General features: G+C 39.6%; 5 protein-coding genes and 1 long non-coding RNA gene across 10 annotated transcripts in view; 3 read left to right on the top strand and 3 right to left on the bottom strand.

Moving 5' to 3' along the window:
• Positions 1–3,145, bottom strand: part of LOC308665003 — a 40,687-nt gene extending 37,542 nt beyond the window's left edge. The window contains exon 1 of the long non-coding RNA XR_014025798.1: positions 3,086–3,145. This is a non-coding gene — a long non-coding RNA (uncharacterized lncRNA). The remainder of the gene's footprint in view (positions 1–3,085) is intronic.
• CHGB (chromogranin B) overlaps positions 1–19,168 on the top strand; it is a 19,577-nt gene extending 409 nt beyond the window's left edge. Inside the window, exons 2-5 of the mRNA XM_081322519.1 lie at positions 9,562–9,608; positions 11,134–11,227; positions 14,674–16,409; positions 18,768–19,168. Of these exons, the coding sequence (XP_081178645.1) occupies positions 9,562–9,608; positions 11,134–11,227; positions 14,674–16,409; positions 18,768–18,851 (1,961 nt within the window). The 3' untranslated portion in view covers positions 18,852–19,168. The remainder of the gene's footprint in view (positions 1–9,561; positions 9,609–11,133; positions 11,228–14,673; positions 16,410–18,767) is intronic.
• A 3,766-nt stretch (positions 19,169–22,934) lies between these two features.
• Positions 22,935–33,325, bottom strand: TRMT6 (tRNA methyltransferase 6 non-catalytic subunit). Of its 4 annotated transcripts, none has more exons than XM_081318414.1 (11): positions 33,069–33,325; positions 30,999–31,126; positions 29,833–29,942; positions 28,501–28,592; positions 28,328–28,411; positions 27,483–27,607; positions 26,372–26,634; positions 25,236–25,321; positions 24,400–24,502; positions 24,218–24,304; positions 22,935–23,676 (listed from the first exon to the last, which is right to left on the bottom strand). In XM_081318414.1, the coding sequence occupies exons 1-11, from the start codon at positions 33,173–33,175 to the stop codon at positions 23,524–23,526; spliced, it is 1,338 nt and encodes a 445-aa protein (XP_081174540.1). In that variant the 5' UTR covers positions 33,176–33,325; the 3' UTR covers positions 22,935–23,523. The 4 variants fall into 4 exon arrangements, with proteins under 4 accessions (XP_081174540.1, XP_081174539.1, XP_081174542.1 ...); XM_081318413.1 differs by having other exon boundaries at positions 26,288–26,634; positions 33,069–33,323; XM_081318416.1 differs by having other exon boundaries at positions 26,288–26,634; positions 30,999–31,091; positions 33,069–33,218.
• Positions 33,326–34,777: 1,452 nt separating this feature from the next.
• On the top strand, positions 34,778–67,027 carry MCM8 (minichromosome maintenance 8 homologous recombination repair factor). Its single transcript, XM_081340501.1, has 19 exons — positions 34,778–35,076; positions 36,070–36,236; positions 37,235–37,309; positions 38,875–38,957; positions 39,616–39,765; positions 40,587–40,690; positions 43,175–43,373; positions 43,653–43,738; positions 44,672–44,823; positions 45,813–46,011; positions 54,670–54,700; positions 55,363–55,503; positions 55,721–55,862; positions 57,627–57,822; positions 58,971–59,190; positions 62,301–62,510; positions 64,693–64,769; positions 65,086–65,275; positions 66,902–67,027. The coding sequence occupies exons 2-19, from the start codon at positions 36,095–36,097 to the stop codon at positions 66,992–66,994; spliced, it is 2,490 nt and encodes an 829-aa protein (XP_081196627.1). The 5' UTR covers positions 34,778–35,076; positions 36,070–36,094; the 3' UTR covers positions 66,995–67,027.
• CRLS1 (cardiolipin synthase 1) lies at positions 66,997–86,671 on the top strand. Of its 2 annotated transcripts, none has more exons than XM_081340536.1 (7): positions 66,997–67,255; positions 76,600–76,737; positions 76,975–77,104; positions 79,142–79,227; positions 81,024–81,092; positions 82,797–82,888; positions 84,143–86,671. In XM_081340536.1, exons 1-7 carry the CDS (start codon positions 67,253–67,255, stop codon positions 84,228–84,230), a joined length of 606 nt encoding a protein of 201 aa, XP_081196662.1. In that variant the 5' UTR covers positions 66,997–67,252; the 3' UTR covers positions 84,231–86,671. The 2 variants fall into 2 exon arrangements, with proteins under 2 accessions (XP_081196662.1, XP_081196661.1); XM_081340535.1 differs by lacking the exon at positions 66,997–67,255 and adding an exon at positions 71,606–72,182.
• A 3,353-nt stretch (positions 86,672–90,024) lies between these two features.
• Positions 90,025–96,693, bottom strand: LRRN4 (leucine rich repeat neuronal 4; the record flags this gene model as incomplete). Its single annotated transcript, XM_081340515.1, has 4 exons — positions 90,025–91,285; positions 92,607–92,744; positions 93,821–94,025; positions 96,000–96,693. 4 exons carry the CDS (start codon positions 96,691–96,693, stop codon positions 90,025–90,027), a joined length of 2,298 nt encoding a protein of 765 aa, XP_081196641.1.
• Between the last annotated feature and the right edge of the window lie 11,052 nt (positions 96,694–107,745).

Genomic DNA, 107,745 nt, shown 5'->3' with positions numbered 1-107,745 from the left:
AGCGCTTGTCCGAGGACGTCTCCGTGGTCATGTGGCCGGCATGACTAGACGCCAAAGGCTCACGGAACGCTGTTACCTTCCCACCGGAGTGGTCCCTATTTTTCTACTTGCATTTTGACGTGCTTTCGAACTGCTAGGTTGGCAGAAGCTGGGACGAGTAACAGGCGCTCACTCTGCTACGTGGCACTCGGGATTCGACCCGCCAAACTGCCGACCTTCTGATCGACAAGCTCAGCGTCCTAACCCACTGAGCCACCGCATCCCTTATGCATTAATTAATTACCACCAATACATACTCTTTATCGTAGACGTACAGAAACAAGAGTGTGGGTGCGTACACGGTCTACTTAATGATTAATAATAGCTAGCGTATGTTCACTTCTTTGCTGGAGGAAAACCCAGCAAGATTCATTGCTGTGCAAATAGCAGAGCCAAAATCTCAGAAGTATGTTGGAAATCAGCCCAGTCAATTGGGCAGCTTCTGCCTGTCAGAAGTGCACTAGATGTCCCAGTCAGAACCATCCATCCATCCATAAACTGGCCTAAGTTTTTTGGGGCAGAGGAAAAGAAAAGATAATAAGGCTGGGGAAACTTAATGCAGTGTGCATGTGTATAGACATATTTGTATTTATATTTGTCTCTTAACATGTATATGAGAAAAGAAACAAGAAGGAAACTCTGGTGTAGTTACTGGGTGCACGTATATATTCTGTGGCAGAAAAACAAACATACCAATATATGGTTTAATTCTTCAGTGATTAAATGTATTGTTCAGATTATGCTTTTTTGCAATGTAAGATAATTTTAAAAAATCTAAAGGCTAAAATCACTTAAGAAAAGTAATATTGAATATGTTGACGAGAGTGTTTACTAGTGGCTCTGTGTTTATCGATTGACGAAAGCATATAAAAAGGGACCATTTAAATAACGTTTGACTTTTCCCCATCAGCTTGAACAAGCAGATGATTAAGAAAATGCTGCTTAGTCCTCATCAAATAAAACCAACTGTTTTTAACAAAAGTACTCTTGAGGGTAATTGTCACCATCGAAGTGTTGTTGCTCCTGCCTTTAAAACCTGTAGCATTTAGACCTCTTTTTTTTTAAAAAAAAAAATCTTCTCTCTTCCCCTTACAAGTGTGTGGATTTTGTTTTTCAGGTTTTAAAGCGCTAGCGAGAAAGGGACAATATGATTCTTGAACTTCACATCTGTGTATATCTGAAATGCTATGCAGATGTTGACCAGATTGTGTGCACTGGGTGAAATCTCATGCCTACATATCAGAATTTTATCCTGGATCTAGTAAAACTAAATCCATAATATGAATTAGAATTGGATTAGGAAGGGGCAATTTAAGTCCCTTCCATTTTATTCAGTCTATTATGATTGAATCTCGAATGAACTCTACTTGTTCCTATAATAAAATGCAAATCTACATTCCCCTATAGGCTGCAGTCCTCTATGTACTTAGCAGGGAATCAGCACCACTAAATTTAATGAGGCTTACGTTAGCATTTTTGTATAAGAGAACAGTCAGTTGTTCCAGAATATCTTGGCATGTACATTGTAGAGTAGTTTGAAATCAAATAATGTAACAGTGTAAAAATGTAAGAACTTCACTAATGTAGTTTTCAAGAATGTTTTAGAACTGCATGTAAAAATGATACTATGACTGTATATTTAAATTAAGGTATAACCAAGCAGAACAATTTGAATTGCTAATTCTATAACGTCATTATCTTGTGAGATACCAAAGACTGTCTTACTCATAAGAGTTCCCCAAAACATTTAATTCTCATTAAATTTTCTCATGAACATTTATCAGCCAATATAATATTCTATATTCAATAACTCTTACAAAACTTCTTTTACTTTCCTGGAATGAAGGGGAAGCTTTAGCCACATGTATATAAGTAAAAAGAAATTCAGCGTGTATATGCGTAACATACAATATCTGAGAATGTTGAAAGTTTTCTCATTGATCCTTAAGGCACACATATTATTCTCATATTAAATCCAGTTTAAGAGAGAAATGTGGAGAAATATCATATATTATCATTGTTTCTGATGTTTGATAATGTCAGCAGAACAAGGTATTGTCACTGATGCCATTAGTATCATGTTGCTATTGACAAGTTGGGTTGATAAGGAGAATGGAGAGAAGGTCCCTTCAATTCCAAAGCCTTCATCTGACTGCCCATTCAAATGTCTTTCCCTTGTCCTTTCTCACCTGAGGATTCCTGACCACAACATGGATAAAAAGCCTTGCATCCCTCTTTCCAATGTTGGAAACATAGAGATATTATATTGCTGATGCCTCTTCCATTTTTAGATACTCCAAAGCATAGCTCTATTGCTGGCAATGTGGGAGCATAGGCAAGGAAGTTTAACTTTGCTTATTAGATTTGTATATTATTCAGTCACAAGATTTCAAGTTCTTTAGCACAACTACAACCCTCACACACTGTTTAAAATTCATTAACTTAAAGCAGTTGCAATGTATGGCTGTGAAAGTTGGACCATAAAGAAAGGCTGAGCACCAAAGAATTGAGGCCTTTGAACTATGGTGCTGGAGAAGACTCCTGCGAGTCCCTTGGACTGCAAGGCGATCAAACCAGTCAGTCCTAGAGGAGATCAACCCTGACTGCTCTTTAGAAGGCCAGATCCTGAAGTTGAAACTCAAATACTTTGGCCACCTAATGAGAAGGAAGGACTCACTGGAGAAGAGCCTAATGCTGGGTAAGATTGAGGGCAATAGAAGAAGGGGACGACCGTGAATGAGGTGGCTGGATGGAGTCACTGAAGCAGTAGAAATGAGCTTAAATGGACTCCAGAAGATGGTAGAGGACAGGAAGGCCTGGAGGAACATTGTCCATAGGGTTGCGATGGGTCGGACACGACTTCGCAACCAACAACAACAACAAACTTAAAGCATTTCATCAGAAAACAAATCTTACAGGCTTTAACAGTACCTATACTGGTCAGTGGCTTCTGTACCAATTGGAAGACCAGCATTAGTTGCTTTCATAGGCTCAATGATTGGCATGCTCACTGTTGAGGGCTAATGAAGTAGAATCATTCATATACCTTGGAAGAGGGTTCTGGAAGATGTATTGACTCTAGGGAGTCATCCAACCTGGATTGTCTGCACTACGATGTATCAGTGATTCTCTGCTGTAGGTTAAATATAACAGAAGTAAGAACAGATAACCAGCAGGCAGCCTGATTATTTATTAATCTGTTTTACTATAACATTTGTTCGCAGGTGATCTATTTTGCAGCTTTGATCATGGTGAGACATAACCCAATGAATTAGATTAGGTTTAGAAATAATGACTTACCCAGAACCATATGGTGAGATTTTTGCATGAGTGGAAGTTGGTATATATATCCTCATATTTAAGCTCAAATGCACCATGTTCTTGAATGCCTCCTACTATGAGAGGGCTGGCTCTGCATTAGCAAATTAGGACTGTTTATTTTGTGCTGTTTTCTGCTATCTGCAATTAACCTTAATTAACAATGTGATACATAGACTTGCACAAAGTTAAAGAATAATATGGTGGCTGATCCACCTGAACTCACTGTTCTATAATGAAACAAAAATTTAATGTTTCATCTAATGAAAAATAAGCAAGTATAGCATATCTGGTAGAGAAAGGAACAACATGTATATATCTTTATAGATTTAGGAAATAAACTAATAAAACTCTTGGCTGGGAGATGTACCTTTTGTAATCTGAGGCTATATTGTTCCTACCAGCAGTAATAGTAATTTATCACCATCACTGAGGGTTATTTTTGTTAAATATGACCCATTTTTCTCTCATTCTGAACAACTGCACTGTAATGAGAAGATGCTATCTTCATGTATTATACATGTACAGCCATCATATGTTAACACTTCACTCACTTTATGCCAAGGAGGACATCAACATTTATATATAATAGGATAGCTTTTCAACAGACAACAACATAGACAAAAGAAACAGGTAAGTTATGTGTGTTGCTTACTATACACTGCAATCATATCAACCATAATAATTATACTAAGGAATTTCTTAACATTCCCTTAATCCCTGACAGGACTTAGAAATACAAAGTTGCTTGCAACTGTTTTAAAATTTTAATTCATAGAATTATATTCTCAAGATGAAATCTTCATTATTTTTGGTGTAAGACTGGAGGATCCAAGCAGCAGGGAGAAAACAGAATTTTGCATGTCTGGTATTTAAAATATAATTTTTGCAGCAAATTTGGGAAGCTATCTTACACTGGATCCAATGTCTATGTTATTCTACAATGGGAATCTGTTTTGGATCTCGACTCCTTTTATTGCTGGAATTGGGTATGTGTAGTTTAACGAAGAGAAGGGTGAGGGGTGACATGATAGCAGTGTTCCAATATCTCAGGGGCTGCCACAAAGAAGAGGGAGTCAAGCTATTCTCCAAAGCACCTGAAAGCAGGACAAGAAGCAACGGATGGAAACTAATCAAGGAGAGAAGCAACCTAGAACTAAGAAGAAATTTCCTGACAGTTAGAACAATTAATCAGTGGAACAACCTGCCTCCAGAAGTGGTGAATGCTCCAACACTGGAAGTTTTTAAGAAGAGACTGGCCAGCCACTTGTCTGAAATGGTATAGGGTTTCCTGCCTGAGCAGGGGGTTGGACTAGATGACCTCCAAGGTCCTTTCCATCATCATCATCATCATCATCATCATCATCATCATCATCATCATCATCATCATCTATTATCCTCAGCTTGCATGGCTTATGGTAAAGTTTATGGCCTGCATCTTCAATATACTTCCTCCTTAGCCAAAGGCATTGTCTTTCAAACCTCATGTAGCCTCACAACTTTGAGACAAGACCTTTTCTTAAACTGGAGGTGCTGTGAATTTAACAAGGGATCTTCTGAAAGGCAAGGGTGCACTCTGCCACTGAGTCAGAGAGCTTCTCCTCCGTTTGTATTAAACACACAGATCCTGGCTACACAATGGCCGTTACAGTTCATATATTTTAATTTGCCGTAGAAAACGTCAGGATGAAACTTAACACTGAGTTATTCTCTTATGCGTTAGTGGAACGCTTTAATACCAGCTGAAGAAAGAACAGCCAGCATATTTGATGCTTTCTGAGTTTATCAAAATTTTGGAACTAGCAAAAATGGAGTGGCTATGGCTTAAAGGACACCCTTCTGCTGGGGATGTATTTTCCTTCCCCAGGCAACATCACCACCTCAGACAGCAGCATTTGACCTCTTCACATAGCCCACTGTTATTTAATGTTGCAATATACCAATTTGTTGAAACATTGCTTTGCCTTTTATCAGGAACGAGCAGCTTAATGGATAGTGATCGTTCATCACATGGACCTCAGTGTTTGTGATTCTACATGTAATAATTGTAGGGTACAATCCCTCAAGATTTTCCTCCGATTAAAAGAAATGAGAGGACCGCATCCCAAATTTTGTGAATTTCCCCCCTCTCATGCTTTAGAAATGGGATTGATTACCCTTCCCCCCTTTTTTTCTGCATCCCTTCCATTTCAAATCTGGTCCACATATTCTCCCACTGGACAGAGCAGGTTGAGTGGGGCACAAAAGAGGCAGAAGGGAGGAGAAATCTAAACAGATGCCATTCCAGGAAAAGACAGACTCAGCTGGACTCAGTGCAGACGCCAGAGTTTGCTATAGAGATATATGTTGTTCTGTGTGATCCTATCACACAGGATCAAAAGAATGTCAGGTCTGCATCCAGCCTTCTTTGCAGTTGCACCATGAAAGAAGGATTTTGATCTAGAATCTAGACCTCCCTCCATTTGGTATAAGAGGCATCCCACCATGAAAAGCATCAACATAAACATTGGTGAACACAACTACCTTTGTAGTTTTAATGCAGTGTATATATAAGGAGAGTGGGGTGGGGTCCCCAATGTACGATGCTCCAGGGATATGGTCCAAATAGATAGTCCTCTCTGCTCTTTTGCCAGCTGACAGATGGTAGCATTTTTTGTTCAGTGCTTAAATTGCTGCTAGGGAATTAAACAAACTGGACAGCAATTTCACTTGCTTCCTTACTGTGCTTTTCCTTTGTAAGCATTTTGAATGGCAGTTAGTTTAGGAGGTGGTGAATCTCAGGCCTTTCTAACAGCCTCAGCATCATGGTCAGTCTTCACATATAATGAGGATTGGAATTCTGAAACGTATGGCTGAGTTCTGGCTTCAGTTTCAGATCTGGCCCAGCACTTAGCTTTCCATTATAGTGCTCCTGCATGACAGCTCCTTTATGCATGGGGGCAAACATGAAATCTAGTTAAGAATAATCTTTTCTCTGGACTGCAATGCCAAAATTCATCCGCAGATGGCCAAATAATGACAGTGCATTTTTGTGCTTTCAGCTGGAAAATACCTCAGTAAGCTTACTGTTAATGTTCATAAAAAATATTAAAAACGGGGGGGGGGGGAGGGAACAGTGTCAATAATGTTAGGAATCCCTTTCTCATTCCCCTCAGTGACAAATAACCTTCTAGCTCAATTTCATGTTGCTCTGGTCTCCTGAAAAATTAATGAAAGAGTTCCCACTCATGAAATAATTCTGTTCCACAGAGGGGGTTGTCAACCTCTGACTGAAGGCCTTCAGCAAGGGAAACTCTACTGCTCTTCTAACATGTCACTTCTCAAACCTCATGCTCTCACCACAAAGACATTTCTTGTAAGGTTCAACTAGAACAGGGGTCTTCAAACTTAACCCTTTTATGACGTGTGGACTTCAACTCCCAGCGTGCCTGGCTAAGGAATTCTGGGAGTTGAAGTCCACACGTCATAAAAAGGTCAAGTTTGAAGACCCCTGAACTAAAATATCTGTTTTAAGCCTATTAAGTCAAATCATGCCCTTTGGAGAAGCGAAGGGAAAAAAAGTCTTTGCCATCTTTGAGGGTATTAAGTAGAATATTGATGTGTTGTGTTATATACCCTTCTAATAACCAATACTAACTGCTGCATTTTTTTCTAGATAATTACACTAAGGAAGTTTTGTAATAGTATTTTGACCCAGAATATAGGGACCAGAGGTCCCCTTTAGCAAGAAGGAATCATGTCCCCCCCAAAAATGGAGAATCACATCAGATGCTAGATAATGATGACCATAATAACAACGGGGGGAAAATAATACCATGCATGCCTTTAATGCTTGTGGTGATTTTAATAAGTATTAAAATTTATTTAAGCAACTGCAAAATTTCAACGCTATAGGAAGATTGGGAAGAGAGCTATCACAAAATAAAACTGAGGGGATTCATGCAGATTGACTACTTGACCAGGAAAGGGACAAATGGGGTTTCATATAATTATGGGAGGTAGGTGACTGTATGTGGGCAACTTTTACTCTAGATCATGAGTTCTTTAATTCTCAGGTCCAAACCAGCTTCCCCATATAAATGATTGAAGATGAACAAGACCCTTTAAGCCAGGGGTGTCAAACTCAATTTCATTGAGGGCTGCATCAGCATTGCAGTTGCCCTCAGGGGGCTGGGTGGGCATGGCCTACTGGGTGGGCGTGGTCAGCTCTACATCGTTTGCATCAAGGGTGCCTTTGGGGGCCTGGGCAGAAGTGGGACAGATCTGAGGGTCTCTGGGCCAGGGCCAAGGCAGTGGGGGCCGTTCCCTCACAGTTTCCAGGATGGCTTCGTGGGCCACATGAAACCACTTCGAGGGCCGGATCTGGCCCCCGGGCCTTATGTTTGACATGTCTGCTTTAAGCTAAGGTTGCAGCTATCTCATATACCACTGGCTGCTCTGGTGACAGATGACAAATATCTTGAAGTAAAATCAATTTACGTCTAGTCATGCCGGCCACATGACCACGGAGACGTCCTTGGACAAGCATTGGCTCTTCGGCTTTGAAACGGAGATGAGCACCGCTCCCTAGAGTTGGAAACAACTAGCACGCATGTGTGGGGGAACCTTTACCTTTACCTTTACCTTTATACATGCTAGGAGAAATGGAATGCATGCCAAGTGCCCAAAGGGTTTCTCCAATGTTTTATTCAAAGCCTGTTCTAATTTGCTATCGCACCGTATTGTTCCCTCTTTCATGAAATATCAAATATCATGTTCTATCACTGCACACTGTATAGAGCCTGGAATGATCCAACAGGGCTGACGATGCTGTTTTCATTTTTTCCTCTCTCCAAAAGCATATCTCTACCCTTTGTAGCATCAAAGCTACAAACTGATTTTGAAATGAGGGCAAGAAATTATGGCACCTACTCATTTGAACACAGCTTGGGTTGTACCCCATGGGGTTTGCACTACCAATTAGTGTCCTGCCTGATGGATGGCTGCATATTGGGGGTTCATTCATGATTAAACCGTGTGAGCAAACCAATTTGCTTATTTTGGTGCTTCTGTCCATGTCTGCTTTTTACTGCCTGCATTGCAGATGGAGGCAAGCACTCATGTGTGTGTGGGGGGGGGGGGAACGGGGGAAGGCAGAGGGTGGGGTGATTTCAAACACAGAGGCAGGCAACATGAACCAGCATTCTCTTGACACACTAAGGTGGGGAAAGAGACACTCCTAATGCCATCTGGCAACTTCCCAGGGACTTTTGCATTTCTACTATCATAATTTACAAAAAATGTGAAAGTTAAAAGATTATATCGAAATATTTAGTTGATCATACTTACTTTCCTGTTCTTCTTTCTTGGTCCATTGGTTGTTATTATTTGAACCCAAGGAACTTTTTTTTAAAAAGGTTTCATACAATCATCCTAGTAGAATAATACAAAATAATGTTCTTTATTAATAATGGAAAATCACAATGTTATATGAATCAGCTTAACTAAGAATGGCAAATCAGAGTGGCAAACTAATACTTTTTTCTTCATATTGGGAAGGGGAAGCATCTACTGTAAATAAAGATACAGTTATAAAACGAAATAATACACACTCAATGGAACCAAACAAAATAAATCAAGTAGCTTTGTGTGTTTGGGTGTACGTGTGTGTCTGTGTGCATGTGTGCATTGCTCACATGTGGATATGCAAAGGGGGAAAGGGAGCCTCTTCAAAAACTCAAAACAAGTTGTTGCTTTCACTCTGCAAGTCATAATCACAATAAACTGCAAGGTTGCTGCATGATTGTATTTTCACTGTAAACATATACATCATTGTGTAGACATATAGGCAACCCACATAAACTCATCAGGCTGTTCTCAGTCACATTTGGCTGACACGTTCCCAGATGTATTAGATGCAGTTTCTGCACTATTGGAAATAAAGAAGATGCTGCTTGCTAGCATTTGTCTAACCTCCCATTAGTATCTTTTTAAATAAAGAGAACTGTATTAAATCAGAATGAGCCAAGTGCATTTGTGCAAATGGTGATATGGGCAACCCAAATCTAGGGCATGAAAATTATTCTCTGATTGAAAAAGAATGCTTTCAAATACAGCAAATATTTGGTATAACCCAAGCACGTTCCACAGCGAGTTTAGTTGTCTTTTCCAAAGCTGTGATTTCAAACTCTTCCTCTATTTTTTTTAATCTTTTTTGCTTTAAAGGCATTCATTCAGCTCCGGTGGAAAATGATGATCATACTGGAGAAATGGTGAGCAGAAAAATTCTCATTTGTTTAAAAAGTGAGATTTATTATGTCACTTTTGTGGGAGGCGGAGTGGCAGAGTTAAGAGAGAGATCAGCCTAGAATTGTTACATTCCCACAAGCAGTCTAAGTTCAACCCCTCTTGAATTACCGTTGACCAGATTCTTGTGAATAGGCACGAGCAATAAATCACCTTAATTGGAACTTAACATGTTCTCCTGATATTTGCACCTGGCACTTTCAAAGATTATCAGAAATTCTTGCATGCTCTAGAGACCTACAAAGTGCCTTACACATAGGCACGACTATGTTTTAGTGGATGACAACTCCTTCATTTGGAGGAAGGACCTTTCAGGACCATTTAGCAAGGGACAGGGTCAGGAGTCTCTTGTGAGCAAAATAATTTAATGAACCTGGTGGCCTCCTCATATGAATGTTTTGGATAAATTCATGCATTTTTCCCCCCTGGATTGTGCCCAATTCAACAATTCCACGTGGATGTTCAAACCAGGGAAATTTTCAGCCTCTTCCCATATTTCTGTTGTCTTCTAGGAGTCAAGAGGTTTTTAAAATATTAAAAACAGGAACACAAAAGGTTTACATTGAGACTCCTTAAATCCAGGGCTTTTTTTGTCATAGAACGCTCAGAACGGAGTTCCGGCACCTTTTTTGGATGGAACCTTGTAGGGTAGGCAAGGCGGGTTGTATGACATGTGTGAGTTCCGGCACCTTTTTCTTTTACAAAAAAAGCACCGCTTAAATCTAACTGAAGTCATGGGAATTCCAGCTTACTATGTCTCATTACATAGTATTTCATAGCGAGTCTAAATCGTGGTATCCTATCATAGAAGCCTTCCATAAGTGGCCCTGAATGAACAGCTGTATCTTATGACATAAAAACAATTGGATTTGTGCAGCGCTTCGTAGTGCAATACAGGATATCCGACTGGTGTTTATATAATTTTTGGTCTTCTCAAAAAAACAGGACTACCACATCTTTCTTAGTAGATGCTAAAATCGAGATCAGTGCAGGAAGAAGATGGGGTAATGAGGAGTGCAGAAAATGTTGATGGCCAGCTGGCTGCACAGCTCTTGTACCTTGACCCCAAATTCAATAGCATGATTCTATGGGCATTGGAAACCACAAAAATAAGGGTGACGTTTCCATGTGGGGCTGGAGGGCCTTTGAAATAAGTAAAGCATATGAAAAAAAACACCTCATTTTCTTTGGTGTCACATGTTTTGGAAATCTAGTGGCCTAAATTTTCGGATTTCCTCCTCCAGTTCATATCGTGATGGTAAAAATAAAGATGCTATTATTTAGATGGGTATTTTTTTATTTTTTGAACAACTATTAAATAACTTAGAAATTTAGTTTCCTTTGCTTCAGGATTACAGTACTTACTCACTTGGAATCTTCCAAACATAAATTTGTTTTCCATGTTTATGATTTTAATCGGCTTGAATATTTGGTTGAAATAGAATATTTCAATATTAAATGAATCATCTTCCTTTGTTGCTTTTGTTCCAGATAACCCGATGTATTATAGAAGTCCTTTTGAACAGTTTATCAAAAGGCAATTCTCCGCTTATTAATCCACAGTGCAAGGAGCTTCTGAAAAAAAGTAAGTGCATATCTTAAAAGTAACATACTTTCCACAACCAGATTTTATGCTAGTTGAATATATGTATATGTGTATTTGTGTTTGTGTGTGTGTGTGTGTGTATACACACACACACACACACACACCAAATTTGGATTTTGGGAACTGATACAGGCAAAAGAAGAAAAAAGACCCATATTTGGGTCGACACAGGGTGTTCAAAAAAACACTTAAGATACACACACACACACACACACAATATTATATAATGTTGTAATATGTAATATTTATGTAATGTGGACTGGGAGACTTCCAAAATTGCTCAGTTACAACTTCCAGCAGATTTTACCATTACTACTAGAGATTGCTGAGAACTGTAGTTAAGCAATATCTGAAGAAACATATTCCAAGTTCCCAGCATACATGTAATCGACAGTGTCTTTTGTATTTATGTATTTATTAAATTTATCTGACTGCCTGAAGTGGACTGTGATATGTCACTACGTATAGAGCAGGGGTGTCAAACTCGCAACGTCTTGTGACGTGTCGCGACGTATTGCGACTTTCTTTCCATTGCCGGCAATGGGGTGGGCGCGGTTTTGCCATGACACAACCAGTCCATGGCCGGCAGTTTGACACCCCTGGTATAGAGGATAGTAATTCTGGGAAAGTGAAGCTTCCCAGCAAACACATTATGGAGGAGCTCAAGTCCATTGCTTCTTTTCTGAAGAACCATATTGTGGTTCTCAGCTAGAATGGGGTGTAGTCTGAAAAGACTGGCAAACTTGGAATCCTTCCAGGGGTGGAAGTGGGAGAGGTCAGACCCCACTTAAAATCCCTGAGGCCTGTATTTGTCTGTTCAGAAGAAAATGGAATCAACCTCACAACTTCATCGGTCCCCTGGGGTCCTCAGGTCTGCTGGCATAATCAGGTCTTGAGGGACCTTCAGAAACTCAGGAATGATGAGGCCAATCTTATATCTGGAGGAGAAGATTCTACAATATGGGTGCCACAGCAAAAAAGGCCCACAGCCTAGGGCCTACCAAATATAGGTCTCTAGATGATGGAATCTGTAACATACCAATTCTGTCAGATCTTGTTCTGTACCAGCCTGCTACCGGCCTTGCAGAAAGGCAACCCCTGTACAAACGGCAGAGGCTGGAAAGCGTCTGAGGCTGGAAAACGTCTGCCAAGTTTATTACACAAACGAACAACAAAACATGAAACAAGATACCGGAGCTTTGATCCTCAAACGGAGCGGTTGCTTTCAGCAACCAGCCCTTCCCCAAACACTCCCTTTATTAGAGTTCAGGGCGTGGCCTCCCTGTGCCTCCTTCCGAGAAGTCCCACAGCCTTTCTCTGCTTGCTCCTGCTTGACTGCCTCCTGCGTCGGGCGTCCTTGAACAGGGCCAGCTGTGGGTCATCATCATCCGCACTGTCGGGCTCGCGCAGCTGAGTCTCCACCAAGTAAGAGGGCCCTGGCTGGGGGCTCTGCGAAGCCTCCAAGCCATCATCAGCAAGTTCGTCTTCAACACCCTCCTCCTCCTCCTCGTCTGAGTCATCCGAGTCATCCGACCCGGCTGCCGGACCCACAGGCTGACCCTGAATCACAACAGATCTGGTCGGACAAGACCAGTAACTGAAAACTGGCTCATTGAAGAGTACAAGTGTTAATGCAAATAGCAATGTTAGTACTAATATTTAGAAAGCTGACAACAGTTAATTGGTTCCAAGTGGACTTACTGATTGTGAGTCCACATGCACTCTGGTAAATGGAATACACATACGAGAGACACACATCTGAATAGAAAAGAATATCTAAAATTGGGATTTCTTTGGGTTGGAAATCTACTTGCCTCAACCTCTTAATGCTTGCTCAGGAAGCATGGGCTAAGAACTGTTTATATTATTCTTATAATATATTAACATTATTATATTAACATATTATGACATGGAGTACATAAAACAATTTCATTCATTCATTCATTCATTCATTCATTCATTCATTCATTCATTCATTCATTCAATTTCTATAGCCAGCCATCTCACTCAATGACTCTGGATGACTTACAATTCAAACAATATATTACAATTAAGGCACTAAAATGTTTTAAAGCAATAAAAAACAATAAAAGCATCCAAAATAAATATATACAGCAGCCAAGATACGTAGCCAGTTAGAAATATAGCCAGGAAATGGGGCCCTTGATACATTCAGCATCCCAGGCTTGGAAACATTTTAAATGACTTAGTTTTAAAAGGGGAAATGAATAGGCATACACACATACAATCATAATGATAACCTTATTCATCAAAAATATGCATTCCCGTGTCCTAGGGTCAAGGGCAAGCTAAAGTGACAAATTTACCTAAACTTCTTCTTGACAGATAAACGTTTATAGACAAGAACCCTTGTAATGGGGCATGTTCTTAAAAGAGTAAGTAGACCTCCATGTGCTTTCTCTGTGACTTTTTTTCTAGGTCAGGTTAAATATTCGTATCCATTCAGACTGTAAATAGATTCAAAATAAAATGCTGGTTTCTGACCATACCATCCATAGAAGAGCCCCTTTTGTTTCTTTGCTGCAGCATGATGGAATGGCTGTTACCAGGTGAGAGTTGAGGGAATGTTGGAGGAATAGTGAGCAAGTGATGAAGTCACCACTGACCATTGTGAGGTATGCACAAGGTAATAATAGTACAAAGAAAATATTCCATGGTTGTTGATGCTCTTTGGGAGGTCCTGAAGAGAAAGTGGAAGAAAACCAGGGACAGAAGAACAGAACAGAACAGAACAGAACAGAACAGAACAGAACAGAACAGAACAGAACAGAATAGAATAGAATAGAATAGAATAGAATAGAATAGAATAGAATCTGGAAGGGACCTTGGAGATCTTCTAGTCCAGCCTCCTGCTCAAGCAGGAGAACCTATACCATCTCAGACAAGTGACTGTCTAGCCTCTTCTTGAAAATCTCCAGTGATGGAGCACCCACGATTTCTGGAGGCAAGCTGTTCCACTGGTTAATTGTCCTCACTGTCAGGAAGTTTCTCCTTAATTCCAAGTTGCTTCTCTCTTTGGTCAGTTTCCAACCATTGTTTCTCGTCCTTCCCTCTGGTGCTTTGGAGAATAACGTGACTCCCTATTCTTTGTGGCAGCCCCTCAAATACTGGAACAGTGCTATCATATCTCCCCTATTTCTTCTTTTCTTTAGACTAGCCAAACCCAAGGCCCGCAGCCGTTCTTCGTATGTTTTAGTCTCCAGGCCGTTGATCATCTTAGTTGCTCTTCTCTGATTTTTTTCCAGACTCTCAACATCTTTTTTGTGATATGGTAACCAAAATTGGCTGCAGTATTCCAGGTGTGGTCTTACTTGGGTAAGACCAGGTAGTCCATAATGAAAATGAAAATGAAAATACAATGGTATTATAATGAGGAATCCTTAGCATATTTTGTTTTGTTGCAGGTGAACAACAAAAACAAAAAGAGAAAAATATACAGCAAGGCATGGAACTTGGCACAAGAACTTTATCTGAATCAGAAGAATTAAGAAAGCAGTCAGAAGGGACTGTGAGGGAAGGACAAGATGTGAGTGAAGAAGAGTTTAAGAGACAGGCAGAAGGAGATGCTAAGTGGCATCAGGAAACGAAGAAATATGGGGGAAGCAGCAACCAAGAAACTGCCTCCCAAGGGACCTCTTATGCTTTGGATAGAGCCCCTAAAGAAGAAAAAAAGAATGAGAATGAAAAAGAAGCTGAGGAAGATAATTATAAAAGAAACCATCACAATGGCGATGGAGGCAAAGAAAAGAAAGCCAGTGAAGAAGTAGAATCTGAGCCTCTAGAGAAAAAGTCGGTTCTTACATCTGGAAAAATGGATGAGGATGATTACAAGCATTCCCATGGCCAAAAGTATGTGGAAGAAATAATTCAGAGTCAAGAAAGGGAAAATGAAGACAATGACGAGGAGGAGGAGGAGGAGGAGGAGGAAGAAAAGGAAGAGGAAGAGGAGAGTAATGAAAAGTATCATCATAGTGTTCATGAAGAATTTGAAGATTCTTCAGAGAAGGACGGTGGTGAAACAGAGAAGCAAGACCACAAATCAGGACATTACCGAAGAAAACCAAGATTGGGTAAGTCCTCTGAATACAACAGCCATCCTACTGGTGAAAAAAGGGGCTCATCTGAAGAGCCTAGTGAGGAAGAAAGTGAATTTTGGGCTAAAAGGAGCCATCACCCCAACCATTATGAGAGAGGACATTACTTTGTGGAACCAAGAAATGCTATTGAAATGCATAGGACCAAGGAAATGGAGAGAGAGAGCAGGAACAAAGGATATTGGGGTCAACAGTATCCCAGCCAAGAGGACAGTGATGAAGACATGAAGCATCACAGTGAGGAAAATGAAAGGAAACAGTATCAGTATATGAGGAAAAGACTTTTTGGTGGACCATCAAGGGAGATCAGACATCACCATGAAGGAAGGGTCCCTTACAGCAAAGCAAGGCAGGAAAATAAAGGTATGAAACAAAGCCATGATAGCTTAGATGAGAAGCGGCACCATGACCAACCAAATGTACAGCAAGAGATGGCAAAACCACAAAACGAGGAGAGAGAAGATGGAGAGCAACGACTCCACAGCCAAGAAGCCAGAGAAGAAAAGCACTATCCTAGTAATGATGGAGAGCTAGAAACTCCACACTACAGTGAGAGAGGAAAACACTTTGATAATAAAAGAACTCTTCTGCTAGAGGAGGGCTATCCAAGAAGCCACTATCTTGTAGAAAATGTAAAAAGAGCTTTAAATCCATATTATTACCAACAGCCCAGGTGGAAAAACAGATCTGTGGACAAGAACGCTGACATCATCAACCCACTGTTGGAGAGTGAAGAAGAACGCAAGTCCCACTTGAATAAGAGGGAATTCTTTCCTGAATATAATGATTATGATTTGTGGGAGAAGAAGCGGTTCCTGGATAGCTTAAACCCCAAACAGGACAACAGTAACAATCCTGAAAGGCTATACAAACCTGAGATAAAAAGGCAGTATGATAGAATGGATGAGTTGGCCCATCTTCTGAGCTACCGGAAGAAATCTGCAGAATTTCCAGAACTGTACAACTCAAAAGAAGACATTGAAAGGGGACACGTAATAAGAAGTGGCAAGGATAAATTTCACCAGAGGCCTCTGACACCAGAAGAGGTATTTATTTTATGGTTTCTAAGAAACCTAGAACAATTCTTTTCTAAAAAGTCTTTTATTTCAGCAAAATAATACAGTATGCGGCTAGGTGAAACATGATAATACGTTAGGGTTATATTCTCCGTATCTTGCTGATAACTTTGTATGTGATCAAAACGTACAGTATTCAAATAATCTACAGGACCCTCCATGTGTTCCAGTTAATAGTCTGACTTTAGCTTTCTTTCACTTAGCCTTCTCTGTCTCTAGGTATCATTTACATTTGTACCTCACTTGAATGATGTAACCTGCTGAAGTTGTTTTATAATTACCCTATCGAAATTGTCAGCAAAACTGGATCTTAAGAGGAGGGAAGAAAAATCCTGGAGTGTTAAAAATGTCTAAAAAGCTGTCAATCAAGGACTTAGTTCTGATTTATTTAGTATAGAACGTGTTAGACTCCATTTAACTTATTTGAAATGAATATATCCAGGATTGTACAATCTACTTAGTCCCTGTTTAAACCAACTTCTTTGTCATGGCATGGCAAAGCATTAGCCAGATGGTTAAGGCAATAACAGGTGACCGATTTTCTGCAAAGAACTTTCTTCTGGGGATAAACTGAAACAATCTTTTTAGTTATAGGTCAAGCTGGAGTAAAACCTTAATTCTGGTTTCATTTCTTACAAAATACCTGAACAAAATGTGATTAAGCTCCAGGAAGGTTTTTTTTTTTTAAAGGCTTTCAGATTATAAACAACTAGGCTTATTTTTCTTGCTTTAAATTGATCTTGTTAAAATAGCTGCGTTTCTGGATTGGTATCTACTGCTAAGACAGGCAAGTGTTTTATGTTCCCCAGTCTTCAAGCACTCCTTTTAAGGCTTTCACCAAATTTTTACTGTAATATGGACAAGGACTAACCAAAATGCAGACCCAGGCCAGTCACCTAAGGTTTTACTCTGCAAGATACATCTGTGTACACACATACATACATGCTTAGCTGCATGACACCCAACACTACATCATCATAATAGCAACCTGTTTAAAATTTAGTAACCAATTTTTCATTTTAAATCTGTTGTTGTATTCTATTAACATGTTCATTTTAATTCTGGGCTGCAGGTCTCATTTCCTACCCTTCTTCCTACTTAGAAATAGTCAGATTTCTATGTCTTCAGGAATGACACATCCTGACTTTCAATATTACACAACGTGGTATACCATGTCTCACTGAAATAACTGAACAAGCAAGTGTGCATGGAGTGACATATCTGCCATACTATAAGCTCATGTTCTGGAAAAACTATCCCACCACATAACTTGACAAATGATCAGTGCCAAATATTCTTAACACTATGTGGACGCAGAGAAGAATTAAAAATCTGAAGAAAAGCATGAAGATGATTTCTGATCCTTGTTGCAAAACATAAACATTTCGCACTTACAAACTGATTCCTAGAGAAACTGCAGTTCCCTATAAATACTAAGCCAAATTCAAAAAATACGAGTTACTACAGAACATAAGCATAATGGCATAGGTTAATATCACATGGTTGATCTCCAAGTCTAGGAATCATCACTATGCTTTGATGGAAAGGGAGATTAATTTCACCGTGCTCTCCTTACGGAAACGGATCACATGAATCATAAAAATAGAATGCATGAGTATTTAGAAGCTCTCCCCTAAATTTCCTTTCTCAGTTTTCTTGAGTAAAGTTTGGGACCTGGAGTATATACTGCTTGTATAATGGAGTTAATCTCGTTTAAAGTAAAAAATAATAATCTATGAGATTATGCATTTACAAAATTTAATTTTATTGCAATAAAATAACATTTTAAAGTATTTTGCAAATGCTACATAATTAAAATCTAGTAAGATGGAATGTGTAATTTTATAGGATCTTGAGTACTTTTTTCTGATCAATTTCTTGACTGTTGTGAAAGGAGCTCCCGGATGTCCCCACACGTGTGCATACATAGCCATGTTGCACACTTTATACAGCCTTAATAGGAAAGGCTATTGGAAGAACCAGGAAAAGTAAATAGGGCAGACATGTCAAACTTGTGACATCACATGATGTTACGAGATGTATCGGGACTGTTGCCATTGCTGGCAATGGGGTGGGCGTGGCTTCCGGATGACGTGTCTGGCTCACGGGCCGGCAGTTTGACACCCCTGAACTAGGGCTACATTAGAGTTAAAAATCCAAACATAATACTTGCATATGAGCCATGATAAAATCTAATTAAATCTAAATCAAATAAGATCACTAAGCAATACAATTGCATGAATTTCTAACAGTCAAATTCTCAGAATAAAAAGTGATCTATGCCTTTAAGATAATAAACTGCATGGATTTTTTCCCCCATTATCACAGGAGAAAGAACTGGAAAACCTGGCTGCTATGGATTTGGAACTGCAGAAGATAACTGAAAAATTCAACAATAATCAGAGAGGATAAATTTTATTTGACGTAATGTGGTATGGTGAAGAGTAACTTTATTTAAAGTAACCTGTATTTACTAGTAAAGTCACTGCCTCAAATGTTGTTCTTCTCCCTAATTAGAAATAGTTTATCCTTTAAATATATACTTTATACCAGTACAAAGCATCCTTCTGTTCTAAAAGATTTGTTCAGATCAGCATGAATTTTTGCCTTCTGAATTTTGAAATGTATGAGGATAATTGTGTGTGCGTTCTTCAGAAATATATTATCTTGGTACAAAATAATAAACTTTACATTGTCTATATAGTTAACTGCATGTGCTCCTGCATAGCTTGTTTATGATTTACATAGTTAGATTCATCAGAGGAGACACAGTAACATGCTTGTAAGTCTATACTGGAACTAATTTTTTGTTCCTTATAAAATTAGTATATTCTATAGTACCTTAAAATCTACTTTGGGAGGCCGACAGCACCAAAATAGATGCACCATCTATTCTTATATTGTTAAAAGACAAATTGAAGTCTCACAGCCTATGAAAAAGGCACACTGACTGCACCTCTCCCATAAAAGCATTGAATGTGTTTTTTAAACTATCCCCAAAGTTTCTATGGAACTGTATTTTTAAAGTCATTGATACATAAGTGGTTAGCTACATAATTGCTGTCTTCAGTTATTTATAAATATAATATAGGTGGGATTAAAAGAAACTAAAATAAATGTTCACAGCATTTATAGTAATTAATTTTAATTTTCATATGCATTTAATTTTTATTTGTACAATCATCAACTTTATTTTGGGCTCACCCACTTTTGGCAGTATGGTCCTCCCGCTACTCAAGCAATATAAACGTTAGATAGCCCAGTTTTTTTAAAAAATGGAATCTTAACCATCTGGTAGTAAAGGTAAAGGTTCCCCCACACATGCATGCTAGTTGTTTCCAACTCTAGGGGTCGGTGCTCATCTCCGTTTCAAAGCCGAAGAGCCAGCGCTTCTCCGAGGACGTCTCCGTGGTCATGTGGCTGGCATGACTAGATGCCAAAGGCACACGGAACGCTGCTACCTTCCACCGCAGTGGTCCCTATTTTTCTACTTGCATTTTTACGTGCTTTCAAACTGCTAGGTTGGCAGAAGCTGGGACGAGTAACAGGTGCTCACTCTGTTACGCGGCACTCGGGATTCGACCCGCCAAACTGCTGACCTTCTGATCGACAAGCTCAGCATCCTAACCCACGGAGCCACCGTGTCCCTTAACCATCTGGTAGTATCAGAATATCTGAAGGAATTATGGTAGTGAGGTATTCAACAGAATAAAGTTTCTGCTTTTCATCATATTCTGATGCTGATGAAGAATTTCTCAGAACTTCCAACTTTTTATTTTATAGCAGTTAACTCCAGTAGCACTTAAGCAGATTGTTTTTATTAGTTTTGATAACAGGCCTGGAAAATGCTATGAATCCTTTATATGAAAGTGAGCAGGTTTTGTTATTCTCCAAAAACACCAGCAGTATCAATGATTTTTTATTAGGGGAAAAAAAACACCTGTACTGCACTGATTGCAACTTAAGATTTCAGGAGTAAGGCCTGCTAGCCAAAGTCATTCTGGCCTCAAAATACCAAACCAAATATCACACAAATATCTATTATATTAAACATTTAATTAAAAAGTTAAATGAGTATATATTTTCATAGGTCATTTATTATCACTAGCATTCTCTATTCTTGATTCCCTGATTGCCACCTACTGTATGCTGGAAATATTGCTTCCCCTCATGAGCATAAATGAACGGTCCTTCTGCTTTTTCAAGGCCAAATTGGTTGGGGAATCAATTCCAAGTGATTTTTTCCCCTACTCTTAAATCAAAGGAGAAAGATTAAAATCTTTCTGAGAAAGTAGGCCAATAACCTGGATTCACAGGGTATTTTCCAGAGGAATGAGTGTCTCAAAGTTGATTTTGCACCTGCAGTGTATATGTGAACTATGCCTTTGTTGCATTGATAGACTGCCTTTTTCCTAGATCAGTGAAGTGTATGGGGGAGCAACCCCCCAATAATGTTAAAGTAATAACAGTTTCAGGTTTTATGGGCTATGCTACACGTGACTCTCACAGGAGCTTAGCTAGTCAATGCTTACATGTTTAGTGAAACTGATTGGACAAAATTGTTCAGGGGCCAGAATGATCTTCACAACTGAGCTGAGAAACAAACATACATTTTGATGTTTGGGCCCCCAGGTTTCAGGTGTTAGATTACATTATAGATTTCACTGCTGTTAAAATTAGAATGCCGCAGGGTTTTAAACTGTTCCATTCTGCTGAAATGCTTTTAAGTTAGCTAACATCGTACATGGGATACTATTATAGTCTGGCTACTAAAAATATTTGCCTAAGGCTTGAGGCACTTTCCTATGTCAACCAATGAGAGGAAAGCTTTTGTTATGTTCCATCACGTCAATATCACCTTTTAATTTTCTCTATGACAATCCATCTCTTATCCGGTCTTACAAGTCTTCAGATGGTGCATTGTCACCGAAACTTGAGTCCATCCACCTGGCTGCTGGTCATCCTGTTCTCTTTCCTTCCACTTTTCCCAACCCCAGTCTTTTCCAGAGAGATGGATCTTCACCAAATATGTCCAAAGTATGATAAATTGTACCTTGTCATTTTGTCTTGAGTGACAATTCTGGGTTGATTTGTTTGATGACCCATTTGTTTGCTTTCTTGGCTGTCCATGGTATACTCAAGTCTTCTCCGACACCAATTTCAAGTTTTTAAATTGCTTTGTAAAACGATTTACATATTTACCCATATTTATTTTTTCAGAATTTTTATAGGGTTTATAGGAATTTTTGTGTGGGTATGAGTAATGAGTAATCCTCACTTTATAATGGCAATTGAGACTGAAATTGCTGCTGCAAAGTAACTTGTCATAAAACATGGAGTCACATGACTGCATCACTTAGTAACAGTAATTCCAGCAGTCCCCAATACTGTCATTAAGCAAGGACCTCATGTGACCACAACTTCCAACTTCCTGCCACTTTCCCATTGATATTTTTGTCGGATACTGGCAGGGAACCCCAGAATTCAGGATCACATGACTGCAGCTCATTGCAATGTCGTAATTGTGAGCTGGGTGCTAAGCACCCAGAATGTAATCATACAACCACTGTATGTGGGGTCGTTGTGATGCCAGACCTCCAAGAAACAGTTGTAAGTACTGCTCATTCAGCCCCCATTGTAACAAAACACTGCCCAGTCTTCCTCTACAAGGGATTGTTTATTTATTTATTTACCAGATTCAAAGGCTGCTCAAACAATGTGATTCCAGGCAGTGTTCAATAACAAAAAAATATATATCCAAAAAAAAAGAACCATGTAACATTAAAACATACATGATATACTGTATAAATATGAACTACAGAATATAAGTTGGTAATCAAGAACCCTAATAAAAACAGCTGAAGGGGAATCCCATTCAACCAGCCCCAAATGCTTGCGGGGGGGGGGGGGGGGGAAGCCAAGTCTTAAAAGTTGATTGTTGATTATCTTTTTAAATTAAAAATAAAAGGATTGCTCTATGATCTGGATTCAAAGGGGAAAAGGTGATTTAGAGCATGTGTATGGAAGGATTACCATACTGGTCTACAGTTCCTTCAATCAAGCCAATCTATTTCAAGGATCTCTTTTTACATCTCTTTCAAATGGATCTGTCTCTTTTTTCTTTATTAGATGCTTTACACCTTAACTTTCTACCCGAGCCATTCAAGACAGCTTATAAAATGTTAAGAACTGAAGAAATAAATCAAGCAGCAATAGATCCAAAATCAAAACTGAAAGATATGATCAATGTTCTAAATCTTGTGACTCCCCAGAGTGTTTCAAGAATTGAGTGGCCCCTACTGACATACATATCTGGCTAGATGTTGTTTGAATTTGGGTGAATGGGGGTCAATTCACAAATACAAGACAATGCAGAGCCCAGTACAATGGTAGGTGAACTTTTGGGGACATTGGGAAACACAACAGTTTGGTTGCCATCCAGAAGGCTTATTTTAACAATCATTTAACTGCTTAAAAGAAAAAAAACAATTCATGTACAACAAAATAATATAATTTATTGAAATGCAGATTTACAATTAAAAACTCCACATAAAAATAGTTATCACATGTTAAAAAGATGGAAACCAGTTTTTCTTCTCTTTTTTTAAAAAAGTGTTAAGTGAAAACAGACTAGCATTACATTCACATTTCTGAAGTAATATGGGATGTTTACTTTTTTCTGAAATTCAGAATGGTTAAAATGTGCAATAGTCTAGGACCAGTCTTGCCTCTCTCACTGACAATAGTACATTTATTTCACTTAGTTTTAAAAAAAACTCGTTGATTTTAACAGAAATGGAAAGGGGATTAGTGAGAATATAGTTTTTGAAATTGAAAATAAAATTCTGAAACACAAGCAAGTTGAGACTTTCAGTCAATTTTTGCAACATTTCCAGGAAGACCGATTCTTAACCATATCCTTCTAAAATAAAACTCCGTATGTACGGGGACTACCCGAGTCTGGAATGACATTGGTAATAAAAAAGTTTGGTTGAATCTGACTGATTTAAAAAAGAACAAAGTGCATTCCGCTGTGCCTTTAAATACAGTTAGTAACAGAACACAAGGATAGTTTCCTGAAGCATTAATGGTGCTCTTGAAGCTTACGCTTTTTAGAAGATGGCTCATCTAGGTAGTCACTGGTATTTATGCTTTCATTTTTAACAGTGATACCTGTCAGTAGGTATCCACCGCCACCACTCATTATCAATTTGGGATGACTTCGATCCGGCAAGATCTTAACAAAAGATAAGAAATGGCAAATAAGCTATGTAACAATTGCAGTACTAATAGCACATTCTGTGAGGCTCATGGATCAGACAGCAATAAAAGATTTCCAGAAGACACATAGCAATAAAAGACTTCCAGAAGACACATATTAGACAAAAAGTGTGAAAATCAGACGCTCAATGCCCCTTAGGTTTGCCTTGCAGAAATTTCAGAAAAAGAAATTCTTACCATTATTCTACATTGATAGTTATGAATCAATGATAATATCCAATTGAATGAATGAATATTTTTATTAGATCATTGACCAGAATCGAAACAAAAATACATTAACAATACATGATAAAATATTACAATTAGTGGCAGGTTTGTCAGTGGATAATCAAAGAGAATACTTACAATATGAAATTACTTTGCATACTCTCAACAGTGATTTATTTTCTATCCCCCCCACCCCATTTCATAATTTCAAATATCCATTTGACCAGAGAGGCATAATTTCCCTGATTTACTTGCATTTTCTATGGTACATATATGTTTGTAATTCTTACCTGATAGTTTCGTAACCACGTTTCCGAAAGTTTCAGGTTAATGACACCACCTTTCTCTTTCAGTTTTGCGTAACATTCCAGTAGTGGCTAAAACAAAACAAAACAAAACAAAATCTGGATGTATGAGCTTACTGAATTTTTTTTAAAAAAAGATTTAAGTTAAGAAAATACATTGGGTTCACCTCTTTATATTGACAGTACACGACAAAAGGCCTTGAAGGAGCTACCAGCTCTAACAAGAGGAGCAATAAACTTGCAGGATGAAATCGACTGGCTACAATTAAACTGTAATGGATAAGACAAGACACAGGTTAGCTGCATTTTCAAACATCAAAGCTGTTCCTTTTTTTGGCTACGAAAATGTATCTAAAAGTCTGGCAAAGTTTATTTGGTTCCACATTTGTACACAGATATAAAAACAGTTTGAATCCCAGATTGAATCTAAAAAAAAAAGGGAAAAGACTGCAAATTACAGTCATGTACAACCAGGTGGTTTGCCAAAATCTGAAGAAATGTTCTGCCCACGTTAAGGAGGGACACATCAGAGGGGCTTTGTCAGATACAGATTAGGAACAAAAAACTTTCATGAATTTCCTCAACTCTACTTTAGATCAGAACCACCTTTTAATGCCTTGGTTATTTTCCTTCTATAAGGGCTTCTATCTTTAACCCTACAGACAGGCTGAGCCATTCATCACAGCTGATGTGGTGACAAACCCTCTCCGTTATAGCAATGGCAAAGGTTGCTTTCATCCTTTCAGTGTTGAAAATATTTGGACCATTTACACAGCATCTTTCAATCTAACGCAGAAATTTTACAAGCTAATGAAAAAAGGGAAACCCGGGAAGGGCTGAGCCTTGCCTTTAGGCTTCAAGATAAACAGACAAGTATTCCTTTATTCCCAGACAATGAACACTAACATCCAATTACATTTTTTTTAGAATGGCAATTTCTTTTTTGAAAGCCATTATAAAAACAAGATATTTCTGGATGGGTTCAATACAACAGAACTCTCACCCATCAGCATCCTTGTTTTTCAACAAAAGAGCAGCTTCTGTCAGCCTTCTCTTCTTTTCCTCTTGTTTCTTTTGTTTGTCGTGTGTCTAAAAACAGGAATAAATTCAGGCTAAACGGTTTTAAGAACTAGAGAAGTTCTAAAAACCTTTACTTCTGTAACATTTTGCAAAAATACACACACTTATAAGCTGGTTTGGACTTAATTTTCTAATTGCTTCCTCAGATTTAAAGGTCTACTTGAAAGACAAAAGTAGAATTGTTAAAAATGACAAAATATATTCTAGTGCTTCAACCTGAAATACTTTAAATGATTAAATATTTTGCTAAACAAGTACTTGTGTTAAACATTGCAATAAAGTCAATTATCTAACATCCTAATTCTAACTTTGGTTACATTGCTATATATCAGCTTTAGACCCCGAGGTATTTTAACTTATAGCTGACTTCATGTGAACAGAAATCACCATTACTCCAAAAATATTTCACAATTTTTTTATTTATTTATTTTAATTCCATTTATATCCCGCCCTTCTCCGAAGACTCAGGGCGGCTTACAAGCTTAGCAGTAGCCTTCATTCTATGTATATGCCTGCTTATTAGGGCTTTCCACACACCCCCCCCCAAGCGGCATTATTACAAAGTCAGCTTAATTGCCCCCAACAATCTGGGTCCTCATTTTACCTACCTCGGAAGGATGGAAGGCTGAGTCAACCTTGAGCCTTGGTGGGATGCGAACCTGCAATAATTGCAGGCAGCTGGTGTTACTTAAGGAGGCATTAGCCCACTGCGCCACCATTACTCTGGTGCTATGACTATATTTAGCAGTGCAGAGTACATTGCACTTATTCACATTTCTAATTATTATTAAATCTGATTTCAATCAAAAGTTCTTGCAATTAACATATAATGCAGCTAAGCCTAACAGAGTAAGCATTCATGTAGCAACTGATGCTGCAATGTGACTCTCTGCGTTGAGAAGCATACCTATTTAAATAGCAATGGGTTCAATCATATAATTAAATTTCAACTATCGTAAAATGACAGGATCTTACTGTCCCCTTGGCTTTATCATCAAGCGCCTCCGATGTAAATTCCACTATTTCTTGATCTTCAGGTTGACCGCTCTCCATAGCTACCTTAGGACAGCATTCCATGTCTACTTCTGGTATAGAAAGTTCCTTGTCATCCCCTGAACCACTTTTGTCTTCTGCCACTGGTGTGTTCTCTTCAGACTCTGAAGGCAACGATGTTAAAGAAAATGTTCCAGACAGAACGCTGGCCACTTTGCTGAGGGGGAACTCAGAGAGTGTGTCAAAAAAGGTTTTAGGAAATCCAAAACAACTTGTGGCTGCTCTAACAGGTCCTTCTCCTGGATATACCTGAACAATCGATCCGTAACCTGCAAGCATATAGATCAAAGTAAAATACAGCCAGCATAAAACTAGGCTTACACTAGGACACGGTGATGATCTAAGCAAACTATTTTCTCTCAAATACAGCAGTGACTTGCATGAAAGAAGTCATCTCCAACGCTTAACATCATCATAAAGAATGCTTTTCAAAACTGTTCACTTGACACATTCATCTGTGCAAGTCATGGATTCTTCACGTGATCCAAAAAATGTTGAGCTTTAGACAAGCAACTACAGGCGATTTCAGTTCAAATTACTATGGACAAGCGGAGGATTATTTGAACTTGTCCTGACCCACTTTCACAAACTTGGCCATTCAGTCGGGTGCTGTGTTTTTTGCATCAGAGCATCTGCCTTCCTTTGTTCCCTATGATATCTAGCAAAGGTGTTCTGAAGCCCAGCTGAGTTCCAAAATATTTGCAAAATGAAATGGGGCAAAACCAGTCAAGAGAAGCAAACCAAAAATTTCAGTTGACTTATCCAAGCAGCCATATCTTGACTGACTCTTCAAGCTAAATTCAGTGAACACTTTTAACAATAACTATATTCACAATGACAGAGATTTCCCTTTATCTGTTTACTTCTACATAAAACTTGAAAATAGTAGACAAAAATAAAGCAAATCACAATTGTCTTTCCAAAAGCATCTTATTTCTCTACTTTTCTGACATCTTTATATTTTGTAATGAATGTTTTGCTTAGAAAGCTGCTTATCTTGCTTAACTGTAAAAAACAACAACCCAGTTTTAGAATCAAATGCACATACTACCAAAGAAATATTACTATTAAATGTTCACACTCCCAGTTGTACATTATTATATTCTGCTATTCTCACCTCCCATTCGTTCCATTACAGCTCCTAGCACCAGTCCTGCACAGGTTTCCATTACTATCATCTTGTTGCCAGCATGAACATTTCCCCAAGTTAACATCTGGGCTAGAGTATCATACCGCAAATAGCTAGGACATTTTGAAGAAAAAACACACAACTAGATTACTTTTGCTGTGAGTTAAAATACTTGGGTACAATAAATTTTATTAGAAATACCAGATTCCTCCTAGTTCTAATGTATATCTTCAGCAAGTACAAATTCTGGCTGTAAAGATATAATGATGTTTTATTAAACATTTCTGTTGCCTAGCTCCCAATGATTCTGGGCAACTTGCAATGAGAAATTACAACACAATCAATAAAAGACAGTGTGTTCATTTCAGATGGAATGAAACAAAGGGTCTCATTCACCCTCGCCAAAGGCCTGGGTAGTATTGTAGATGGAAGCTGAAAAGTGCTTTAACTCATTATACCTTAGGTTCCATCATAGTTTATGTAGCACTGATGAGAAAAATATATCTGCAGAAATCTGCAGCTGAGGTTTTGCCTTCATCTACCAAAAGGAGAGCTTTGAGGGAAAAAAAAAAGTCTACTGGAAATTCATGCAGGATATGACTAATACAAATTCTAGTCTGGTTGGTAGCCACCATCAAAATCTCCTATGCTTTTTTTAAAATACACACACAGAGAGATGATTGCAAACTATATTCTTTCAGGTAAAGATTCTCACGTTTTACAGACTGGTTGTATCAATTTGTAACTACTGATGTGAGAACATTTGTCCATTCATTTACTGCTAGATGTAGTCCAACAGATTCCCCATATAAATGAAATACATTAAGCCTTACTTGATCTTTCCCGGTTCTCTTGCATAGTACATTGTCGACAGTATACGAGCAGATGGTTTTATGATGGTAATAACTGCCTCATACCTGTAAGCAAAGCAGTACAAATAAACAGTGTTAAAGCTACTTATGATTTGTGATTCACTGAACAATCTGTTTTCTAAAATTCAACTTACTTCTTTTTCTTTTTTTTGATGTATTTATCTTGGGCAAATTCTGTTTTGTCTCTAAACGTGGTGCTGTTCTCTATTAATTGTTGAACTATTTCCTTCAAAAAAAGATTGGTTAATCATTCTCTTCTCATAGTTATTTATAAAGCATTTAAATCAAAACAAAACACAAGAATCCCCAGTACATAAACAGTGACTAATGAGCATTCAAGTAATTTTTTTTAAAATTTAGTAGGAAAGCTAGTTTGCTGTTGTGGTTAAAGTACCAAAATAGAAACCAGGAGACTGTGAGTTCTACTCCCACCTAAGGCATAAAGCCAGCTGGTTGATTTTGGAGCTGTCACACATTCTCACCCTCTGAGCAAGCGGCAAGGGCAAGCAGTTTCAGGGAGAGAAAAAAATATGTGAGGAAAACTCAGGGAGTTGTCCCGGGCAGTTGCCAGGAGTTAACATTGACTTGAAGATGTGTGCGTGCGCATACACATCTTATATATTTATAATAGGTAAAATGAGGACCCAGATTGTTGGGGGCAATTAAGCTGACTTTGTAATAATGCCGCTTGGGGTGTGTGTGAAAGCCCTAATAAGCAGGCATATACATAGAATGAAGGCTACTGCTAAGCTTGTAAGCCGCCCTGAGTCTTCGGAGAAGGGCGGGATATAAATGGAATTAAAATAAATAAAAAAATAATATATATTTATTCTTAATGCAGTCATGCATCGACTAAATGCGAGGCTAACATTTAGCCATAAAGAATTCAAAGAACTATACATGAAAAGTAGTACCGATGACTTGAATGTAAATGAAATGGATGCTGCGTTCCATTCATTGTGATCATTCGTGATACATATCATCCAGTCAAGAACCAGACGAGAAATAGAGTTGAGTTGTAAAGTTCGTACTTTACATGAAATAGTCTAAGACTCAATACTTCAATTCTCTGAGACTTTTAGAAGAGTAGCTTGTATTTACCAGTAGTATAGAAAAGCAACTGCCCTTTTCTTATTTATTAGATTTATAATAAGTCTAATAATAAATTTATATCCTGCTTTTTCTTTGGAACAAAAGGTAGCATAAATGGGGTTCTTGCCTAGTTTTATTGCAATGCTACTCTGATGCTCAAATTGGGCTGAAAGATATCAACTGGTCCAAAGTCATCCAGTGATTTTTTTTTGGTTGTTTCCTCAGTTTAAGTCTAAAATTTCAATTACTATATGACATTTGTTCACATTCTTCAGCTGAACAGGATTCTAGTTGTAACTTCCTAGCAATATAGCTTTCTAAAAGAAAGTATTCACTTGTGAAGCAATAATATGCAATAGAGAGTACAAGATTACCTGTCCTTTAATGCCTTTATCCTTCAAAGCCTTTATATCATCATGAGTCAGTTTTTGAGATTTTCCATCATCAATTATATTACGATTATCTGTACCTGCTTCTTTTGTTTCTAAATAAAACAAAGTTTTGTGAAATATTATTTAGAAAAATAATAAGCTTGTAAGAACTATTACTAACAGTTTAAAAATATTTCAAATCATAGATGATTTCTAACTGGTACCATAATAATCTAGCAAACAAAACAGGAAACTAGGACGACTTAAATCCTTTTACTTATTTATCAGGCAAAAGGAAGTGTTACTATAGCTTCTTTTCACTTGTGCTTCTGTATTGTTTTGTTTTTTGTCAGATGAGATGATTTTTTAGAAACTTTCTTGATTAAATTTAACATTTAAATGATGCTAGTATATTTCAGTTGCCCATCATTTCTCACATAGGACCCTTGCAAGAATGCTTATTTCTTACATAAACCATAACATCACAGTTTTCCTGAAAGAATTATGCTTTATTACTTTGTATTCTCAAGCAATGGAAACTTTCTCAAGTAAATGCTATAAACCAGATCTTAACAAATAATGTAGCACTTTGGATATTATTTAGATATTCTCATTGTTTATTAATAATTTAGATGTTAAAGCAGACATTTAATGTTTTTTAGTTCATAATTTTTGTTCTGGCTATCAAATATATCTGGTAAATCTAATTTTGAGTCGGAATCTACCCTTCTATTTTGTTATATATAATCTCATTAAAACTTTTTTAAAATTTTACATCACATTTTCATCAAAGATGAAAGAATGTTCCCTTCCACAGCCATGGCAATCTATAAGATAGCAAAGATTCTTATCAGAGTTTCATGCCACCAGTGTAAGAACTTATTTCCTGTATAGATGTTGATAAAAATCTTTGACGCTGACAAAGACTGGCAGGTATTATTTTATTATTTATAAAATTTATTGGGTACTTATCTTACCACAAGATAGGTCTGGGCAGTTTTATCACATAGACTAAAAGTTGCAACTAAAATACTTACCTTGTTCCTCCTCCCCATATTGTACTTTGTTTAGGAAAAGTATCAGAATTACAGAAAAGCATCAGGATTATAATGTCAAAGTACACACATTCCATACTTCTGCTTTCTAAATAATTTCTGGTGGACTCATACCTGGATTCATCTCTTCTAATGTCCACTTTGGCTGAAGACTACCACCACTAGTCACTTCAAATGATGTTCCATAAACATGCCCAATGGCATTATCTAAAAAGAACCACTGTTTTTCAAAACTAATTTTTCTAAAAACAAAAGCATTGATAAATCAGTTAAAAACATAGAACCCAGCAATGTTCACAACCCAAAAGCTGAAAAAGGAATAAAATGGTGTACATCACGGGTGTCAAACTCACCACGTCACATGACGTGTTGCGATGTATCGCAACTCTTTTCGCATTGCCGGCAATGGGGTGGGCGTGGCTTTGGTATGATGAAACCGGCCTGCAGGCTGGCAGTTTGACACCCCTGGCGTACATGAATTGCAGTATAGTCAACTCGTTTCAATGCAAATAAGCTGAAAGAACTATAAGGCTTATGAGTAAGAGGTGCAAGTAAATTAAAATCAGAACATTTATCTTACTAGGCTTATATATCATTTTAATTGGATGGGCTCACAATCCAATTATACATAAATAGGATTAAAACCAAGAGATTACTCCATAAAATACTTGTAGAAACATTTTATAGAAATAGAACAGGAAGATGGGGTACCTAACAACCATTACAACTCATACACAGGCATAACCTTCAATTTTATCTCCAAGTTCTAGTGATATTATCTGGTATTAAATGAGACATAATCTTTTAAATGAGACATAATCCTATGCAGAATTGACTTGGGAGGCCGGTGTGTGGTGTAGTTGGTTCACATGGTGTGGTAGGATGGAGGGTTTGTTGTCACTGTGTGTTGGGGGGAGAGAGCAGGGGGGGGAGGCTCAGCTAATCTCAATGTACACATGTTGCACTTTGACAATAAAGGTTTATTATTATTAATTGCTCTTCTGAATCCCCAAAAGTTGGTGCTTGTTAAAAGGGGGCAATGATTGAAAACGGCTGCCTCTAAGAACCCTACAAAGGGATTTCTTTTAAGAGGGGAACTTGAATTGGCTCCACACTCCTCAATTTAACTGAGTAGCCACCTTTATATTCTTGCTGACAACTCCTTAGTGACTGGACCAGGCTAAAGTTCTTTCCCACAGTATTTGCTCTGAAATGAAATCAGAAACCAGATCTTCCGTACAATTTGCACCTGTAACTTGGGGCAAGGCCATAACTGTCATGACGGCTATGAATTCCTAAGTCACTTCTAACTTTCTGTCAAGTCCCTCAACACCTTCAGCCTGTGAAGCTCCACTGCCAAGAGAGAGAGAGATGAGCTTTGGTCTTCTCACAACTGAACCACGCTGCCTCTTTCTGGAAAAATTGAAATTCCACTAGAAGAGCAATATTTCTTCTAATTAAAAACATTGTTTTGTTTTGTTTTTTTTAATACAACACACTTCTTAAAACTATTTTCCAACTTCCTTAGTGTGAAAATTACCACACTGTGCACAGGTTTGAAATCCTCCTGCCTAAAGGGAGAACGGAAAGGCCAGTTCCAGCAAACGGACTGGAACTAAAAACATTGTTTTTTTTTAAAAAAATATATAACACACTTCTTAAAACTATTTTCCAACTTCCTTAGTGTGAAAATTACCACACTGTGCACAGGTTTGAAATCCTCTTGCCTAAAGGGAGAACGGAAAGGCCAGTTCCAGCAAACGGACTGGAACTAAAAACATTGTTTTTTTAAAAAAAAATATATAACACACTTCTTAAAACTATTTTCCAACTTCCTTAGTGTGAAAATTACCACACTGTGCACAGGTTTGAAATCCTCCTGCATAAAGGGAGAACGGAAAGGCCAGTTCCAGCAAACGGACTGGAACTAAAAACATTGTTTTTTTAAAAAAAAATATATAACACACTTCTTAAAACTATTTTCCAACTTCCTTAGTGTGAAAATTACCACACTGTGCACAGGTTTGAAATCCTCCTGCCTAAAGGGAGAACGGAAAGGCCAGTTCCAGCAAACGGACCGGAACTCCTTTCCCCAGAAAATCAGCCGAAATGAAACAGAAGGCTGGAGAAGATGAAGGTGCTTCCGCTCCCCCCCCCCGCCCCCCGCTAAACCAGGAGGCTTACCTTCGCTTCACTACGGCGACCGCTTTGAACACGTCGTCCCGCTTCAGCACAGCCCAGTCTCCCTCGCGGATGACATGGGGAGAAGAGGACCGAGGAGACGCCTCCATGGCGGCGACCCTTCCGAAGTCCTCACGCCGAGGAAACTGACCGAACTCCACGCGGAAAATGAAAACGGGGAAGAAAAAAACAAACAACCTCGCGCGCAAGCGCCAACTCAGGAAAGGCCCTCTTCCGGTTTCCCCCCAAAAGCACGAGCCACGGAAGCGACTTTTGTTTCCTTTCTCCTGAAGAGCGGTTGGTCTTGACTGCCATTTCGTCATAAAGATCGAGGGATAGAGAGGCGCTGAGCGCCCTGGGGATCGTGAGCGGTGCCACAGCGGCCACGTGAAAAAGGAGTCCGATGAGGGTTAAAAACAACAACACCGGGCAACTGCAGTCAACCGGCAACTCTCTCGCGCACTTAGGGATTTTTTTTTTCGTAGGGTTGTGCGGCCGCTCTATACTTTGACGTCTCTATGTAGAGACTCTTTTCTGGTTTACAACATAGAGGTAGAAAAAGAGATGATTACTAATTTAACTTAGGAGCTGGAGCTTCCGGGCTCATTTTATACAACTCTCCACTCTCCTCCGTTTCGGGCCGGACGTGTAGAGAAGTTAGTGTTGTAACGCTGCTACGTCACATAATTGATTCATCTGCATAATCTTCTTTGCCGGATCCTGAGACGCGTATATTTGCCTCCATTCGTAAAATGTTCCTTTTAAAAATAAGTGTTTCATCACAGTGATACATTATTTCCTAGACTACGGACGAAAGATGCGTTCGTGACAGATGTTTTAACAGCATACGCCCTCGAGTCTGATCATTCATTTGCTCCATTCAAAATGCAGCTTCCAACTCTAGGAGAGGCTTAACTTGCCAGGAGGCATAAAGGTCATATATAAACTTGAAAAACAATCAGAATCCGGCTTTTGTTGTTGTTGTTAGTTGCGAAGTCGTGTCCGACCCATCGCGACCCTATGGACAACATTCCTCAAGGCCTTCCTGTCCTCTACCATCTTTCTGGAGTCCATTTAAGCTCACGCCTACTGCTTCAGTGACTCCATCCAGCCACCTCATTCTCTGTCGTCCCCTTCTTCTTTTGCCCTCAATCTTTCCCAGCATTAGGCTCTTCTCCAGTGAGTCCTTCCTTCTCAAGAATCCGGCTAGTAACAGAGAAAAGAATCTCTTTTTTCCTGCGGGTAGGGCTTTTGGGAAGGGAATCGATGAGAAATCGGGTACATTGGCACAATATGCTAGGATCATATATCATTTCGTTGCCTCTAGCTAGCCTAAGTCAAATGGAGGGAGACTTCCCTCTCGGTTCACAAGCATCTTAAATCTTTCTCCAGCAACTGAGGCAGGAAAAGCACGTGGGAGGCAACTCCTTTCGTCCATATCAACCAGAAGTCTGCACGCAACTGCTTCCCAACGTCGGCAACGCTAATGGGTAATATGGACTTCAACTCCCAGAATTCTCCACGATGCTCATTGTGTACTACGGAATTCTGGGAGTTGAAGTTCCACGTCCCTTAAAGCCGCTGAGGTTGGGAAAGAAGGGAATAGGGACGTTAAGAGCCCCACGTGACTTGCCTTTTCCCGCTTACGGAAATCGCGGCAAGCGCAGCGGCGTCATTTCTGATTGGTGCCGAGCGCCCGATGCCGAGGGAGGCTTCGCTGCGCCGCGCCAAAATTAAATGGAAGAGCGAAACAAAACGAGGGGAACCGACGGGGAGGAGGTTCAGGTGCGGACGACCGGGGACGCTTTGAGGCGTTGTGGCAAGTCGCCCTCGGCTTTCGGTCGGATACGTTTTCACTTCTTTCTCTCTGCTGCATTCAGCGGTAACTGAGACTTTGAACCTCCAAAGCGAAGCGTTCGAGAGACAAAAATGTAGCCGAGTTTCCCCGCGGAATGGCCGAGGATTTCTTTTATGTTTCACTCAAATGGAGGAACGCCGAACTATATGAGGGGTACATTTAGTCTGAAGTTGCGGACGCCTGATATAGGTTGACTAGCTTCACCGATAATTGGGTTATATTCCTTTTAAAAAATTGTTGGCTCCATGGAGTGTGCTTGGGAAAGAAAGAAGGGGTCCTCTGATTAGTAGCAGTTTTAATAAATGTTTTCCTTGAATAGTTACATCAGGGGTCTTCAAACCTGGCCCTTTTATGACTTGTGGACTTCAACTCCCAGAATTCCTCAGCCAGCGTGCCTGGCTCAGAAATTCTGGGAGTCATAAAAGGGCCAAGTTTGAAGAACCCTGAGTTACACGTATACATACGGTTTTTAAAAAATGATTTTGCGTTTGCAGTGAAAGGGTATGGTTTGTGCAGAGCTATCAAAATTTATTTGAAAGTAACCCTGGCTGTATTAATTGATTCCTAAATAGATTTGCAACACGTGTATTTGGATAGTTTTTTTGTGTTGTGCCTATAGGATTCAATTCCAAGAATCATGGGTTTACCACATTAGCTCACGCCTGAAGTTCCTTTAAACCAGTCTAACTTTCTACAGTAGTTAACGGGAGTCAGGAATAGGGAATTGAAATTTTCTAAATGTTGTTGAATTGCTATTCTTCGTGGCCCAGTTAATGCCTGGAAATGATAACTTGATATTGAAGATTCATATATAAGCTTATCCATAATATTATGATTTGGTTTGGGCCTGATGTATTGTGTAAATCTTATTGTTTGTCATTTGTAAACAAAAGTGTAAAACATTGTCCAAAAGTAACTATGATTTATTCAATAAAAAATAGCTAAACCAGGATTTAGTTTGATTTACAGACTTAGCCGGGTATTTACCTTTGGGGTATATGGAGGGGCTAGAGGGCAGGAACCTGAAGTAAACGGCTACTTAAAATAATGTACGAACACCACCATAGAAACAAATTGATGTCTGCCTTAATTACTACTTCCAACCTTAATGTATGCTACACATCTATTGTCTTTTAATTAATTCAGGATGCAGATCTGTTAAAATGCCAAGATGAGTACTGAGCCTAGCAAGAAAGGTTCTGGACGAGGAGGAGGTGGTTTTCCAAGGTGGAGAAGAGGAAGATGGCAAGGGAGAGGAAAAGGAAGTGGACAGAGAGAAAACTGGAAAAATGCTGGCGAGAAAGTAGTATCGGGTATGTTAATTCCACAGCTATATTTATAGCATTCATATGATATGAATGATTTCTTATGGGATGCGGTGGCTCAGTGGGTTAGGTCGCTGAGCTTGTCGATCAGAAGGTCGGCAGTTTGGCGGGTCAAATCCCGAGTGCCGCGTAGCAGAGTGAGCGCCTGTTACTCGTCCCAGCTTCTGCCAACCTAGCAGTTTGAAAGCACATAAAAATGCAAGTAGAAAAATAGGGACCACTACGGTGGGAAGGTAACAGCGTTCCGTGCGCCTTTGGCGTTTAGTCATGCTGGCCACATGACCACGGAGACGTCCTCGGACAAGCGCTGGCTCTTCGGCTTTGAAACGGAGATGAGCACTGGCCCCTAGAGTTGGAAACGACTAGCACGCATGTGCGGGGGAACCTTTACCTTTACCTATGATTGCCCAAGTGAAGAAGGATGACTCTGAGCAGTGTACAAAAGTCACCTAAAACAAGAAAACAATGCATACCATTAAAGCCCTCTCACAGTTAAAACAATGAAATGGCAGCCAAAAATAAAATATATTTGAGCTCAACCAGTTGGGAACTTTGCTTATCCTTTTGGCTGCTTGCCTTGGCCTTTTCTGGAGGGCCAACCATATGGGTTGGCATAATTCCAAAAGGTATGGGGTGCCACCAATGATATTGTTTGAATGAAAAGACCTAGAAGGTTTCAATCAAAGTCATTCAAAATATCTCAGGAACATCCCTGCATGACTTATTTGCTTTGGAGACTTAAAAAAAAGTTTCTGGAAAACCCCCCCACTTATAATAGCATAATACAATGCCTGGATTACTATACTATAACTTAGATGAAATTTTTAAAGATGCATCTTACGATCAGGTTGTCCCCCTGTACAGGCAATTATTACCTTTATTATTTTAGATGTTATTTGCAGCTACAGCATGTATATAAATTGTTTTTAATAACAAATTTAAAATGCTCAATTTTATCACTGACTATTTGAGGGGATACTTTTCAGCACAACCTCATCTTATTCAAACTCTTCTGCACCAGGATGCTCCATATAAAGGTTGGAAACTTTATTTCTCTGAAGGTGAGGGCTTTCTTTCTTTGTATATGGTACAACTGAGAGCTGATTAGAGTTGAAATTTACAAGCTGTAGAACATGATGCTCTGGGAAACCATGAGCAAATTTTGAGGACAGGGTCACAGATTTTTTTTTAATTGCACACACAAAGCAGGCTCACTGCCAGAAATTGTTCCTGTTCTGTCCACATAAATTCCTACTCTGCCTGAATGAGGTACGCAGGACTGGAGTATCACCCTTTGGTTGGATTGGCAGAGGCGTGTTCCCACATATATCGCAAATTGCATTTGACTGAAGAAGTTGAGTTGGTGTGATGAAATAACAAGCATGTGGCTTATTTTAGTATAACTGTCACAACATAAAGTGAGAAAGAGCTAATACAGTATAGTGCTGGTGCTGGACTGGAAGTTGGAGGGACTAGATTCTAGTCACCCTTAGTGCACAGAAATCCACTGGGTGAACTTGGACCACTCATTCCCTCTCAGCTCTAATCAACCTCAGACTCTGCAACAAGCCAAATGAAAAACAAGGTTTATTGCATCCTGCATTGACAGCTTTGAGTGTGGACTAGGTGAGTGCAGTGCAAATCAAGTGAATGCTGCAACCAAGTGGAACAAACACTAAAAAACCACCACCATTACAATTTAATGTGATGTCTAAATCTGACTTCAGTATGTCAAATCTGCTATGCATATCTCTGATACTATATAAAAAATAAAATGCAAGCAGAATACTTTTGGGTAAACATTTGGATTTGCATATTGAGTAGTACGGTTTGTTTCATGCAGAAATAAGGTTTGTGTAAGTTGTGCTGTTTGCAATAAACAAACCTATATAAAAAAGTTATATAATATTTTGAAAGGTACACAAATTAAAATCGAGTCTCCCTATCAGGAATAAATTCAATATGTGTTTTAGAATATGATAAAAAGTTCTTAAACTTTTAGTTTTTTAAATATAAAAACTTCTAAAATACAATAGTATTATATTGACTTTCCTTATCATGCAGCTCAATAGTTTTCATATGTATGATGAAGTAAACCTGTGTTCAATGAAATATTAACATTGTATCATTCCTCTGCATTGCTAAGCACTTTGTAGTTGGATTTCACACACTCTGCTAACCTTAATGTAATTGGTCTTGGTATGGCGTCTGAATTCTCTCATTATAACTTAGTGCTACATCACATGATGGTTAAAAACCTGTATCATGTAAATTCAACTACTTATTTTGGGCATGCCTAAAACTTCATAAAATGAAGCTATAAGATTTCTCTCTGGCATGTAGCTTCATTAAGTATGATAATTGCAGTCGAAGTAATGCTTGTAAAATAAAAGATGGTCAAGATTATGTTTACCTGAAGAAATGAAATTCTTAGTATTGTAAATATTAATGGAGTGTCTTTAAATCCTCAGCAGAACTTTTTAAAGTTGCACTAAATATAATGTATTGTTAGTATATTAAAGATTGGCTTGTAAAATCAATAATGAGTTTAATATGTTCTTATATGTTCAATGTTATCTACAGCCATAACTATATTAACTGTATTAATCAACATTCTCTAATTCAGTATATGATGACAACTCACCTTTTGTTCAGAAGATTGAAGCTTTTGAAACTTTTTTCAAATCTCGAATAGAGTTTTATGATAAGGTAAGTTATTAGATTATATGTTGTTTTGGATACTTTTGTTTTCTGAAGCTGGTTTAACCATGCACGTTTGTATATTTGCTTCTTGTGCTGAGAGAATCCAAGGTATTTCTGGTATTTATGAACATTTTAATTTTGTTTTTCCTAAGAGTTTGCAGATTGATTCTGTAAGAACCTTTAGAAAATTTATTTAATCTTTTTCTTCAGTTCCCTATGATATGATGTTTAATGCTAAGATTTGGATGGATGGACAAATAGAAGAAATTTTTAGAAAATGAGGAAGAGTTTCCTTGTCCTAAACTATACCCGTTTTGTTGTTCACATGTTTAACTAGTTACACAGTGTATTGTTATCTTTCAGTCAAATTTATATAATTTATCCTTTTTATTTTGTGCTCAGAGTGAAAAGAGGGTAGTATAAGTCAGTGGTGTTGCTAGGTTCAGTGAACAAAGAACACGTGAGAGCATCATCATATAATGCAAATGATGTGTATTTTGGAATATGAGGCAGTTAAATCCATGATTGGTATTTTTGGCAGTCTTTAATATTTGAGAAGGCTTGAACAGTTTACGACTGTGATTAAAATAATGTGTAATGGAGTAAACGACAAACAGAGTTATAACTTTACTGAACACCAATTCAACGCACCTCTATTTTATAGGATGAAATAGAAAGAAAAGGAGGTATTCTTGTGGATTATAAGGAACTGATATGCGATAAAGAATTAGTGGAATCGTTACCTGATGTTGCTGCTGAATTAAGAGATACGCCTCAAAAAATATTAGACTGCATGGGTCTGGCCATACACCAGGTAAGTGCACTAGACAAGTAATAGATATTTTTACATTCCAAAGCCTTATACACAAAATGCAAATCTTATCTGGTATAAGAGAACAAATATATTTACACTTCAATAAAAAGCAATAATAATAATAATAATACAATCCATACATACACATATCTTAAAATTAAGCCTGGCTGAATTCAACAGGACTTAGAAATTTACATAAAGTTTGAGCCCAAATCTTAAACCATTTTTTTATATCCTTGGGTTAAATGATGTGATAATAAAAAAAGGAAGGATTATGGACATTTTATAACTGCTTGATAGTGAAATCCTGCTTATGTATGCTAATCCTCTGTATGTGTGTTAAGCAAGATTACCTTGGTTTTGAAAAGCAGGCTAGCATGAGCAGAATATGAATTAAAGCGGTCCCATCATTTCGAGGTCTCATGTAGTTCCTTCAAAGGCTGTTCGGGTGTCTGCGCATGTGTGCAAGCACAGCATCTTTGCTGATATTCACATCAGAATTCTCACACACAGTAGCAGATGAAAGTTAAATACAGCTGCATTAGGACTTGGAACTGCGGTGCTTTACAAACACATTTTGCTTTACAATGCTAAATAGTTTGGTCTCTTTAATTGCAGAGGCCTCTAAACAACCTCATTTGTGGGGATTAGGGATCCTTTGGAATGGTATGGCAGGGACAGTGCATACTACAGTGGAAAAGAAAAATAAATTGCAAGAAAAATCTTCCCTTTGATAGTTAAAAGCACCATCTGCTTCTAAAAATGATATTTCTATATTAATTATTTAATGGAATTCAGGCAGTTTCTTTTTTGTTCTCTAGGTCTTGATCAAAGACCTCGAAAAGCATGCTGCAAAACTGCAAGAGCAAGAAGGGCTACCCATTGATGAAGAGCCTATTGTAAATGTGCCACATATTCATGCAAGGTATCTATTTTTTAAATCGTTCAATTATGAGAAAAACTGAAAATGTTTTTTAAAGTTTTGTAAACTTTCTTGTATAGGAGTACAGAATGGCAAGAACTCTTTAAGTCTCTGACATTTTTGAGAAAAAAGATAGCAGAAGAAATCCTAAAAAAGTTTAATAATGTTATTAATTTCTGGAATATCACAGAAAGGTGATACTGAACTTGTACCAGCAGTCATATTGACCAAATGGTGGATTGGCCCAGTCAATGCTGGGGTTGTTTTTAACCTGGTGTAAAGAGCCAATTTATCACAGGAAATTTCAACCTCTTTATTCTGTACAGCAACAAAGAGGTGCTCTTGGGACCCAAGTCACAAATCAAGAACCTCTGAAACGTACAGTAAATTTATACATTTCAAAAAAACACAAAAATCACATGATAATTAGCAGCAATAGGCAACAACTAGTAAGTTACTCCTACCACTGGTAGGTAGATGGCCCTCTTAGAAAGTGGGTTCATTACCAATATATTGTAGCCCTCCTTGTCCTTCTGTTTCTAATCGATAGCTTATACAAAATTTTCTAGATAATGTATATAAAAAAGAAAGAGGAATTAGATTTAAATCTACTGCTTCTGGGGGAAAGGATGGTACTTTTTTATATATATAATAGCCACCACATGATCTTTTCAGGAATATTTAAGGCATAGCAAGGTGCTAAAAAGGGAAACGGACAAAAATGGAGTTTCTCTGACTCAAGCCAGCTACACCAGTCCTTCAGTCACCTAATTGAAATAATGAGCAGTAATAGCATTGCTGCATGTAGGAATAATTTCTCTGCCCACATTTAGATTTATCAACAAGCCACAATTAGTTCAGAGAAATGCCTTGATAGAACTGCATCTTCCTGTTTATTTGATTTGTGAGGCCAAATATTTTTCCATTCCTACTTTATAAAGGTAAAGGTAAAGGTTCCCCCTCACATGCTTGCTAGTCGTTTCCGACTCTAGGGGCTGGTGCTCATCTCCGTTTCAAAGCCGAAGAGCCAGCGCTTGTCTGAGGACGACTCCGTGGTCATGTGGCCAGCATGACTAGATGCCAAAGGCGCATGGAATGCTGTTACCTTCTCACCGTAGTGGTCCCTATTTTTCTACTTGCATTTTTACGTACTTTCGAACTGCTAGGTTGGCAGAAGCTGGGACGAGTAACAGGCGCTCACTCTGTTACGCGGCACTCGGGATTCGACCCGCCAAACTGCCGACCTTCTGATCGACAAGCTCAGCATCCTAACCCACTGAGCCACCGCGTCCCTTCCTACTTTATAGCAAATGCAATTTTCTATATTATCCCTCCTGGGAAACTATTCTATAGAAATCATAGACATCTGCAGGGTTAGCCATTAATTACTCAGAAATAAGAGAAGTATGTTATTTGGAAATAGACCTAATAAAATAAATGGGCTTAAGTGTGCCTAAAATAGACCTTCTCCAGAAGGCAATCTTGGGTTTTATTATGCCTGAATGCAAGTAATAAGAACTTTCATTTAGACCAGACCTGTCAAACTCGCGTCATGTGACATCGTGCAACGTATCGGGACTGTTTTGCCATTGCCGGCAATGGGGTGGGTGCGGCTTCCGCGTAACGTGTCCGGCCCGTGGGCCGGCAGTTTAACACCCCTGATTTAGACCATGTAGCAGTAATTATTTTCTGCCTTGGAGAACATTGCTTTGAAAAGATCTCATCACTGTACCAAATCTGTACCAAATCATTGTAGCAGGACTAAACATTTCAAGACATTATTGAATGTTTTGGTTTTTTGCACCATTGGATCTATTATTTTCTGGAAGGCATAACAATTACGACATTATAAAGATTCCTAAACTGAATGTAGCAAATAATAAAGAAAACTTTATCCCAGGAAGTTTTTTTATGTTTAATATTGTCATTAACTATTAACATACATTAATATCCAAATGCATACATACATGCAGCTTTTGGTCTGTTAAAATAATTTCCAGTATAAATGAAAGTGGATACATAGAAATAAGTTTTTACAATTATAATTTGTTTGTGCTAAGACTGACTCACAATAGAAAAAAATGTTATTTTAATATATGCAGTATATTCTTCTAAAAAAATGATAATGCATTGGCTTCATTTAGAGCAGACATGTCAAACCTGTGACGTCGTGCAGTGTATCGGGACAGTTTTGCCATTGGTGGCAATGGGTAGGCGCGGCTTCCACAGGACACATCTGGCCCCGGGGGCCGGCAGTTTGACACCCCTAATTTAGAGAAAATGACATTCAGTTTCATTTAAATCCATGCATGACACATGTAAGTTATGACAAATTAATTTTGTTTATTACCACTCGAATTTATAACACAAACCATTATTTTCACCAATTGCTATTATATGAATAGTGCCATTATTTTAAACATGATGAACTCTCACTGAATTATCAGTATATTATTATTTTATTTGAATATATTTTAATATTTTTAGAGTGTACAACTACGATCCAATTACTCAAATTAAGAATATTCGAGCTAATTGCTATGGGAAGTATGTAGCTTTACGTGGGACTGTTGTGCGTGTCAGTAACATTAAACCTATCTGCACTAAGATGGCCTTTATATGCAGCACCTGTGGAAATACTCAGAGTTTTCCTCTCCCTGATGGAAAATACACTCTCCCAACAAAGGTAATAAAAAAGCCCTCAAATCAAAAGTTCTACCTCCTACTTTTCGTGATTAGTATTTAAAGTAATACATTTTCATGCTGTGCAGTTTACTGCACGTTTTAAGGACATGAACACTTTGACAAAAGGGATTTTACAAATTGTAATTCATTTTAAGGGTATTATTTATGATGAAAAGAAAAATTAAGTATAAGTGCAAGCCTCCCCAAAACAAGCACAATAAATACGGCTGTGGTATAAACTTTTTTTTTTGTACTAAATTTGAACATTAATGTGTTTCAGTGTTCTTTGCCTGAATGTCACGGACGATCCTTCACTGCAGATAGAAGTTCTCCTTACACGGTTACCGTGGACTGGCAGTCGATTAAGTAAATATATAATTTTCCCCAATATTTTGGAAATTTAGATTATTTACAGTTTGATTTTATAGTAAATGTGAGGAATTAATTGTACAATCTCTTTTATTGTAATGTTAAAAAGTTCTATTGAATAGTAATTCCATTCAAAGATAGAAAGTTTTCTTTAATCCAGAGATAGTAATGTCCTTTTTCTGTAAGTTTGGTATAATAATAATAATAATAATAATAATAATAATAATAATAATAATAATAATAATAATAATAAGTTGTTGTTGTTGTTGTTGGAAGGGACCTTGGAGGTCATCTAGTCCAACCCCCTGCTCAGGCAGGAAACCTTATACCATTTCAGGCAAATGGCTGTCTCTTCTTAAAAACCTCCAGTGTTGGAGCATTCACCACTTCCGGAGGTTGTTCCATTGGTTAATTGTTCTAACTGCCAGGAAGTTTCTCCTTAGTTCTAGGTTGCTTCTCTCCTTGACTAGTTTCCATCCATTGCTTCTTGTCCTGCTTTCAGGTGCTTTCGAGAATAGCTTGACTCCCTCTTCTTTGTGGCAGCCCCTGAGATATTGGAACACTGCTATCATGTCACCCCTCACCCTTCTCTTCATTAAACTACACATACCCAATTCCAGCAACCGTTCCCTATTGAACTCTGGCTACTTGTACTTCTCTTTTCTCCATAAGATATGTGTGTGTTTCTGAGGGTGGATGGGTGCATATTTTAAGAAAGATTTTGTGGATCTTTAATTCATAATTCATTTCAACCTATCTTCAGCTCTAAAAAGTGTTTCCCAGAAATATATTGGTACTCCAAAACCAAAGCAAAAGTCAGAATGCTTGTTTTGGCCTACCTATACATGCTCAATGTTTTATAAATCTTCATTCTCCTCCACCAGTGGTATCATGTTTTTCTTTCTTTTTTTTATTAACTTGGTATTCCAGAATTCAAGAACTCATGTCAGATGATCAGCGAGAAGCTGGGAGAATTCCCCGGACAATAGAATGTGAATTGGTTCATGATCTTGTAGATAGTTGTGTTCCAGGTGATGTGATTACTGTTGCAGGAATTGTCAAGGTATCGAACACGGAAGAAGGTGAACTATATCAAATTTTATATATTATATATTATATATTATGTCGGCTGGTGGCCCCCAGGGGGAGGGCATTCTCAGTGGGTGCGCCAGCCCTCTGGAACAGCTTACCAACCGAAATCCGGATGGCCCCCGACCTCCGTACCTTCCGACGCGACCCGGCCTGGCATGATAGCGTTAATTGGGGTCCCAGTTTGTTTTCAATATTGTTTTTATTACTTTTTTATTGTTCATCTGTAGACCTTCCTTCCTCTGTACACCGCCCCGAGTCCCTCGGGAGAAGGGCGGTTTATAAAAACTAATAAATAAAAAAAAATAAATAAATATTAACATATCTATTTTAGAAAATGGCTATTAATTCAGTTGCTATGTGTATATTCGTATTTTGCCCAATTAGTGGGCCAAAAGTGAAACTTAATTAGTGTCAAAGACTACAGCCATGAGATTTAAATTAAAACAGAGATCACTATATTGGTACACAACTACTTGAAAATAGTGTTTTCACAAAGAAACCGCTCTTAGTATTCTACTTCTGGGTAGTGAGGACAGTTGAAGCTAAAAGGTGCTGCGTTTTTAGTGGCAGAGCAGTCTTCTGGAGCAGTATGATATCATTCAGGATAGTGAAAATTCAACATTTCCAGAGACCATTATGATTAAACATGAAATTTTAGCCATTTTTATATTTTTATCTTGTGGTAACTTTCCCTTAGTTCACTTGGATTTTGTAGCTTATTTTATTTACTGGATTTTAAGATTTATTGCGGCTTTTGTAATGTTTCTCCATCATTTAAGCCTCCAAGTATCACTTGGATTATGGTGGGGTACAAATGCAGTAAATAAATATGCTTTGCAAACAGGGCATTTAAAGCCAGCTAATAAATGAAAATATGTCTAGTTCAGGGTTGACATTTCATTACCCAAACCAGGTAATATCCTATGTTACATCCTAATGCAGAAAGATTATCATGATCTTACTATTGATATTTTAACAGGAACATCAAGAAATAAAAATGATAAATGTGTCTTCCTATTATACATTGAAGCAAACTCTATCAGTAATACAAAAGGCCAGAAAATCAAGAATTATGAACATGGATTAAACCAGCAAGGATGCATGGAGTTTTCACTTAAAGATCTTTATGCAGTCCAGGAAATACAAGCTGAAGAGAATCTGTTCAAGCTTCTTGTCAGGTATGTAATTTATTGCAAGCCCGTGGTTTTTATTTGCATCTCCCCCCCTCCCCCCATTTCAGCTAACCCTTTTGAGTATTCACACATGTCTGGAGTACATGATCTTTTGTATAACAAAAACATTTTGTAAAACATCAGTTATTAAATGTGTCTGAATTCCTAACATCTTCAAAACATGAAAATGATTTTGTAGAAAAAAGTATCAGATTGGACCCTTACAAGATATTCTTGATATTCATGAAAAAGTAACCACAAGTTGCCTCTAGCATTTAGTTCAGTAGGAGTCATAATGTTCTAAACATCCAGATCAAAACAAGCAATCAAAGCAATTAAAATATCTAATGTGTTCTGCACATGATATTTATCCTTTTATGCTTTTTCCTTCTGGGTATTCTAGAGCTTAAAGGTCCTTGATGCTCTCTGAGATTGGTTGTTTTCTTGCAGACATTTCATTACCCAAACTGGTCTGATAGCACAGATGATGTTACCTAGTTTCGGTGATGAAATGTCTGCAAGAAAACAACCAAGCTCAGAGAACACCAAGGATCCTCTCATTTCAACCCTGAGCTGCAAATATTTTCCTTTATGGATATTCTAGAACTGGGTTGAAAATAGGGCTTAGAGAAACAGGATGTAGAAAGTCCCCATCCAGGATGAGAGCCTAGAATAATTAGATAGTACCATTGTCAGGAAATTCAGTGTGACTATAAGTTAGTCTTTTTGTGACCCATGCGCAAGTGGTTGGTAACACACCCACGGAGTTGGCCTTGCACAATACTAGTTTGCCTTTTCCTTCTTCATGAGCAGTTGTTCACTTTCCCAATAAAGCTTACAGGACTGGGTTATCCTGGCAATCTCCCATCTAACTACTAACCAAGCCTGATCTTGCTTAGTTTCCAAGCCAGATGAAGTTAGTAAGTGCTACTGTTGGTGCCTGATGAGAGTAAATCGTAATTCTGTTTTAATGCAAGAGAACTTTCTCCAAAAAAAAAGAGGTTCTAACAATAATGGGGGATCAGTCCTAACACATCCATCAGATATATAAGATTATATAAATCAGCAAAACAAGAAAATTTAGGTGTTTTAAATATGAAAATAAGAGAACTATTGACAGCCAGTGTGGTGCACTGTTTGATTAAGCTGTTTGATTGGCACTGGGGAAAATGCAGGCTCAAGTCCACTTGCGGCTTTTTAAGTGACTTGCAGCCAATCATTGTCTGCTAACTCCATCTTTCTCACTGGTATTGTTGTGGTTGAGAAAAATAGGGAATGTTACATCTTTCCCCACCCATATGAAAGGCAAGATATAATTTTGACAATAAATATTTGGAAACTGTCTTACCACACTGTTGAACCAATGGAAATGCAGCAAAGGGCTCTTACTCTGAGTTCTTAACAGCATCGTAGGAAATGGCAGATAATATCACCTGCGCTGCTGGCAAAATATAGCACTGTTGAAAAGCTTCAGATGTAGGAGATGATGTCAGCTATACCATTTATGACATCACAAACACCATTATGGACAAAGCATGATGCTTAAAAAGGTTATAAAGGTTATATGTGTCCACTCTGTCTTTTAAGCATTATTTTCAGTATACAATAGATTTAATTCTAGGCTACAATGATTTATTTCTGTGGCTTGTTTGTTATCTAAAAGGATAGTCTAAGTAAGAGTACAGTGCAAGAATTCTTTTTGTGTAACGAGTAAACATTTATTCATGTGCCGGAAATCCTATCTAATCTAAAAGATAAAGCCTTACACACCTACTTATAACTTTAATTGATTTCAATGGCATAATAATAATTTATTAGATTTGGCATAGCTACCCACTCTAAAAGGCTCTAGGTGGCTTTAATGTAAAATTAAAATAGTTAAAAACATTGCAACAAAATGTCATTACTACTATTATAATCAGCCAGATGTTTTTTTAGACTGGATTTGGCATTAGTATCCACTTAGGGAGTCCTTTCTAAGGAACAGGGGTAGGCAGATGTTGTTATTTGATGGTATTAAAGATACGGTATCATCACAGGATGCAAGCTGTTCCAACTAAAGCTGTGTTTGCAGTTGACTGATAGGGAGTTTGTCGGTCCTAATTGTGTTCAAGTGGTGTTGAACACAAGTAGGTGGTGCCTATTACTGTTGGTACTATATTTGCTTTCTTTTGCCACAGTTCTACTTCTATTTGCCTGTCAAAGAGTAGCTAATATCTAGTAGATATTATTTGTTCTGATGAGAATTTAAATTTTCTGAGTTTTTCTTCACCCCCACAATATGTAATTTAGAATTTTAGAAAACTTAACTTTTCAGAGGATAGGAAAGCCAGATGCTATAGATTGCAGCCTTGCATGTTCCTGTATTCTTGGCTGCCTTGGGTCTCCTCTGTCTAGTAATAATCTCAAACTTTGAACCCTTTGCCAATGTGATTTTAGAAGGCTATAGAATTTGATATGAGAGAACCAGTGTCAGGACCCACCCCAAACCACGTCTTAGGAAGACAAAAACTCTTGGAGTCAGGTTTTTAGTCCAAAAGAAATCTTTACTATGACATGCTCGGTTGTAGGAAATGAGACAGGGCTTAATGGTTCCACGATGTAAATCCTTATAAAGAGTTCCCGGTTTAACCCCCCTTAATCCCCATTTGGTCAGTCCCCCCCATCCTTCCTCTCGTATCATCCATCTCGTGGGAAAGAGGAAGTTAGGACCCTTTTGTTTATTGCTGTCTTCCGTGACAAAAGCCAGATGCTAGCCCCCCCTTTTGTTTCCCCAGTTCAAAAGGCTTCTCCTTTCCTTTGAAATGCCTATTGCCGGTTCAATACACATCTATCCTCTTCTCTTCGGGAGATGGCAGAATCCATGGGATATGTTTGAAACATTCCATTTATGAATATGATATAAATGGATTCTGACAGTCCGCTCTCCTTAGAAGAAAGATGTGTCCATCTGTAGGGGGAGAAAAGAAAAGAGAAGAAAAAAAAAACATGTTTTTTCGGTTTGTTTGGATATTCTGTATGAAATCTCTTAAGCAGCTTTGGTGCTTTAACGTGGTGTTTGCTGACCCATTCATTTTCTGAGGAGGGGAGGTGTTTCCAAGCCACTAGATATTGAGTTGTTCCATGATGTCTCCTGGAATCCAGAATTTCCTTCACCTCGAAATGTTGTTCTCCTTCCACCATGATGGGAGGTGGTGGTGGTGGAATTTTTGTTCGTAGGGGAGATTGTTGTTCTCTCTTTATTAGACTGCAGTGAAAGATTGGGTGTATTCGTCTAAGATTTTTAGGTAGTTCTAATTCAACTGTTACTGGGTTTATGATTCTTTTAATTGGAAAAGGTCCAATGTATTTTGGTCCTAGTTTTTTACAGGGTTGGAGAGACTTAAGGTATTTTGTAGACAGATATACCATCTCTCCCACCTTGAACGGTGTGGGATCAGATCTTTTCTTGTCTGCCTGTGTCTTGTGTGCTAATCTAGCCTCTGTTAATGCTTTTCTGACAATAGGCCAGGTGTATTGTAACTGAGCAATCCATTCCTTTAGTTCTGGAATTACCGGTTCTTTTGGAGTTAGATCAGGTATGGGGTTGAAGCTCTGGCCTGTGGCTACTTGAAAAGGAGTGTAACCTGTGCTGGAGTGAATTGCGTTGTTATATGCCACTTCTGCGAAGGGCAGCAGGTCTGTCCAATTGTTCTGCTGAAAATGTACATAACATCTTAAATATTGTTCAAGTACAGAGTTAGCCCTTTCCGATTGCCCATTACCCTGAGGGTGATGACTAGATGTCAGTCCTTGGGTGGTTCCTAACAGAGATAAAAATTCCTTCCAGAATGCTGAGGTAAATTGCACCCCCCTGTCAGATATGATGCGTTGTGGTGCCCCATGCAATCTGTAAATATGTTGTACAAAAAGTTTTGCTAATGTTTTTGCAGTAGGAATTTTTGGGCAAGGTATGAAATGGACTTGCTTAGAGAACAGATCAGTAACAGTCCAGATAACGGTGTTTCCGTTGCTTTCTGGTAGTTCCACAATAAAATCCATGGCTATTTCTTTCCATGGGGCTGAGGGATTCGCCACTGGTTGTAACAGTCCTGGCGATTTCCCTTGTAACCTCTTGGCCATTGCGTAAATTTGACAGCTACCCACATAGCTTTCTATGTCCTTTTTCATAGATGGCCACCAAAATTGCCTTTTAGTTAAGTGTAAGGTTTTTACAAAGCCAAAGTGTCCTGCTGATTTTGTATCATGGCACAGTTGCATGAAATTGATTCTCTGTGTGGCAGGTATATATAGCTTCTCCCCCACCCACGGCAGTCCATCTTTAATTGTGCACACATGTTTATTTTTCTGGAACCATTCATCACTTTCCAAAGATTTCCTGAATTCTATTCCAGTTTGGCTATCTACCTTCGGCTTCATTTTTTCTTGTGCCCTGGTGGTGACTGGTGCTGCCAGTTGTTGTTCCGGTACAAGTGGTTTAAAGTCAGTAACTCTTGTGCTGTTATATTGGGGCATGCGGGATAATGCATCTGCCAGGAAGTTCTTCCCCCCCGGTAAGTGTTTGAGTGTGAAATTGAATCGGTGAAAGTGTTGGGACCAGCGGGCTTGCTTAGGAGTGAGCTTCCTGGGCGTTTTTAGTGCTTCTAAATTTTTGTGGTCAGTCCAGACTTGGAAAGGTATTTTATTTCCTTCCAAAAATTGACGCCAAGTTAATAATGACCACCTTAATGAGAATGCTTCCTTCTCCCATATTGGCCATCGTTGTTCAGTTTCTGTAAGTTTCCTGGATGTATATGCGCAAGGTTGCAACGCCCCCTCATCATTTTCTTGTAGTAATACGGCTCCGACTGCTACGTCGCTCGCATCTGCCTGTATTACAAAAGGTTTGTTGGGATCTGGGTGTTTAAGTACAGGTTCCGCAGAAAAGAGTCTCTTTAGCCTCTCAAATGCTGCTTGACATTCCATTGACCATTTCAGAGGCTGGCTGGGTTTCACGGGTGACCCCCCCTTCGTTTTCAACAAATTTGTGAGGGGCATGGCTATTTGGCCAAATGCAGGGATGAATTGGCGGTAGAAATTTGCAAACCCCAGGAAACTTTGCAATTGCTTCCGTGTGCGGGGGGGGTGCCCACTCTAGTACTGCCCTGACCTTCTCTGGGTCCATTTCGATGCCCTCTGGGGATATGCGATATCCCAGGTAGTCGATTTTTTCCTGATGAAATTCACACTTCGATAATTTAGCATATAAATGGGCAGCTCGCAATTTCTTCAGGACTGCTCTGACTAGTTTGATATGTTCCTCTTTGGTTTCTGTGAAGATAAGGATGTCATCGAGGTAAACCAGGACCCCCTTATATAGGTGCTCTCTCAGCACGTCATTAATTAATTGCATAAAGACTGCGGGGGCCCCTTGCAGTCCAAATGGCAATACTTTGAATTGATAGCACCCCATTGGGCAGTTGAATGCAGTTTTCCATTCGTCTCCTTCCTTAATCCTAATACGGTAGTATGCTTCCCTCAGGTCTAGTTTGGTAAAAATCTTTCCTTTCGATAGGTGGGATAGCATATCCTTCATTAGGGGAAGGGGGTATAGATTACATTCACTAATTGTATTTAGGTTCCGGTAATCCACAACCAAACGAAAGGAACCATCCTTCTTCTCCCTGAACAGAACCGGGGCGGCTACTTTGGGTTTGGCGGGCTCAATAAATCCTCTTTCTAAGTTTTTCTTTATGAATCTTTCCATTTCTGCCATTTCCCTTGGGCTCATGGCATACATCCTGGGTTTTGGGAGTTTTGCCCCAGGTTTGAATTCTATGGTGCAGTCTGTGGGGCGGTGGGGGGGGGAGCTCATCTGCTTTTTCCTCACTGAAAACCTCAGCCAGGTCCCTGTATTCCTCCGGTATCTCTGTTAGCCCCTTCTCTTCCCCCACTGCTGCTTTTTCCTCCCTCTGGGTTGGGGGGGTGTTTGGGGGTTTTACGTTTTCCTGTTCCCCTTTTGGGAAGTTGAGTTCTGCAGTCCTCCAGTTTATCCCGGGGTTCCATTTCTTCAGCCATTCCAGTCCTAAAATCATTGGGCATGCCATGCCTGGGGCCACTATAAATGTTATGTCTTCCTCATGGGACCCCAGGGACATGTGGAGTGGTAGAGTGGCTAGGGTAGCTGGTCCCCCCCCTGTTATAGACCCGTCTAATTGACTGAAGGAGATTGGTTGTTTTAGCCTCCTCACTGGGATGCTCAGTTCCTCCACCAGCGTTGGGCTGATGAGGCAGCGGATGCAGCCAGAGTCTATCAAAGCTTTTATTTCATTGGCTTTTGGTGCAGAGGAAGCTAATATAGTTACTGTCTTAAGTATGGGTGGAAGAGGTCCACTTACCAAAGGTTCTCCCTCTGAGCTGTCTTCCGAGGTGTCCACCGCCCCTGCAGTGTAGGCCGGAGTCCAATCCCAGGTTTTGGCAGAAATTGTGGACTCTACAGCCTCTGTCCCCTTCATGGAAGATTCTTTTGGGTTGCCTTGAGACTTCCCCAGCTTTTTGGAAGATGGTGCCTCTGTTTTGCGTGGAGGGGCTTTCGAACGACATTCTGCAGCACGGTGGCCCTCTCTCCCGCAATTGAAACATCCCTTTGATTTTTTAGCCGTGGCCGGTGGGTTTTCCCCCTCACGTGTTTGCTCGAGTGGCGGGCGGCCCCATGGTTTTCCTCTGCGTTGTCTTTTCAATAGGTCTATTTCCACTTCCTCTGCCAGGACATACCAGTCATCGAGATGGTAGGGGTCTCCCCGAGGCAGGCAAGCGTCATACAGGTCGTAGTTTAGACCGTCTTTGAAATGGCTGAGGAGGATGTCTTCTGGCCAGTTCAGCTTGCTGGCGATGGCTCGGAATTCTTGGGTATATTCGGCCACTGTTCTCCTGCCCTGCCTCACCGTCTTGATTCTCTCCCGGGCCTTCCGGTCAGCCAAAGGGTCCTCAAATCGTCGCCTCAAGGATGACATGAATCGGTTGAAGTCGTTGAGTTCTGGGGCGTTGGAGTCATGCAGGTTCACCACCCAGTCTGCGGCCGTCCCGTCCAGGGCAGATTGCACAATTCGGATGCGTGTTTTGTCACTGGGGATGTCCCGTCCGTACTCTTCCATGTAGCTGAGGACTTGGGTTAGGAAAAATCCCAGTCGTGATGGCTCCCCCTTGAATTTTGCTTCCAGGGGTGGGAATCTTTGGCTGGATCGTTGTCTGCGCCGCAGAGTGTATTGCTCCTCATCTCGATCCCCATCTGTGGGTCTGGGGGGGGGTGGGTATCGCTGAGTCAGCGGCTCCTGTTCCATTGGACAGCCCTGGGGTTTCAGGTGTTGGATTCCTTCTGTTACCCCTCCAGTTGCGACCCCAGGTGTTGTGGTTTCCAGCTCTCTCCTCCCTTAGTGAGCTCAGGGTTGTTTTCATCAAGTCAATAGCTTTTTCCAGAATCCGCTCTTCCTCACTGGCGTGCAGGGAGTTCTCCATCTCTTGGTTCCATTCCGGTTGGTGGTCGCTCCGTCTCAGGGTCACTTCTCTCGAAGCCTTTTCCCACTCACTTTTCCTTCCAACGCCCATCGACCACCGGGGTTTTTGTTCGTGCTGCTCCGCTGTTTCCTCCCAGGAGGAATATGATGCCTCAGCTTCCCAATGTTTCTGGGAGTTCGGCTGGGGGGAAGGCTCCTTCTCCGTGGGGCTTTCTTCCCTTCTTGCTTCATCGTCAGACATCATAATTATTTGCAAAGTCCCCCGGTAAGGTTCTTCTTCCCGGGTTGACTTTCGTTGGAAGCCCTGTCTAATGTCAGGACCCACCCCAAACCACGTCTTAGGAAGACAAAAACTCTTGGAGTCAGGTTTTTAGTCCAAAATAAATCTTTACTATGACATGCTCGGTTGTAGGAAATGAGACAGGGCTTAATGGTTCCACGATGTAAATCCTTATAAAGAGTTCCCGGTTTAACCCCCCTTAATCCCCATTTGGTCAGCCCCCCCCATCCTTCCTCTCGTATCATCCATCTCGTGGGAAAGAGGAAGTTAGGACCCTTTTGTTTATTGCTGTCTTCCGTGACAAAAGCCAGATGCTAGCCCCCCCTTTTGTTTCCCCAGTTCAAAAGGCTTCTCCTTTCCTTTGAAATGCCTATTGCCGGTTCAATACACATCTATCCTCTTCTCTTCGGGAGATGGCAGAATCCATAGGATATGTTTGAAACATTCCATTTATGAATATGATATAAATGGATTCTGACAACCAGTTTAGTGTAGTGGTTAATGTGCTGGCCTAGAAACCAGGAGATTCTGAGATATAGTCCGGCCCTAGGCCCAAAACCAGCTGGGTGACATTGGGCCAATCACTCACTCTCAGCCCAACCCAGCTGACAGGATTGTTGCTCTGAGGAAAATAGGAGGAAAATGGAATATTGATAAGTTTGCCGCCTTAAGTTGTATACGTAAAAGGATAATTCCCCCCCCCCAAAAAAAGGTCATCCAGTATGCATCCATACGTAATTAGTATCGCACATGCCACATAATTCAGGTGAATGATGCTCCATATGCATTCCCTTTATACGGCATTTGTGAATAAATAGATCTGAGATACATAATCTTAAATAGTTTTCCCCCATTATATTTAACCTGGTAATACTTTTTTTTTCTTCCTAGCTCTCTCTGTCCTACTATTTATGGTCATGAGGTAAGTATACTCTATTAGAAATATTCAATGGTTTGTATTCCAAATGCTTAGTAGAAAATAAAATATATTATGGGCCTAGTTTATAAACTATATTTTAATGGTCTGCAAAGAAAATGTGAATGAGATTATTCTTAGTTTGGTATTTCCATTACTTAAAACCCCTCTATTAGCATTATTAATATTATTTAATATATTACATCAGCAGTAAAATGAGTTTTTTATTCCTCACTTAATCTGATTTATGCCTCTTTTCAAGACCTTAATAAAACTATATAGAGAGGTATTGACAATATGCCTGATAGCTGCCTATAAAAATGCATCATTATTTTATTAAAATGCTCCGTGAATTAAAAACTGCATAACAGTTACTAAGACTAGCATGGTAAAATAACATTGTTACTGTTCTTACATTATTGTGGTGTAAAAGATTTTGTAACAATTTTTTAGAGGACTTTATTTGATGCTGCACTTCTTAAGACTTTGAAAGAAATGAAACTAAGGAGTTTTTTTTGTCTGAACTTTTGTTTCCATTTCATTTTTATTTCTACTTTTGAAGAGTTAGAAGCTTCTTACAAATATTGATAGAGACTATCTGGATCTTGTACTACTTTGATTGAATTATCCCTTGCAAATATTTTATGGATTGCTATCTTGTGTCACAGATGGTAAAAGCTGGCTTAGTGTTGGCACTATTTGGAGGATGCCAAAAATATATGGATGATAAAAATAGGATTCCTGTTCGAGGGGACCCACATATTCTCATGGTTGGAGATCCAGGACTGGGCAAAAGTCAGATGTTGCAAGTATGGATTCATCTGTTTTTGCATACAGCTTGCTTTTCATGCTTAACTACCAAGTTGTTTTAAATAGTATTTTGTAGCACTGGATATCCTGTTATTTCAGAATGTATGTATATTGTTCCTTGGGGATTTTATTCTTTTTAATATAATTGGCTATGTTATCAACATGGGTAATTGATCCATAATATGCAAGGCTAACTTTTTCAATTTGTTTCCTCAGGCTGTGTGCAATATTGCACCTCGTGGAGTATATGTCTGTGGCAATGCCACTACCACATCTGGTCTGACTGTAACTCTGTCTCGTGAGAGTTCCTCTGGAGATTTTGCACTGGAGGCTGGTGCTCTTGTACTTGCAGATCAAGGTATAGTGCTCAAATGTATTTATCTGGACCAGAAAACCTATAGATGGGCACATTTGTTGCGGCATAAACTTTCCTTTTACTGGAAACTTGAGATGCAGTCTCAACTGACGGGCATATACTTTTCAAACACTGGGAAACAGAGAATGGGAGGAGTCTGACGAGAGAGAAGTAAAATGTGTATGCTGGTAGTGATGATTGCATATAAAGCAAGAAATACCTACATAGGCAGATACTTTGAGCTAAATTCCCCTCCCCTTCACACTGGAGGTATCATTTATTTATTTATTTATTTAATTTAATTTAATTTGTATACCGCCCTTCTCCCGAAGGACTCAGGGCGGTGAACAGGGCAATAAATAGCAAAAATACAAAAATACAAAAATTAAAAACAAATTAAACCATAGTGCCCAAATACAATAAATAAATTACTTAAAAACCATAATTAAAACCCCAAACCCATCAGACCAGGCCGGCTTGTTCAAACAAATAGGTTTTTAGATCACATCGGAAGGAGCGAAGGTCGGGAGCCATCCGGAGCTCAACCGGTAATCGGTTCCAAAGGTCAGGCGCACCCACAGAGAACGCCCTCCCCCTGGGGGCCATCAGTCGGCATTCTCTGACCGGTGGCACCCTGAGGAGGCCCTCTCTGTGGGAGCGCACTGGGTGGAGGGAAGTTGATGCCGGCCGCAGGTGCTCCCTAAGGTACTCCGGACCCATGCCATGTAGGGCTTTGTAGGTCATTACCAGCACCTTGAATCTCACCCGGAAGGCAACTGGAAGCCAATGCAGCTCACGGAGCAGAGGTGTAACATGGGAGTATCGGGAAACCCCCAACACAACTCGCGCGGCTGCATTCTGCACCAGTTGGAGCCTCTGAGTGGTCCTCAAGGGCAGCCCCATGTAGAGAGCGTTGCAGTAGTCTAACCGAGAGGTCACAAGCGCATGAGTGACTGTACGTAAGGCATCCCGGTCTAGATAGGGCCGCAACTGGCACACCAGGCGAACCTGGGCAAAGGCCCCCCTACTCACAGTTAAGGTGCTTCTGGGTTGAAAACAGCTGGTGATGTCACAGCTGTCCAGAAGATGCTTGTGGAGGCTCTTGTCCCTGGAATGGAGTGACGGCAGCTCACCCTGCCGTGCAGCAGCACTCGTCTTGAATGGGGGCTTGCTAACCTCCCACCCAGCATCCTAACCACCTGAGCCAGTGTGCTCCTGTGAGCTAAGCTGATTAAATATTTTACTTTATTTTGAGAATTTGACACTCCTTTCTAGCACTGAAGATTTACCTAGTCTGCTAATAAAACACCTTCCAGCAAACCAACCGAGCTTAGAGAGCATCAAAAGGAGTCCACTGCTGAAATGATTGGTTCTTTTGAGTTTCCCATTATCAGTTGCAAAAAGCACGTGCCTAATTCAATTCAAATATCCTGTCAGAAACTTATTTTATGAGAATCGAGGAATTTATGTTATCTTGGAAAAAAATACAAGTTCTGAATAAAGTATAGTTCAAAATGTAGCATAATGATATATACAATAATTTATTATTAAGCATAATTTAGTAATTTCAAGAACTTACTAGTCTGGTAGTATACCTTAAGTGCCTACCACGAAAATTTTACATTTTGGTAAAAAGAGAATTCTCACATTTAAGTACTGAATTTTCCCCTGAATAAATTTCATTTTGAGCATGATGGATTTTATATCACCAGTTTTCTCAGTGTGGAACAATTGCCTTGCTTGCTTTGTAATTATTTTTCTCTTTAGGCATATGTGGAATTGATGAGTTTGATAAAATGGGGAGCCAGCACCAAGCTTTGCTGGAAGCTATGGAACAGCAAAGTATTAGTCTTGCTAAGGCTGGTATTGTTTGCAGCTTGCCAGCTAGAACATCAATTATAGCTGCAGCAAATCCAGTTGGGGGTCACTATAACAAGGCCAAAACTGTATCTGAGAATTTAAAGTAAGTACTGTATTTTCAAAATGTTCTGCTTTATAGTTTTCAAGACAAAAAAGGAATTTTTTAATACCGTTGTTTCATAAACCCTAGCTAAGAGCTCGCCCACTCCGTTCCACAGTCTGTCTGGTTGCTCACTGCTACAGTGTGGCAGGAGGGTGCGCGTTGTACCAGTGCTGCCGCCACGAGTTGAGGTGAAACAGGTGTGTGTGTGGGGGGGAGCTGCCCCTTACACCCTGCATCTGTTTACCTCAGGGCCCCCGCAGCCAGGCCACTCCCTGCTTGGTGACCTCCCCCGCCTGTTCAATGACCCAGCTGCCTTCCCGCCTCTTCCCTTTCACTCTCCTCCCGAGCTGGACTGCCATGCTACGGAGGCTGGGTGGGTGGGGGGCTCGGTCGCCTTACCAGGTCCTCCTCCACCATTTTGGAGCTGGGGGGGGAGTGACAAGAAAAGGCTTTGCTGCTGTTGTGCAACAGCTATGTCCGCCACTGTAGGGGCTTATTTCGGTCCTGGTTGCCCCCGCTTCGCCCCGCAGATCACCTGCTCGATGATAGCCACTGCTTCCTCTGCCAACTCTCCTGTGGCTTGCGCCATGACTAGATAGCGCAGGCCTCTCCTGCCGCCTCCCTCCGCCTGCCAGACACCCACCAAAGCCGCCCGCCTGCTCCCTCCCACCGTCTGCTGGTCTGCGGCCGCAGTGGCTTTCAGGGCTTTCCAGGGCAGACGCTCAGAAGGTGAGGGCAGTGCTGGAGGAACACGCCTTCAGTTGAGGAGAACAGCATGGACAGGTGGGGGCAGCCGAAGGACCGAGTGGCACAGCCCCTGAGGTAAGCAGGTGCGTGGTATGCGTGGGGCAGCTCCACCCCCCCACCTGCCTCACGGCGGCACTGGTGCAATGCATACTCTCCTGCCCTGTTGTGGCCGTGAGCAACCAGACGGTGGAAATGGAGTGGGCGAGCGGCTGCAAAATCAGATGTCCCCTGAAAATAAGCCTTAATGGGTCTTTTGGTCCAAAAACAAAAAAAAATATGACCGGGTCTTATTTTTGGGGAAACACAATAACATTGTGTGAATTTTGTGTAAATTCTGAAGCTGTATTCAGCTCTTTGAGATAGAACTGTAGTACTATATTGGGTTTATTTTTTCTATGTAGGATGGGAAGTGCTTTGTTATCCCGATTTGACTTAGTATTCATACTGTTGGACGTTCCAAATGAAGATCATGATCATTTGCTTTCTGAACACGTGATGGCAATGAGAAATGGAAAACAGACTGGATGCAGCAGTGCTACTGTGACTCGTGAGCATTCTCAGAATTCAAATATATCAGTCCTTGAAGTTCTTTCAGACAAACCATTGGCGGAGAGATTAAAGGTAAAATGTTTGTTCATGTTTTGACCTACTATATCTTATCATCAGAAAATGCTGATGATGTGTGGGAAAAATGAAATATTTAGTACATTTGAGATAAACTGTTTTGAGATAAGTTGCTTTGTACATTTAGTACATTTGAGATAAGTTGAGTACAGTTATGAATGATCAGAGGAATACGATACTCCTGCAGCATAGTTTGCAAACTTAACATTGCAGCATTACAGGAGACTGAATTATTTCTTTCATCCTTTCTGTTCTTGAAGCTGCTGGCCTCATAGGGTAATCTAGAAAGTGTAAAAAAATGTAAATGTTTAACTTCTGTGGTTAGAAAATCAGAATTCCATAATATAGAGGTGAAACTCAAAAAATTAGAATATCATGCAAAAGTTCATTTATTTCAGTAATGCAACTTAAAAGGGGAAACTAATATATGAGATAGACTCATTACATGCAAAGCAAGATGATAGTTCAAGCCGTCATTTGTCATAATTGTGATGATTATGGCGTACAGCTCATGAAAACCCCAAATCCACAATCTCAGAAAATTAGAATATTACATGCAATCAATAAAACAAGGAGTGTACATAGAACAATATCGGACCTCTGAAAAGTATAAGCATGCATATGTACTCAGTACTTGGTTTGGGCCCCTTTTGCAGCAATTACTGCCTCAATGCGGCGTGGCATGGAAGCTATCAGCCTGTGGCACTGCTGAGGTGTTATGGAAGACCAGGATGCTTCAATAGCAGCCTTCAGCTCTTCTGCATTGTTCAGTCTCATGTCTTTCATCTTTCTCTTGGCAATGCCCCATAGATTCTCTATGGGGTTCAGGTCAGGCGAGTTTGCTGGCCAATCAAGCACAGTAATCCCACGGTCATTGAACCAGGTTTTGGTGCTTTTGGCAGTGTGGGCAGGTGCCAAGTCCTGCTGGAAAATGAAGTCAGCATCCCCATAAAGCTCGTCTGCGGAAGGAAGCATGAAGTGCTTCAAAATCTCCTGGTAGACGGCTGCGTTGACCCTGGACTTAATGAAGCACAGTGGACCAACACCAGCAGATGACATGGCTCCCCAAATCAACACAGACTGTGGAAACTTCACACTGAACTTCAAGCATCTTGCAGTGTGTGCCTCTCCATTCTTCCTCCAGACTCTGGGTCCTTGGTTTCCAAATGAGATGCAAAAGTTGCTCTCATCAGAAAAGAGGACTTTGGACCACTGAGCAACAGACCAGGTCTCTTTTTCTTTAGCCCAGGTAAGACACTTCTGACATTGTTTATTGTTCAGGAGCGGCTTGACAAGAGGAATACGACATTTGAAGCCCATGTCCAGGATCCGTCTGTGTATGGTGGCTCTTGATGCACTGACTCCAGCCTCAGTCCACTCCTTGTGAAAGTCCCCAACACTTTTGAATGGCCTTTTCCTGACAATCCTCTACAGGCTGCGGTCATCCCTGCTGCTTGTGCACCTTTTTCTTCCACACTTTCCCCTTCCACATAACTTTCTATTAATGTGCTTTGATACAGCACTTTGGGAACATCCAACTTCTTTTGCAATTACCTTTTGAGGCTTTCCCTCCTTATGGAGGGTGTCAATGATGGTTTTCCACACAACTGTCAGGTCAGCTGTCTTCCCCATGATTGTGATTCCTACTGAACCAGACTGAGAGACCATTTAAAGGCTCAGGAACCCTTTGCAGGTGTTATGGCTTAATTAGCTGATTGAGCCTAGAACATTGCACCTTTTCACAATATTCTAATTTTCTGAGATTGTGGATTTGGGGTTTTCATGAGCTGTAAGCCATAATCATCACAATTATGACAAATCACGTCTTGAACTATCTTGCTTTGCATGTAATGAGTCTATCTCATATATTAGTTTCCCCTTTTAAGTTGCATTACTGAAATAAATGAACTTTTGCACGATATTCTAATTTTTCGAGTTTCACCTGTATGAAAAGAATAAGTGGAAATTAGCAATATCCAATAGATATTTTTTGTTCTGATTAGGATTTAATTTTCTGAGTTTATCTTCACCCCTCACAAAATATATACAGCTAGAAAACCTCTTTTTCAAAGGGTAGGAAAGCCAGATGCCATATGGATTGCAGCCTTGCCCAGTCTTAGATTTTTTTTGGCTGCTTGGGTTGTCTGTCTCTGGTATAGGAACAGTCTCCATATTCTGAACCCTCCTGAAATTTCTGTGTGATTTTAGAAGGCTACAGAATTAGATTTGAAAGATTCAGTTTGATGAGATTAAGATTCTGGTCTAGAAACAACCAGGAGACCTAGTCCTGCCTTGGGCCTGAAAGTTGGCTGAGTGATTTGGGGCCAGTCAACCTTCTGTCAGGCCAAAACCACCTCGCAGGGTTGTTGTAGATATGTTCTCTGCCTTGAGTTACTTATAAAGTAATAAAGGTGGGATAAAAATCAGATGCACATATAAATAGCAGCGAAGTCTTTGTAAAAGCAATTTTCCTTGGAAGTTCTCAGTCAAGTGTTCAGTTTCTGCTTGGAAGCAATAAGCTTTTGCGCAAACACTCTGCGAGAGATAAAGAGATGCCAGTTCCAGCGGACAAAGCACTGGGGAGGCAGATCTTAACTATTGCTTCTTCTTTTGTACAATATTTTTTAACATTCCAATGTGAGAATACATGTAACAGATGTACAACAGCCTGTGTTGTGATGACTTTTTTGTGCTTCTGAGGCTGAGGTGGGAGGTTTCACTTGTGTCATGTTGCTTTCTTTGAGGACCTCTGAAAAGTATAAGCATGCATATGTACTCAGTACTTGGTTTGGGCCCCTTTTGCAGCAATTACTGCTTTAATGCGGTGTGGCATGGAAGCTATCAGCCTGTGGCATTACTGAGGTGTTATGGAAGACCAGGATGCTTCAATAGCGGCCTTCAGCTCTTCTGCATTGTTCGGTCTCATGTCTCTCATCTTTCTCTTGGCAATGCCCCATAGATTCTCTATAGGGTTCAGGTCAGGCAAGTTTGCTGGCCAATCAAGCACAGTAATCCCACGGTTTACTGTCTGCTATCTGCTCATGCCATTTATTTTTCCCAGCCGAGATGGAATGTTGCAATATCTAAATAGTGTTTTTAACTCTTAGCTCATTCCAGGAGAAAACTGTGACCCAATTCCGCATCAGTTGTTAAAGAAATATGTCGGCTATGCAAGGCAATATGTACATCCCAAACTATCTCCAGAAGCTGCTCAGATACTCCAGAAATTCTATCTTGAGCTCAGACAACAAAGTCAAAGAGCAGATAGTACGCCCATCACCACACGACAGCTAGAATCATTGATCCGCCTTACTGAGGTACTTTTTTCATTTTATAACAGTCACTAAGCATTTTATAGTAGGTATATTTTGACAGCCCAAAGTACTGGATTTTAAAACACAGAGACTATACTGTGGAGGTTTCTTACGTTGACTTCTAGCTGGTTTATTTTAAATTGCACATGTTGATGCTATCTGAGATTGAAAAGGGATCAAATCTAAAATCTTTTTTGTGACTTGAGGAAAACCAGCATTCCTACCATTTTTTTATGGAAATATATAGTACCTGCTATAAATTCATAAACTGGCATCTGATCTATACATATGCACATGTATATACAATATATATAGATATACATGCAGACACACACGGGTGTATATATCAACATTGACTTGAAGGCACCAAAAAGAAGAAATAGAAATAAAAAAAAGGAGGGAGTGGTCCAGATAACTTGGAGTAAGCTGTTCCATAGGAGAGAAAACATCACTAAATAGATTTGAGCCTGGAGGTCCCTGGAGGTGGCATTTTCCTTCAGCAAATCTTACTGGTCATTCAGATTCAAAACATTTGCTGTGTAGCAGGGAGGCCAGTACAACATCACGCTCAACTTGTCCTTCAAACCTAACATAAAAAGAGCACCTCACATTGAGTTATCTATGGAGCAGTACCAGTTGCCTCCTGTAGTATCTTGTAGATGACAATTGTCGCTCCACCTTATTTACCTTGGAATTATAACTGATGGAACATCTGAAATACAGATAGGCACATCCCCAAGAAGGGAATTTCTTTCTTCCAAGTATCAGTGATACAGTAATGGCCAAAGTTGTGGAAACCTTTTGGGAAAAGTATATAGTAGGAATGCCACGTTTGGTTAAGTTTCCACCAGTTTTTCTTCTACTGTAGCCTTGTTCACTTAATAATACTATTTTACATCGCTTTCTGGGCAATCAGTCAACTCTTTGCACCATTACTTTAATTTTAATACGTTTTACAAGCTCACTAAATGAAAGAAACAAAACCCAACCAACTTGATAGCGATCACATAACACACTGACAAATGTCCTCCTCTCAGCTTCAATACATGACATCAATAACTGAATCCTCCTGTGATATGATTGGCTCGTTGCCCTAATAAGCAGGCATATACATAGAATAAAGGCTATTGCTAAGCACATTGATTTGTGCTTTAGATTGTAAGCCGCCCTGAGTCTTCGGAGAAGGGCGGGATATAAATGGGATTAAAAAAAACAACACAAGATGACACCTGATTGGCTGTCTAAACACTCGTGCTCATTGGCTACAACCGGATGAAGGAAAGCTACCTGATATCAACCTAAGCAGGTTGTGCTTCCTTTTTCTGGTTATTTGGCTATAACTTTTCATAGAATTACAGTGCAGATAATTGAACAAACTATGTTGCATTACATTCTTGATTCAATTATCTTTCCACTGATATATAATTTTATGGTACTACTCCCAAAAAAAGTGGTGCTATTAGCCATCAAACCTCAAAAATACACTTTTCCCAAAAGGTTTCCACAATTTTGGCCACTACTATATATGCCAAATAGTCTGCCCTTTCATCCAAGATCAAATCATGGATGAGAATTTATTAAAGGCAGAGCGGTATAAAAACAATACTATTTATTCTAATTAGCAAGCTTAGGTCAACTATGTATGGTCCTTTAAACTAGGGGATTAAAACAGACTATTACAGTATATGCAGAACACCTATTTTGCTGCTAAAGCATGGTTTCTCTCACACATTTCCAATCTTTTTTAATTAATTTAAGTTTTAGTAGGAATGGTGTATTGTATTTATTTTAACGCTTTAGTAATAAAAATCTTTATTTGCAATTCACCAGTTTGTGCTGACACATTTTTAAAATACCAAAAAAATTTTTTTCCACAAAATTCAGAAACCTTGTGACAATAACATAGTAATCAAATTGAATAATGTAACTTTTTTTCCAGTTTCAATTTCTTTCACAATTGGGATGCTCAGTCATGGGACTTGACTTGACATGGAATGTGAACTCAACCATAATGATTTGTAAAACATACTTTATGGCTTAGTATTGTGTGTCAGCCCAGCTAAGCAAACTGTGGCCTATTTGGTGAACTATTTTTAATATGAATGTGATTTTAACCATGCCATTTCTAATCCAATTAAATACTGGAGATTTGGATATAATATTAGCATTACTCCTTTTCTTTAAGGCACGATCGAGATTAGAGTTAAGAGAAAAGGCCACCAAAGAAGATGCCGAGGATGTTGTTGAAATAATGAAATACAGGTAGTACAAACTTAATAAAGTACACGGTAATAAATGAAAATCTATGAGCTTGCAACATGCAAACTGAACAATATACAAACTGATGCATTTTTCAGTAAATATAAATCAAAATATTTTGAAAAATTATCCAAAGTATAGTAGCTTGCATTCAATAAACCAAGCACAACCTGAGTGGAATTATAAAGTAAATGTGTTCTTTTATTAAACTTTCTGATTAAGGAAAAATTCAAAGACGCTTCTCTGCCTCATTTGCAATTGTATTTTTAATTTTACTTTCTTGCTGACGACGTACATTTTGGTTTACTCTTTTCTCAAGTATGTTAGGAACTTACTCTGATGAATTTGGGAAATTGGATTTTGAGCGTTCTCAACATGGTTCTGGAATGAGCAATAGGTCACAAGCAAAGAAATTTATTTCTGCCCTCCATCGTGTTGCAGAAAGAACTTATAACAACATTTTTGAGCTTCACCAACTCCGGCAGGTTGCTAATGAATTAAATATGAAAGTAAGTTAAAATAAGTATGTCCTCTAGAAGGATTAAATTAGCTATTGATTTATCAGGTATTGATGTTATCAGTTGGAAGAGAGGGTTATTGTTGCTTCCAGTATCTCTATTGATTGAAGGGACCCTGGAGCTCCAGCTTTACTTTAGAACAGGGGTGTCAAACTCAATTTCATTGAGGGCCGCATCAGCATTGCAGTTGCCCTCAAGGGGCCGGGTGGGTATGGCCAGGGTGGGCGTGGCCTACTGGGTGGGCGTGGCTAGAGTGCGTATGGCCTACTGGGTGGGCGTGGCCAGCTCTACATCTTTCGCATCAAGGGTGCCTATGGGGGCCTGGGCAGGAGTGGGACAGATCTGAGGGTCTCTGGCAGAAGGAGGGTCTCTGGGCCAGGGCCAAGGCAGTGGGGGCCATTCCCTCACTGTTTCCAGGATGGCTTCGCGGGCCACATGAAACCACTTCGCGGTCCGGCCCCGGCCCCCGGGCCTTGTGTTTGACATGTCTGCTTTAGAAATATTTGAGTTTGATATTATTGATAATATAACTTGCACATAACAAAAAAAATCTTGCTTAGGAATTTTTATTGTTGGATGGTGGTAACGTTTAGACTTTTTAACCGAAAGTCCTTTAAAGCTGTATTCTTTCTGCAATATTTTACTATGTGAACACAAGTTATCTGCCCAATTTTCATTAAGAAAATCTATTTTGCTACATTTTAACTCAGGATATCTATTAAGCCTTTTGCCTTTTAAAGCATAACATTTAAAATAATCAATTGAAAAAATGAAACAGATTAAATACGACCAGGATACATTAAGAAGGCTAGTTTAATGTAGTGGTTAAGCACTAGGCTAGAAACCAAGAGAATGGGATTTCTAGTCCTGCCTTAGGCACTAAGCCAGCTGAGTGGCCTTTGCCCAGTCCCTCCCGCCCAGCCTTAGGAAGCAGGCCATGGCAAACCACTTCCGAAATCTTGCCAAGAAAACTTCAGAAATTCCTGGCAGTTGCCAGGAGTTACATTGACTCTTAAGGTACCAGATAAACAAACCATTGCCTGATGGCATTGTTTCTTAAGTGGGGGTTCCTCGAGACTCTTTCAGAGGTCCACAAAATCAAAACTATTTTCAGTGCCTCTGTTGGAAAATGAGACAATATTAAATCCCATCAAACAATTATGAGAAGCAGCAACAGTAGCAAGTGCATCAACGTTAATTCTTTTATACCGCAAATATCCATAAAATATAACCCATACAAACACAATCTCTTTTGGAGTCCTCTATAAATATTTTTAAAAATGAGAAGGGGTCCTGAGAGAAAAAAAAGCTTAAGAAACACCACTTTAAGGGATGCATTGGCTACATTCCATATCTATCTATCTATCTATCTATCTATCTATCTATCTATCTATCTATCTATCTATCTATCTATCTATCATCTATCTATCTCTACCTACCTACCTACCAACCTACCTACCTGCCTCCTAGATGATTTAAATGGAAAGTTTCCATACCATTTTAATGTTCCTCTCCTGTTAAAAAAAATGGAAAAGACTTTTTAAGCATTCTTTCCAATACAACTTAATATTTTGTAGTTGGTCTTGATCACACAACTATTGCTTTTTATTTTTTTAGGTACTTGACTTTGAAAACTTCATTGCATCTTTAAATGATCAGGGTTATTTCTTGAAGAAAGGCCCAAGATTATATCAGCTTCAAACAATGTGAAGTAGTCCAATACCTAGAGAGAAGCCAAACTGTTTACTAAGAAGAAGAAAGGAACATAAAGGACTGCAACTCATTTGTGTTTTTTTATTCAGCTGAATTCTTGCCTGCTGATAAGAAAGTGTAGAATTCAGGCATTGGTTAAAACAATCTGAAACGAGAATTGATGTGAATGTAATAAGGGCAGAGGAAGCTGACTTCTCTCCTCCTCTCCTTGACATCCCTGGAAAAGGTTCTATGAGAATCTGATGACTCAGCTTGATGGTATGTGTTGTGACGCAAAGAACATGGAAAATATCTCAGATTCTGGATGAGGAAAGTGAAAGGTCTTTATTTAACTATGTATTGACCTGAAGCAACTCATTTACTAATTATAATACTTTTGAAAGCTATATACAGTGATGTTTCAAATCGTTCTTGTTAAAAGGTTTTGCCTAGGCATAACAAATGATTTGAGCAATTTTGTTAGCCCTATTATTTATGTTCATATTAATTTATGAATATGGTGTGCGTTTTAAGTCAAACTACACTTGCATTTATTTAGTGTTCTGTGAATGAGCAAAGTTCTTGTTCTAAATATTATACCATTAGAATAATACACTGTTGGATTATTTAAAACACCTAGTTTGGTAATTCTCAATTTGACAAAAAGCTGAGTTTGTACAGTACTCAAGATTCACGTCAATATATGTAAAATTCCATCCATGAGCAAAAAGGGAAGGTTTTCTATGTGGATAGCCATTTTTGTTTATTATCTTAGTGGAATTAAAGAAAAAGGGACGCGTGTCTCATTGGGCAATGCAATAGCTGTGACAAGGTACGGACAAATTTCTATTGCTTTTTTCCCCAATGAAAAATAACAATGACATTATCTGCCACTGGTGTAATATATGTATGATTTGAAATGACAGAATCAGTTGATTACATTTATTTATTTTTATTTAGCAAAGTTCTACGCTGCCTATCTTGCCTAAGCAACTCTGGGCAGTTTACAAACAACATGATATAAAAATGACCTAAAGACACAGTTACAAACAGTTAAAAAAACAAGGTTAAAATTTATAAGTTAAGAGTAAAAAATCAAAGTTAAAAAGTTAAGAGCTAAAAGGTTAGCAAGGCGAAGGGAGCACCCTCAAGCCACCCCCAGGGTTGCATAACACTCTCAGAACCCACCCCCCCCCCCCGTGCTAATTGGTAGCCAGGTCTTCGCACCCTTCTGAAAGGCCAGAAGAATGGACTTGCCTCACCTTTGGAGGTAAAAGGTTCCAAAGGGTAGGGGCAATTGCAGAGAAGGCCCTCTTCCTAGATCTCGCTGGTTGAAATTCTTTAACCAAAGGGATCTGCAGCCTGCCTTCCCTGCCTTATATGAGCAAGGCGGGGGGGGGGGGGGGAGAAACAGGTTGATGGTTTGTCAGGTAACTGGTTCCATGCCAGGAATGACTTTAAAAGGGATAACCAACACCTTAAATTGGACCTGAAAGCAAACTGGCTCCACTGCAGCTTGCGTAGCAGAGGTGTTACTTGCCCTACCCTAGGGATGTCCGAAACTGCTCCATATTTGGACATCCTTCCAGTCAGTACATTTGAACACACCCTTTGGCAGAGGTAACTGATTCGAAATAGATAAGATTTGGCTAAAAATCTTAATTGCTTTGGGAATGTTTTCTACTCTTCATTGCAAAACTCTTGTAGTGCAAAATATTCTTAGGTCTTAGATACAGTATTGTCCATCTAGATCTTCCCACAAATTTTCTGAAGACTAGTCTTTCAAACATTTTCTTTCATGTTGATGGTTGGTTTGGTTATGTTTTGGACATATTTCTTGCCGAAATATTCAACGTCATTTCAATTTCTTTACTATTTTTCATTTGAGGCTGATAGGGGGGAAAAATTCAAAATAGCTGGATAGTATCAGATTACCTTCCCCGAATCAAAAAGTTTTAAACATCAGGACACCAACCGGATGGCAACAAGAATAATGTACATTGCTGCCTAGTGGTTGTCTGGATCGTTGCAACCTAGATACGATAGCTCTACTCTTGATTCTATACAACTGGCTGCCAATGAGTTCTATTCCACAGCACTAGTAATTACCACCAATCCATTAGTGAGAAGTTTCGCTGGCCATTTACAATATTAATGTGTACTCCACTAACAATTTACAACAGATAGCTGATTCTAAGGTAAACAATACAAGTATTGATATTCTGAATAAAGTTTACATATTCTTAAAAAAGGCAACTGGTTCATTAGTAATTTTTAATGCACATTATTTTTAAGATAATAGATCTGAAGGAAAGTCAGATTGGGGTTTTTTTGTGTTTTTTCATTTAGTGAGCTTGTAAAACGTAGTAAAATTAAAGTAATGATGCAAAGAGTTGACTGGTTGCCCAGAAAGCGATGTGAAATAGTAATATTTAATTTAATATTTAATTTAATATTTGCATTTGTATACCGCCCTTTCCCTGAGGACTCAGGGCGGTTTACAGGGAATTAAAATCAAAACATACAAAAGTTAAAACCAATTTAAAAAGCATTAAATTCACCCTGTACATTAAAACCCCAGTTAAAATTTTCCCCTCAGCCTGGGCCCGAGAGCTCAAAGAGCCAGGTCTTCAGGCCCCGGCGGAATGATCGGAGGTCGGGAGCAGTCCTCAGCTCTACTGGCAGCTGGTTCCAGAGGGCAGGCGCTCCCACTGAGAAGGCCCTATCCCTGGGTGTCACCCGCCGGCAATCTCTCACCGGCGGAACCCTGAGCAGACCCTCCCTGTGGGAGCGCACTGGGCGAAGGGCGTTTGATGCCGGCAGCAGGTGTTCCCTCAAATAACCCGGACCCAGGCCATATAGGGCTTTATAGGTGATAACCAGCACCTTGAATTTCACCCGGAGGGCAACCGGAAGCCAATGCAGCTCGCGGAGTAGAGGTGTTACATGGGAGTATCGGGAAACCCCCATTACAACTCGCGCGGCCGCATTCTGCACCAGTTGAAGCCTCCGAGTGGTCTTCAAGGGCAGCCCCATGTAGAGAGCGTTACAGTAGTCCAAACGGGAGGTCACAAGCGCATGAGTGACTGTGCGTAGGGCGTCTCGGTCCAGATAGGGACGCAACTGGCGCACCAGGCGAACCTGTGCAAGTGAACAAGGCTACAGCTACATATTAAGTGAACAAGGCTACAGTTATAAAGAAATTAGAAGAAAAATTGGTGGAAACTTAACCAAAGGTGGCATTTGTAAAATAAAATAAAATAAATTTCTGCTGTACACTTTCCCTACTACTGTAACTCCAAGATTGCTGCTACGCAACACTGCTACATATTTTGCAGTAGTCCAGTTTCTACCTTATATACATAATTGTGGGAAAGGAATTGAGAAAATACTAAGTTATCTGTTTTGGACCTCTGTCAATTTATTTAATCTATACTTGGCTATTTTTCTACCAGCTCTTAAAAACAATTACCTTAACTTAAACACACCCCAGGGAGAATAGTAATTTGTAGTTTAATTTGTGGTTTTGTTTTTTCCCTAGCCTAGTGCCAATCTTTAGATACAAAATGGCTCTTTCCTACCGATACTGTGCTGATAGCATTTTAAAACAAAAAACGCCCTTTCCACCCACCCACTTTTTCAGCCATCATCTGGCTTACATGCCTGCATCTTCCCCATGCAATAGAACTTTCAGATTGCATTCATGTAGTTTTATTATGTCCCTTTGGGTCCAGCTCGATGTCCATCAACTTTATGAAGCACCTACCCTAGTATGTTCAGCACAGTTGCCTTGGCTTCGATGCTGGTTTTAGCCTACAGCACCAGGGATTTATTAGCAGTCTCCCCTAAAAAATTAGTTAATCGAGCCTGGTCCTTAAGTTTTTGGAGACCAGCTTACGGCCGTCTCGGTTTCTTCACATGCTGTGCTTGCAAAGGGGCTGTTCTATTTCCAATTTATTTTATTTTTTGCGCCTTCCAAGTCAGTTTTTGACTCCTGCCGATGGCCCGAACTAATCTCTGCAAGGGTTTTTTTGGCAAGATTTCAGACTGGCCCAAGATCACCCAGCTGACTTTATTTATTTTATTTTTATTTTTATTCCATTTATATCCCGCCCTTCTCCGAAGACTCAGGGCGGCTTACAAGCTTAGCAGTAGCCTTCATTCTATGTATATGCCTGCTTATTAGGGCTTTCACACACACCCCAAGCGGCATTATTACAAAGTCAGCTTAATTGCCCCCAACAATCTGGGTCCTCATTTTACCTACCTCGGAAGGATGGAAGGCTGAGTCAACCTTGAGCCTGGTGGGATGCGAACCTGCAACCACATCAAATCGGTACGCCAAACGTTCTCGGTTTAATTATAATGTGGTTTTTTTTAAAAAAAAAAAAGACAGCCTCGTAGCTTGAGCTTTCACTTACTTCTATACTAAACACGCTACGGGTAGAAATTACAGGTACTCAGATAATTAAGAAATGATTATTGCACACCCCCGCAGGAATCACCCATTCGTTCCTCGCCAAGCAGCGCTGCTGTTCCTTTAATAAGCGGGGTGCCTCTTGCCGTAAAGAGCAGCGGAGGCGTCGTAAAAACCGCGTCCCGGCTGGACCGTAAGGTAGAAGTTGCGGAAGCGCGGTTGAATGGAAGAGGAGGACGGCCAGCGGCGGGGGGAGAGCAGGAGGGGAGGGGCATGTTTCAATTCTGCCCCTCCTCCTCTTCCTCCTCCTCCTCTTCGTTGGTAGAAAGGTCTCTTCCCTCCCCCCCCACCCCCTGCCCCAACCAAGCCATGCTGACCGCGGCTTGGTTGGTCAAAGGCAGCGCTTGGGGGTGGGGTCTTCTGCCGAGCGCGAGCCCGGGACGGTGTTTGGGGGCCACCGTAGCAGCCGCCGCCGCCGCGAGGAGCCGAAGAGGCGGCGAGCGCTGGAGCGGCCCTCCAGCAAGGCTCGCGGCCTCCTCGAGCAGCCTCGCGCAATGCCACTCCCCGTCTTCCCCGGGCGCGGGGCGACGTCTGCTACTGCGCCTGCGCCCTCCCAGCCCCAAGCATCTGGGCACTGCGTCTTGGGCGCCCCCTTTCGGTCGCTCCTCCGGCGGACCTGGGCAGCCTCACTGCTCGCGCGCCGGCTGCGGCAGCGCCATCCGGCGCGCAGCGGAGTCCTCGGAACGACCCGATGCTGGAAAAACAGAGCGCCGCGGATACGCTGAACTGGTAGGGGCGGGCAGGGGGAGGCGGCTGCTTCCCCGGCTTAATAATAATAATAGTAATAATATAAAGTTGGAAGGGACCTTGGAGGTCATCTAGTCCAATCCCCTGCTCAGGCAGGAAACCCTATACCATTTTTTGTTCTTTCTCCCCCCTCCCCCTTGGTCGACATAAGTCCAGGCTGTAAGGCTTCGGGTAGCAGGCTCACCCGGTGGATTGCGCCTCCCTAAAACACTTCTTAAAAAGCTCTGCGACGTAGAAAGCAAGCCTTGGCTTTAGGCTGCCACATGCACGTGAAAACAGCCCTGAGCGAATATTTGCAGTCCAAAGCGATGCCTCCTGGAAACAGGACTACAGTTGGTTATGTGAAAAGTAAACTCGCCTCTTACGTCTCATCCCTAAAGAAGGAAAGTGATTTTTCTCCTTAGGGAGGATGTCTCCTGGCCTCTTCCCCTTTGATGTGCGCATTTAAACTACCGGTAGTCCTCGACTTCCAACAATTCGTTGAGTGACCGACGGCACTGAAAAAAGTGACTTGGGACCATTTTTCACACTTAGGACTGTTGCAGCATCCTCATGGTCGCGAGATTTACATTTATTTATTAGTTGAATTTATATACCGCCCTATTCCCGAAGGACTCAGGGCGGTTCACAGGGCAAGTTAAAAACAATACAAAAGAGAGAATAAAATTAAATTTGGATGCTTAACAACTGAACTCACATGACGGTTGCAGTGTCCCGGGCTCATGTGACCCATCTTTTACAACCTTCTGACAAGAAAAGTCAATGGGGTAGCCAGATTCACTTAACAGCCATGTTACTAATTTAACAACTGCAATGATTCACTTAACAAATGTGGCAAGAAAAGTAGTAAAATGGGACAAAACTCACTTAACAGATGTCTCGCTTAGCAACATAAATTCTGGGCTCAGTTGTGGTTGTAAGCTGAGGACTGCCTGTACTTCCAACACTTAATGACTGGGTTTGCGGTTGCGCAGATCATATCACTGGTGTGTGAAATTGTTCTTGTGGTTTTGCTGCATTTAATTACCATGCTGAAAAAACCAATACTATATACATCCACATGATGCTTGACTTTGGGAGATGTGGGACTGCTAATAACTTCTATTAACACACATGTTGCAATTTTTCTAGTTTCAGAAATAGCATGTAAGGCCAGTATGTGTTCATTTCAAATTATTATTGCAACTTTTTTTGTACCAAAAGCGCTTTTTCAAAAGGCAACTGGACTTTCTTGGGTTTTTTTTTTCTTTTCAAGGAAAAAACAAAAACAAAGTCCAGTTGCATTTTGGAAAAGCGCTTTAAGACAACCAAGACCTGGATGATTGAGAATCTTCATAGACAACTTTTTTTTGTAGTTATGAAAATCAGTTGGTTCCAATGAGAGCTTGTTTCAAACAGCTGGATATATTGACAAACATATTGTGCTTTGGTGAGTATAGTATGTCTTTACTAAGCAGATAAAATCTGCAGTCACCAGTTAATGATGAATTTTAGCAGGGGAACCCTCTGAAATTCAGAATTGCCTTCTCTGGGAGGCAAAACATGTACTCCTCCAAGGTTAACAGTTATTTGCAGTTATTACATGGACTGACATCAAAAGAGATACGTTTTTTTCAATAGGTTATTTTGGGATAGCTACTGTAGTACTAAGGGACGTGGTGGCTCAGTGGGTTGGGACGCTGAGCTTGTCGATTAGAAGGTTGGCAGTTTGGCGGGCCGAATCCCGAGTGCCGCGTAACAGAGTGGGCGCCTGTTACTCGTCCCAGCTTCTGCCAACCTAGCAGTTCGAAAGCACGTAAAAATGCAAGTAGAAAAATAGGGACCACTACGGTGGGAAGGTAACAGCATTCCGTGCGCCTTTGGCGTCTAGTCATGCTGGCCACATGACCACGGAGACGTCCTTGGACAAGCGCTGGCTCTTCGGCTTTAAAACGGAGATGAGCACCGGCCCCTATAGTTGGAAACAACTAGCACACATGTGCCGGGGAACCTTTACCTTTACTGTAGTACTATAGAAAGAAATACAGTAGTTCATTAGATTGAAAGAGTTGATATGAGAGTCAGTGTTTCTGTTAGATGTTGGACTTGCTGGCTAAAGTTTGTATAAATGAGCTTTATAACTATTTGATACAATTTGCTTTTCAGTACTCTGCTGGCATCTTCGATGATTATCCTTATAATGGCAACTTATTTTCTACCCTCTTTATTATATTAGCATGTCATTTGAATATATGTTCTGCCAGCAACTTTCTAAGAATGGCTAAATAAGTATAGAATATGATATTGTGTAAAATTCTTAGATATATTAATGAATATATTACTGGAAATGAAGCATATAAGAAGATCTAGAATTCCGTAAGAAAATCTTACTTTTTGTTTTTAATCATAAATATCCAATGTCTGATGACTCAGGCTTTTGTGCATGTGAGAACCATATTTCAAATGTTGGTGGGATGACTTTTAAACTTTATTTTATATGTAAAATCATTATTTAATATGTAAAATCATTACTTATTATTTTGGAGGAACTTTAATACTACAATTTTTTTAAAAAAATACACACACACACCAAAACACATATTCATTCATTCATTCATTCATCCATCCATCTATAGAGGGCATTATAACCCTGAAATTTTTATGACCAGCTGGCTAAGGAATTCTGGGAGTTGAAGTCCACAAGTCATAAAAGGGCCAAGTTTGGAGACCCTTGATGTAAGAGATAAAGAGTTTAATGGCAACAAGGAACTGAAGCGTTGCAGCTTACAGTTTGTTTGAAAGGCAGTAACTCCTAAGGAGTTTAGCTTATATATGCCTGAGGAAGATCCCTACATCTTTATGTCAATTGTTGAGTGAGTTGCTAAAAATGGAAATTAGGAGAATTTGTTCAAAGCTCAAATTTGTTCAAAGTTTGTTTAAAGTTTGATTGAAAAGGAAGAAGCTCCTTTATATAGTGTCTTGAAAAACCCTGAATATTTAAATATCTAAAATGGGACCTGTTAGTTCACGAGAAAGGAGGAAATTTTATGTGGCATTTGATACTCGTTAAAGAAATGTAGGGGTGTCAAACTGCCAGCCCCGCAGGCCGGTTTCATCATATCGAAGCCACGCCCACCCCACTGACGGCAATGCAAAAAGAGTCATGAAAAGTCACAATACGTCATGTGACGTGGCGAGTTTGACACCTGTGGATTAGATGGAGCCAAGATATATAACCTGGAGGAAATAATAGAATTTGGCTCAAATGAAAAAAGATAGCAGCCAAATGCAATAATGGGATCAGAGAGGAGTCGCCTTCAAATACGGCAGGTTTGAGATAAATCCTTGGGTCCTGGATACAAACAGTGAAGTACCATTTGTGGTGAAAAGTCAAAAAACCCACAAAACCTTCAGGGAAAGGATGTTATAATTGTTGGGGAAATGGTCACAAGAAAACTGTTATTTCAAGAAATCAGTGACTGATTAAAAAAAAAGAAATACTGCAAATAATTAGTCACAAAAATGTTAAATGAAGAGATGTACCAATATGGATTCTTTTTTTTAATCACAGTTGAGTTATATGACAAGGTAGCTTGTGATTGTTGGTAACCTACAAATTTATTTATTTATTTATTTATTTGATTTATATACCGCCCTTCTCCTGAAGGACTCAGGGCGGTGTACAGGGCACTAAAAATAAGAATACAGGATACAAGATTTAAAGTTAGATGATTGTGCCCAATGTTGTAGGTTAGTTAAAATAATGTTAAAACCCAAACCCATCACAAGTGTCTTCTTATCTATAGTATCATAAGCTCAGAATTGATGTGGGTGGAGGAAACATGGTCTCTAGCCAATATGTTAAAGCAGAAGGTTCGGAAGCTAAGATCCTTTTAGATTACTAACCACAAAAGAATCTCAGTGGAATAGTCATGAGAAGGGTTTTTTTTGAAGTAGACATAACCATCCCAAGGAGATCCCTGTCCTGCTTTGTTCTGAACATTTGAGGATTTCAGAGGGGTTGATATAGCAGTTTCCTTTGATTAATCTGATAATCAGTTCATTTGCTGTTCAGAAGAAGAATTTTTACCTTGATGTAAGAATCCCCCAAAAGGTTTGCAACAATTCAAAAACAAATCAACCCTTTTCATTTGGTCGATGTCATGGCCCATTTTTGTTGCTTCTAGAGTGGAAGTTGGTCCCTGCGGCTCTTGGAACAGGAGAGATAGGAATAGCTGGTTATTCGGTTTTTCTAAGAAAATTCTTAGAAAAGTTACATACATTCCAATGCAGCAATTAAACACATCAAACATGCAGAGTTCACCTCTTACCTTCCATAATATCAAAGTACATTATATTCAGATTATTTATATTTGTTTTGTAATATATTTTTTCTATGCTTTTTTTGTTGTTGTTCTAGTATGAAAATCCTTGGACTATCCCTAATCTACTTTCAATGGCAAGGATTGGTTTGGCCCCTATTTTGGGCTATTTGATTATTGAAGAAGATTTTAATGTAGCACTGGGGGTGTTTGCCCTGGCTGGAATAACAGATTTGGTAAGTCCTTTATATATTTTACAATGTTTTATGGAAACAGACTTTTAATTTTTTTTTCTTTAAAAGTGAGGTCAGAAATATTTTTAGATCCGTAGTGCTTGAATATGATTTTATAATTAGCTAGCGCTATGTGTATTATCAGGAGCTCTTGGAGAAAAAAAAGATGGGATATAAATCTCACAGAAATGTAAATGTTTGGTTTCTTTCCCATGCTATTTGTCTAACTTGCATTTTCAGTTGGACGGCTTTATTGCACGAAACTGGGCCAATCAGAAATCTGCCTTGGGAAGTGCCTTGGACCCTCTGGCTGATAAAATCCTTATCAGTATCCTATATATTAGCCTGACTTGTGCAAATCTTATTCCAGGTAAGCAAAGAAGCTGTCTTTTAAATGATTCTTCTTGCTGAATGATCTAAAAATAATGAATTGTTAAATATTAGAAGCAAATCTCTTTCAGTTTATTGGCACAGTTCAATACCTCAGTATGTTGATACCATAGTTATATAATGTGCCTGGCTGAGGAATTCTGGGAGTTGAAGTCCACAAGTCATAAAGGGCCAAGTTTGTAGACCCCTGGTCTAAACAAATCCAATGGAAAAATGCAATACATAGGGAGTACCAACAATCACGCCCCATGGGCCAATTTTATTAATTTTTTTTTGAGACAAAATGTTATCATATTAAGTGATGCTCAAAAATCAGGTGTAAAATGATTAAGGAAGCATTTGAAAGAAAATGGCATCCAATTATAACATTTCATGTAATATACTTTGTATAGTTAAGAATTATAGGGCTTTATTTCTGACATCTGGCAAATAGATGGGAAAGAAATGGAGGTAGTGACAGATTTTATTTTCCTGGGCTCCAAGATCACCGCAGATAGGGACTGCAGCCAAGAAATTAAAAGACGCTTGCTCCTGGGGAGAAAAGCCATGGCAAATCTAGACAACACCCTAAAAAGCAGAGACAACACCCTGCTAACAAAAGTGCGTATAGTCAAGGCTATGGTCTTCCCAGTTGCAATGTATGGCTGTGAAAGCTGGACCATAAGAAAGGCCGAGTGCCAAAGAATTGAGGCCTTTGAGCTATGGTGCTGGAGAAGACTCCTGCGAGTCCCTTGGACTGCAAGGCGATCAAACTGGTCAGTCCTAGAGGAGATCAACCCTGACTGCTTTTTAGAAGGCCAGATCCTGAAGTTGAAACTCAAAGACTTTGGCCACCTAATGAGAAGGAAGGACTCACTGGAGAACAGCCTAATGGTGGGAAAGATTGAGGGCAAGAGAAGAAGGGGACGACAGAGAATGAGGTGGCTGGATGGAGTCACTGAAGCAGTAGGCGTGAGCTTAAATGGACTCCAGAAGATGGTAGAGGACAGGAAGGCCTGGAGGAACGTTGTCCATGGGGTCGTGATGGGTTGGACACGACTTCGCAACTAACAACAACAACATTTTTGACATATCCTGTATGTCCATATGTTGTTTATTGAACTAAATTTCCTGATTTCATTTTATTATCTAAAATAAATTGCTGAAGTTTAAATAATGTTGTAATTCTAAAGTGGTGGTTGATACAGTCAGAAGAGAATAGCATTTGCATTTGCATTACATTGTGATTTATTTTGAGGTATATGTTCTCCTTTGAAGGCAGATTTAAGGTTAGAAAAACAATAGATAGCAAACAAAAATAGATCTTGTGTATTTTATTCCCTTTTACCCAGGCTAAGGTATCCCCTTCTAGGGAAAGAGAAGAGGCAGCCAAGTGCTGTAAATCTATGCTGCTTTTGGCCAGACCAGAAACCAAATGCATTGTTCAGTTATAACAACCACTGTAATTTATCTGTGTTGTGTTTGTGGTAATGAGTCGGTAGACCAGAGGTCCCCAAACCTTTGGGCGCCAGGGACCGGTTATGTGGAAAGAAGTTTTTCCACGGACCAGAAAGGGCGTGGTTTCATGTACTTCCTGCATCCCGTGGATGGGGCTTGGCTTGTTTGCACGGACCGGTTGCTGGCATGCTGCGTCCTGATACTGGTCCACAGACAAGGGGTTGGGGACCCCTGAGGTAGACAATAGAATTAAATGACAATGATTTAGACTGTCTGCTAATCAATCTTTTGCAGCAATCCACATGCTGTAAATTGGAATTATTTTTATGTAGCCTCAATCTGACAGCCAGTTTGGTGCGACAGTTGAGGAACCAGGCTAGAAATCTGCAGACTGTGAGCTGAAGTCCCATCTTAGGCACAAAGCCATCTGGGTGATCTTTGGCCACTTGTTCTTAGCCCTAGAAAGAAGGCAATGACAAACTGTTTCTGAAAATGTTGCCAAGAAAACTGCAGGGACTGCCAGAGTCAAGAGTGTGAACTTTAGATATATTTAAGAAGACTTTCACTGTTTGTTTTTCAGTTCCTCTTACATCAATGATAATTCTAAGGGACATTACATTAATTGCTGCTGTTTTCTATGTCCGATACAAAACTCTTCCTCCACCGGTAAGTATCCTGCCATGTTTTAACATGCGTTAGGTAGGAAATCAAAGCAGTCATAGGATAAACAGTATAGGTAAAAATTGATCCAAAATGCAGGCTTGCTAAAATAGGAATCAGACTTATTTTTTTTCTACACAGACAATGATAGAAACAGTGGTGTGTGTTTTTTTGTCACAAAGAATTAGGGAGTTAAAGGGATTCCCTTCTTCCTTATTTGGTCTCTCTCTCTCTCGTTTTTTGTGTTTCTGTCCATGACAGATCTTTCTTTGAATGCTTCCAGAGGACAGCCTCCCCAAATTCCTCTTGGGCTAGAAGTCTTAAACTGTGTGTGCTAATTTCCTTATAATATTTTCCCAGCCTTCCACTTGAGTGTTTCAAAATTATAAAAATACTCTCTCTGACATTTCTGTAAAAAAATTAAAGACCATACATAATCTTTGTCCATCAGAATGGCAATTTTCTTTGATTCTCCACTTTCTTCATTACTATATCTTTCTTCATTACTATATCTTGCTACACTCTATTTGTGTACACTCCAATTTCCTTTTCATTTTCAAAATCTTGTTCAAGCTTCAGAATTGTCAGCTTGTTCACTCTGATCTCATCTTCTCACCATCTATCTTCCTGTGACCTTTTCTTGTCCAGTCTCTCAGCTGCAGAAGTCTCCTACTTTCCCACTGAAATGACATCATTTCTGTTTCTATTCCTGAACTTTTCTCTCAGAATGTCTGTTTGACCACTTCCCTTATTTCCATGTTGTTCCTGAAAACAATCTTTTTAAGAGGTATTGTCATTCCAGTTATCCTACTGAATTAACCCAAAATATTATTGGAATGATCACAGATCTTCTCCTGTAGATCCTATGTTTCTTTAGTCCCATTTGTTTCCTTAATTTAATTTCTTGTAAGTCATCTTCCTTGTAAAGCGGATGTAGACAGTCTAAGCCAGGGGTAGGCAACCTTGGCTCTTTTATGACTCGTGGACTTCAACTCCCAGAATTCCTGAGCCAGCCATGCTGAGGGAAAAGGGAGATGTTTCCAAGCTGAGCCATGCTGGCTCAGGAATTCTGGGAATTGAAGTCCACGAGTCATAAAAGAGCCAAGGTTGCCTACCCCTGGTCTAAGCCTAAGGCATAGGCAGCCTTCTATAGTGCCCAAGGATTGCACAATTCAAATGTCAATGGCATAACTATCAGATAATTTTTCCTGTTTGTTTTGTTTCTAAAATAAAGAACAGGGACTCTACTAAGCTTTGCTGGCTTCATGCTTTCATTTTGTACTTTAAAATTGGGTGTAGTGGTGAAGGCGCTGGCCTAAAAACCAAAAGGCTGTGAATTCTAGTCCCACCACAGACATGGGAGATTTTCACTCTCTCTCAGAAAAACGCACCTCTCAGGGTTATTCCTGTGTGGAAAGTAGGAGGAGGAAGGCATATTAGGTATGTTCACCACCTCAACTTATTTATAAAAGAAACGAATATAATATAAAATAATATTTAAAAAATTGAACACAGAGACAACAGTGTTCTAAAACAGGTTAAATATTTGAGCACGAATCCATTTTGACTATCTTTCCTAAAGCTGTGAAAACCCCAGCCCCATTTTTATACTCTTGATTGCCTACAGAGTAATTCAGATATATGCATGAAGAATTGCACTGTTAAATATAAGCATAAAGACGTAGAATAATTATGCTGTGTTGCTAAAGACATCAGGTCAATTTTATCAGTTCATAAATTTACTAAAGGCTTTGTTTCACCATGTTTATTAAAAGCAAGGTTAATTTTTTTCTTTCTCACAGAAGACATTAAGTAGATATTTCAATCCATGCTATGTCACTGCTCAGTTAAAACCAACATTCATCAGCAAGGTAAGAACAACAATATGTCATGCTATGTCCATTTGGCAAACTAAATATTGCCTTACAACATCATTTTTTTTGTATCCTGCAATTTGTTTGTCTTTCATGACTTGAAACATGTAGGCCTCATTTAATGATCACTTGTTCAGTGACTGTTTGAAATTATGATGGTGCTGAAAAAATAGACTTACAAGTGGTCCTTGCACTTACCTCTATCACAGTGTCCCTGCAGTTATACAAACAAGAGTCAGGCACTTGGCAACTATCACAGATTTATAACAGTTGCAATATCCCACCTATCTTCCTCCCCCCCCCCCCATATCTATGCCCTTTTGGCTGCTCTGCTGGAAGGGTGGCAAGTAGATGGCAGCATACAGTAGCCTCTTCATCTCAACCATACAGGTAGTCCTTGATTTACAACCGTGGATTTAGTGACAGCTCAAAGTTACAACAGCACTAAAAAAAGTGAGTTAACCATTTTTCACACTTACGGCCACTACAGCATCCCCATGGTCACGTGATCAAAGTTCGGATGCTCGGCAACTGGTTTATATTTGTAACCGTTGCAGCGTCTCGGGGTGTGTGTCATGTGATCGCTTTTGGCCACCTGCTGACAAGCAAAGTCAGCAGGGAAGCCAAACTCACCATGTAACAACCGTGTTATTAACATCTGCAGCGATTCATTTAACAATTGTGGCGAGAAAGCTCATAAAGTGGGGCAAAACTCGCTGAAAAGCTGTCTCGCTTAGCCACAGAAAATTTGGGCTCAATTGTGGTTGTAAGTCGAGGACTACGCACTGTGCCGAGCAGAGCAGCCAAAAGAACAGAGATGAGGGCAGGTGGGGGATGTTGAAGCAGAGGCAGCGTTGTTCCCACGAGGCAGGCAGGAGAAGGGAGTCGGCCTCTTCAGGCTCAGTGATCGCCTGAAAGCATCTCTTGCCTTGGACAAACTCGGTCTGGGAGGGACACAAACCAGGATTGGCTTGAACGGGGATGGGTCTTCACCTAATAACTGTACGAGATTTGCTTAACAGTGGCAGCCAGGACTGCCGAAACTGCCATTGTTAAGTGGTAGGGTCACATGATATTCCACTTACTGACAGCCTTGCTAGCAACAGAGTTGCTAGTCCCACTTTGGGTTGCTAAATGAGGATTACCTGTAATCTACTGCCCCGGTCAGATGTGGAGGACATGGAATATGAACGAGAACAGTAAAGAATGAATGAGAGAAAATGTGGAAGTGGTTTGTTCACTGAAAGAGAACGATGCCCAAATGGCAAAACAAATATGTAAAGAGCGAACGGGCAAAGAGAAAGGAGGAGACAAAGTTATGGGTGGAATCAGTTGATGGGATCCTCAGAGGAAGTAAAGGCAACCAGTGGTGACTTGCAAAGACAGAAAGATGAATTCTGTTGGTGTAATTTTATACAAATAAAATAATTTTTATTATTATTATTATTATTATTATTATTATTATTATTATTATTATTATTATTATTATTATTATTATTATTATTATTATTATGTTGTATTTTCTTTCCTGTATTATATCTTTAATGTATTTGGTTTACTCTTCCATACTCCCATTTCCATGATTTACATTACATTGCTTATACTGAAAGGGAAGGGCATCATGGGCATGTGCTGTATGTCTGGTGCTTTTTCTGGGGAAGTTCACAATGTGACCTTAGTTTTCATCTAATCTATTACCAGGTGAACACAGTAGTACAGCTCATCTTAGTAGCAGCTTCTTTAGCTGCCCCAGTTTTCAATTATGTGGACAGTGTGTATCTTCAGACTTTATGGTATGTAACGTTGTAATTTTTGTTATACTATTAATAAGTGGAAAAACAGGCGGTGTGAGGAGTACAATAAAAGCTCGTGAGATTCAAGGTAGTTCATGAAAGCAAGAAGAAACATAGAATAAAAAATAGGAGCAAGCACAGCAATGGTCTGACTAAAAAAAAAAACAGCTTTCACACTATAAGCCCATAACATTTGATGGCTAATGCTTTCACTGTTTTCATGTTAGTATTGGGTCTAAGTGTACTGGATTCAGATATGATTTATTTTAAGGAAGATACTTACATTTTTATCTAAATCAACCTTGGAAAAGATACCTTGGAGTTGTAATTCTGTTCCCCTTTTAGTTTGTGACCATCTAATTTGACTCTAAAGTTGTTCAAATTGTTGAGTAAAAATTATGTATTTCCTCATTTGCTGGGTTAAGCTGACTAAATAAATTGTTTTACTTAACAATTTGAACAACTTGAGAGTCATATTAAAGGTAAAAGGTAAAGGTTCCCCCGCACATGCGTGCTAGTCCTTTCCGACTCTAGGGGCCGGTGCTCATCTCCGTTTCAAAGCCGAAGAGCCAGCGCTTGTCCGAGGACGTCTCCGTGGTCATGTGGCCGGCATGACTAGACGCCAAGGCGCACGGAACACTGTTACCTTCCCACCGTAGTGGTCCCTATTTTTCTACTTGCATTTTTACGTGCTTTCGAACTGCTAGGTTGGCAGAAGCTGGGACGAGTAACAGGCGCTCACTCTGCTACGCAGCACTCAGGATTCGACCCGCCAAACTGCCGACCTTCTGATCGACAAGCTCAGTGTCCTAACCCACTGAGCCACCGCGTCCCTCCGAGAGTCATATTAGATGGTCACAAACTAAAAGGGGAACAGAATTACAACTCCAAGGTATCGTTTCCAAGGTTGATTTAGATAAAAATGTAAGTGTATGTGGGATTACAATCCTAGCAACATAAAAACTCACTGTTCTTATAGAAGGAGTTTGCCTTGGCATTCTTCTGCCATATGGTATGATATGTCGATTTTAAAAAATATTTTGGCTTAGGTAGGATTTCTTTGGAACTTCTAGGCATTTTGCATAGCCCAGCCCTATATATCAGATTTTAATTGTCATAGCAAAAACAGTTCCACCTCAAGTAGGATTCTTCCTAGCTTAAATAGTTTTTTAAAAATTGTGTCGCAGTGATTTTTAGACTTGGCGTTATCTCATTTTTTGCTTGGAAACTAAAATAATCATTTTCTCCCCGAAGGTGCATCACAGCTTTCACAACAACTGCATCTGCATACAGTTACTATCATTATGGCCGAAAAACAGTTCAGGTGCTAAATGATAAATGAGGTTTTGCAGAATGACTGTTCTCCTCTCATTCCATTTGTGTGGAGTTTATGCAGAGACTGAATGATACTTTTGCCTCAGTGAAACTATGCCTTCACGGTGTGAAAATGAAGTTTTGATCATGTAAATAAGCAGAATTTTCACTGTATTATTTCAATTATTACAAATAAAATATAATTTTTTACTGTACTGAACTTACACATATGTAAAGATTATTGTCTGATATTTTTTGTTGATTGCTGTCCAGAAATTTGCACTTGGTGTGGGTCACTTGCCTGTTTCCTTTGGTGTACCTCAAATGAAACAGTTATATGAAATATAATTAATGCAAGCAGAATTTAGTTGAGTTTTAGTGTATTTAAAATGCAGTATGATCGTTGATGCAGCCTATTACTACAATAGATAAATGTAATAGAGCAGGAAGTAAATTCTACAGAATATAGCTACAGTATGATCTTTATAACCCTTCAGACATGTCTTCTGGTTTAAATATTACGGTTGCAATAGGCCTTTAAGATAAAACTTGGGTCACTTCCTTCTTAGTCTTATATTGGGGCATACTTTATTTAAGAAAGAGCTGCTTTAATTGTTCGTTATGTGCTAACATAGTTTTGTTAGATTGTTTTGAAAGGTGACCAATACATAAAATATACAAGTATGCAGATGCAAAATAGAGAATCAAAATAGTTGATTTTCCAAGACCGCTGATAAAAATGTTCTCTGAATTGGGCCAGCAGGATAGGGCAAAGCTTATGTGACAAACTTAGTAATCAGATGTCCTACAAAACAGATTATTTGATTGTGGTTTCTTAGTTCTGCTTGTACTGTAAGATCTCAGCCCCTGGAGATTGTCCTGGCCTATTTTACAGGCTGCTTATAAGGAGTATAACAAAATGAGTGCATATATCATTTTGTGAAGATTTTCATAAGCGTAAGAGACTTAATAGGGGAAGTTGGTCTATCTTATGTGCAATCTTTTGTCTCAATTTATCAAACTATTTTAAGACTGTAGGAAAGGTGAAAGATTGATACAATCTGAAGAGGGAGCAGAGTCTATTTTAAGACTATAGCAACTTTTCTAAGGCATTATCAGTAGAAGAGAAAATACTATGGCTTTGGATAAATTTACGCTGTATTGCAGGTTTCTTTTGAAAGGTTTTATGCAAGCGCTTAATGTTTCTCATCAGTATGGTGGGCAGGTAACCATTATCTGACAGCTACCTTTTGCCATAATACCAGTAAAACAAGAAAGGTCCTCCTTTGATCTGGCTGACATGAATAAGATGTTGAGGTTTCTGTGAGAAAAAGTTTGCAAATCTGCATGTTAATGATTAAGAGCTGCAAACATCAAGTATGATATTCGTTAAAGCATAGGAAGTTACGGACAAAAGTCTTAAGCCACTGTATATGTGACTCCAATGTTTTGCCCATTTGATTAGATACAGGAATCAAAACAAAGGATAACAATTATGCATACAGGTAGTCCTCAATTTGTGACCCCCAACTGAGCCCAAAGTTTTATGTTGCTAGTGAGAAATTTGTTAAGTGGCTTTTGCCCAGTTTTACGACTTTTCTTGCCACGTTTGTTAAGTGAATCACTGCTGTTGTTAAATTAGTAGCACTGCTGTGATGTGAATCTGGTTTTCCCCATTGACTTTGCTTGTTGAAAGGTCGCAAAAGGTGATCTCATGACCCCGGGACACTGCGACCGTCATAAGTGTGAACCTGGGGTCAAGCATCCAAATGTAAATCATTTGACCAAGAGGATGTTGCAATGGTCGTAAGTGTGAAAAATGGTCATAAGACACTTTTTTCAGTGCTGTTGTAACTTCAAATGGTCATTAAGTGAACTCTTGTAAGTCGAGGACTACCTGTATTTAGTTCCAGTTTCCACAATAGCAGAATTTAGGCTTTTTTTTCCTTCAAACAACCTGTTTGAGATGTTACAGAATTGGATCAGACATGCTTAACGATGTGCAAACAAATAAATGTTTCACGTATGGTAAGCAACTACCTGAATATAAAAATACTTGCTAAGCTGAAAATAAATGTGCAAATATTGCATTAAATAGCACAGTAGAAATGGTTTTGCTGTAGAAATGAAGGGTGAGAGTCGGAATGGTTGGGATATTCTATGCATTATACAATATTTTTAAAATACATTTTATACATCTAAATTTCATAAGGTTTATATGCTGAAAATATTTTTGATAAGTTTCTACAAAATCTGTTGCAATCTGATTGTATTGCGGTATATAAAGTTTCCCCCCCCCCCCCGTTTTATCGAGACAAAATAAGCGATATGCTACAGAACCACAGAATATATTCCTTCAACCAGATAAGCATAAATGTTTCCAATGCCAAAATGCAAAGTTTGAAAATGAATAGTTATGCATGTTTGTCTGCAGTCGTTGCCTTTGCACTTTCAAAATAAACCCTTTAAACGACCTCATTGTGTCTGATTGTGTTGCGTGAACCCTTTTCAAGCATGACAGCGCCTGGTGCTGCCATAGTGTCCCTCACATTGTCATAATCAGGGTGCAGAAGGTTTAGGCAGGTTGCTCAAAGATGACCACAATGACCACATCACAGAATGTCCATATCAAGAGTCTTTAAGCTGATAATATTAATATTTAAGGCCATAATGGCTTTGTGCCTGACTCTCATGTTAAAATCTGCAGGAGAGGCCCTTTTTAAGACGCTTTACTTTTCAAAGGGTGCACTTCTTAAGAGGCAGCCTTGTCCTGTGTATTTAAAGCTGGTCTCTTTAGCCAGGCCTCTAAAATGATAACAAATATGATACTTCCAATTTTAAGCACCTTTTGTATTTCTGATTCATATTTTACAGCAATTTGACTGTCAAAAAAACTGTTTAGTTTTTGTCCTGGTTCCCTGTCCTTTTAGGGATGTATTTCTTGGCATGGCATTAGTGCCACTTGGTCAGGAGAAAGTTGTGTAACCTGGTTTAAAATATGCTGATTAAAATTCCCAACAGAGGCATTGTTTATTTGCTTGTTCACAGTTGTTCACAATGTTCTTTATTCCAACCAGATGTCTTCTAGCAGCTGAAATTGTAGCTATGCGGGAAAATTAATTACTCTGTGCTGCCTAGGAACTAAATTTCTTATTTGGGTTCTTCATTTTAATGCCAGAATTATCTGTCAGCTATCTGATCATCATCTATTCCAACTCTCATTGACATGACACTTTCCATGCCAAATGAAACAAATAGATACTTGAAATCAAGAGAAAATAGTCTGATATTTAAAATCTTATTCTATAAAAATGAATTACAATTTTTTTAGGATAATCCAGGTAGAATAAGATGTTAAATCATCTTGTCTGAATACACATTTATTGTAAAGAGATTGTAATGCTTAACATTTCTAAACTTTTGACATTTTCTTATAAAGTGTTCAGACTTAACAGAACGATTCCTTCATGTCTAAAATGTGCAAGGAATAAATGTGTATAGCAAAATATTTAATATTTTATCACTGACAAAAGTAAATAAATTGAGTGAAAATAGCAAGATACACAATTGATCTTTCAATAAATGCCACAAATACTACATTCTAGTTTGAAAGTAACTTTGTATAAACATTTACTCTTCAGTAAGAAGATGAAATAATTTCATTTGGAGTTTAAGAAAACAAATTTAAACAAAGAAGGCAAAAGTTGGGGTGCTATTTTTTCTTTTTTTAAAAAAATCAGAATTAAAAAAAAATCCCAACATTTAGGGCTCATCCTGGAAGTTAAAGCAGAGATCATATGCATAAATTAAATCTGTTGGAGAAAATAAACATTCTGACTTTTAAGTGATTTCGGTAAAGAAATTATGCTTACAGTTTAAACCTAAACATATTTATTTGGAAGTTTAACAGGGCCTGCTTCCTGAGCAGACTGTTCAGATATCATGCCTTTTTCTACAATTCTTCATATACCTTTAAGAGTAAGCCCCACTGGAAATAGATTTATTTTTAAACACTGAAATTAATAAAAAAGACTAGTTTTTTCCCCCAAAATACGGCTTTTATATCAGATAATCCTCAAAAATATTTCTGAAGGAAATAATAACTGTAAATCAGAGTGCACCTATGTAATTTCTTCTACTGTTCAAGTGGAATACTTAGGATTGCGTTTTTCATATGGTCTGGTAAACCCCACTAGGTAAGCGCCAACAGGAAATCAACTCCATAGGAAGGCTAAAATCATTTTTGTGAGATTGGCTGTAATATCCGAATCTTGCAAATCTGGGTTTCCATCTTCCTATTCTGAATCATGGAGGCATATGTGAGCCACTTCTGAATGTTATTTATCTGTTGTGGATTTAAAATATATTTCACACACACACCTGTTCACCCTAGTGACAGCTGTTGCTTAGGTAATCCTCGTCTTACGAGCACAATTGAGCCCAAAATTTTCGATGCTGAATGAGACATCTATTAAGTGGGTTTTGCCCCGTTTTGTGACCTTGCCACAGTTCTTAAGTGAATCACTGCACTTAAGTTAGTAATGTGGTTGTTAGGTGAATCTGGCTTTCCCCATTGGTTTTGCTTGTCAGAAGGTCGCAAAAGGTGATCACATGACCCCCCAGGACACTGCAACCGTCATCACTATGACCCAGTTGCCAAGTGTCAAATTTTGATCACTTGACATAGGGATACTGCAATGGTTGTGTGAAAAATGTTCATGTCATTTTTTTCGGTGCTGTTGTACCTTCCAATGGCCTCTAAACAAATGTTTGTGAGTTGAGGACTACCTGTATACCTATCCGATTAATCATTCTCTATGGGGTTTCCTTTCTGGTTTCACCTATAACTTGTGGCATTCAGCATCCTCAGGGCTTTGGATGGACCTAAATTTGGATTTTGGATCTGGATCCCAGCAACAGAATACATTGTGGACAACAGATCAGATCTGATGAGGAAAAGGAAGATCTACTATCTAATTACAGTAAATAGGCAGAGCATGGGAACAGTAACACTTCCAAGTGAAAGAAACAACTTCTTTCAGCTGTTAAAATCTCAACATTTTGTCCTCAGTTTGGAAGCCATGATGCCAAATATTTTCATAATGATACCCCGTCCTCCCTTGGCAGCATGCTTAGGTGTCAATGCTCATAAACATATCCTCTGTGGAATCAAGGAAGTATAGTTGGATTTAGGCAAATGTGGTTAGGCACTTTCCACAGCAGAAATAGGTTGTTATGAGTATAAAATCCAGCCTGACACTAATAGGGAAAGATGGGAAGGAATGGGAAGTTCTTGGGTTCCATGAAATATGTAGCATAAGTGGTATTTTTATGTCCTTGGATGACCTTTCTCACTCCAACATTGTAACAGTCTGGTACTCATATTAAGTTATCCTGAAAAATCAATCTTAAATGTTCATATCCAGTGGGTCTGGGCCACAATCATTTAATAGTCTTCCATCAAATCCACTCTGGAGAGCTGAGGGAACCTCCCAAAGAGCAGACACAGTAGCGGCTTCAAGAGGACAGGGAAAAATCAGTTTCTCATTCCTGCTGGCAAGTCCAAAGTTTCTGCTAATTGGATTAAATGCTGAATTTAAGTCCTTCCTCCTAAAAATAGTCTAAATTTTGAGAATTCGTGATAGTTGTTCGATATTTTTCATTGTTTTAAATATTGAAAAATAATTTCTGATTGCTTCAATTGGAGAGGACATTTCACAATGAGAAAGCAATACTAAAGCAAAACAATTGGAAAAAAAATCATCACAGTGGGTAAACAGTTTACAACAATGGCCTATATTTGCCAGTCTCATTGCCTGGATTTATTTTATGGAATAATCAAAAGCAGGATTTTTATAAGATACTAGATGTGTGTTATATTGCTCTATGTGTGGTGTCTTGTGTTTTTTGCACAGACATACTGACAGTAATATGGTAGCTATGAGAAAGATCCCACTTGTTGCACACAGAGCCGCAAAGATAGATGTGTAGCTGGACTTTGTTACAAAGGTGCTGCATGGAGCGTTATACTCATTCCAGGCAGTAGTGTGGCTTGATCCTGCCTTGTTCCAAGCAATTATACATACCTGGTAGGTGGAACCAGGCAGAAGGTTATAAAGAGTGTATCGCCTAGCGGTGGCATAAATCTCTCCAGAATTTGTATAATTCTTTTTGCTGCCTTTAGGACGGTAGGCAAGCTGATAGAATCTTACTGCAGAATTTGGGGAACACCAGTGGATCTGGGCTGAAGTGTCCCTCATTTCAGACACTTCATGAAATCTTGGCGGATCTGGGATGGTGAATTCATCCGACATGCCTGGGCACAGACAGGAAGACAACTTTTGGAGGTCAACACAAGGCTTCTGGAGATGCCTGCATGGATCATAATCACACAAATCCATGGTCTGGGCTACAGATGCCACTTGCTGGTTTTCATAGTCATAGTCATCTGTATAATCTGGTAGACTATTAGTAGATGCAAGACTTGGAAAGGCGGTAGATTTGGTGGGATCCTGAAGGGATAGATCACTCCCATTTGAATCTGTGTTTCTGTATGAAATGAACAAATCACTGGAAACTGGATCACTGGAAGATGTTTCTGTCACTTCAGTTGTAAAACTGTACAAAGTAGACTGGTGCAGTGTTGTGGTATCTTGTTCCCTTTCATTCATTTCAGTTGTGCTCACTACAGGTTGCTCGGTAGAGAGTTTTCCCATGATTGTTGAGAACTCTGTTGTAAGAGGTGCAACAGTCAATGGGTGATTAGTAGATCTATGAACTTCATGCTGTTTGTAAGCAAGAATGTCTGCCTTACTTGGATCCTTCCTTGTTAGATCTCTCCAGGTAAAAGATGTGCTTTGACGGGTGAAGGAATCGCCGAGAGACTTTTGAGGCAAAGTGCTGGAGTTGGCCAATATTTCTGTAGTGATGCTGGTAGGGGTGTGGTAAAGTTTGCCTTGAACCAAAGATGAGGCTGAATGTGTGGTTGTCTGAGCTTGACACTTATCATAAAGCTTGGATAACAGCATGGATGAAGATGTTCCTTTATCTTCTGGAGAAAAATAGCACATGGTTTCTGATGCCCTAAAACAAAATAGTAGAGGCCAAATCAATCAAGGCGTGCTACGAGGAAGCAGAAAGATGTAACATGTAAAATACCATTTATTGTCCTATATCCTTCCTTTGTACTTCTGTATTTTTGTGTGAATGGTTTTTAACATTCTAGTTCCAGTGTAAAAGTTCAGCTTTGCCTCTTACGCTATTACGGTATGATGTGATCTGAGGAATAGGAGGAATAAGAGTGAGTTCTATGAAATCTATGAAAGAAGTCAAGTCCCCTGTGTAAAAGAGGCTCTAGAAAGTCAGTCTGTTTTGATCAAAGCCCAAATGGTCATTTTTCTAAATGTGGAAGGCACAGGTGTTACGGGACTACTAGGGATATACAGTATATGGCTTCTGATTGGTATGCCAGGAGGAAGGCACTCCCCAGAACAGGCAGAAATGAGAGTTAAAAGGGGGGGGGTCATAAAACAGTTAATACAATCTCTTCTTTTGAAGTTCATTCCTGCAATATTAAAAGTTTTAATTTTAATTTTAACTTTTCCAGGCACTCCACAGGCTGTACCAAGGCTTTGAAGACTGGAATGTCAGGTTGTGGCCTTTTAATCCAAACCAATTTACCTTATAGCTACAGACTACCCCTGCTCCCTATTCCTAGCGCCAGCTTCCATCGTATGAAACTGATATATGAGAACTTAGTAATTAATGTTTGAATGTAGGCCTTACTGTCGGTTTATTTCAACAGGTTAATCAAAAGTAACAGTTAAAATGAAACAAAACTTTGCAATGGTTTTAAATTAGTTTGGTTTCAGATTTTTGAGATTCTCTGGTTGCCAGTTATTTGCTGCAGTAAAGAACCGGGTGGACTTGATCGACTAGCTTTAAAAGCCTTCACTGAGAAGTGTCTCTACACTCTTGTTATCCTTATCATCTACACCCCATTTAATGTGCAATACACAACTGCTTAGTCTGTTTGTCCCTGTATGCAAGATGTGATGAGAACCAAATTACAATTGATGGGCCTGTGCTCCCCTATCTGAGAGTTATGTTAGTCTTTAAATAGGATCCATATATAACTTTTCAGAAATGGCAAAATAGGGATGAAAAACATAAGATGTGACGCCTTTTTCCAAAATCAAATTCATACAGTTGCCTTTGGTACAAATTGCTGTTTGCTTTTCTGTCCTCTTTTGGAACTTGCTGATTCAAGAATTTATTTATTTTAAAATTAAAAATCTACACAACAGTAACGACAGCATTAAATGCCTTTGGACCCCATGTTACACAACTCCTACCCTTTAAAAAGCTAATGTGGAGTTATCTTCATTGTCATAACCCTTCTTACCTCTGCAGAACTACTGTGCCAGGGTTTGAGAACAGCCAAGAAATTGCACAATGACAAACCAAAGGATTTCCATAGAGGTTGACGGAAAGGGTGTGCAATGAAGTAAGATTCCATGGGCTGAAGGTGCTCAAGTTACAGCTAGGAAAAAAAACACCAAAAGAAATAGGAAACTGAATATCCAAATTACAGGTATTTCTCAACTTACAGGTATTTCTCAACTTACATCACTTCATTTAGTGACCATTTGAAATTACAATGGCCTAGGAAAAAGTGACCTAATGACTGTTTTTCACACTTACGACCCTTGTAACATCTCCATGGTCACATGGCCAACATTCAGACACTTGGCAACTGACTCATACTTATGACGGTTGCAGTCCCGGGGGGTCAGGTGATCCCCTTTTGCAACCTTCTGACAAGAAAAGTCAATGGCAAGCCAGATTCAGTTAACAGCCATGTTACTAACTTAACAATTGCAGTGATTCACTTAATGATTGTGGCAAGAAAAGTTGTAAAATGGAACAAAACTCACTTAACAACTGTCTTGCTTAGCAACAGAAATTTTGGACTCAATTGTGGTCATAAGTCGAGGACTACCTGTATTGTTTGCTTTACTGTCATAAATGGTGGAGGGGGATTGTATTATATGCTTTTTTTCTCTCTGTTAGACATCTGTCCACTCTGCAGCCCCCTTGATTTTCTGATATGAACTACAAGTTGTCTCATGAAATTTCTGTTTGGGATTTATCTTGAGCTTATGAAGCACACATGGCTGGAGATTGTTGGAAAGATGATTATAAAATGAAATATGATTTCTCTTAGTAATGCATATCAAAGGAGAACCCCCCCTCCCACCCATTTCTTTTCCTTCATGTTTGATAAAACATATAACTTATTTTCTGACAAATACAGGAGCATTTTTACAGGAGCATATTATGATGAAAAATACCAGATGATTCAGCTATACCCTTATAGCTGAATCAATGTCATTACAAATTTCACTTAATAGATTAAGGAATGAAGTCATTTAGAAGGAGGGTTGTGATGAGGTTCATTCAACCTGATGTCATTTAGATAGGTCGGTCCAAAATTTTTCATCCCCAGTCTATACCGTAAGCAAAATTGTCTTTGTAGCCCAATAGATTTAAAGGGAGGCATTTGAAAGCTCAATTAAGATAGACCCCCTACCAGTAAGTAGACACAGGAAATCTTACTTTTTAAATATTAGGAAAGCCACACGAGGTATGTGATGGAAGGACTCGGTTTCCACTAGGCTGAGTGCACGGGAATCTTGGCAGTTCAATTCTCTTAGCATGGGCACATCGCGGAAAACAGCTGGATCCAGTTTTCTTAGCTTGGGCATTTGTGTTAGATAGAAGGAGGTGAGCTGTGGCAGATCTTGGATCCAGTCCTCGTGAACTGGGAAGAAGGAGGAGGAGGAGGAGGTCAGATCAAACAAAGGATAGACTTAAGGTGATACTGACTTAAAGGCATGGGTGGGGCCTGTGGACCTCAAGATGCTGAAATTACCAGTGGAATTTCTAATGAATACTCACCTGGAGGACACAATCTTCCTTACTTCCTTTTGTATGTTCGCTCATCTGCATCTGACAATATTTTAAAAGCAGACTGTTTTGCAACCACAATAAAAAAAGAAATAATTCTGTGAAGAAGGAATTGGTTCTAAGGTCATTATTTGCTTTTCTGTCTCCTTACTGTATGTTTGAGGTAGATGTGAATAGAGAACTTTTGAATAATTTATTAATGAGTGTGCTGATTGATATCAAGGATGCTTAATCATAATCATCATATTAAAATACACTTTAGAGCAGGGGTGTCAAACTCAATTTCATTGAGGGCCGCATCAGCATTGCGGTTGCCCGTAGGGGGCCGGGTGGGTATGGCCAGGGTGGGCGTGGCCTACTGGGTGGGCGTGGCTAGAGTGCGTATGGCCTACTGGGTGGGCGTGGCCAGCTCTACATTGTTCACATGAAGGGTGCCTAAGGGGCCTGGGCAGGAGTGGGACAGATCTGAGGGTCTCTGGCAGGAGGAGGGTCTCTGGGCCAGGGCCAAGGCAGTGGGGGCCGTTCCCTCACTGTTTCCAGGATGGCTTCGTGGGCCGCATGAAACCACTTCGCGGGCCGGATCCGGCCCCCGGGCCTTGTGTTTGACATGTCTGCTTTAGAGAATAAATGGAAGCTCTTCAGCCATCAGTAATCTCTGGATCAAATCAGACATCCCTGCCAAGAGCCTTCCATTGGTAGATTCTAATGTTCACAAGTGACCATGGTGGATGAGGCTGTGGGAATGGGAGTTCAAACTACCTGTTGACATCGGGTTGGTTCATTTTGTTCTGTATTGTAAATGAGATACACAACAAACAGTAAGCCACTGTAAAAGTACACATAGAGTAGACAAATGCCCTATCGGGTAAGAAAACTTAGCAAAAGACTCCTAAAATACAGGCATCAGAAGGAAAAATATCTGGGAGTGGGGAATACTAAATTTACCCATTCTTGGTTTTTAAAAGTGAAACTAAATGCTGCTTTCTTAAACTTTCCTGAGAGCCTCATTGAACAATACTTTTGAGTAGTTATGTAGATTTATTGTAAACGTTTAAATGTAATGTAAGTAGTATTTATTAGGGATCTTTTAAAATAATGCTAATCTCATTTGTACACATTAATGATTATTACAGGGAGTTCTCAATTTACAACAGTTCATTTAGCGACCGTTTGAAGTTACAGTGGCTCTGAAAAAAGTGACTTACGACCGTATTTCACACTTACAGCATCCCCCTGGTCACGTGGTCAAAATTTGGATGCTTGACAACTGGTTCAATTTTGTGACAGTTGCAGTCATATGGGTCATGTGATCATCTCTGGCGACCTTCTGGCAAGCAAAGTCAATGGGGAGGCCAGATTCACTTAACAACCGGGTTGCTAACTTAACAACTGCAGTGATTCACTTAACAACTGTCGCAAGGGGGGCAAAATTCACTTAACAACTTAGCAACAGAAATTTGGGGCTGAATTGTGGTTGTAATTGAGGATCACTTGTATTGTTTTGTCTTGAAAAAGTGAAAGAAGTCCCTCGAATGGGAAATTCACCCCAAAAGTTAATGTTGTCTATGTATTCAGATTTCAGCACTGGAATGCAAATTCTGAGTTTCCAATTAAAACTGAATGCAGGTGTATTATGGATTGCCCCTTATCCCCAGGAAAGGTAAGGTAAGGAATATAGTTTAGCATGCCTAGAAGTTACAACTTTGGGAAAGACCATGTTTTGCCAAAGTCTTCAGTCAGATTATAGAAAACTTTATAATCACATTTTACAACCACCTCTCCCACCCCACCCAGTTTGCTGTTTCTCAGCTTAAAATGTAACACTTACTCCTCTCCAGGAAGGTTGCACTGAGGTCAAGGACACTGATTGGAGCTTTTCTGGCTTGTTCAGTGGGCTCTGGGTGGTGGGACAAGTTCATTGCAAAAGCAGATTCCAGAATTCCCATTTTCCCATCTTTTCCCAGCCACGTGGACGACAAATTCAGGAAATGCAGCTGAGGATAGCAGGAGAAAGCGAATGGCTGGATCTCTCTGATAGGGTTTCCCGCTAGAGACAACCACCTCAGATTGTCCAAAGAAGTAACACAGGCAGGTACAATCGAGAGCAAGTTGAAGCTCAGATCCACAAACTGAAGACTGCTGAGGTTTCCAGTCCCCCATATCACCCTGTGGATCTGATTTTCTCTCAAGGAGAGGATTCGCAGTTTGGGCAAATAAGCCACATCTTGGCTATTTAGTTCTGGCAAAAGATTGAGACTCAAATCCAGATGTTCCAGAAGCTCTGGCAGACATTCAGGGAAGGAAGTGAGATTTTGATTCTGCCTACGCAAGGTGATTGATGTTTGGTTCTTCAGCTCTCCACAAGGCAAGCGAGTATGGTTTATGTTTTCCTCCCAGACCTTGTGCTGAACCATCTGGAATGGGGCTTTGACATCTTCTGCTATGGTAGGAGTTGCCTTCTCTGTGGGCTTAGCACTGATGATCCTGACAAGCAAAACTACACAGGCCAAGAAGCTGGACATTGTGGTCCTTTAAAAGCACTTTGGGTATAAAGAGGGAGCTGTTTTCAAAGGATAGGCTAAGGGAGGAAAACAATATTGAGTGCTACCAAAAGTTAATTCCCATAGAATTACCTACTATTTTACAATGTCTATTCATTAAAATATCATAAGAACCTGACTTTATAGTGGGAAGAGGAAAAAATGCAACTGGATTTGGTCTTGAAATCCAGAGGCTGTCTTAACTGGCAGATAGATCAACCATTAATTTAGATGGCTACTTTTTAATTATTTGTTTTATCCTGCCTTTTTGTTACTTTTATAAATAGATCAAGGAGATGAACATACACAATACCCCTCTCCCTCCTAGTTTTCCTCCAACCACCACCACGTGAGGGTGCGTTGAATCACCCTACATTTTCATACATACATTTACACGTATGTAACTGAACAAAAGGGAAAGAAGATGTGCTGAGAGTGCCTGGTTCAAATTCAACCATCTGGCTTTCATGCCAAAGGCAGGACTGGAACGCACAGACACCTGGTTTCTAGACCATCATCATAACCACTACACCAAACTGACTTATCCACTATTTATTATCCAATTAGTTACTCTCTATACTCTCTTCATTCAGACTATAGTCATGTACATACACATACTATATATGACTACCCATTTAGAAGTATATTCTGGGGAATGCAACTGACTTTGCTGTACTATTTAATAATTTCATCCTGAGCTAAACCTGCCTTGCAATTTCTCAAAAGTTTCCCTTCTTTGGAAAAAGGCTTTTTGTTTTTTTGACTCTGTTCTTGGGAGCTCATAAACTTTTACATTTCTTTTGCAAGTTTGAGCAAACTTTATCATTGAAGGGGGCGGCATGGATTACAGCTGGTTTATTCTTTTTATATCTGCACATCCTTTCTTCATTCTGAAACATCCACACATCATAAAGTAAAAGCAATACTCTGCTAATGCTTTCTTGGGGTTTTTAATGGCAGTACAGAAATCCAGCAAGATGGTAAACTGCTGAAAAGAGGATTATCCAATGTGGCTGGCCAATCATACATACGCTTCTCGACCAGCATATAAATATAAGAGCCCCCCCCCAACCCTAACCCTAACACACACACACACACACACACACACACCAGTCTCCATCTCTAAGTAAATTCTCTTAAATTGAAAAAGGCAGGCAGCTTGTTCTGTGTGCACTGGAACAAATACATTTTAGATGTTTTACCAATGTGTTGACTGTTGTAAAGTCAACAACAGATTCTACCAACACCAAAGGGATGGTTGTTGTTCAACAGCAATGCCGCACAGCCTCCAGATGAGCACCGGCAGCCACAACTTTGCCACCAGCCCCAGAGATTGTTTTTACAGCCCCCTTTGCAATGCTCTGAAAATCGGACTTTGTCTCTGCTTAAACAAATCTGGTGGATGAGGCCTGTGTCTGAAAGTTCAATATCAACTATCTCACCAGGCTTCTTGTTCAAAAAGCAAGCCTCAGTCCTCTTCTCCTCCGGGACACACACGAGGCCGAGAACAATGCCAGTAACATTCAGCCACTTGCCTGGAGCAAGAGAAGATGGGAGAGACTTGCAGGACTCCCCTTTAACATGGAAGCGAGAAGACCTCACCTTTGCAGCCCTACTGTCAGCTCCACCTGAGTCAATCTCCTCTTTCATTTTTTAGCCAGATTAGATCTTGAACACCACCCTCCTCTGGAACAAGGGGAAACATCTTGGCTTCCTCTTCGCCATCAGTCTGTTTGAACTTACCTGGCAGCGCAGAGTATCTTGGGGAGAGATTGTGTCGGCCCCTCTCCCTGATTTCCCAGCACTTGCTTTATGCATTCCAGTGACTCAGAGCTGACGCACCAGTGGCTGTGCTCTCTTGCTCCTGGCCCCTTCGCCCCCCTCCCTCAAACCAAACCCCAAGTGTCTGTTACTGGGTGTGAGAGATGTGTTGTTCTACATCTCCCCAGATGCCAGTCCGGGCCAGCCCACTCCCTCTGTAGCCTCATCCCCCTCCCAACACCCCCACCCTCATTCTTTGAGCGGAGGTGGGCAGCTCCATTCACCAGCTAGTAGTTGCTTCCTGTCTGTCTGGCTAGCTGGCCGGCTTGGGTGAGGAGAAAGAAGCAGCATCGTTGCCTTCTCCAGTCCCAAAAGAAAGAGGTGGGCAGCAGAGGGAAGATGAAAACTTGGTGGGGAAGATCTGCTGATAAGTTTTCCTCCCCAAAGAAACCAAATATCTTGTTTCAGCTTCCCCGCAGCTGTTGTTCAGTTGTTCACAAAGGAACAAATTGCATTATGGCGGAGGGTTTGTATGAATTCTGCTAATAGCTGTATAGTCAACAAACCATGGCTAAGCAGACAGTTTTTATTTCTGTATTTCTATACTTTTCTCCTGCCTTTATTATTTATGAAAATAATGCAAGGCAATGAACATATTTCATACTCCTTCCCCCTCTTACTTTCTCCACAACAACAACATCAACCCTGTGTTGTGGATTGGGCTGGAAGAGGGTGACTAGTCCAAAGCCACCCAACCGGCTTTCATGCTTAAGGTAGCACTGGAACTCACAGTCTCCTGGTTTCTGATCTGGTGCCTTCACCACTAGACCAAACTGGTAAGAAGTGAATTGTGGGATCAATATAGAAATGCAATTGTCAAATGCAAGCAGCAAGCTTTATAGTATATGTGCATAACTGCAATGAGCCCACATCATTTTATAATGAAAGGGAGAGAAAAAAAGAAAGATGAAGATGTCAGAAAGGTGGTTAAAAAGATACTAGGTGGTTATATATATATATATATATATATATATATATATATATATATATATATATATATATATATATATATATATATATATATATATATATATATATATATATATATATATATATATATATATATATATATATATATATATATATATATATATATATATATATATATATATATATATATAAACATACATACATACATATATATATATATATATATATATATATATATATATATATATATGTATGTATGTATGTATATGTATATATGTATGTATATGTATGTATATATATATGTATATATATGTATATGTATATGTATATGTATGTGTATATGTGTATATGTGTATATGTGTATATATGTATATATATGTATATATGTATATATGTATATATATGTATATATATGTATATATATGTATATATATGTATATATATACATATGTATATATATGTGTGTGTGTGTGTGTGTGTGTGTGTGTCTGTGTGTGTCTGTGTGTCTGTCTGTGTCTGTGTCTCTGTGTGTCTGTGTGTCTGTCTGTGTCTGTGTCTCTGTGTGTCTCTGTGTCTGTGCGCTTTCAAAATTGCTCCTTTCTATGCAGCTTCAATATATTTGAAAGGAATATTTGAAAGTAATTTTGAGTAGAATTGTTTGTGGCATGCTGTTACTTTGCTCAATTAGTCTTAAGTTACCTCACTTCCATATGAAACAACTGAAACCTAGATCTACAAAAAAAGTTTGGGCTACCGCTACAATTCTTTGAATAATGTTTAATTTCTTCATGCCAGTAACATCCAGAGTGGACATTATCAGTTCCCTCTCCCTTTTAGCTGCTTTTTATAAAGGGAAGTAATTTTGGGGCTTGGCTATTTTTTGTGCCTTATTCTGTGTGTAGAAATCTAAACCTGAAGGAGGAAAGATAAAGGGGAGAGGTGGCTGTTAATGGGGAAAAACAGCAGGCCACCATGTTCAAAGGGAAACCTGCAGTTGAGGGGCAGAATTTATAAGCTCACTAAATAGCCTTTAGCAGCAAGGGAATGCTGACTTTGAGAACAGATGCTAACATCTTATCTTTGTCCATGTCAATCAGTATCAAGGAAGCTTTGAGACATACCATACACGTGTAAGGAAGATAGCTTAATGGAGCTGTGTGGAGACATTTGAGTCTGTCCCCTTGTTGTAAACAGACCAACTTGTACTTTTGGAACAACCTTTCAAAGTTACAAGAATAAGCGAATATTGCCCAATACTGTTCAAGTATTTCACCAGCTCTACAAGCGTAATAGCTCTGGTTAGTTCTTCCCTCAGCCATTGTCCAAGGATGACAAAGTCCAAAATTGAAGTAAGTAATTCTGAGAAACTTCAAGTTATAAGCATACCGTATTTTTCCGTGTATAAGACGCACCCTTGTATAAGACACTCTAGCATGCGAGTTTCAAGCTTACATCAAACCAAGTCAGCACTGGGAGCAATTGCCTTCTGAACGCCTTTCGGCCGGCCCCACCCACCTAACCATCATCCGGCATGATGAGCATGCATAGTCAGTTCACATCAGCAGCCTTCCTAACAGTGCCGAACAGCTGAGCTGGCAAATACGGAAGTTTGGCTGGCCACTATAATTGAGCAGGACGGCCAAGCAGCTACGTTCCACAGGGTCCCCGGTCAGCATAGAGGTACGAAGGAGGGAAAAGGCTGTTGCTGCCATCCATGCTGCTGGTCCCATTCGCTGCATCCGGATGATCTTGCCCCCTCCCCCTCCTGTTAGTGGCAAGCCCACAGGGGCTTGACACCTGCACCAGGCGTCATGGCAGTGGCATGTAAAAAACCCACACAGGCATGCCCTGGGCTGTGGAGGTTACCAATATTTTTTTGTGTATAAAATGCTGCACTTGTATAAGATGCACCTGATTTTTGAACAGGGTGTTTGCAGGAAAAAATAGCGTCTTATACAAGGAAAAATACAGTATGTGGACAAGACACCTGTTCACTTGGTCCTACATGAACATTTAATCATGGTCCAAGATTTATCTGAGATTTAGCAGTGCAATTATCCATTGAACCCAGCAACCCAGATAGGCAAACAGGAGCATCATCATTTAAATCAACAGAGCAGGAACATCATGCAGGGCACACAAAGGTAAAAGGCAAGAAAGAAGGAAACTCCCTCTTTATACCCAAGCAACCAATCACAGCTTAGATTGCCTCGTGTGGGAGCTAGCTCTCTCCAACCAATCAGCTATAGCTGTGTATTCTGACTCATTATACACTTCACTATTCCAGCTATTAAATTAAATATCTTAACAAAAAATTATTCCTCCTTCCACAAGTTACAGTAACAAGCAATACAAAGGCACACAACATATGGACAGACTTAACCACAGTTCCAACTGGAAAATTGTTACCATTTTAGACCAAGCCAAATCCAAAAATGCTAAAGAATTCCTGGAAGGTCGGCATTCAGATAAATCAACCATTAACAGGCTCATAAAGATAAGCAAGATTTACACAACATTTAAAAGAGACTTTAAAAAAGCTAAAAAGGAAACAAAAAGAGCAGAAAACATCTTTTCCAGCAGCCAGCAGCCAGATAACACAAGGCAAACAATCTAGAGAAAACCATACGGTAATCAAGGAAATATCAAGGAGAAAACCACACCCTCACCAATAATAGCAGGGCAAACTATTGTATAGAAACATGGAACAAACCCCAGCACTGATTACTATATAATTGGGTAATGAAATGTCTGCAAGTAAACAATCAAGTTCAGAGAGCACCAAAGACTCCACACTTAACTCCTGAGCTACATAGATTTTCCTCTATTGGTTGATAAGACATATCAAACAAAAACATATATTCATCTCATCACTCATCCTTCTAATACTCCAAAGGTAGGAATCCTCAATTTTAGTTGTGTGCTGGTACATTTTGAAATGTTAGAAAATGTGGTGGATGCACACAGTGGTGGGATTCAAATATGTGAACAACCGGTTCTCTGTGTGGATGCCGCTTCCAGAAGTCCATTCTGGGCCTGGGCAACAAAAAATTAGCTACCTGTTTTGCCGAAGTGGTGCAAACCAGCTGAATCCCACCTCTGGATGCACAACAGCATCCAATGGAGGTGAAGAGGGAGGTCATAGTGTCACAAGCAATGTTGTGAAACAAACCGATTTTCTATATATAATGTGACATCACATGTACACCTTAAAGGGGCAGCGCTTACAATGCAATGCTGCAACACCATTTCTTTCATGCTAAAGAAAGGAACATGAGCTTGTAAATGCACCCATAAAATGGCTATTGTGTGTGGTTTGCATATGCATACAGGGGCAGCCATGGAAACACAATCAGCATCTGCTTTACCAGGCCAACTGGCAGGGATGATCCTGGCCATCACTTCCTAGCATTTCCCGTAAGATGTTCCCTGTTCTCCTCCCGCTCTTTTATTTGTGTTTTTTTTCTGGGTCTGCCTCAAAAGCACTGGCTTGAAGTTACTCTTTATTTTCATTTTCTAAAAATGACTCTGACCCCCTGATTTGGAAATAAGGCCAATACTGGAAGTTGGCATTTTTCTTTGCAGGATGCCAACTTCTCTTGAAAAAAAAAATTAAACAAAACAAGTGGTTAGATCAGAAAGGCCCACATTAAAAAAATGAAGGGCAAAGCCAGATTTTGTGGTTAAAAAAAATGGAATTATATTCCTTCCTGTACTTTTCAGAATATTGTTCAAAATACAGAGGATTGTAATATCTCACCTCAAATAATAACAGGTAAGACATAACCAATTTCTACATGTTGTTTATGTAGAAAGTTTAAACGCAAATTGATCAATGAAGGAGTTGTAATAAAAATCAGGTATCCAGATGGTAAAGGAATGAGGCATATGCCAGTTCTATTTATGGGCTTCTTCAGGGCTGAGAGAAAAGCATGAATTATTTCAGATTATGCTTACCTCTTTTATTACAGTGTTAGTCAACCATTGTTATTTGATGCTGTTGTAGCATACTGTGCCAAAAGTAGCTTGCAACAAGAAAAATGAGTAGATATTTCCCTGGGAGCATCCATTTGGGAATTGTTTTAATCCCAACAGATCTGGCAACCAGGTAGAGCAAGGCTAAACTGTAGGCTTAGCAATTAATGAAATAGTTTGCATATTGTATTTTAATGCAATTGATGGTCCTAAAAAGTGCTTCTATATTGGAAGACACTCTGAATTATAAAGTAGCCAACCCCAGTTTAGCACGTCTGTATAAATGGAGAGTAAGTTAAACATGGCTTAATGTGTCTCATGAACACAATCTTTGTTTGAAGTTAATACTTAAGCTGGGGAGATAGTATATAGTATCATTGGCCTGAAGCCCAAAATGGACAGGCGAGTGAGTGGCTGAGTATGAACAGTCTGTTGTGATTCAGCCTGTGATACCGGCAGCTGAGTCTGATGATTCTGAAGAGGAGGAGGAGGAGGAGGAGGGGTTTGGAGAGCCTTTGGTGTCAGAGGGAGGCTCTGATGCACTGCAGGACTCTCAGCCTGGCCCCTCCTGTCATGTTCCTCATCAGACTCAGCCGTGTGAGCATGAGGTATTGGACGTAGATGATTCACAGCTGGATCTATTCAGGGACGCTAGGAGCAGGAGGCAATCCAGCAGAGCAGAACAGAGAAAGGCAATGAGGCAACTCGGTGAGAGGAAGAGAAGGCAATGAGAAGCCACGTCTTGGGACTGCTGATAAAAGGGGAAGGTGTGGGAGGTGCTGGTTGCTGAAGGCAACCTTTTGAAGATCTTCTGCTAGAGTCCTGGTCTGTTATTCCTGTTTAACTCTTGCTTGAACTTCTGATTTCTTTAGAAATAAATTTGGTTGGGTTTTTCCAGCCTGTTGACTATAAAAAGGGGTTGTCCCTGACATTCAAACAGGGCCGGTCATAGGCTGGAACAGAACACCGTCAAAAAAGAGGAGGTACAACAATTAAACAAGGCATAGTGACTTATACACTACTGAAGAATAAAATGACCTTGGTTTGCCTACCTGGAGAGGATGCCTTATAATTCCATACTGTAGAAGGCATATACAAAAAAGAGAAGGTCAAAGAACATGATGCAGATCCAGAAGAAGATGGAGAAACAACATCAAAGACAAGCTACAGCACGATCAAATAACAATGGCTGAGGTTGCCAGAAGAGCTAGAACCAGAACTTTATATCTCTCTCAACACCTGAAGTGGTAAAAGAAGAAGTAAAGAAGAAAAAGACATTTATATCTCCTTTTAAAAACTGTGTTAAGTGTCCTTGAGATGCTTCATATATATACACATAAAAACAGTTTTCAAGATGTTGTAGGGGTAGTGAGCTTATCAAGCTTCGGTCTTCAATACTGTATTTAAATGCCATTTCATTTTCGGCTGCCAGGTCTTCCTTATCATGCAGAGAACGGTCTCCAAATCAGTTTGGCCTAGTGGTCTGAGAGATTGTGCCTTCTACTGCCACCTTAGCCATGAAAGCCAGCTGAGTGACGTTGGGCCAGTCACTGCCTCTCAGCCCAACCCACCTTCAGAAGTTTGCTGTTGTGGGGAAAATAGGAGGGTGTGTTGGATATGTAAAAATAATAAAGGCAGGATATAAATAAAAATCAGTAACCAGCAAATTGTTGTTGGGCCTATTGGAAAGTGTAAAAGTCTATCACAGATGCTGAAGCTCTTGAAAATAGTGGGCTCTCTATTCCAAGTCATCTGGGGTAAGGGTCTCCAACTCCCAGGCCATGGATCAGTACTGGGTTAGGAACTGGGCTGCATACGAACTGGGTCCGTAAGATTATCTGGGACATACAAAAATGATGTAAGACAAGAAGGAATGTCAGACCGTTAACACCTTGTCCAAAGTTTTAAATAATAAAATTTGCAATAAAAATAAAATAATAATAAAAAAAGATTATCTGGGACACTACTCATCCTCTTCACGACCTGTTTTCCTTGTTACCTTCTGGGAGGAGGCTTCGTGGTATCCATAGCAGAACATCCAGGTTCAGCCATAGTTTCATTCCATACAGCATTAACCTTGTGAACTCTCAAGCCTTCCTCCTTCCGTTATATATTCAAGATGGACAGTATTTAATACTTATTTGTTATGTATATGTAGGGCTGTGGGTCTATACATATGTTATATATAGTATGTTTAGGTTTGTGTCATGTATGTGTTTCACTTTGAGAGCGGGCAACTAAATTTCATTTTTGATGTATGATGTTGTGCCCACAGTAAAATAAAATGACAATAAAGGTTATCTTATAACCGGAGATGATCGGAGGGTGAATGAGTGAAGCTTCATTTGTATTTGTAGCCACTCCCTAGCACTAGCATCACCACCTCAGCTCCACCTCAGATCATCAGTCATTAGATACTGATAGGGATGTGAATTCTACTGTAAATCGCACACACAAGGGATCTAGGTTGCACACTCTTCCACTGTGCCCCACCTCCCCCATTCTGTGGAAAAATTGTCTTCCATGGAACAGGCCCCTGGTGCCAAAAAAGGTTGGGAATCGCTGATTTAGGCTGTATAAAATTGGCAAGAGTCATTTTTCAGTACATTTATCAGTTTCAAAACTTATATTTCAGGAATGGTGTGACATTCTTTCACAAGGAATAGAATCATCCAGTATCTTGATTTTTCCAGAAAGCCTGGCTTAATGACATTGTGCCTCTTTTGGAAAATTAAGAAAAAGGCTTTTGCATTAAAAAAAAAGTTGCTTCTTTTGCCACTGATTGGGGATTCCTATGTTGCTAATGAGCAGAAAAATATTTTTTTAATCAAGGGCTGAATCATTCAATTAAAAAAAATGATTTGGTTTAAGCACTATAGTGATTTTTGAGTAGTAGCAAATATTTTCTTGCCATGTGCCACTTCCATGAAGACAATATTGTAAAGTCTGAATAACTAGTGTTTTTGATTGGTTTTCCCAGAGAGATTTTAAAAGAAAACTAAAGATACTCCCTTCAATAGCAAACCAAGTGGTTTAAAAGGTGCCCCACGCCTGGATTTGTGGAAAGAAAAAGGGAATAACTAATCAACAATTAGGCAATTCTATGCCTAATGAAACTGAAGCCAAGCCTCTCTACACGTATAAGATCAAACGTTTGGGTAAATCTACCAATCAATTAAAGGATCCTAAAAAAATATATGCAATTTTCATAAAATACTTTCCCTCTTATTATAAGAAGGCTGAGTCAGATTGTTCTTCCTCCTTTGTTTTAAATGGAGTGGGTCTGTTCCCTGGCTAATGCAGCCATGAGCCAAGAACTCCCATTAAGCAGCGTAAGCAATGGCAGCTGTTAGGAGCTGTGCTCTTTTCATCTCAGACAGCAGAGGACTTAACAGTACAATAGGTACAAGGAAGTGCCAGAAATATACGGCCCTGCAGATCTCTTCTATTTATGAAACCCCCTTCCGAACATATAGGCGTCAAGACATCCATCTTTCCCTCTTGTAGCAAATCATGTGGTCTGGAATGTGGTAGCTGAAAGCTGAATTCTTTATTGACACAGGAAGATAAACAGAACTCAGCAGCCCGTCCCAGGAGGAGATGGTACCCTGCTTCAGAGAAGAATTCCTCTCTCCCTCCCCCTTTCCCCCCACCCCCACCCCAATCAAGCAAACACCAAGGGTCCTTCTCATCCTCAAGACTTATACAAGGTGAAATCTGGAGCTGAGAGGCATTCCCAGGAAGTCCAAGGGATTAGTGAAGTTTCAAATAGCTGAACAACAAATTCTGAAGTATCAAATGGCTGAAAGCACCCAGTGTTTCCTTGAATCTAAGTTAAAAGTTTCACACATGCAGCAGATCAGAATGGGGTGTTTTGAAGTCCTTTTTATTCAGCTCAAAATGAAAGGAATATCTGGCACGTAAAATAGCTCAGAATTCAGCTTCAGAAAAAAGAGGCAATTCCCGTCCGGTATTTTTACACATCAGGACCACAATTTCATGGTGTCTGTCTTTGCCCTCCTATTCTCTTATGGCTTTTCTTTCTTTCTTTCTTTCTTTCTTTCTTTCTTTCTTTCTTTCTTTCTTTCTTTCTTTCTTTCTTTCTTTCTTTCTTTCTTTCTTTCTTTTCTTTCTTCCTGTCTCTTGAGCTCAGGGACAGGAGATTTGTTTCAATTTGAATGAGGGCAAAAATGGAGAGCTGTTTAAAATAAACAGAAGCGTATGGCTGTAGCATCATCCATTTATTTAGGAAATGTATTCACTGTCTTAATCCAACTGTATTCTAGACAGCCTACCATGTATAGAGAA

This window comes from Vipera berus, assembly GCF_964194415.1.
Source record: "Vipera berus genome assembly, chromosome: 1".
NCBI classification, from domain to species: domain Eukaryota; kingdom Metazoa; phylum Chordata; class Lepidosauria; order Squamata; family Viperidae; genus Vipera; species Vipera berus.
The sequence above is the reverse complement of the archived record's forward strand: the minus strand, read 5'-3'. Positions and strand labels throughout refer to the sequence as shown.

Excerpts from the sequence above, each read along its gene's own strand:
- TRMT6 (XM_081318413.1), bottom strand. The coding sequence starts at position 33,175 with ATGGAGGCGTCTCCTCGGTCCTCTTCTCCCCATGTCATCCGCGAGGGA. Across the intron at positions 26,635-27,482 it reads TGTAATGGAACGAATGGGAG|GTTACGGATCGATTGTTCAG; the intron begins GTGAGAATAGCA and ends ATATGCTTGCAG. Across the intron at positions 24,503-25,235 it reads AAAAACAAGGATGCTGATGG|TTTAATTGTAGCCAGTCGAT; the intron begins GTGAGAGTTCTG and ends TATCCATTACAG.
- MCM8 (XM_081340501.1), top strand. The coding sequence starts at position 36,095 with ATGAGTACTGAGCCTAGCAAGAAAGGTTCTGGACGAGGAGGAGGTGGT. Across the intron at positions 37,310-38,874 it reads GAAACTTTATTTCTCTGAAG|TATATGATGACAACTCACCT; the intron begins GTGAGGGCTTTC and ends TCTCTAATTCAG. Across the intron at positions 65,276-66,901 it reads CTAATGAATTAAATATGAAA|GTACTTGACTTTGAAAACTT; the intron begins GTAAGTTAAAAT and ends TTATTTTTTTAG.
- CRLS1 (XM_081340535.1), top strand. The coding sequence starts at position 71,667 with ATGTTTCAATTCTGCCCCTCCTCCTCTTCCTCCTCCTCCTCTTCGTTG. Across the intron at positions 72,183-76,599 it reads GCCGCGGATACGCTGAACTG|TATGAAAATCCTTGGACTAT; the intron begins GTAGGGGCGGGC and ends TTGTTGTTCTAG. Across the intron at positions 81,093-82,796 it reads AACCAACATTCATCAGCAAG|GTGAACACAGTAGTACAGCT; the intron begins GTAAGAACAACA and ends ATCTATTACCAG.